Consider the following 144,179-nt stretch of genomic DNA (forward strand, 5'->3'; position numbering starts at 1 on the left):
GGAGTGAAAAGATGCAGAAAGGCAGAAAAAAGAAGACGACATCGGACAAAATGCCAGAGAGTACAGAAGCAAAAGTTTTCGGACAATGGCATTCGAAGTCTGAAAAACTGACCGGGTTTGGATATACGGCAAACTTCCTGTTTGTAACATTGTCTTAGGAAAACAAAACACTCTATCTAAACGCCTAGACGCCCATTTGCTAATAAACAACCGACGAACACAGTGTGAAAGTTTCACGTGAAATAAACAACAATTGTGAAAGCTATTTGAGTTTGAACGTCCCGGGCCAACTGAAAAACACAAACGGAGATAATGACTAATTTGCATAACCATTCACTCAGAATTTATTTGGCCGATGCTTATAGTTAAAACGGCTGTTATAGGTACAATTTTTAACGGATTGTCGTTTCGTAAAAAGTTATACACAGTGCATAAATTTGTTTCTATTCATGGCAATGTTTTCAAATGATTAATAATTTAACTGACTGCAAAATGTTGTTTTTTTTAAATTTTCGAAGATTGTGTATATTGTTTTGTTTTTCTCTTCAGACAATACCAGCAATAGTGTACTGTACATTGGGAAATCTAATTTAGTAACCATGTATAAACTATATATATTATGCCCATAATGTCAAATACCATACACAATCCCTTTTTCCTGTAAACTATTATAGATGATATTTGCCCACAGTGTGCAACAGTTCATTTTCTTTGCGCACAAAAGAAAAAAGTAAAACTCCCATACTCAAAATAACTTTTAATTTAGCATGGATTTAAACTAAATTTCAATTAAATCTAATATTCTTTGCCCATCTTTGAGTCCAATTTGATTTGAATGAGTTGTAGAGATCACTATAAAGGGGAAGTGAACCTTAATGTATGCGCCTAAGGAAGGAGTAAACAGAAGACACTTATTGGTAGCATTCACGCAGAGCTCTTTAGCAAAGGCTAAGAGGTCCAATACCTTAGCCTGTGATAAAAAAATGTGCATGAACACAGGCTAAGAAATACTAGGTACAGAGTAAATCTGGTCAGTCCAAAGCCTTTGCACAGGCAAAACAAATCATGCATGAACGCTTAGCTCGGCTTAAAAAAACCCATTGTATTCAATGTTCATTTAGGAGATTTACTACTATATTCATAACTTTATATTTCGGTGTGCCATTTCCTGCATGACAATCAACGTTAACACATATAGAGAAATTGACTCAAGAAAAAAATGAACTGATGATGAGACTCTGTGCTACTTCCTGTTATTCTGCAATTTGCACTTTCTGAATTTGCTTTGGTATTGTTTTATAACTGTAAAACCATGGAAATATAAACTTTATAGTTCCATGCTCTAACTGAGCAATCATAATTAAAATTCCTGCAGCTTTTGCCTATTCTTAATAAGTTTGGGCGTTCCTTACCCCGTGCTAACCATTGTTTCCTTCTGTGCATGAACTCAAACATATGAGATTAGCTTAAATCTTAGCCCATACTTTGTGTAGCATGAACACTACTATTGAAGATACAGGGGGCAAATGGGCGAGAATTAAACAAATTATAATGAAGGTGTAATATGCAGTCAGTAAAAGTTCTGGGTGTCTCTGGGTCAGCCAAATTGATCTTGGCTCAACTTGGACAAAAAAATATTTAGTCTATATAACGGTACTTAAATCATAGACCTTGGAGAACAGGGACATGCTACTGTGAGTATTCCTTTCAAGCATGGAGGTAGTCTTTTTTTACCTCCATGTTTCAAGTAACCTTAGTTATAATCCTCTACCAAATTAACACCTTAGAGAAACTGATAATAAATCTATGTCAACACCACGGTTACATCCTCCCCTGTTTCATAAGCCAAACATGGCTGCCAGGGTGTAGCTACACAAAATGAGACAATTTTGTGGTTGGAATATAATCAGAAAAAAATAATTTGATCAAAACTGAATAGCCAAGTCCATTCTATTGATGCAAGTGAAACTAAAAATTAACAGTTTTTATTCCACTATGAAATCAGGAAAGGGAAACAAAAATGGTAAGTTTTCTCTGCAAGAAAACAAAACTGCCTAAAAGTAAACAATGGCCTGTCAAAATTTGTGTCATTATGACAAGTGGATTTTTCATCATATTTAGAACAGATATAGCATAGTGCACTCATTATACACTGACAAATGGTAATACTAGTAAAAACTGTTTCAGATGTATAAATCTTCTAGGTATATGTATATGTATTAATGAGACTATCTATACAGGAGGTTATAACCCACATTGCACATAGGCAACTGGATTTTTGTTTGTCTCAGACAGAAGTTGCATGTCCATGTTTTGTAAGGTCTATGCTTAAATCACAACCATTATATCAATTTTCAAATTAAACTGTTTTTATATTTTTAATATCATTTTCTTGATTTTGAAAAAGAAATATAGAAACAATATTACACTTACCATAATTACTTTATTAGCAGCACATGTGCTTAGGTAAATTACAGGGATCTTCAATGGTCGAAATAAGTAATATTTTCATGATTTAGTATCCACAAATGTAATTTAAAGCAAATAGAGCAAATATGGTATTGTATTGGACCATAATTATAATACAATTTATTTATTTTGTGAAAGTACCAGGGGATCGATGAAGTTGTACATGCATGGTGGCATTCCCATTGTGGAGGGACTCTATAATTTTGTATGTACACAGCTTCCTATTTTGAGAGACAAAATCATGCAGCTGCATTGTTACATAACATTCTTTTGTCTCATGTCTTGTAGGAAGTTAAATCCCCCTATTGTTCTCAGAAATTAGGTTCTTAAGTACAGCAATGTACTGTCCTCGTCTCTCAAGAGACAAACTGTATGTATATATGGCACAACCCCTTAATATATTCGGTTAGGAAACAATTTTATTTTATTTTATTCTGTTGTCTAGATGAATGTTTCGATATTTATATTTTTTCAATCAGAATGTACCGGGTATCATTTTTTTTGGAAGTATATCTGAGTTGCATAGGGGAGAAATTAACATATCACAAGATGTCATTTTATCCACATTGCTATTTGTGAAATATGCCAGCATACACAGAGACACCACAAATTTTTGTTTCCAAAATTGGTTACAAAGTGTATTAATTAAAAACAGGTCATTGTAAGCTAATAGCAAACTGAATTATTTTTTGCAGATAATGACAATTTTAAAAAAGGAAAAAACTATATATATTGGACGTGAGAAGTTGAAGAACCAGAATTTATGGACGTTAAGGGAAAAAAAGTTTAACCAGTATTGATGGATGCAATGGTTTAGCATTTGCATGTTTATCAGTTTTATGCTTGCACACAGATTTTGAAAGTTCCAAGTGTGTAGAGTCACTGTACATTGCTTTTCCATGTTTTCCCTCAAATAAAAGTGACATCATCTTCAACTGGTATTTCATGATTTTCAGCTATCTTATATAGTTCTTCTTGCTGACCCTTTTGTACACACCCACACTCACTCCACAATCTTTCATCTTCTTAATACTAATTAACAGGAAAATATTATTGAAAAAATCCTGCAGAGATCAATAATAGGAAAAAAATTGACACGCCAACATCTTGGGGAAAAAATATTTTACACTAGAAAAAGAATAGCACAAAAACAAAGAGGAGAAAAAACATTTTGCACAACACCTCCTTAAGTTAATCGCCTCTCAAGAAAACTTGATGAATATCTGGAGGAGTATGACATTGCAAACCTAAAATACTACTAGTATTATCCACTGATTTTTCAAAAACAAAACAAAACATGGCATACTTTTAATATTGCTTACATATTCTTGTTTTGTCTAATGTTTTCATTAATTATCCAATTTCTGTACTTCATGTGTTTGTACACTGAGCTGAATAATTAAGATGATGTTTTGAAGCAATGTTTTAACCCCCTCCCTCCCCCATATGACTTTTTTACTTTGCAAAGCTGTACCTCCCAGATCTTTAGTTGTTTATGCATAGATAAATTATTTACTTTCCAGTCATTTTTTGAAGTGTAAGCCTTTGTCATACTTTCGGCTGTGGTGACTTCTTGTCACTATGCTTTTGTTTCCCTTTGGTTAGCTAAACCACCGTTCCTGTTGTGGGACGGTGACGAAACATATGAACGCTTGTTGAAAATCACGCTTGGAAGTAAGAGTTTCTAATGGAATAGCAAGCAATCTAATCTATTCCTGAAATTGTTAAATTATATATATAGTGTTATCTGGGAATGTAAAAATAAACTTCTAGAAATGTGTTATTCAGTTCAAAAAATAAACTGGCTGCATGCAGAATCTCAGAGAAAGATTGCATGTACATGGAGGAATGGACGGATGTTGCAGCAGCAGAAGTTTGGGCCTGGACATTCCAGTCGCATTTTTAAAATGATTTTAAATAATATACGTATACTTAACAAACTGTTACATGAGAGGAGGCAGAGCATGAAATAATATTTTAGTTTTGGAAACTATACAAAGATGTGTGTTCCAGTTCAGTAATTCAATACCTTTGATGAGCCATTATTAATAGCACACTAAGGGTTAGATTTGAATAGATTCCTAGAGAGATTGGTGCATTCTGAAGCCTGGCGCACACGAGAGCTATCAGCTCAGGCAAAATTCATTCGTGGCTGTTTGCTTAAGCAAATATCTTCCGCGTGCGCGCAACTTTACGCAAGATTTTAGTCACTCGTGGCGAAATGGTGAATATCTATTGTGTTTGATAAATTTCGCCACTCGTGGCAGAATGCTTTCCGTGTGCGGTGAAATGAAAGCTATCTGCTTACGCGTACTCGTAAGTGCGCATGCGTCGCGAATGTTTACATAACAACAAAATGGCTGCGCCCACGGAATGGAGTAGAACCGATTCGTCATCCGAAGATGACGAGATATCGCTGTTGATTTTGCTGCTTTTGCGCCGTCGTCGTCGGCGATTGAGAGCGGCATGTCGCAGGAGATGGACAAGGTCATGGGTTATGAGAAGGCAGAGCCAAGGAGCCTACTGCAACCTCATACAGGAGTTGAATGCCGAAGATCCTGAAAAATTTCGTCAGTACCACCGACTTGATAAACACGTGTTTTACCGACCCCATCAAAACACTGGTATGAATGACGTGTTTCTGATTTATATATTCAAGAGCAGTTGTTCTGGTCCAACGATTTTACATAAAATGTCTATGTCTATACGTCTAGAAAGTATGACAAAGCAGTAATTCCCGGTTTAACGCGCAAATATGCAAATTAGCCTTTTTCTCGTCTTCTATTTTTGGTGAATTCTTGGGTTTTAAATTAAAATAGCTCATGGACGCTTTGGCCATTTGCCTCGAAATTTTCACACATTATTGACAAGGTGTTCCCCCTTCAAAATGCGTCCGGACAGTTTATTACAACGAGTGGAACAAAAATAACAAGTCCGCAATTAACATGGATATATAAATTATGCAAAAATAGAAATAAGTGAACTTTGAGATCATGCTGTGCAACTTTGAAAGCCGTTAGAGAGATGAGTGGACGCATTTGAATTAGTAGTATACCAAGGTATCCAGTGATGTAATTTTACCCACAAACGGACTTGAAGTTTTTAAGCTAATTTTTTTTAAACCACTTTTGTCCAAAAAAGCATATTTTTGACCCAAAATCAAAAACGCATTCTGGATATTTAAAATAAAGACACGTTTTACAAAGTTTGTATAATAAGCTTTCAGAAAATATATAACATGTTGGATATATAATACCATCTTCATTGTCTAATTACTCAATTAAAAAGCAAGCCAAATGAACTGCATTACTACCTTAATTCATAACAATTGAAGAATATCTGCAGGAATAGTAAGACTATGAAAAAAAACACCAATCGATTGTTATAGAATGTTTGTACTGTACAATTTGTCAAACAAATACAATACTTGCAAATGTGATGTCGGCCAGCACCCATCTTACTTGTCCAAAATTGTCGAAGCCGACATCAATGGAGATCGCGTTTTTTAACTGGGCGGCTGGCAAGCGGCCTAACATGTTACATAAACTTGTTGAATTACAATTATGATTTTTATTTTTGCACACAATGTCTCGTTATAAAATAAAGGATTCAAATTTTGCAGGGTATTCCGTTTTGCGAACTTTGGGCGAAATACCAGGAGCTGTACATAGTTCACTTACAGCCAAAACATAGTCAGTTTGGACATTAGGTTGTGAGACGCGACAAAACAAACGCTGCCAGTGGTAGATTTCAGAAATAAAAGACAAAATAAACTCAATAAAAGGTGCTGACCACACACGTTGGAAATAAATAGAACGCGTTGCAATGAGGAATTGCACCTGCATCTTAACGACGTCTCCGATCATGAGCACTGAGCAGGGTTTGCCGCGTCTTGGAAAAATTGAAAGTTAAAAAGGAATCAGTGTCGGGGAACCATTGACAATGTTTGCATGAAAAATCCCACACGAAAGTTCGTTTTTTTTTTTTTTTGGCGTATCTTTAGGAATACTCTGTTACAAACACTATGGTACCTGAATCCCTATTAATTCATAAATATGATTCGGTAAAGGTCAATTTCCTGCAATTCTTCAAGATAGCATTGAGTGGAGATTAAATTTGCCTCCGAAAAGCTTCCTAACGATGACCTGGAAGATTGCCATGATTGAGTGCCACAATTTCTGTTTTAAGATTTATTCGGTATAATAATACAAATGAACACCCCAACAGAGGTGGACATACAGTTTTAGCAACCCAAAGAGCTCATTGTCAACCAAGGCAAAGCACTACGATAAGGAATTTCTGTTCCCAATAAATAATAATAATAATAAAAGATTTCCCGTTCCCGACATTATGAAATTCTTTCGTCTTTTGAGGGGAAAAACCCTGAAAAAAAAATGATTTTGACAAGATAATTTAGAAATTTATATCAAGGAAAATTCATAAGGAAATGTATTCCACATGTACCTATAAATTATTTTCATAATTACTGATTACACACGAATATTACATCGTGCCTTTTATTTGTCTTGAATTGTGACTGAAAGCTGGATGAAATTACAAACTATGTAGTGTGTTCGAAAACTCGTGTATAAACAATAACTTTAATAAATATCATTTTACTTGGTTAAAAATATTGTATTTTTCTACATAAAAACAAAAGTATTTCACAATGTTGAAAACGGAAAGTCTTTATTATTGTAGTGTTGTTGGTAATAGTTGAAAATGATACATCCACATGAACCTGCTCATATGTTTTCAACAGCCGTATACATCTAACTGCGTCATCGTTAAGTTTCCTTGTGGACCATGAGCTCTGTTTCTTGTTTGCACGTTATCATGTTCACACAATCGCACACATTATTTGTAAGGGTGCTCTATGAAATGGCACATTTTCTGGATGTTTTAGTGAGTACTCCGTGGGGTATATTGCTTGCTCTCACATTAGCATAATTTTCCTTGAGTTCACTCCTCGCTTTCGCACATGCATTTCTTGTTCTTTACTGCTAACTTTTTTTGCACTCTAATATGTTGTTGTTTTTGTCGTTCTAAACCTCAAGTTTATTTTTGATTGACATTCAACGAGATCGTTTGAATTTTGAATTTGATGATGGTTCGAATTTATTCACTTTTACAGTGATCAACATTACGTTCGAAGTGTTTTTCGTCAATGCATTAAATATAAGTGCTTTGGGAAATAGCATAATTATATTGTGTGAGTAAAAAAGTCTGATGAGACTGTGTCACAACACATTTTATTTATTTCTAACGCGCGTGATTGCGTTTATTTTGTATTTTTATTTTCGAAATGTATCACTGGCTGCGTTTATTTTGTTTTATGTTTTCCTCAACAATTAACTGTTACGGGATCTCTTTCATTTTTCGTTCGGCTGCTGCCAATCCAATAATTCGTCGTCGCATGTACTCAGACAAGCGATTAATTGTCACAGTCATTATACTTGTAGTTTAAGTCCAATTGATTTGTAGAAATTCAGCTATGCGATGATTATATGTGCAGTTTTGTTTTGCCCACCCAGACATGAGCAAAAGTCAACCGATAGAATTTCAGAAAATACAGCATTTGTATTACTTATGCAAATTGAGTGAGGGTCATAGTGTGACAAAGTGTTAAATTATTTTGAGCGTCATTCGGAATAAATTTAGTCAAAATCACACACAGAAACACACACACAAATACTAGTACTCAATACATATCACGATTGATTGACCAGTTATATAGCTGCTTGAACTACGCACACAAGGACGTAAATATATTAATACAGGTCACACTTCGACTTGCGTAGCAAACGTTACAATGTGTCAAGTGATTTGAAGGCGTCTTTGTCCCCCTTCCAATTACAGAGAAGCAATACGCGTTGTATTTTGAATCATCATTAAAACATAAATTTATTATGAATAACAACATATTAAAGTTTATGGCAAGCGGACAACGTTTCTGAAGCCAGCCATAGCAGGAGCTAGCGAACATAAAGAAAAAGTGGTTGGTTTCCGGTCGGAAAGCAGCGAGCGGTCAGAAATTAAGTGATAATCGGTCGGAATAAAAACGATAAAAGCAGGAGGTTGGGCGGAATTAGTACTGTAGTACATGTTACTTGTATATTTTTTTTATCGACAAGCAGTTCTGTACTTATTTTTTTGTTTCTCTTACAGCTTCATCTTTTCAGTGATAGCTCTGTACTACATAAACAAAATCTCAAGTTCTATGTATGCTCCACCAGTGACTCCTGTCAAACCACAGCAAGAAAGGAAAAAGAGGAGATAAAAGCACCATGGGTTTCATAAATGATTTTTTTTTTGAATTATTAACTGTGATTGTGAGAAATTAAAATCATTGTTGTTTTGTCATTAACTATATATACAGTATTGTTTTCTTTGTTGTCATTCCCAAATTCATTCTTCTAGTTCAGATGAAGAACATAGTAAGTACATGTACATTAACTTTTTGGAGTTTTAGACAGACAGAACTCAATATTAATTTGTTAGGCAAATTATATGTAAAATAGACTACATGTTGTATGTTGATTACATTAATGTCAGATGCCATAGTACATCTTTTGTTGTCAGAAAGCAAAATTTCTGTCAAAACAATAATTTAGGACGTTTCATGCGCACCTACCCCCAATAGGTATTTGCAATTTCATTTATTGTCACCATAAAAATAGTTTGTAGTTAGGAAAAGTTAAAAATGTGTGACACTGGGGTCAGTTCGTAGTTAGGAAAAGTTAAAAATGTGCGACACTGGGGTCAGTTTGTAGTTAGGAAAAGTTAAAAATGTGTGACACCGGGGTCAGTTTGTAGTTAGGAAAAGTTAAAAATGTGTGACACCGGGGTCAGTTTGTAGTTAATAAAAGTTAAAAATGTGTGATACTGGGGTCAGTTTGTAGTTAAAAAAAGTTAAAAATGTGTGACACTGGGGTCAGTTTGTAGTTAGGAAAAGTTAAAAATGTGTGACACTGGGTCAGTTTGTAGTTAGGAAAAGTTAAAAATGTGTGACACCGGGGTCAGTTCGTAGTTAGGAAAAGTTAAAAATGTGTGACACTGGGGTCAGTTCGTAGTTAATAAAAGTTAAAAATGTGTGACACTGGGTCAGTTTGTAGTTAGGAAAAGTTAAAAATGTGTGACACTGGGGTCAGTTTGTAGTTAATAAAAGTTAAAAATGTGTGACACTGGGGTCAGTTCGTAGTTAGGAAAAGTTAAAAATGTGTGACACCGGGGTCAGTTTGTAGTTAGGAAAAGTTAAAAATGTGTGACACTGGGTCAGTTTGTAGTTAGGAAAAGTTAAAAATGTGTGACACCGGGTCAGTTTGTAGTTAAGAAAAGTTAAAAAAGTGTGACACTGGGGTCAGTTTGTAGTTAAGAAAAGTTAAAAATGTGTGACACTGGGGTCAGTTTGTAGTTAGGAAAAGTTAAAAATGTGTGACACTGGGGTCAGTTCGTAGTTAATAAAAGTTAAAAATGTGTGACACTGGGTCAGTTTGTAGTTAGGAAAAGTTAAAAATGTGTGACACTGGGGTCAGTTTGTAGTTAGGAAAAGTTAAAAATGTGTGACACTGGGGTCAGTTTGTAGTTAGGAAAAGTTAAAAATGTGTGACACGGGTCAGTTTGTAGTTAAGGAATATTAAAAAAGTGTGATACTGGGGTCAGTTCGTAGTTAATAAAAGTTAAAAATGTGTGACACTGGGGTCAGTTCGTAGTTCATAAAAGTTAAAAATGTGTGACACTGGGTCAGTTTGTAGTTAGGAAAAGTTAAAAATGTGTGACACTGGGGTCAGTTTGTAGTTAGGAAAAGTTAAAAATGTGTGACATGGGTCCGTTTGTAGTTAAGGAATATTAAAAAAGTGTGACACTGGGGTCAGTTTATAGTTACGGACAGTTAAAATGTGTGACACTGGGGTTGGTTTGTAGTTGGGAAAAGTTAAAAATGTGTGACACTGGGGTCAGTTTGTAGTTAAGGAAAGTTAAAATGTGCGACACGGGTCAGTTTGTAGTTAGGAAAAGTTAAAAATGTGTGACACTGGGGTCCGTTTGTGGTTAAAAAAGTTAAAAATGTGTGACACTGGGGTTGGTTTGTAGTAAGGAAAAGTTAAAAATGTGTGACACTGGGGTTGGTTTGTAGTTAGGAAAAGTTAAAAATGTGTGACACTGGGGTTGGTTTGTATGTGAAAGTGAATGGTACAGCATTGTAACAGTGAATAAGTACTGAAAAATAATTTTAAGCTCATAGTTGCTGTCGACATAGGAAGTAAAGTAAGCAAATAACACCGAATAAACGGCAAGGTAAAGACTATCATGTCTAATTATAGTAAATACGTACTGCGTGCGTGACTCGAACCGGCGCTCGCGTACGGCACCTAATCGCCTAGTTTCACGCTACTACACGTCTTCCCCTCGGCCACCGGGCATCCCCAAAAAAGGATGCTTAATAACTGAGCTTATTACGTGCAGAGAACATGAAACCCGTCCACGCGATACGCGCCACACAGCATGGCCAGAATGTGGCAAAGGCCTTCAGATCTGGCTGTAGTAGGATGGTGAAAGTAATGGTACAGCATTGTAACAGTGAATAAGTACTGAGAAATAATTTTTAAACTCATAGTTGCTGTCGACATAGGAAGTAGGTAAGCAAATAACACCGAATAAACGGCAAGGTAAAGACTATGTCTAATTATAGTAAATACGTACTGCGTGCGTGACTCGAACCGGCGCTCGCGTACAGCACCTAATCGCCTAGCTTCACGCTACTACACGTCTTCCCCTCGGCCACCGAGCATCCCCAAAAAAGGATGCTTAATAACCGAGCTTATTACGTGCAGAGAACATGAAACCCGTCCACGCGATACGCGCCACACAGCATGGCCAGAATGTGGCAAAGGCCTTCAGATCTGGCTGTAGTAGGATGGTGAAAGTAATGGTACAGCATTGTAACAGTGAATAAGTACTGAGAAATAATTTTTAAACTCATAGTTGCTGTCGACATAGGAAGTAGGTAAGCAAATAACACCGAATAAACGGCAAGGTAAAGACTATGTCTAATTATAGTAAATACGTACTGCGTGCGTGACTCGAACCGGCGCTCGCGTACGGCACCTAATCGCCTAGCTTCACGCTACTACACGTCTTCCCCTCGGCCACCGAGCATCCCCAAAAAAGGATGCTTAATAACCGAGCTTATTACGTGCAGAGAACATGAAACCCGTCCACGCGATACGCGCCACACAGCATGGCTAGAATGCGGCAAAGGCCTTCAGATCTGGCTGTAGTAGGATGGTGAAAGTAATGGTACAGCATTGTAACAGTGAATAAGTACTGAGAAATAATTTTAAACTCATAGTTGCTGTCGACATAGGAAGTAAAGTAAGCAAATAACACCGAATAAACGGCAAGGTAAAGACTATGTCTAATTATAGTAAATACGTACTGCGTGCGTGACTCGAACCGGCGCTCGCGTACGGCACCTAATAGCCTAGCTTCACTCTACTACACGTCTTCCCGTCGGCCACCGGACATCCCCAAAAAAGGATGCTTAATAACCTCGCTTATTACGTGCAGAGAACATGAAACCCGTCCACGCGACACGCGCCACACAGCGTGGCCAGAATGCGGCAAAGGCCTTCAGATCTGGCTGTAGTATTACCAATTATCAATTTACCAGACTATTGATTAGCTAGGAAAAGTGACCTCAAAATAATTGATGTAATAGTTTTGGGACCCATCAACAGTAGAAAGTAGAAACTTAAGGCGAAAATAATGAAAAAAAAAACGGCTGTTATGACCTGTAGAATGCAGATACGGGCATGGCAAACACACCTTTGAAAAGCTTGAAGTCTGGAGATTCCAAAAATCTATACTTTCCTGGGTCTATTTGTAGTCATTTGGTCACAATTAGAAGATGAAAACAAGTATGCAAATAATAGTCCTGCTACCTTAATCATCGCAGATATCCAGAATGACTGCCTGAGGTGGAATATGTACATACTAGAAGAGATGTCAATTAGTATGGTAATTGATTTCAGATTTGATTGATAAAGGTTTAAAAGATTGAGAAGTCTTTATGTGAAATACGTCTGCACAGACACAGTACAAAAGCTGTTAATGAAGAGATGTAAAACCTTGCTTGGACATGTCACTGTGAATCTCAAATGATAAAATAGGATCATAGTATGAAGATATCATGAAATGTGTAAATTGAAAGACTGTCAATCAAATTATAAACAGACCTTGCATACCTTGTATGAAACATCATTCAGCTAAGTTAAGGAATTGACAAAATGTTTGTGAGAATTTAGTCAAGCAATCACCAGAAAAAATACAGGATGTTAGACCACAATAAAAATCAAAAAATAACACCATTCTCTTTTCTATCAAATAAAATTGCAGTTTATAAATTTTAAACCTTAGGTAATTTCACTCTACATACTCGTGAGAATCAGGTCTTTAAAAAAAAATTTAAAGATAAAAACCATATATCGAAATTTAATGAACATTATCTTGATGGCACAAAATAGACATATAAATATTGTCAAATCAATGACATAGATTTTAAAGACACCCAGTTACAAATCACAGAGGTGTATTATGTGTACACTGTGTGTTTGAAGCAGAATGTTTTGTATTTCTTTTTAGTTCTGCTGATAAGTACATGTTTCTACCAGCAACAATTTCAACAGTTTAGTGTTTATCTAAAACATGCATTACCTCACCAAATTATTAGTCCCGTTCGGACGCAGTCCGAAAACGGGGACTTATGTTTTGACCTCCGTGTGTCCGTGCGTGTCTGACGCACGCGTCAGGACCTGTATCTTAGAAATGCCTGCATCAATGACAATCAAACTTCACACATTCATCATACATGATAATATACATATGCACGTCAATTTGTTTCACGATCTGATTCAAGATGGCCGAATGGCGGCCATTTTTGTGCTAAAAAATCCTAAAAATTGAGCATTTCTCGGCTGTTTACAGATGGATTTTGTTCAAACTTGGTATGTACATTAGACGTTATGGGACCTTGATGCAAATAATTTTGTTTTTCAGATAAGATTCAAAATGGCCGACTGGCGATGGTCCGGAATTGGTCGATTTCACGAAGAAAACCATGTGAAATGGGAAAACTATGACGCCTCGTGGCGTCACAATAACTTATTCAAGATGTTGACAAACACAGGGATTTCGCTGTAGTTTTCCGTGGTTTTCGTCTTGAAATCGACCAATTTCGAACCATCGCCTTCAAAATAATTGATGTAATAGTTTTGGGACCCATCTACTGAAGGTAGAAACTTAAGGCGAAAATAATGAAAAAAAACACGGCTGTTATGACCTGACCTGATTTCAGTTCGGTAAAATAGGGTAACTCGCAAAGGATGGAACTGTAGCACCATGGTTTCTCGTTAACAACATGACGAACAAAATAACCAACAGCGAAACCAAGTGAGCTACAGAACTGCAGCTAGGTTCAACCACGGTTTCGTTCAACACAATGGCAACAGCAGACTGCAACCTCTGCGGTCGATCCACACAACTACAACTTTCGGAAAAGACTGCCAGTCACTAAATTCCACGCAAACACGATTTCGTCTGTACCAAGAGTTCCACAACATCCATAACCACTTTCGTTCAGTTTTTGGAAGGAATTCAGTCGATTTAACAGGAGAATCGACCTGCCCACACAGACGGAAACAATTTAACTGACTGACACAGGGACGCACAGACTTATTCATAAACAAAGTTATTCCATCACTATTCTCACCATAGGCCGCCACAGTAGAGTTTTGGGGGCTAATTTGCATAATTTTTGGCAGATCGACTTCACATGAACAAATTATCTACACTCATCAAGGCATCCACACACCAAAAATCGAGTCAAATGGTTCGGCGGTTTTCGAGAAGAAGTCGTGGTTTGGCGTAGAGATTTGTATCTGGTGGAGGCAGAGAGGCAGTTATCGGATACAGACTCCTACCGGGCACTTGATGTGGATATCACGAATAAAATACAACGGGAAATAGGTGATCAATGGCTATATTGCTAAAGGTGATTTGCCGAAAGAGGCCAAAAATCTTATAGTGCGCAGACCACGGACATCAGTCTTTTATCTATTACCTAAGATTCACAAGGTAAACAATCCTGGTAGACCCATTGTCTTAGCATGTAATTATCCGACTGAGCACATAGCTCGATATTTGGATTCAATGTTGAGACCAATTGTTGCGTCACAGCCTACGTATGTTCAGGATACTAATGATGCACTTAAGAAACTAGAGTTATTTCGTTTCACACCGGATAAACCCAGATTTTTGTTTTCTATGGATTTAAAATCACTTTATACATCTATCCCGCACACTAATGGACTGTTGGCTTTACAGCATTTTCTGAATAAAAGGGCAGTTAAGGATCCTCCTACGTTTGTGTTGGTGCGCTTAGCGGAATTAGTTTTGAACAGGAATTGTTTTTCTTTTAATGGTAAACATTATATACAGAAACGAGGTGTGGCTATGGGCAGTTGTTTTGGTCCGAGCTATGCATGTTTATTCATGTCATATCAAGAGGAGTTAATTTGTTCGTCCTTTCAAGGCACTAAACCTGAATTTTATGTCAGGTACATTGATGATGGCTTTGGTGCCATGTCAAGCAGTCGGGATGAGTTATTACAGTCCATTGACTTTGTTAACAACTTTAATCTCGCCATACAATACACACATGAGATATCAGAAATAACACTACCATTTCTCGATATTTCTACTAAGGTAGATGGTGATCGGATTTCTACATCAATTTACACAAAACCTACTATTCACATTGTTATTTACAGTATGAATCATCACATCCTACTAGAATGAAGGATTCCATACCTTACTCACAGTTACTCCGGGTACGTCGTATTTGCAGCGATGATACTGATTTCCGTAACCAGGCGAGGAATTTAAAAGTAAAAGTAAAATGTCAGTTATTGTTATTTCTGATTTCAAATATTTTGTATAAGTATTCACCAACTTGTCTTATTAGTACGTCTTCTCTTGAACTCATAATATATTTAAATATCTCATGAATCATGTGATCGTAAATGGTGTGGTTACCAACGTCAGCCAGATACTTACTGCCACAAACGTCTTCCATATGGTAAAGATCTTTCTGGGGTAGAATTGCGTAAAGATTTAAAATCTATTTTTGAAATTTATGCTGCATGTGCAAATAAACTTTCTCTTATGAGTTCAACACAAGCCAATGAAAGCTTTCATAACACTGTTGCTTCTAAAGCACCAAAAAACAGACATTACAGTAAATCAGAAAGTTTAAATATCCGCATTGCAGCAGCAGTTTCACAGAAAAATAGTGGATACACATATGTTTGTAGTGTTAACAAAGAAAATGGACTATCTCCTGGAGTTGTTTCACAGGTGAGGGGAATAAAACTAGACAATAAAGCAAGAAAAAGAAAGATGCAGACAGAAAACAAAAAATACAAACTTAGACGTATACAATTAAAAGAGGAGCGAAACAAAAAATGTAATGCTACTGAGTTAAGAGAAGGTGACACATACAACACAAACATTGCAATTAGAAATATAATAATGAATTTATTGCATCCTTAGAAATAATTTCCATTGGTTGAACAGCAATAAAATTTTAGTAATAAAGTACAATACATATAAAATTAAAGTAAAAGTAAAATGTCAGTTATTGATATTTCTGATTTCAAATATTTTGTATAAGTATTCACCAACTTGTCTTATTAGTACGTCTTCTCTTGAACTCATAATATATTTAAATATCTGGTTATCACTTTTCAATTTTTCTGGAATACTGATATTATTAAATAGCTTTTGTCTTTCTGTTTGGTACCTAAGACATTCCATGAAGAAATGTTCTTCATTTTCAATTTTGATCTGGGAACATTGCTTACAGATTCTGTCTTCTAAAGGTATTTTGGGTTAGGGTATGTCTACCCTTCTCAATTTCTAATACATGACTGTTTATTCTGAAACGAGTCAATAAGATTTTATGTTTCAGATTACATAAGAGCAAATATGGTTCAAAAGTGTATGAGTCTTTAAACCTTATATACGTTCTCAGTTTTCTATTATCATTTGTTACACTCAACTTCCAGAACTCTACATACCTTTGTTGGATGTTTTATCGTATGTTTTTTATTTTACCGGTACTGTGTAGTAATTTTTGAAGTATGACAGACGAGGATAAGTTTGTAATATTTTCGAAGACCATGTTTTTTACTGATGTTCTTCAAAGGCTTGTTTTGTAATATTACTGTCTGGTAAGGCACTAATACGAGTATTTAATAAGATTTTCCTGAATATCTACAAGTAATGGAAATTTACCAAGTTCAGCTCTGCATGCTGCATTTGAGGAGAATTTACTCACACCTAGTATTTTTTTGCAGAATTTCAAATGTAACTGTTCAATTGGTGTTTTGTCCCATCTATTATTGTCTAGTATGTCATGTCCCCAAGTTGTTGATCCATATAACAAAATTGGTTTAATACATATCTGAAAAAGGTGCATAAATGTTCTACAGTCAGTCTCTCTTGGCATTGCTTTCAACAGTGCATACATTGCTCTAGTAGCTTTGTCTGCTAAATGTTGTCTTGTTTCTTGGAACTTTCCATTTGATTGTAAAGTTATACCTAAATAAATATAAGAATTGACACAACTTATATTTTGTTCTTGAAATTGAATTAACTCTCTCTTTCTCATTGCTCCCTTTTTGAATAACATAACTTTGGTTTTATTAAGATTTACCTGGAGTTTCCATTTGTGGCAGTATTCAGATAGTTTATTTAATGCATTTTGCAAACCTAATTGTGTTGTTGAAATCAATACTAGGTCATTTGCATAAAATAGAGAGTTGATTTTATAATTATTTAATGTTACCTGGTTTACTGTGTCATTCAAGTCATTAACATAAAGATTAAAAAGCATTGGACTTATAGTACATCCCTGTCTCACACCCTTATTTGTATTAAATATTGGAGATATTTTTTGCCAAATCGAACACATGTTTTAGTATTGTTATACATGTTTTTAATTAAATGATAAAGTTTCCCATCAATTCTGTTCTTTAATAATTTATAAAATAAACCATCCCTCCAAACAGTATCGAAAGCCTTGCGGAAATCTACCCCATTAAGTTTAACAGATACCAATGAAAGAATCCTAAGCGCTTTCCCAGCCTGGTCCGCTAAAGTAGAAACTGCTTTAGACTGAAAACCCGATTGACAATCGGGTAACACGACATTATGTTCTGCCCATAAACTTAGCCTTTCATTTAAGATTGCTGTAAAAATCATTTGACAAGTGTGGCATGCGAAAATTGTCTGCATTGTAAACAGTGTTTTCAATAGGAAGATAAGAAATCGAGTCATCCACAATATAGTCAGCAATGATACCTGTTCTGGCATTAAAATCAATAACATAATATACAACTCTGGGTTTCCTGAAATATACTCAGTTAATTTTCCATTTAGTTTATCGATATATTGAGAAGTATTTTCGGGCGAATATAACAGCAAACAGAAGATCCTTGTCCACAGATAATACCGACTTATCAAAAGGAATTAAATGGCCAGATCAACATCATTTGTACAAAAAGTCTCAATTAGACCTACTATATCGACAGATTGGCAGAATGATATAAACTCAGTATTACATAATTTACTTCTAAGACCTCTGATATTCCATACTAAAAATGAGATACTATTGCTAGATTTATTAAAATATATATTTTGACCAACAAAACACCTGTCACTTACATAAGAACATATTAATTACAGATATTTATAACTATCTTGACCAGAAATAAGACCGATACTTATACCTTAGGCAAGTTTGTATTGCCCCCCCCCCACCCGGGATATATGAATGAATTAAACATGAAACACTGCAAATACCTCCTCAAAGTTAACAGCAAAGCGACCAATGTGACATGTCTTTTATAATTAGGAAGGTATCCAGTAATAACAACAGGTATAAAACAGATGATCGAAAACTGGTCTTGAATAAAATAAATGCCTGAAACTGAACTAGACAACTCTAGCATCTATAACTGGGTTTCTGGTTTAAAACTTATACTTAAAGATCTAGATATAGATCATCTGTGACATGAAGAAAAAAGCAAAACGCGAACAATGTAATTAAAGATGAAAAATTATCAGAGAAACTAAAAACAAAATTTGAAAAAAAAATTGTAAACAGATTTTAGACAATGATAACAAAGGGAAAAATCACACAAATAATTGCACACTTACAGAGAACTGAAAACAGACTTTGGCTTTGAAAACTACTTACACGTAGTCAAAAATACTCATCACAGATCATCAATGACAAAATTTAGGATTAGTGCTACAAATAGAGACTGGGAGATATAACAACACAGATATATCTGACAGAAAATGTCTATGTTGTGAAATGAACGCCATAGAGGACGAAGATCATTTTCTGTTAACATGTGATCTTTACGCGAGAGAAAGTGAAAAATGTTATCACCCCAACATTTAGGAAATCAAAGAAAGCTCAGAAAGAACTCCCGTGTGCTGAGAGTATTGAAGACACATTAAAAATTATTTCAAAATTACTTGTACATGAGATATTGATGGAAAAGCTGAAAACTAATTATGTAAATCAGGTAACTATTCTGAACAGAACAGAACAAAAAAATTATGAATTATTATGTTAATTAGAAAATTAATATGAACAAATTTTAACCCGAAATTAATCAGGCCTGTCTATTGTTCTAGAGCATTTATGTACCAAATTTTACTCAAATGTGATGATCAGTAGTTGAGAAATCAGTGTTAATTAATTATGTTAATTAGGTGATTACCAAAAACTAATTGGGTCTCTGCATAGCTCTCTTTAAAAGTTTCATTAAAATCCAATTCATGGTTATTTATATATCAGTGGAACATTATGCAAATTTATATCCAATTAAAACTAATCAGGTCTCTGCATAGTCCTAGAAGATCTATGTAACAAGTCTCATTGAAATATGATGATTAGTACTTGAGATATCGGGCAAAAGGCTGAACAATAACTAATTATGCTAATAAGGTAATTAATATGCACGAATATTTACCCAAAAACTAATCAGGGGTCTGCACAGTCCTTAAGGAACTATGTACAAAGTGTCATTGAAATGTGATGATTACTACTTGAAATATCAAAAGCTGAAAATTAATTAATTACCCCCCGGTATGCAAATTAGGTAATTAATAAGTACTCATATTACCCTAAAAACTATCAGGTCTGTGCAGTGTCCTATGACATCTATGTACCAAATTTCATTGAAATGTGATGTTTACTACTTGAAATATCCAAAGCTGAAATTTAATTAATTATGCAAATTAGGTAATTAATATCTACTGATATTACCCTAAAAACTATCAGGTCTGTGCAGTGTCTTACGATATCTATGTACCAAGTTTCATTGAAATGTGATAATTACTACTTGAGATATCAAAAGCTGAACATTAATTAATTATGCAAATTAGGTAATTAATATGTACTCATATTACCCTAAAAACTATCAGGTCTGTGCAGTGTCCTATGACATCTGTGTACCAAGTTTCATTGAAATGTGATGATTTCTACTTGAAATATCAAAAGCTGAAATTTAACTAATTATGCAAATTAGGTAATTAATATGTACTGATATTACCCTAAAAACTATCAGGTTTGTGCAGTGTCCTATGACATCTATGTACCAAGTTTTATTGAAATGTGGTGATTAGTACTTGAGATATCGGTGGAAAACCCGAAAATTGATTAATCATTATGCAAATTAGATGATTAATATTGCACAGATTTTTACCCAAAACTAATAAAATCTACGCATTAGTCTGGAGCATCTATGTGCCAAGTTTCATCAAAATCCAATGAGTGATTCTTCAGATATCAGTGGAACAGTCATGGCACAGCTAAAAATGAGCTAATTATCATGCAAATTAGGTAATTAATATGCATAGATTTTTACCAAAACCTAATCAAATCTGCGCATTGGTCCAGAGCATATATGCACATAGTTTCATCAAAAATCAATGTATGGTTCTTGAGATATCAGTGGAATAGACACACACACACACACACAGACACATGGACAGACACACTAACTGCAAAGACAATCAAAGAAAGCTTAGAAAGAACTCCCATGTGCTGAGAGTATTGGAGACACATTAAAAATTAATTCAAAATTACTTGAACTTGAGATGTTGATGGAAACGCAGAAAATTAATTATGCAAATAAGGTAACGAACAGATTTAAGTGTAAAACTAATAAGGTCTGCACAATGTACCAAGTTTCATTGAAATGTGATTAGAACCAAAAAAATATTAATTATTATGCTAATTAGAGAATTAATATGAACAGATTTTAACCCAAAATTAATCAGGCTGTCTATTGTCCTAGACCATTTATGTACCAAGTTTTATTCAAATGTGATGATCAATACTTGAGATATACAGTATTAATTAATTATGTTAATTAGGTGATTAAGAAGCATAAATATTTATCAAAAACTAATATGGTGTATTTCATTGAAATGTGACAGGTAATCTTAAAAAGTTTCGTTGAAATTCAATGAGTGGCTTTTAGACATCAGTGCAACAGCCATAGAACAGCAAAAAATTAACTAATTATGCAAATTAGGTAATTAATAGGCACAATTATTTATCCCAAAATTAATCAGGTCTCTGCATAGTCCTAGAATATCTATGTCGCAAGTCTCATTGAAATGTGATGATTAGTACTTGAGATATCAGGTGAAAAGTTGAAAATTAACTAATTATGCTAATAAGGTGATTAATATGCACAAATATTTACCCAAAACTAATTAGGTCTCTGCACAGTCCTCAAGTAATTATGTACCAAGTTTCATTGAAACGTGATCATTATTACTCGAAATATCAAAACCTGAAAATTAATTAATTATGCAAATTAGGTAATTAATATGTACTGATATTACCCTAAAAACTATCAGGTCTGTGCAGTGTCATATGACATCTATGTACCAAGTTTTATTGAAATGTTATGATTAGTACTTGAGATATCAGTGGAAAAGCCAAAAATTGATTAATCATTATGTAAATTAGGTAATTAATAATATTAACAGATTTTTACCCAAAACTAATCAAATCTGCGCATTAGAGTATCCATGTGCCAAGTTTCATCAAAATCCAATGAGTGATTCTTCAAATATCAGTGGACCAGTCATGGAACAGCTTGAAATCAGTTAATTATCATTCAAATTAGGTAATTAATATTCATAGATTTTGACCCAAAACTAATCAAATCTGCGCACTAGTTCAGAGCATCCATGTGCCAAGTTTCATCAAAATCCAATGAGTGGTTCTTCAGATATCTGTGGAACAATCTTGGAACAGCTAAAAATCAGCTAATTATCATGCAAATTAGGTAATTAATATTTATAGATTTTTACCAAAACCTAATCAGCTCTGCGCATTATCCCAGAGCATCTATGTACCAAGTTTCACCAAAATTTGATTAGTGGTTCTTGAGATAACAGTGGAACAAAAAAAGTGACATACATACATACATACATACAGACAGGGTAAATGCAAAGACTCCCTTTTGTGCTTCGCACACGGGAGTCAAAAATAAAGAAAAACTAAAATAAGTTTTAAATAATAAAGATGAAAAAACATTAATACAAATAGCAAAAAATAGAGAACTGTTTTAAAACAAGGGAGGAAAAACTGAAAACAATATAGTCAGCTATCTCAGGATAAGTTCATGTACATGCATTAGTAAATCAAATATTCACTAACACAAATATGGAAAACAATCCAATTTACTTTACCATCATAATAGGGCTACAAACGCAATAACGATAATTATTATTATATGAAAGGTCTGTCGAGTATATACATTTTGAAAGGGTACAGTTTCAGAATGCACTAGCACATCCACAGATGGCTGTGGACTTCAACTTTTACCAACCAATATCTGTTATACAAACCAAACAGGATTGTGGGTAATTACAGGCACTGTGCATCATTGCTACAATTACACGATATGACAATTGTGTAATAATACTACTGACAGAAATATTGATATACGTTTGTTGTAGATAAAACATGTTTTAAATAAACCTTTCACTCTCAGGATATCACGTTATTTTTCATTTTTGATGCTTTGATTTCAACAAAACGTTTGTGGTTCAGGATATATTCTAGAAGCTTGGAATGGCAACAGAGATTCAGCTTGTCCAGCTTTTTTCACAATAAGAATGCCATTATTAAAGCTCCATTTCTCCAATGGTATCTTCCCATCCACATATTCCATGGATGAAAATGCAACACTTTCATTTGTCAAGAGTTGGCGTTCTGGCAACCCTATCTGAAAGCTGCATAGTTTTCCTCACCCTGGGCTTGTGGCTGTTTCCTTCTTGGCTGTTTCGTTTGCGAAGCTGGTAATGTTGAAGAAAATTTGCTTCTCATAGCTTGCAGTGTCTGACCAACTTCCTTGGAATGTTTCTCTAACGTTATTCTAATATTGGGTTCTATGGAGGAACGAGTCACTCAAAAAAAAATATTCAGAAGGGGGGTGCAACTCATTTGTTTCCATTAATTATTACTTTTTCCACCTGCCTGCCCGCAGGGGATAAATAATGACAGGTCCCTTAGTAATACGATAATAATAACATCATAGCAATGTCAAAATTGTAATGAAAAGCAAAATGAAAAGCATGATCATTAAATCACTGACAAAGTTGATTGAAAATAACAGTGTTTGAAATTTGCAAAATAGTTTACCAGACAACAGGGCAGGTAACTTTAAAAACTTTCCTGCCCTGCTAAAAAAATAACCAGCCCTGTTTATGTTTTCAATATTTTATTTACTTTCAATTGTTTCACTATATTTCATTCAATCAGTGTCATTGCATTTCATTCAAGTAAAAAATATCTGAATCATAATGAACTTGCATATTGTGAGAGTTCACTGAAATGATGCATAATGTGAGAGTTCGCTAAATCGCGCATCGTTCATGGATTGTTGTTATTTTGCATGTGTCAAAATGGTTGTATCAGACCTCTAGGTACATAATTTTGACAACAATCATACATCACTAGACATTTTGTAATTTTTGTAGAAATTAATATTTATTTTCTCAAAAATACCACAGGGCTAGTAACTTGAAATTTTTACCAGTCCGACTGAATAATTACCCTCGCTGTGGACTGAAAATAAAAATAGAAAAACTTTTGTAACTGTTTATCACTTTTTATAGAGGAAGGGTTATATTTTTGGTGTGCTGGCTAAAAAACATCACAGTGGATTTAGTCTAAATACGCGTTGCTTTATGAGTAAGCAATGACAGTCGTGATACACAAATTATATTCCACATGCAATTAACTTTATAATAGTATACAAATTATCAGCTTGTCACAAAATTTAACTTATTTTCACCATTATCAAATAGTTTTGGAAGTACATACATGTGTAATTTCTTTTTTTTTACCTCAGGTCAAGCTGGTTATTAACCAATCAGAATACTGGGTGGTGCCAGCAAAACTTATTCAGGCATTTCAGAATAGCCTGCTTCCTCGATGAGATTTATCAATATTGCAGTAAATTGAACTATAATTTTGGATTAAAATGTTCTGAATATAACTCCTAAATTAAAATACTTATGGCACATTTCTCGAACTCTAATCTGCACTAGATATGTTTGGCAACCAAAAGATTGACCACCTCATTGCCACATGATAGTCTTGTTTATTTTAGATGTTATTTTTCTTCTGTAATTTTCAGTTCCCATGTTATTCAACTATTTTAATTCTGTTTTTCATATTCGCTCTATTAGTAGCACATGCACTTACATAAAATACATAAATGTTTTTATGGTCAAAGTAAGTAATATTTAAATGTGATTTGGGGTTTATAATTGTTTGGAGATCCACTTCTAATAGAGCAAATACAGTGTTTCTAAATAAAATTATTAGCCAAATAAGTCAAACGGTTTAATCTGATAAGCGTCCTCCTGCCCATTGGTTAACTCTCAGAAAAATGTCAGTATCTTGTGGATCAGTGGATGCAAGATGCCAGTGACACTGATAAGCCGTAAATACATGTGTGATTATATATGCAAATAGGTAATTCACACATTACAATTTTAACATAACACTCAAGAGTCAAGCCAAGATTCATGTTTGTCAACAATACATATATTGACTAATAACATTTTATTCATTCATTTTCCAAATAATTCTATACATTATGAACTAATTATTAGAAATTTACTTTTTACATTAATCAATGTAATAAATGGCAATCCTCATTATTGGCCATGAACAATTCTTACACTATTTCTAAAGTTTCAATTTTGAAGAAGTCACTGCAAGTTTTTCTTTCTTTTTTTTCTTTGCTTTGATCACTTTTATTTCTGAACTGACTTCATCTTGGAGCTTGGTGAAGAATGATTTGGAAGAAGAGTAAGCATTCTTGTCAATGTTACCATCATCCTAGATAAAATAAAATACAATACAGTAAACACCCAACTGCCAAGATATCAATCTACCAAACTTCATGCAACATACTGTTAACCGCTATAACTTTACAAGTCAGTGAAAGTTTTTGTCTTCATTAATGCCATCAAATATTAAATCACAAAAATTAAGTGGTATACAGTATTTCACTTGTATTCTTGATTGCTAGAATTTGATTTAATATTTCACTTTCCTAAAAAAATTCTCAAAATAAATATGTGATGTTAAAATTTATTAAAATCATCCCAAACACAAAATAGAACATATAACAAATGATAATAACTTACTTTAATAATGGTAGTTTTGCCGTCAGCTTTGCTTTGTTTTTCTAACTTCTGTAATGCTGCCTTCTTGCTGTATTTATTACCGATTCCAGGATTTTTCTTATCAACCATTTTGTTACGCTGTTTTCTCTCCTCTTGGCGTATATGCTGTGCCGCCTTCTTTTGTCTTCTTTCTCTTTTTTTGTCAGTGCATGTCTTCTCTGTATCACCTTTGATTTCTCCCACCTTAGTCTTTTCCTAGAAAGAACATGAAGGAAATGATATCCTGTATAATTATGCATGAATGGTATATTGAGTAATGTTAAGAGAGTAACACTTGTTACTGTAACACCTACCAGTACTATGTCTACATACTGACATATTCCTGTCTACCTACTGACATATTCCTATGTCTATCTACTGACATATTCCTATGTCTATCTACTGACAGATTTCTGTCTACCTACTGACATATTCCTGTCTACCTACTGACATATTCCTGTCTACCTACTGACATATTCCTGTCTATCTACTCACAGATTCATATGTCTACCTACTGACATATTCCTGTCTACCTACTGACATATTCCTGTCTACCTACTGACATATTCCTATGTCTACCTACTCACAGATTCATATGTCTACCTACTGACATATTCCTGTCTACCTACTGACAGATTCCTATGTCTACCTACTGACATATTCCTATGTCAACCTACTGACATATTCCTATGTCAACCTACTGACATATTCCTATGTCTACCTACTGACATATTCCTATGTCTATCTACTGACAGATTTCTGTCTACCTACTGACATATTCCTGTCTACCTACTGACATATTCCTGTCTACCTACTGACATATTCCTGTCAACCTACTGACATATTCCTATGTCTATCTACTGACAGATTTCTGTCTACCTACTGACATATTCCTGTCTACCTACTGACATATTCTTATGTCTATCTACTGACATATTCCTGTCTACCTACTGACATATTCCTATGTCAACCTACTGACATATTCCTATGTCAACCTACTGACATATTCCTATGTCTATCTACTGACAGATTTCTGTCTACCTACTGACATATTCCTATGTCAACCTACCGACATATTCCTATGTCTACCTACTGACATATTCCTATGTCTACCTACTGACATATTCCTATGTCTATCTACTGACATATTCCTGTCTACCTACTGACATATTCCTATGTCTACCTACTGACAGATTCCTGTCTACCTACTGACATATTCCTATGTCAACCTACTGACATATTCCTGTCTACCTACTGACATATTCCTATGTCTATCTACTGACATATTCCTATGTCTATCTACTGACAGATTTCTGTCTACCTACTGACATATTCCTGTCTACCTACTGACATATTCCTGTCTACCTACTGACATATTCCTGTCAACCTACTGACATATTCCTATGTCTATCTACTGACAGATTTCTGTCTACCTACTGACATATTCCTGTCTACCTACTGACATATTCTTATGTCTATCTACTGACATATTCCTGTCTACCTACTGACATATTCCTATGTCAACCTACTGACATATTCCTATGTCAACCTACTGACATATTCCTATGTCTATCTACTGACAGATTTCTGTCTACCTACTGACATATTCCTGTCTACCTACCGACATATTCCTATGTCAACCTACCGACATATTCCTATGTCTACCTACTGACATATTCCTATGTCTACCTACTGACATATTCCTATGTCTATCTACTGACATATTCCTGTCTACCTACTGACATATTCCTATGTCTACCTACTGACAGATTCCTGTCTACCTACTGACATATTCCTATGTCAACCTACTGACATATTCCTGTCTACCTACCGACATATTCCTATGTCAACCTACCGACATATTCCTATGTCTACCTACTGACATATTCCTATGTCTACCTACTGACATATTCCTATGTCTATCTACTGACATATTCCTGTCTACCTACTGACATATTCCTATGTCTACCTACTGACAGATTCCTGTCTACCTACTGACATATTCCTATGTCAACCTACTGACATATTCCTATGTCTATCTACTGACAGATTCCTATGTCTATCTACTGACAGATTCCTATGTCTACCTACTAACATATTCCTATGTCTATCTACTGACAGATTCCTATGTCTACCTACTAACATATTCCTATGTCTACCTACTGACATATTCCTGTCTACCTACTGACATATTCCTGTCTACCTACTGACAGATTCCTATGTCAACCTACTGACATATTCCTATGTCTACCTACTGACATATTCCTGTCTACCTACTGACAGATTCCTATGTCAACCTACTGACATATTCCTATGTCTATCTACTGACAGATTTCTGTCTACCTACTGACATATTCCTATGTCTACCTACTGACAGATTCCTATGTCTACCTACTAACATATTCCTATGTCTATCTACTGACAGATTCCTATGTCTACCTACTAACATATTCCTATGTCTACCTACTGACATATTCCTGTCTACCTACTGACATATTCCTATGTCAACCTACTGACATATTCCTCTCTACCTACTAACATATTCCTATGTCTACCTACTGACAGATTTCTGTCTATTTACTAACATTCCTGTCTACCTACTGACATATTCCTATGTCTACCTACTGACATATTCCTCTCTACCTACTAACATATTCCTATGTCTACCTACTGACAGATTTCTGTCTATTTACTAACATTCCTGTCTACCTACTGACATATTCCTATGGATACCTACTGACATATTCCTCTCTACCTACTAACATATTCCTATGTCTACCTGCTGACATATTCCTGTCTACCTACTGACATATTCCTATGTCAACCTACTGACATATTCCTATGTCAACCTACTGACATATTCCTATGTCTATCTACTGACAGATTTCTGTCTACCTACTGACATATTCCTGTCAACCTACTGACATATTCCTATGTCAACCTACTGACATATTCCTATGTCTATCTACTGACAGATTTCTGTCCACCTACTGACATATTCCTATGTCAACCTACTGACATATTCCTATGTCTATCTACTGACAGATTCCTATGTCTACCTACTAACAGATTCCTATGTCTACCTACGAACATATTCCTATGTCTACCTACTGACATATTCCTATGTCAACCTACTGACAGATTCCTATGTCTACATCCATCTGGGGCATTTAACCCTATTTAGTCAATTTAAAAGCTAAGCTGCTTGATAGAGTAGTCTAAGAATACTTAGAGTGCCACCAAAACAGCACATAACAAAATAAGAACTGACTTAAAGGAGTACTAAAACACAGACCTTTTAGCAATGTTAGGGAGAGTCTATGTCAATGCGCGCAAAAAAAATAATTGCTGTTGTTACTCAATCGAGCAGCCTGTCAGCTGATATACCTCCATTGTTTCAGATGCATAATAAGAAAGAAATATCAAATAAATTTTGAAGATAACAAGATTACCAGTATCAACACTAAATGAATTAATCTGATAAAGGAGGGAATCAAATCAATCTGAGAATGATACAATATCAGAACACTTAGGTTGTTAGTTTTTAAAAAAGATGTCAGAAAATTACCAAAAGTGAAAAATATTGACTAAAATTAGAGAAGAGAAAGTATCGTCGCAAAACAACCAAATCTGACAGGTGTCTATATTTAAGCAGTTGACAAAAATATAAGTAAAAAATAAAATTATTTACCAAAAATGCCCAAAAAAAATATAGAATTGAAGATATCAACATGATATGAATGAATCTTACAGAGGTTTATCTAAGGTACATATAAACCAAGTATCAAGACTTGCCATTTTCAAGAAGGACACAAAAACGTCAAAAGTGGAGCTAAAAACTGACGTTAATGAAGACTGATTGTATAATACAATATCAAAGCAAATTCAGAAAGTGCAGATTGCAGAATAAAAGGAAGTAGCACAGAGTCTCATCAGAATAATCAAGTTGATTGTCATGTCGGAAATGGCACACCGAAATGAATAGTTATGAATATACCGGTAGTCGTAAATGTTCAACAATTGCGTCGGGCTTCAAATTTATCTGCTTCAAGATGGACTCTTTAGTAGTGAAGTGTGTCCACTGATTCACATTGAATAAACATTGAATACAATGGCATTTTGGGCATTTATTCCAAGAATCAAAAGCAGTTGAAATCGAAGTTTCCAAGAAGAAATCAAAAATAACATTTTTGACAAAAATTATAAATATATTCATTAAAAAGTTATTGTCAATGAAATAGTCCTTTTTTTATTAAGTCCAGGCATATTAAGTCCAGATATGGCTCTGTGGAATTCACTGGCAGACAGCCATTTTTGATTTGCTGGTGACAAAAATTCACATGCGTTTGTCTGATATGACGTGAAGTTTCAACTTGATCAGCCCAGGCATGTCAAACATATGGTAAAACATATCAGTAACTGCATTTTTTAAAACAATATGGCCAGCAATTGGCCAGTTTGAATCAATTCCGAAAAAATAAAATGACATTGTGTTCAACAATTTACATTTACTAAGTTTGAACATAACAGTCCATGCACATCTGAAATACAACTGAGGCATGCTTGATACATAGATCTGGAACTCTCTAATGTATGTGTAAGTTTTAACTGGATCGACCTGTGTGGGATTTAACTGTTTTTGGACTTGATTTGAAGATGAACAATCTAATCGTGTCTTGCATTATCCCAAGGTACCTATGTACCAAATTTTATCAAAATGTGATAAGAAGTTTTTAAGACTTAATTTGCTCTTAAACAAAGTTTACAGTACCTGTATTTCTTCAGGTGCCAGTAGATCAGCTTCACTGACAGTAATTGGTGCCACTTCCTCCATGGATATAGACGGTATATTGGATACAATCTTGATCTCAGGGATGGCCTAATGATACAATAAGAAACTATTTAACTTTTCTTTATGAAGAATGTATAGAGTCTATGACGAGACCCACCACAACACCTGCACACTTAAGATAAGCAGCACATAGCCAGAGGCCAAGTTCAACATTAGCTTTAATCTAAATTAGTCTTGAATAAGACATTATTAAAATGTGATAATACCAAATGCAAAATTGATGATGTTTTAATTATTTAAGTGCTTAAATTCATATTTTTATCAATATCCTATTTATACTTACTGGTTTTGGTGTATATTGGAAGTTTGACAAAGCATCTAACTTAAGAAATAGACAATTCATCATTTTGTTGATGTCAGCATGCTCTTTATTCTCTTCCTCTGCTGTTTGCTATGAAGTAACAGTACCGTAAAAACTCAATTAATTTGCGATAGTAAAAATAAATATTTTTTCAAGTGCGCAAATTAATTATTTTAAAAGCAAAAATTAGTGGTTTTTGGTGAACAAATTAAAAGAGTACTTTTAGATCGATTCAAAAAGGAGATGTTTTCATAAATTTATTAGTGATTTGTTTTGTTTTCCAATGAACACGATTACAGGACGTTTGTTTTAGCGCCTCTGAGACTCGTGGCTAGCGACATTCATGGTGTATAGTCGGGCAGAGAACACGCACTGCGTCAAGGACCACGCACCACATTACACTTGAAATGGAACAGTGAAATGGCAAAGGTCACACAAACAAACATTGAACATGTGGCTACAAAGTAGCTATCTGGCTGCACTGCCTTTTTTTTATTTTCTAGGCAGTACTGTCAGACACAAAATAAATATTTCACACACACACATACATTATTTTGTACGGTATATCCCTTTTTGTCAAGCACTTTCATCTATAATGAAAATGTGACATGAGGTCAATCGCCCGACCAATCAAAAACGCCAATTTATGCACCATAGGGAGGTTCACTTTAACTGAAAGGCTGTGATGACGGAGATCGTCTGCGATTGCGGCTACACCAAGTACTGATAACATAAAAACTCAAACAAAATGTATATTTTTAATGTCTTCATGCAATATATTCTGAGTTATCCACTTTATTCTGGCCCGCAAATTAATAGGATACAATTTTAAACATGTTTTTGAATGCCGCGAATTAAAAGGATACATTTAAAAATTAGCATTCGAAAATAAAATGGGTGCGCAAATTAATAGAGACCGCGAATTAATTGAGTTATTACTTACGGTAGACACATATTATTATAGAAAATATTATTGCATGTAGTAGTAACGATCAGAATAGTGCTGACTACTGACAAAACTTGATTACATATGTAAGTATTACACTAACCTGATTCTGTTTCAGGTACTCTTGCTCATAAATTTCACCCAAACTTTGTTTACTTTTTTCTTGATCTAGAGTTATCCTCTTCCGATATTCAAAAGCTTCCTCTTTTGGTTTTACTTTCCTCTCAACATCATCCCATGCCTCATCTTTTATCCTCTGTTTTATCAGCTGTTCCAGAGTTAGAGTTGTCTCCTCTGTGATGATGGGGGCTGCACATTTAGACATTCACAACATGATGATTAGAACTTAAACTAGATGCATCTGTAATATTCGCTATGGCTTCAATTAAATGGTGTATAAGTGTACATACAAACTGTAACTATCGCTTAAATGCCAATGTGGTCCCACTAGACAAATTGAGAAAATGTATATTCTCAACAAAAGTAAGTAAATTAATATGTACCAGGTCGGGTTGTGTGGTCAAACTCAAGATGTTCCTCCAACAGACTGTTATCTGGACGCTTTGTAGAACTTATTTCACCAGTTAGTTGCCATGGTTTATCACCAATGTTGGCGTTTTCAAGTTTGTTAATATTCTCTTTGAGCTGGGGAAAAAATTAGATGAAAAAATAGATTGTCTCATTTATTTCCCCTCATAGAAATCTTGTAATATACAAAGTTCTATTAATTCTTTTAAGATTAGCATTTTCCCATTATGGCCACATGATTGAACTGCCGAGATAAAGTAGTTTATCTCATGTTACAAAATACAAATACAAGTTGGACAATATTATGATGCAAATAACTGCCAGTATTGAATATAGGGAATATTTAAAATTAATTCAAAATTCAAGGAGCCTGGAAAATAATTTAGGTCTGCTATTTGAGCTACACAATGTGATCCACAGTACTGATTCAGAAGTTTATAATATTCACAGAAAATTGTTATTAAAACAAAAAGAAAGAATTTAATTGTTTACAGTCAGATTGCACAGTTTATCAGAAATTGACTAATTAATGCCAATTAGGTAATTAATAAGCATTGTTTTTTTAAACTAATCACTGCTATGGATTACCTGCGGAGAATACAGGTTCATATAAATCATATCAGGACACTTGGGAAAAATACAGGTACATATAAATCATACCGGGACACTTGGGGAGAATACAGGTACATAAAGATCATGCCAAAGACACTTGGGGAGAATACAGGTATATATAGATGATACCAAGACACCTGGGAAGAATACAGGTACATATAGATCATACAAATAAACCTAGGAAGAATACAGGTACATATAGATCATGCCAAGACACTTGGGGAGAATACAGGTATATATAGATCATGCCAAAGACACTTGGGGAGAATACAGGTATATATAGATGATACCAAGACACCTGGGAAGAATACAGGTACATATAGATCATACAAATAAACCTAGGAAGAATACAGGTACATATAGATCATGCCAAGACACTTGGGGAGAATACAGGTATATATAGATCATGCCAAAGACACTTGGGGAGAATACAGGTATATATAGATGATACCAAGACACCTGGGAAGAATACAGGTACATATAGATCATACAAATAAACCTAGGAAGAATAAGGTACATATAGATTATACCAAGACACTTGGGGAGAATACAGGTACATATAGATCATACCAAGACACTTGGAAGAATACAGGTATATATAGATCATACCAAGACACTTGGGGAGAATACAGGTACATATAAATCATACCAAGACACTTGGGGAGAATACAGGTACATATAGATCATGCCAAAGACACTTGGGGAAAATACAGATATATAGATGATACCAAGACACCTGGGAAGAATAAAGGTACATATAGATCATACAAATAAACCTAGGAAGAATACAGGTACATATAGATTATACCAAGACACTTGAGGAGAATACAGGTATATATAGATCATACCAAGACACTTGGGAAGAATACAGGTATATATAGATCATACCAAGACACATGGGAAGAATACAGGTATATATAGATGATACCAAGACACCTGGGAAGAATAAAGGTACATATAGATCATACAAATAAACCTAAGAAGAATACAGGTACATATAGATTATACCAAGACACTTGGGGAGAATACAGGGATATATAGATCATACCAAGACACTTGGGAAGAATACAGGTATATATAGATGATACCAAGACACCTGGGAAGAATAAAGGTACATATAGATCATACAAATAAACCTGGGAAGAATACAGGTATATATAGATCATGCCAAAGACACTTGGGGAGAATACAGGTATATATAGATGATACCAAGACACCTGGGAAGAATACAGGTACATATAGATCATACAAATAAACCTAGGAAGAATACAGGTACATATAGATTATACCAAGACACTTGGGGAGAATACAGATACATATAGATCATGCCAAAGACACTTGGGGAGAATACAGGTATATATAGATGATACCAAGACACCTGGGAAGAATAAAGGTACATATAGATCATACAAATAAACCTAGGAAGAATACAGGTACATATAGATTATACCAAGACACTTGGGGAGAATACAGGTACATATAGATCATACCAAGACACTTGCGGAGAATACAGGTACATATAGATCATACCAAGACACTTGGGGAGAATACAGGTATATATAGATCATACCAAGACACTTGGGAAGAATACAGGTATATATAGATCATACCAAGACACTTGGGAAGAATACAGGTATATATAGATTATACCAAGACACTTGGAAGAATACAGGGATATATAGATCATACCAAGACACTTGGGAAGAATACAGGTATATATAGATCATACCAAGACACTTGGGAAGAATACAGGTATATATAGATCATACCAAGACACTTGGGAAGAATACAGGTATATATAGATTATACCAAGACACTTGGAAGAATACAGGTATATATAGGTCATACCAAGACACTTGGGAAGAATACAGGTACATATAGATTATACCAAGACACTTGGGGAGAATACAGGTATATATAGATCATACCAAGACACTTGGGAAGAATACAGGTATATATAGATCATACCAAGACACTTGGGAAGAATACAGGTATATATAGATCATACCAAGACACTTGGGAAGAATACAGGTATATATAGATCATACCAAGACACTTGGGAAGAATACAGGTATATATAGATCATACCAAGACACTTGGAAGAATACAGGTACATATAGATCATACCAAGACACTTAGGGAGAATACAGGTATATATAGATCATACCAAGACACTTGGGGAGAATACAGGTATATATAGATGATACCAAGAAACCTGGGAAGAATACAGGTACATATAGATCATACAAATAAACCTAGGAAGAATAAGGTACATATAGATTATACCAAGACACTTGGGGAGAATACAGGTACATATAGATCATACCAAGACACTTGGAAGAATACAGGTATATATAGATCATACCAAGACACTTGGGGAGAATACAGGTATATATAGATGATACCAAGACACCTGGGAAGAATACAGGTACATATAGATCATACAAATAAACCTAGGAAGAATACAGGTACATATAGATTATACCAAGACACTTGAGGAGAATACAGGGATATATAGATCATACCAAGACACTTGGGAAGAATACAGGTATATATAGATGATACCAAGACACCTGGGAAGAATAAAGGTACATATAGATCATACAAATAAACCTGGGAAGAATACAGGTATATATAGATCATGCCAAAGACACTTGGGGAGAATACAGGTATATATAGATGATACCAAGACACCTGGGAAGAATACAGGTACATATAGATCATACAAATAAACCTAGGAAGAATACAGGTACATATAGATTATACCAAGACACTTGGGGAGAATACAGATACATATAGATCATGCCAAAGACACTTGGGGAGAATACAGGTATATATAGATGATACCAAGACACCTGGGAAGAATACAGGTACATATAGATCATACAAATAAACCTAGGAAGAATAAGGTACATATAGATTATACCAAGACACTTGGGGAGAATACAGGTACATATAGATCATACCAAGACACTTGGAAGAATACAGGTATATATAGATCATACCAAGACACTTGGGGAGAATACAGGTACATATAAATCATACCAAGACACTTGGGGAGAATACAGGTACATATAGATCATGCCAAAGACACTTGGGGAAAATACAGATATATAGATGATACCAAGACACCTGGGAAGAATAAAGGTACATATAGATCATACAAATAAACCTAGGAAGAATACAGGTACATATAGATTATACCAAGACACTTGGGGAGAATACAGGTATATATAGATCATACCAAGACACTTGGGAAGAATACAGGTATATATAGATCATACCAAGACACATGGGAAGAATACAGGTATATATAGATGATACCAAGACACCTGGGAAGAATAAAGGTACATATAGATCATACAAATAAACCTAGGAAGAATACAGGTACATATAGATTATACCAAGACACTTGGGGAGAATACAGGGATATATAGATCATACCAAGACACTTGGGAAGAATACAGGTATATATAGATGATACCAAGACACCTGGGAAGAATAAAGGTACATATAGATCATACAAATAAACCTGGGAAGAATACAGGTATATATAGATCATGCCAAAGACACTTGGGGAGAATACAGGTATATATAGATGATACCAAGACACCTGGGAAGAATACAGGTACATATAGATCATACAAATAAACCTAGGAAGAATACAGGTACATATAGATTATACCAAGACACTTGGGGAGAATACAGATACATATAGATCATGCCAAAGACACTTGGGGAGAATACAGGTATATATAGATGATACCAAGACACCTGGGAAGAATAAAGGTACATATAGATCATACAAATAAACCTAGGAAGAATACAGGTACATATAGATTATACCAAGACACTTGGGGAGAATACAGGTACATATAGATCATACCAAGACACTTGGGGAGAATACAGGTACATATAGATCATACCAAGACACTTGGGGAGAATACAGGTATATATAGATCATACCAAGACACTTGGGAAGAATACAGGTATATATAGATCATACCAAGACACTTGGGAAGAATACAGGTATATATAGATTATACCAAGACACTTGGAAGAATACAGGTATATATAGATCATACCAAGACACTTGGGAAGAATACAGGTATATATAGATCATACCAAGATACTTGGGGAGAATACAGGTATATATAGATCATACCAAGACACTTGGGAAGAATACAGGTATATATAGATCATACCAAGACACTTGGGAAGAATAGAGGTATATATAGATCATACAAAGACACTTGGGAAGAATACAGGTATATATAGATTATACCAAGACACTTGGAAGAATACAGGTATATATAGGTCATACCAAGACACTTGGGAAGAATACAGGTACATATAGATTATACCAAGACACTTGGGGAGAATACAGGTATATATAGATCATACCAAGACACTTGGGAAGAATACAGGTATATATAGATCATACCAAGACACTTGGGAAGAATACAGGTATATATAGATCATACCAAGACACTTGGGAAGAATACAGGTATATATAGATCATACCAAGACACTTGGAAGAATACAGGTATATATAGATCATACCAAGACACTTGGGAAGAATACAGGTATATATAGATCATACCAAGATACTTGGGAAGAATACAGGTGCATATAGATCATACTAAAACACCTGGAAAGAATACAAGTACATATAGATTATACCAAGACACTTGAGGAGAATACAGGTATATATAGATCATACCAAGATACTTGGGGAGAATACAGGTATATATAGATCATACCAAGACACCTGGGAAGAATACAGGTATATATAGATCATACCAAGACACTTGGGAAGAATACAGGTATATATAGATCATACCAAGACACTTGGAAGAATACAGGTATATATATATCATACCAAGACACTTGGGGAGAATACAGGTATATATAGATCATACCAAGACACTTGGGAAGAATACAGGTATATATAGATCATACCAAGACACTTGGGAAGAATACAGGTATATATAGATCATACCAAGACACTTGGAAGAATACAGGTACATATAGATCATACCAAGACACTTAGGGAGAATACAGGTATATATAGATCATACCAAGACACTTGGGGAGAATACAGGTATATATAGATCATACCAAGACACTTGGGAAGAATACAGGTATATATAGATTATACCAAGACACTTGGGAAGAATACAGGTATATATAGATCATACCAAGACACTTGGGAAGAATACAGGTATATATAGATTATACCAAGACACTTGGAAGAATACAGGTATATATAGATCATACCAAGACACTTGGGGAGAATACAGGTATATATAGATCATACCAAGACACTTGGGAAGAATACAAGTACATTGTATATATAGATCATACCAAGACACTTGGGAAGAATACAGGTACATATAGATCATACCAAGACACTTGGGAAGAATACAGGTATATATAGATCATACCAAGACACTTGGAAGAATACAGGTACATATAGATCATACCAAGACACTTAGGGAGAATACAGGTATATATAGATCATACCAAGACACTTGGGGAGAATACAGGTATATATAGATCATACCAAGACACTTGGGAAGAATACAGGTACATTGTATATATAGATCATACCAAGACACTTGGGAAGAATACAGGTACATATAGATCATACCAAGACACTTGGGAAGAATACAGGTATATATAGATCATACCAAGACACTTGGGGAGAATACAGGTTACAGGTATATATAGATCATACCAAGACACTTAATTGGGAAGAATACAGGTACATATAGATCATACCATGACACCTGGGAAGAATACAGGTACATATAGATTATACCAAGACAATTGAGGAGAATACAGGTATATATAGATCATCCTAAGACACCTGGGAAGAATACAGGTATATATAGATCATACCAAGACACTTGGGGAGAATACAGGTATATATAGATCATACCAAGACACTTGGGAAGAATACAGGTACATTGTATATATAGATCATACCAAGACACTTGGGAAGAATACAGGTACATATAGATCATACCACGACACCTGGGAAGAATACAGGTACATATAGATTATACCATGACAATTGAGGAGAATACAGGTATATATAGATCATCCTAAGACACCTGGGAAGAATACAGGTATATATAGATCATACTAAGACACCTGGGAAGAATACAGGTATATATAGATCATCCTAAGACACCTGGGAAGAATACAGGTATATATAGATCATACTAAGACACCTGGGAAGAATACAGGTATATATAGATCATCCTAAGACACCTGGGAAGAATACAGGGATATATAGATCATATTAAGACACCTGGGAAGAATACAGGTACATATAGATTATGCCAAAGACACCTGGGAAGAATACAGGTATATATAGATTATGCCAAAGACACCTGGGAAGAATACAGGGATATATAGATCATATTAAGACACCTGGGAAGAATACAGGTACATATAGATCATACTAAGACACCTGGGAAGAATACAGGTATATATAGATTATGCCAAAGACATCCCAGATTGTTTGTCAAGACAAATATGTACCTTCAATACAAAACTGAACCTGATATGGTAAATGCATAAAATTGTGTATTATTGATGACTGAATTTATTTTAACCTGCTCAAACACAACTAAATATAAATATAATTTAACATACTGTGCTGTCTGTCTAATTCATTTACTCAATCATAAATTATAGTAAACCTAAACAGTAATTGTAGCATTTACAAAAACTTGAACAATGCATAATGATAATGCTCTCTATGGTGCCATGTAAGTCAGTTACCTCACGGCCCTGTCATGTAGTCCCAAACAGGAAATTACTTCTGTGGCAAAATGCACCATGTGTCAGCACTAGCAAAATTTGCACTTACAAAATAGAAAAAAGTCAGAAGAGACAACAGTGACATTCAATGTCCAGAACTGTCGCCTGGCACAAAAACATTTAAAAGGTTACCTTAACTTGTCTTTTCTCATAAGTTGACCTTGGTTTAAATTCATGTCCTCCACGAATATCTCTGATGTCTTCTCCATCACTACCTTCTGGTTGATTTTTTTCTTCAATTTCATTACCACTATCACTATCTTTAACATCACTGAAACTAACAAGTCATATATGACACAGTCCACATCATCAGTGTCAGCTGGTACACATGATTGGGTGGATATCACTTGAACACTATATAGGTGTCAGCTGGTACACATGATTGGATGGATATCAGTCTAGGTACACACGATTGGGTGGATATCAGTCTAGGTACACACGATTGGGTGGATATCAGTCTAGGTACACACGATTGGGTGGATATCAGTCTAGGTACACATGATTGGGTGGATATCAGTCTAGGTACACATGATTGGGTGGATATCAGTCTAAGTACACATGATTGGGTGGATATCAGTCTAAGTACACATGATTGGGTGGATATCAGTCTAAGTACACATGATTGGGTGGATATCAGTCTAAGTACACATGATTGGGTGGATATCAGTCTAAGTACACATGATTGGGTGGATATCAGTCTAAGTACACATGATTGGGTGGATATCAGTCTAAGTACACATGATTGGGTGGATATCAGTCTAGGTATACATGATTGGGTGGATATCAGTCTAGGTATACATGATTGGGTGGATATCAGTCTAGGTATACATGATTGGGTGGATATCAGTCTAGGTATACATGATTGGGTGGATATCAGTGTTTTTCCATCAGTTGATACATGTTTCAGCACATTCCATTTTTAAAAATCAGATGGAATGCGAGAGTTGAAGTAACAGGAACAGCCTTTATCAGTTTTTATGATCAAATGTCCTAAATATTTGAAATTGTATGGTGTGGTGCCAATTAGTGATGGTTTGGCTTTAATTTCCTCATCCATGTTAAAAGTCATGGTTTTCTTTTTATTGATTGAGATATTTAATTTGAACACAAAATAACCAACTTAACAAGCCAACTGGAAATCTATTTAGTCAATAGTCGTCTCTTAATGAAACCACTACAAGTTTTCATCTGAACAAATGATATGATAGATTTAAGAATATACGTATTTTACAACATGCATAAATCTGAATCTACATGGCACACATCAACAATGGTTCAACAGATACACCTACATACAATGACTGAACAAACAGATTGACGGATGGACAGATGGTCACACATCAAACTCACTCTTCTTCATCAACTTCATGCATATTCTCTTGTATCGCAACATCAAATTTCACTTTTTTCTTCTTTTCAGATGTGCTTTTTACATCACCTGGCTCATCAAAGAAATCCTGATACTTCAAATCTCTAGAATGTTTTTCACCCTAGCAACAACAAAAAAGAATTAGAAAATTGAAAAAATCACAACTTAAGAGCAAGTTTCTGCGTATAAGTATTTTCATACTCAACATTCTGAACTAAACAAGTATAATTGTAATATTCTGTCCAGTTAACCTTGTAAGAGATAACACAGAGCAAGATGAAACTAGTCTTGCTATTCAAAGTGAAAAACTCAGCACATATTAATTAATATTAATTAGTGATAAAAATGAAGGATTCTTTCAACCACACTTGGAATAGTTGTATTTTTACCTCATCAGCATCATCCTCTTCATCTGTGGATGGAATATCATCAAACATATCAATCTCGTCATCATCCTCACTTTCATCATCATGTTGTTCTTCTTTCTTTCGTTTCCTTTCTTCCTTTGCATCCTCCATGACTAAAAAATTCTCCATATCGGCCAAATTAAAAAAATAATCATCAACAACAGATGGCTCTGTTCTTTTAATGTTACTCCCTTGAGGTTTGTGTTTTGTCTTTACTTTAGGTTCAGTAATTTCAAAGTCTGAGTCATCAAAATCAGAGTCCGACTCCTCTGAACTTTCCATCTTAAAATGTTTCTCATTTAGTTCAGGAAATAAATCTTGACTGCCATCATATTCAGCCTTAACAACATCACTATGTTCTTCACCTTCTGAATCTCTAAGTTCATCTTCTTCTGAATCACTTGTCGTTAGCAACGTGAGATTATCTTTAGCTGCAAACACTTTAGCAACATTTGCGACCATATCCAAAATTACTGGTTCATTCTGTAGTTCAATTTCCTGCCAAATTTGCTCATCATCAAAGTTCTCAATAATAAGCCTTGACAGTGAGTTTGGTTCTAGATCTTTAGTATTGTCATACAAAGTCTTTGTCAATTTAGTAAAAGACTTCACCAACTCAGCATTTGCACTGAAAGATATCATCAAATACATATCAGTTTACAGTAATATCTACTAATGTATGAGACCCTATATTCCCTTGTTATAGTGTAACATTAACATAGGTAAACAGATTTTCTTGACTACTGTAAAAACTGTATTAAAAGCCGCGGCTTCTATAAAATGGTACAATGCAACAGAGGGGATGCGGCTTCTATTAGAGCATCTACACATATGAGAAATGATGAATTTTTGGTTCTCAATTATTCAAATAGAATGAATGCGACTTCTATTAGGGATGCGGCTTCTAAAACAGATTTTACGGTACATGCTGTAGGCCATACAAATATCTACAGGTTATTCATGGCCGGGGATAATGTGTAGTTCTGTGAAAGAAAACCGTGGATATCAAAGTCGCTGTTTTGATAAAACTCTTTACCCTTGAGGTAACAACAAAAGAAAAACAAGGTAAAAGTTCCATTTGGACATGCAAGAAGTTCACATTGAGGTACGTGAGTTAAATAAATCACAACATCATTGCCTAAAAACATTCAACAAATTGTGCATGAAACTGACAAATGTGTGTTATGTACAATATGCAAACGTGAACTGTCATAATTGCCAATTAAAGAAGAAGCTGTCAAATTACCACATATGTAAAGTGTGTAGAGCTCACTGTCTTGGTAAACATTTCAAAGAATCTATGCTTCATCTGCCAGCAGTAAATTTAACAAGCAGCCTGTCGGCTGAGATAGCTCCGCTGTTAGCAATGCACATGGCAATTAAAGAACAGAAGATATCATTAGAAAATGAACAAATCTGAGAGAGGTCCACATGTAGTACCTATATGTATAATATATCAAAGCAATCGGACTTGCGGTTTTCAACAAGAAGTCGAAAATATCACTTTTTACCAAAAATTACAAAAATATTCATCAAAATTAGAGAATTAAAGATATCATTATGAAATGAACAAATCTGAGAGAGGTCCACATGTAGTACCTATATATGTAATATCAAAGCAATTGGACTTGCGGTTTTCAACAAGAAGTCGAAAATATCACTTTTTATCAAAAATTACAAAAATATTCATCAAAATTAGAGAATTAAAGATATCATTATGAAATGAACAAATCTGAGAGAGGTCCACATGTAGTACCTATATATGTAATATCAAAGCAATTGGACTTGCGGTTTTCAACAAGAAGTCGAAAATATCACTTTTTACCAAAAATTACAAAAATATTCACCGAAATTAGAGAATTAAAGATATCATTACAAAATGAACAAATCTGAGAGAGGGTCACATGTAGTACCTATATATGTAATATCAAAGCAATTGGACTTGCGGTTTTCAACAAGAAGTCAAAAATATAACTTTTTACCAAAAATTACAAAAATATTCACCAAAATTAGAGAATTAAAGATATCATTACAAAATGAACAAATCTGAGAGAGGGTCACATGTAGTACCTATATATGTAATATCAAAGCAATTGGATTTGCGGTTTTCAACAAGAAGTCGAAAATATCACTTTTTACCAAAAATTACAAAAATATTCACCAAAATTAGAGAATTGAAGATATCATTACAAAATGAACAAATCTGAGAGAGGTCGACATGTAGTACTTATATATGTAATATCAAAGCAATTGGACTTGCGGTTTTCAACAAGAAGTCGAAAATATCACTTTTTACCAAAAATGACAAAAATATTCACCAAAATTAGAGAATTAAAGATATCATTACAAAATGAATAAATCTGAGAGAGGTCCACATGTAGTACCTATATATGTAATATCAAAGCAATTGCACTTGTGGTTTTCAACAAGAAGTCGAAAATATCACTTTTTACTAAAAATGACAAAAATATTCACCAAAATTAGAGAATTGAAGATATCATCATGAAATGAACAAATCTGAGAGAGGTCCACATGTAGTACCTATATATGTAATATCAAAGCAATTGCACTTGCGGTTTTCAACAAGAAGTCGAAAATATCACTTTTTACTAAAAATGACAAAAATATTCACCAAAATTAGAGAATTGAAGATATCAACATGAAATGAACAAATCTAAGAGAGGTCTACCCAAGGTACATATACACCAAGTATCAAAGCATTCAGGCTTGTAGTTTTCAAGAAGAAGTCGAAAAAGTAAAACATTGACACGGACGACGGAGACGGACGACGACGACGGACAATCACTCATATGATAAGCTCCGCTCGACAAAGTCGACAGCGGAGCTAATAAAAAACTTGAACTGAAATAGTAACAATTACATTATGATGTACAGTGTATATGGGGAAATGATTGCCATTTCTTGTTTTCTGTTCTTAGTTATCACATTTACTATTTACTAAAAATCCAGACAACCCATAGAATAAGTTGAAATTATTGATGACAATGATATCCAATTTAGAATTTGTAAGTTTTTATTAAAAACCAAAGGTAGCTGATGACCAGGTGGGAGGTGAATTTATGCTAAAACTGTACTGTACATTTTTCAATACTAAGTCTTATGTGCTTGGATAAAACAGACAAGTGATCATTCAAACTACTGTGTTACCAGCAACCGTTAAATTCACATCAGTGAACATGTTGGAAAAAGATTTTTTTGATTGAAAAAAATAGTCAAAGACAACAATGGTAAAATTGGCCATCATGTAGGCCATTGTAGAAAAAAATATAATTCAAAATTTAACAAGTCATTGAAAATGACACAGTCCCCGTAAAATTTTTGAAAGTTCTCTTTGTGCTCGTCATATTAAAGCGGAGGGTTGTCGCGAGCGTGTCCTTGAAACTTGAGTTCCAAGTGGCATATACAACAGATTGTTTATTTACATGAAAACACATGTTTTGTGTAGTAGTAATATGGCCAAAAATAAAAACAGCCGTTATTCGGCCATCTTTGATCTGATTATGAAACACACTGTTATGTATGATGTATGTGCCAAATACAAATGAAAATGGTACATAAATTGTGGAAATATAGTAGTAAGGCCAAAAAGTCAGATGACTGTCAATCGACCATCCTTGACCAGAATTTGAAACAAATTGTCATGGACATGCATCCTAATATGTATAAAGTACATGTATGTGCCAAATTTGAATGAAAACTGACAAAGCACGTTCAAGATACAGCATAAAAAAACAACAAGATGCCTGCCAGTCGACCATCTTGGATCCAATTGCGAAATTAATCGTCATGGACATGTATCCTAACATGTATAATCTATGTACAAAGTTTGAATGACAACTGACAAAGCATGTCCAAAATACAAGATGGCTGCCAGTCGGGCATTTTGAATTGAATCACTAAACCACTGCATGTGCATATGTCCCACATAAGGTACTAGGCACATGCAAAGAATGAACGAAATCGGTCTGCGGGATTCTGAGATATGACTCCAGACGAACGCACAGACGGACTCCGAACGGGGATCAATAATTATAATCAGAATATTCTATTGTAGAAGTCTTTAAAATAACTATGGTATTTTAGTGAATGTATGCTTTGACATGATTTGAATGAATGTAACACTGCATGTTGAACATTCTACATGGAAACCCATTTCAGTTCAGTTTAATTAATTGAGGCATCTATAGATATTGTGAGACCGCCAAAAATAACGGTCATAATTATTCTTGAATTTGTTAAAACACATCTTTCCTTGTAAAGACATGACTTATATTTCTTTATGAGTTCCACAAAGCACCAGGGAGACAAAATAAAAACATCAACATCTCAAAACTTAGATCATGTCACCATTCAAAAATAGACCGCTTAAAAATGTTACAATCTTTCTTCATAAGAAACATCCTTAGACCAGATACAAGGCGTTGTTGCACCTTTCACACACAAAAAATGAACTTTTGGAACCAAAGTGACCATGCCTGCAATGCATATTGCTGGAGTGATGTGGCCATAATATTAGGCAAGAGTTCCTTTTGTAACCCCCCCCCCCTATCCCTAACACTCACTCCCTGTTACCCAATTCATTTGTATATGCCCCCTCTAGATAACTATAGGAGGGGCATGTACAATTAAATGGGGAGTGCTGGAGGGTAGGGGTAGGGGTAGGGGTAGGGTTAGGGATGGGGGGGGGGGTACAAAAGGAACTCTTAATATTGTAAAAGCAGGAGGTCACAATGCTACCAATTCAAATCCAACATCGTTAAAATATAGTATATTAGCGTGACAAGTGGAGTTTCGCAAGGGTCCGTACTTGGGCCATTGCTTTTCCTTATATACATTACTGATATTGACTACAACATTGTATCTACCTTGTCAAAATTTGCAGATGACACTAAAGTTTTCAATCAAATAAATAATGAACAAGCATTAGTACAAAAAGATTTAGATAGATTATACAAATGGTCAGAGGAATGGCAGATGCTATTTAACTCTGATAAGTGCAAAATAATTCATTTTGGCCAAAACAACCAATATTTTCAGTATCACCTTGGCAACGTTACACTTAGCTGTGTTCCTGATGAAAACGACTTTAGAGTGATTGCTTCAAAGGATATTAAAGTGTCTAAACAAGTTAAGCGGGCAAACTGTGTCCTGGGGGCCATTAAACAGACTATCACCAGCCGTAATGCTAAAGTTATTTTACCACTATATACATCATTAGTACATCAACATTTGGAATACTGCATTCATGCATGGTCTCCATACTTGCGGAAAGACATTGATCTTATGGAAAAATTACAAAGACGTGCAACAAAATTAATTTATGACCTGCGGAACTGTAGTTATGAACAAAGATTACAATCTGACAACTTTAGAAGAACGTCGTTCTCATGGGGATTTAATTAAAATATTCAAAATATTGAACAGTTTCGAAAAAATAGATTATAGAGCTTTCTTTACCCATTGGACAGTTCCATATAAGTTGCGTGGTCATTCATTCTGTCTTAGTAAGGGACACACTAGATTGGAATTAAGAAAGAACGTTTTTAGTCAAAGAGTGATATTCTTATGGAATGAATTACCAGAGGCTGCTGTTACTGCAAAAACTGTAAATGAATTCAAAAACAAGTTCGACACTTATACAATGTAGGAGGATAGCCCTCCAGCGATCATCATAGGTCATTGGCCGCCTGATCCTGCAGCTGCATATTAACTATGCTATTAAATCTGCAGCCATCCAGTATAATCCAGTATACTCGTATAGATCCTCTGGAGGAAAATAACAAACTTGTGTGTTCTGTTTCAGATTAACAAATGAATATCATGTAAACAAACAATGTATTATACACGCGCTGTGGACATCGCTACGAGTCACATATCGAACAGGGCGTGGCGCGGCGACCACCGCCATCTAAATATTTGTGGAAACCATGTTTTTACCTAGGACTGTGACTAGGTCAGTAACATTTTCATTTGGTGTACACATTACAGTCAATCATGTCAGATGAGTTGTCTGTTGCACTAGAAAGAACGACGGTTAATCCTGGCAGTTGGCAGGGTTATTAGGCTATACACCTATACTAGCTATACAATTATTGTATTGTAGGTTTCTAATATTTTATGGCGTGCATGTACTTGGGGTGCATTGTAAGTCAATATCATCAAACAACGCTCCAACCCGAAGCCATGCAGGGCTACATAGTTTAGTTATCACTGTTGAACAGGAAAGACCACTGTCTGAGTCAGTGACTGTGGCCAGATTTCTGTTCCTCGCGAGCGAGTCTAAAGAACTTTTCTTCCATAAGCATGCGATCATCCCACGATGGGCAAAATTATACCAATAGCAAAAAAAAGAACTACACCGTAATCAAGAGCTACAGAACTTACTACACCCACCGAAGCTACATTGTAAGAGTGACAACGTGCTCTCATATAAAAACGGAGGCCATATTATAATTGTTGTCAACATCGAACACAATATAACTCGACAGGGAACTACAATCGCGAGTCTACAATACCTCAAGAAATGTTCAGGAGCTGTAGTGAAAGTAGTAAAATCCGACAACAAACATTCCAAATCCATCCCAGATTGTTCCCACATGAGGGTCGCCATGTTGCACTCATTGAGAGTGAGCCCTCAGCGATGAACTAATCCAGTCATGATCTATTAATAACTCATTTGCATAACTACTACTACTATTGTAAATAGCATATGACGTTTGGCAATAATAAACCAATCAGTGAATGGGGACAACAGGTATTGTACAACCACGTCGGGCGGTATAAGGCAAGTTTGGGGACTGGAAAATTATAGTGATTCACGATGTGACACTAGAAAGAGATACTTTCCTTTTTGAAGATACATTTTAAGCCAAGTTATTGAAAACTGTATTACAGAATAACCACCGGACAGAATTTAACCATGGTAAGTTAAATCATAAATTAGTTCGACAGGACTCCAGAAGGAGTACCTACACTTTATGCAATTTTTTTAAAGATTATGCTAATTTATTCATGACGTAGCAGTTTCTGTGCTCATGAATATTCATTAATGTGTGGATCAATACATTCTAAAGGGGCGATATATTATTTTGGGGGGAAGAGTTAGAAAGGGGGATTAGCAATCCTTAGGTGGTCAATACAAAAGAAGGTGACCATTTGGAGAGCAGCATTGATACTCGTGTCTGTTGTTGCACGTGACCTGCAGCTGTCAACTGTGTTGATTCTTCAACGACTTCGACTGGCTTCCATGTGAGGTAGTTTCTTGTGTTCCGTTTTTCTGACTTGAGTTCTTGATATACAGAAGTTGCTATTTATGTTTGTTTCTTTCTTTCATATCTTGTCCGGTAGGAGTGTCCTGTCCGTGATTCGAACTTGCAATCTTTGAGTTCCCAGCGATCTCTCACGATGCCTACATTGCAAATGAATGATTTGTTTTCATATTTAGCTTTATTACCAAACGCTTCAGCGTGGTATTAAGAGTTTGTTTTCAGGGGTGGGTGATACCAAGGTGGGAAATGGATGCACATATGGGGTTAATTCCTTGAATTGCAATATATAGTGTTTTCATGTTTCGTCTTACATTTCTGTGGTATTTTGTTCCGAAATTCAGTATGTTGTGTGCATTCCAGGGTTGTTCGTTTTGTGCTTAAAACACCGAATAAACGGCAAGGTAAAGACTATGTCTAATTATAGTAAACACGTACTGCGTGCGAGACTCGAACCGGCGCTGGCGTACGGCACCTAATCGCCTAGCTTCACGCCACTACACGTCTTCCCCTCGGCCACCGGGCATGGCATCCCCCAAAAAGGATGCTTAATAACCGAGCTTATCACGTGCAGAGAACATGAAACCCGTCCACGCGATCCGCGCCACACAGCGTGGCCAGAATGCGGCAAAGGCCTTCAGATCTGGCTGTAGTAGGATGGTGAAAGTAATGGTACAGTATTGTGACAGTGAATAAGTACTGAGAAATAATTCTAAACTCATAGTAGCTGTCGACATAGGAAGTAAAGTAAGCAAATAACACCGAATAAACGGCAAGGTAAAGACTAAGTCTAATTATAGTAAACACGTACTGCGTGCGTGACTCGAACCGGCGCTCGCGTATTTTTAGTGGCAGAGTCGAATAGTTTCACTTCCACTGGGAAATCTGCATTGTTGCTTGAATGAGAGCTAATTAAAGGCCCAGGTATACTATAAATACACTCATAAACAATAGGGATCATTTCCTTGCTTGTCACGCTGTAGTAAACAGCTCCAGCCAATCAAAGTCATGTGATGTTGGACCGCTGAAACAGGATGCATCATAGGCTACGCAAGTGATTAACACCATGCATTAGAATAGCCACACCTCCAGTTCCGGGGCAAGTGAATTGGGCCTTTAAACACATTTTCCAGACCGGCGAAAGAGTATGCAACAGCCAATTTTAACAGCCTGTCACATGATTTTACTCTGAATGTCAACATGAAAAGAGGCTAACCATTTTACGCAGGAGTAATTGGGAGTAGAATATGTGAGGGATAGTATCAACAGAGATGTGTATAGTGAAAAGTAATATCTATCCTTCTTTTGCATCTCTGAGCATTTCTGTTTTAGTATATTGGTTTGAAAATGTTGAACTTGCATGATTTGCAATGTGTTTTTTTTACTGGAACTCCCCTATTGATCGAATCCCGGGTTTGAACGAGAACGGCACGTGATTCGTTTGAATACAATGCTGATGGCAAACATGCCGTGCTACTGTGGTACTCCGCTGACGGGATGACTTACTAGTACTGCATGCTACAACTTCGCTTGTGATGTTGCTTGTTAGTCATGGATTAAATGATCTTGATCTTGATGTTGCTCATTTGACGTTGGTAATCTTTATTTGGAACTGAGTAACCTCCTGGTACTTCGTACTAGGATAAAAATCAGTCAACATACATCATGTTCTCTCAATCGTAGTATTCCATGTGATGTACACCTAATATGCCAAAAATGTTGTTGAACGATTTGAACTGGATAAAAATACTAGACGAAAATTTGTTTACAAAATAAAAATACTTTGGTTCCCAATGAAAACAAACCGGTAAAAAAAACACAATATGTTTTCGGCTGTTATCATGGTAGGACATGAACGTGAAGCTAACGTCTGTTTATAACTAAAACCGGGCACCTTATACAAGGTTCGCAAAATAACATTCAGTCTTTAGAAGTCACTTTATTTTATTGTTAGGACGTATTCAGCCGTTAAATGTATTATTTCCAACCGTTTTGCGATAGTATTTTCTAGATTGGAGGCAGCATTTACATTTTACTCAAAGTTCAAAGCTGCGTTGGGATTACGTTGGCAGTGGTAACAATGTCGGCGCCGGTGATCTCTTACCAGTGCGCAACGTAGCCAGAATAAAAGGCATGATCATTTAAACACTGCTATTACAAGACTGGTAGGAGGTAATACATTTGGGGCGAAAGTATTCAAAAAACAGATTTTGGCTGTTGCCATGGTAGCGGTAGGACAGAATTGTTTTTCCAATTAGTGATGGTACGACCTGCCTGTCAAGTATGAACAAAATCAGCCAAGCCAGAAAAAATCACAGAAAAGTTAAAAAGCCATTCCTGCTGAACAGATACTCTAACTTCGGGGTCAACTTTCTCATTAATGAAAAAAGATATCAAAAATTCAAATAGTAACTTTTGCCCACACTCAAGCCGAGTACAATGAGTTATGTCTGAGGTGTTGTTGTCTTATTGTTGTCACTTCCGCATTCCCCACATTGGTTCCTGTCAGGCGTCCATCGTTGATTTGTAGTTAGTTTATTTATTTCAGATTAACTTAATCACGAAAACGTACAAATAGTTTATTCTAAATCGACGAAAGCAAAATTCATCGTTCATTATCGTATAATTGTCACTTTGTGATCGTTTAGAAATCCAAGCGTATTCTCTTCCTCGTAAAATTTCCTTCAGTATAATAACGAACGATGGGGGCGCACTTCGCCGTGATAACGAGGCTCTAGTATCTCATATTCGGTAGTCTCCGTTCCGACTGCAACGTAGCCAAAATAAAAGGCATGAATACAAGACTAGTGGGAGGTAATAAATTTGGGGTCGAAAGTATTCAAAAAACAGTTTTTGGCTGTTGCCATGGTAGCTGTGGACCAGGATTGTTTTGCCAATTAGTGACGGTACGACCTGCCTGTCAATTATAAACAAAATTAGCCAAGCCAAACAAAATCTCAGTAAATTGTTGCCCACACTCAAGCGGATTAGAATGAGCTACGTCCATGCTTTTTAATCATAGAATTGTAGGGTGTGATACATTTGGCGTGAAGGTATTAAAAAATTCAGTTGTTGGCTGTTTCCATGGAAACGGTGGTCAGAATTTGTTTTCAGATTTTACCAATAGTAACTTTGTGCCCACACTCAAGCTGAGCAAAATGAGCTATGTCTGAGGTGTTGTATCCAAAATTTGTAGGAGATACATTTCCTGATAACTAGGGTGAAGGTGTGACCTACCTGCTAAGTTTGAGCGAAATCGGCCAAGCCAAACAAATCACAGAAGAATTAATACGTGAAAACACTAGAAATCACACACAGATACACAAAATTAAAGTGATTTTAAGGGCAATCCAAGTGGAGCGAATCGCCAATACCATGTTCATTTGCATATTGACCGTGAAAATATCAAAAACATCATTGCATGGGTGATATGCAAATTAGTTTTAGTCAAAATAAGTTACTGCTTAGAAGTACCATTACTGTTGTTCAAATTTCATTTCACTCGGCAAATATATTCATGTACCCAAACGTAAAGTATCGTACTTCTAAATATTGTTTATTTCTGCTATGTTTCGAAAAACGCTACTCTTGAACGGACTACTTTATTCGCTCTCAGACCTCATTTGCATATGGGGGTGTGGAAGTACCGATTTTGATTTCAGGGACGAATCAAAATAAACTGCAGTATATATGTAATAATGTGGAATACTTCCTTTCACTGTGAACATTTTTCCGCTAAAATAAATTCCAGTGAAAATGCCATTTCCCTCATACTCTATTGAGACTTGACACAGCACAGTGAAAATTTGATTCACACCGTATGCTTGAAAACTTTTCATCGAAAATAAATTAAGTGAAATTCTGTGTGATTTCATGAGAGTTGAAAATGAAAAAATTATATGACACCCAACCCTACCACTCCATACACAATGTAACCACACCTCAAAAACATCCTTTCACCAGTGTATTCTATTTGAATTCAGGAGAAATTTAAATAAACAAATTATATGACAACGAACTTAATTATAATTTCAACCTCTAGTTCAGCACTGATTAAATAAACTACCTCGTCTTTATGCCAACTTGAAGTTATTCAATGCCTACACCAGTGACTTCAAAATCTATGTTTCAATTCCAGGAATTTCACTTGCTATTAATTGTATGGGAGTGCCAGTCTTTTATTTTCCATTGTAATGTCAATTTCTTGTGATTACTCGGAAAATGAAGCTGTAACCACAGACCACAGTGCTGCAACTAAATCCTGGTATAAGCACCGGTTAGGCAGTCTTGAACTAAGCATGTGAAGCCAGCTGAGAGGTATATCCAATCCTATAGATTTCTCATTGTTTGGTAACTATTTGCTGCAAATGCAACAAAAATCAATATAAAAATATTACCCACACAGCATTCTACAGGTTACTTGTTTGTAGATATGTTGGTGATCGCCGCTGTGTCTGCGGAAGTACTATGGGAGATTGCATGATGGGAGTGAAAAGTCTTTTGATCAGTAAAATAATTTTAGAAAAGTGAAAACTAAAGTGACTGTGAAATAAAGGTGGGTTTTAAATATTAAATATTGAACTGGTATGAAAGGGCAGTACATGTAGCCGGAACGCAAGGTCAGAATCCGGGGTCAAAATACGTCACAATACATCCATCAAGGCGGTTGCAAAGTGTCAACAACTATGGATGAGGTAAAAGACTTGGAAATACATTAACCATGGTCAATAATCATACACAAAAAAATACAATAACACTAAATACACCGATCACTGGTAGCATAGTGGTTGTCGCATCAGACTCATGATCGGTAGACCCAAGTTCAAATCCTACATTAGGCTGAACATTAAAGGGTCGACCCCTACCCTGGGTGAGTGTGCCACAGACTCAATGGGAAGGCCAATTCCAATGGCCGAGATTCATTCACTAACGAATGCGACTTTTGGGGAACCTTGGTTAAGGTCCGCAGGTGCTTGTGTTCGACCGAGCCTGGTTGACGCCAGGATAGTGCATTTAAATTGCCATTTGATAGGGAGATGGCCACACAGCCCTGTCAAGTACCGGTAGTCCCAAACAGGAAATGACTTCTGTGGCAAAATGCACTATGTGTCAGCACTAGCACTTGCAATTTGCACTTAAAAAAAGAAAAAAAAAAGTCAGGAGTGACAACAGTGACATTCAATGACAACAAAAACATATTTAAAAAAAAAAACACTAACAACTATAAGGTAAAATTATGTTGATAAACTTTCCTAGACTGTTGGCAATGAATCTTTTATTCCCATAATATGCTCAAACATATCTTCTTTTGGTAATTTTAAAATATTATCATTGTATAATAATAGAGTATTCCAAAAGTTGCTACGTGCCTTTACAATTTCATCCTGTTTACGGTCAAAAAGAGCATGCATTTCGTCAACAACAGACTGCTCAGAACAAAATCTTTGCTCTGAGGGTATTTTTTGGTATCTTAATTTTTCAATTGGGAATATATATATTTAGTTTATATACTGATCGCGTCAATCATAAATTGTCTTATATTGTTTACGTCATTTGTTATTGTTCTGAGTAATCAGATGAGTAATATAAGACGGGAGCGTGTACAGAGAGCGTGTACATTTCTGAAATGAACATATAACCGATAATAAAAAACAAGTGCTACTTGGAGTGTGACTGATTTCTCAGCTCCTGAGAGCGAGGTTATTTGTAGATATGTTGGGAGACTGCATGTTGGAGTGAAAAGTCTTTCGATCAGTAAAATAATTTTAGAAAAGTGAAATGTAAAGTGACTGTGAAATAAAGGTTGGTTTTAAATATTAAATATCATGACATTTGGATGTAATAATGAAAGGAAATTGAACTGGTATGAAAGGGCAGTACGTCAAAATACATCACAATACATCCATCAAGGCGGTTGTAAAGTGTCGACAACTATGGATAAAGTAAAAGACTTCGTTTGCAGTTTGCGTGAATGGCCGGGGAGAAAAATTCATGCAAATTCTGTGCTTCAGTAACAGTATTTGCTTCTTCTTTTTTTTGTGCAATGGAAATACAAGAAATGCTTTCCGATTGTGTGCATGACAGCTTTGCCCACATATAATAAGACAGGATGATATGTACGGATATGTGTATGTTTCATGGATTAATAGGTCACTCCTTTGCTTCAATTCCAACTACATCTCTGGAATATCACTTGCTGTTTATCATCCATAATTTGATATCTCACAATGTGTCAATTGCGTATCTGAAAATTCTAACCACTATTTCGCAGAATTTGACCAGCCTTGCTTTTACCAGTGATTTAAGTCAACTCCAATATTTTCCTTCACAGTGAAGGTTAATGCAGATATATTGTAAATTACACAGAGGTAACATTACAATACATTTCCCTTCACATTCCCCTGTATTACATAACAATCTATGAGCTGAGGCAGTTATGGTTCTACAACCATCACCAGTTCTCTTGTTGTAATTTGTATATACCAATTCGTATATACCGAGGAAACGCCGCCGATTGAAGGTCATGTATTTTGTGACGTCACCAATTCGTGTGTAGGTACGGCTTCTAGATCCGTGCCTCGATATGAAATTCGGCGATAGTAATTGTTAATGTACTGCTACTAGTTACAAAATAATCTCAGTTTGTTTTTTTATTTTGACCGTATCCAACAGCAGATTCTTGTTGTAAAATGCTAGTTTATCAGCGTCTATGGCACATGTGCGCATTACTCGCCAGTTGTTTTCCCGGCTGCTTTATATTTTTTCACCCCCCCACTACTTCCCCATTTTCTTCCTTTTTATTTCCCACACCCCTTTTCTGAATTGTAACACTTTTAACGGCATTGTGAATTTAATCAGTTTCAGTAATTATTTACTTTCCTGTTGTGGTCTGGGGTACTTTGAGGCCTATGTTGAGGCCTAGTACCTTCTTTCTGCCAAACAATTTGTGTGTGTGTGTGATTCAGTTATCCTTTTTTTTAGCATATTGTAGCAAATGTTTATCTTGTACACATGCACTTGACTCACCTTGTTTATCATATGTACACATGCACTTGACTCTCATTGTTTATCTTGTACACATGCACTTGACTCACCTTGTTTATCATGTACACATGCACTTGACTCTCCTTGTTTATCTTGTACACATGCACTTGACTCTCCTTGTTTATCATGTACACATGCACTTGACTCTCCTTGTTTATCATGTACACATGCACTTGACTCACCTTGTTTATCATATGTACACATGCACTTGACTCTCCTTGTTTATCATGTACACATGCACTTGACTCTCCTTGTTTATCTTGTACACATGCACTTGACTCTCCTCGTTTATCTTGCACACATGCACTTGACTCTCCTTGTTTATCATGTACACATGCACTTGACTCTCCTTGTTTATCTTGTACACATGCACTTGACTCTCCTTGTTTATCATGTACACATGCACTTGACTCTCCTTGTTTATCATGTACACATGCACTTGACTCACCTTGTTTATCATGTACACATGCACTTGACTCGCCTTGTTTATCATGAACACATGCACTTGACTCACCTTGTTTATCATGTACACATGCACTTGACTCGCCTTGTTTATCATGTACACATGCACTTGACTCACCTTGTTTATCATGTACACATGCACTTGACTCGCCTTGTTTATCATGTACACATGCAATTGACTCACCTTGTTTATCTTGTACACATGCACTTGACTCTCCTTGTTTATCATGTACACATGCACTTGACTCTCCATGTTTATCATGTACACATGCACTTGACTCACCTTGTTTATCATGTACACATGCACTTGACTCACCTTGTTTATCATGTACACATGCACTTGACTCACCTTGTTTGTCTTGTACATATGCACTTGACTCTCCTCGTTTATCATGTACACATGCACTTGACTCTCCTTGTTTATCATGTACACATGCACTTGACTCACCTTGTTTATCATGTACATATGCACTTGACTCTCCTTGTTTATCATGTACACATGCACTTGACTCACCTTGTTTATCATGTACATATGCACTTGACTCTCCTTGTTTATCATGTACACATGCACTTGACTCACCTTGTTTATCATGTACATATGCACTTGACTCTCCTCGTTTATCATGTACACATGCACTTGACTCGCCTTGTTTATCATGTACATATGCACTTGACTCTCCTTGTTTATCATGTACACATGCACTTGACTCGCCTTGTTTATCATGTACATATGCACTTGACTCACCTTGTTTATCATGTACATATGCATATGACTCTCCTCGTTTATCATGTACACATGCACTTGACTCTCCTTGTTTATCTTGTACACATGCACTTGACTCACCTTGTTTATCATATGTACACATGCACTTGACTCATCTTGTTTATCTTGTACACATGCACTTGACTCACCTTGTTTATCTTGTACACATGCACTTGACTTGCCTTGTTTATCTTGTACACATGCACTTGACTTGCCTTGTTTATCATGTACACATGCACTTGACTCTCCTTGTTTATCTTGTACACATGCACTTGACTCACCTTGTTTATCTTGTACACATGCACTTGACTCACCTCGTTTATCTTGTACACATGCACTTGACTCACCTCGTTTATCTTGTACATATGCACTTGACTCTCCTTGTTTATCTTGTACACATGCACTTGACTCGCCTTGTTTATCATGTACACATGCACTTGACTCACCTTGTTTATCTTGTACACATGCACTTGACTCACCTCGTTTATCTTGTACACATGCACTTGACTCACCTCGTTTATCTTGTACATATGCACTTGACTCTCCTTGTTTATCTTGTACACATGCACTTGACTCGCCTTGTTTATCATGTACACATGCACTTGACTCGCCTTGTTTATCATGTACACATGCACTTGACTCACCTTGTTTATCATGTACACATGCACTTGACTCGCCTTGTTTATCATGTACACATTCACTTGACTCGCCTTGTTTATCATGTACACATTCACTTGACTCGCCTTGTTTATCTTGTACACATGCACTTGACTCGCCTTGTTTATCATGTACACATGCACTTGACTCTCCTTGTTTATCATGTACACATGCACTTGACTCACCTTGTTTATCATGTACACATGCACTTGACTCGCCTTGTTTATCATGTACACATTCACTTGACTCGCCTTGTTTATCATGTACACATTCACTTGACTCGCCTTGTTTATCTTGTACACATGCACTTCTACATGTATTTGTACTTAGACTGCTGGTATGTCATGTCATGACTTGATAAGAGAAAAGATTATTTTGTTTGTTTGTTATGGGATATTTATTTTATTTTATGTTGTGCATTTCTCTAATGATTGTAATATCTTCTTAATTCTGCAAGTCAAGAAAAAAAGATTTTGCCCATGTAATATGAATCATGATAACATAACATAGTGTTTTTTATTTTGATGCATTTTGAAAATTGTAATTTATTCCAGCATTTGGTTGCACCAAATTTAACAATAATATTGGGAAGCAAAGGAAGTTTTTGCAGTTACCCTGCTTTATGTGTGTATGTCTGTCCCACCATTATCTTGAAAACCAATTTTTGCATTTTATTGAAACTTGGTACATAGATGCTCTGGGACAACACAACACAAATAATTTGATTAAAGTTACCATGGTAATGCTCATTAATTACCTAATTTGCATTGGTAATCTTCATATCTCAATAAAATTTGATTTTAATTAAACTTGTTGGAATTAATCATACTACAAACCACAATCAAAAATAAATATTCTCAGCACACAGAATTTCTTCCTGAGCGTTCTTTGATTTTTAACTATTATTATTAAATGAACAGTTCATACAATTATCTAAACTGTCTTGAAATTGCTTTGCTAATTCATATTCCATAATAATGGGTCCAGAAAACAGGCTGATTTTTACTTACTTGGTAATTTGATGTGTTTAAGTAGATATACTCATATTAAGTGTCCAATTTTCAGGCAGTTTGTGTTTTTGTATTGCTCTGTATGAATACATGTCGTGAAACTTTAAAGTTAAATCATCTATGGCGAGAGAAATAGAAGAAGAAAAGCGTGTTGTACAATTAAATGTTTTGCTTTATTCATTCATTGATTTAATTCTCAGACAAAATTCTGACTTTAAATTACACACATGTAAAAACAGTGAGTTTTTATGGTATTCAGTGCATTGCACTTGCATGGCTTCTCCTCATTGTCTGCCGTTTAGTGGTGCACTTTCACTTCGACAGAAGTTGGAAAAACAGACTGTAGCCGGACTCAGAATCTTTTTTTTTTAAACATGATTTATTATATTATTATAATTTGTTTGTCCATTTCTACAAATGTCCATTCCAGCATCTCTAGTGGGAACACATTTTGTGGTAATTTTGTTAAAAAGACTAATATTGTTTATTTTCAGAAATGACTTCGTTTGAAGCTTTTTTTGCAAGACCAAATAATCAGTATGTTCGACAGCCCGATGTTAAAGATTCTGATAAAGAAGTAAGTTGTATGAACAATTTGTCTTTCATTATAGCTACATGTATAAATTAACTTTTAATTGGCACATTCTGAAAGAAAATATATACAAGGAGACATTTTGTCTGATTATTTTGACAGCAAGATTACCAATGTCATTGCACATGCTTTTCATGAGAGCTTTTCTTTGATCACCATTTGTTGTTTTAAAAAACCTTCCATCTGTGAATGATGTTTCCATGATCTGTCTGTGTAAGTGTTTGCTTTGATAAGCCCCTGGTATCTGAAGTTATGGTCCAATTATGATGAACAGCATACATGTATGGGCTGGAGATAGAAGATGGGTTATGTATACATGTATTTAAACATTATGAACTGATTGCAGTTAACTTCATGAGGCCCAGGTTATAATTTCTGCATATCTCTTCTTTGCTCAGGGGATATATTTTATATCTTTAAAATTTTTGACATATACTGTAGTTTCATTATGATTGCTTTTCGCATGATCAATCACTATTGTGTCCATTATAGTTAAGGTATTTTTAATATTTTTTTTTATCTTAAGTGGAATCTACAAAATAAGTTTTCAACACTTGAAAGTAGGCAAGCTTTTTCTAATTGATTAGATTTGGCAAATGCAATTCATGGAAAAGCCAGTAAAACAAGTTTTGAAGCAGCACAATGTTGCATCGAGATATAGCAAAGCATACTTCTACATTCTATGAAATAAATGACAAGGTTATGATAAATCTGCAAGCTAAAACAAAGCTGACAGGAAAAAATAAACCTTGGTTAGCTGAAGGGATAGTTATTGATTACAATGATGACACTAACATGTATAAAGTAGAAATGCAAATAAAAAGAAGAATTAAGTATATCAGTGGTTCTCTCTATCTGACCTAACCAGCACCACTCATGCTAAAGAAAGAGACAGGCGATCAGCAGGTCGTCTACTCATGCTAAAGAAAGAGACAGGCGATCAGCAGGTCGTCTCAAAATAGATTAATTAATTCTTGTAAATATTATGAGTTAATAGCGTACAGGCAATATAACATTGTGCAGATTAAGTGTTATAAAATTAATCATTTTAATATAACACAGGTTTTTCTAGAAAAAAACTGCAAGAGGGAGCACTGCAATTCAGCGGCACCACCAAGTGGGGGAGATAGGCTTCTCCCTACCGGGGTGTTGAGTTTTTGATAATTCTAAGTTTAAATATAATGGAGCATTCTATGGCTTCCTTGGGGCCAAAATTACTATCAGACAGGTCACAGTTGAAGACTGTGGCCACATGTGATCACTGGTCAATCAGAATTTTATGGTTGCCAGAGGATCTGCTCCCCAGGGTAAGGGGGCGCATGGCCATGGCATGAGGGCGCTGCACCCCTGTTTCCTTGTTTAAAAAAATCGCTGAATATATTTCATAGCAGACACTGATAGGGTTCTACCTTTAAAACAACCATTTAGACTAGAAAAAAATGATGGCCTGAAACATTAAGACGTTTTTGATGAAACTTAGTGCATAAATGCACTGTGCCAATTAATTTGAGTTTGTTTCGTTCGTACGTACGACCGTCCGGGGCTATATCTTGGACACCCATTGAAGGATTTCATTCAAACTTTACATGAAGACAATACACAATGTCTTACATATGCGCGTCATTTTGGATGTAAAATTTGCTATTTCTGATACCTAAACGTGTCCGGAGCTGTTCCTCAGAGATGACTAGGCCAATTTAAATCAAAGTTGATATGTTGATCATACATTGGGTTGGGTTATAGGTGCACGTCATATTTTTTTCGTGATTCGAACAAATATGGCTGACTGGCGGCCATTTTGTTTTTCATGGTACCCATGCTACTTTCTCTTGAATGCAATGAACATTTCTCTTTAAATTTTGTACGAAGGTAGTATACCAAGAGATACATCTGCACCAACATGATTTTTGTGATTCAATTCAAGCGCGGTGGTCGTCGGTGACATTTGTGTTGATAAACATTGATTTTCCCACAATCCAATGCGCTCTTCAAAAGGAATTCACAAGTCGGTGACTATTTCGATACCTTCAACTCACCTGATAATTACCTAATTAAAGCTTGGAAATGTCTCAGTTTGTACTCGTTGACCTGCACAACAATCAAAGTCGCCATCTTTGTTTATATGAGACCCATATATCTCGCGCATGCGTGGCGCGACGACTAACGCCCTTTCAATATGGCTGGCCGACGCCAAATTTTCATGTAAAAGCACTATAAATCGTCATTTTTATAGTCCGGAGCTGTTTCTCAGAGATGACTATGCCAATTTGGATCAAAGTTGGTATGATGATCATACATATTGGGTTATAGTTGCATGTCATATTTTTTCTGTGATTCAAACTAATATGGCTGACTGCTGGCCATTTTGTTTTTCATGATACCCATGCCTACTTTCCCATGAATGCAATGAACATTTCTGTTTAAATTTTGTACAAAGACAGTATACCAATAGATACATCAACATGAACATTATTTTTGTAATTTGATTCAATATGACTGCCCAATGTCCAATTCTCGTGTAAAAGCACTAAATCATAATTTTTTACAAATCCATCTCCTAATGGTTTCAATCTAATCTCAATGACTTCATCAGCATCTAATTGATATGTCAGATCACAAAATTTTGGACGGGGACTGTGACATTAACAATGACTTGTTCCCTAATTAGCATAATAATTCATAATTTTTTGGTTCTAATCACATTTCAATTAAACTTGGTGCATAGATGTACGTCTGTTACATTGCGCAGACCTCATTAGTTTTACACCTAAATCTGTTCATATTAATTAGTTTTCAGCTTTTTCATCAATATCTCAAGTACAAGTAATTTTTAATGTGTCTCCAATACTCTCAGCACACAGGAGTCCTTTCTAAGCTTTCTTTGATTCTAGACTTGACAGAACCATTTCATTGATAGGTGTGCTGTCTATGATTCACTATTTTATTGTGCTGGCCAACATTATTTTGTATTAACTTGCTTGATCTTTGAATATAATTTATAAATATCTCAAAAACCATTCTGTCTATTTTTCTGAAACTTGGCATCATGATAGCTTGTGTGAATATCTCCAGGGCATTTTTTTTTATTTGGCTTGAATCATTTTAAAATTACTTTTTGGTCCAAAAAAACCCCCAAAATCAGGCTTTTCTAGTGTAGGTATTCTCTGTCCAATTACCATACATGGTGAGTGCCACAATTTGCATAGTAAACATTTTGTGTTATTTTTTTCTGATACACACTTCTCTTATCAAATTGTAGTTTCATAATAAAGAATGTATATTATTTGATGTGTTCATGTATGTTGTGATGGTTTATCGCATAAATTATTCGTTTAATGATAGATTAAATAGTACTAATTTGAATTTATCACACATGCGCAGTTACGCATAAAACGACCATTGGACAATATGGCAGTGTGATTCGATGTCTCCAATTTCGCTATGAAACTCACAGTATAATAATTGTTTTGATAGAATACAATGCGTGATGTGTATTTGTGATTACATGGGCGCTGTCTTAATAAAGTAGTGTGTTTTATTGGACGAATTGAACACTTGCTGCGCTGTTTTATTAGAGAGTTTAAGATTTGCGTACGTAACGGGAACGTAACGTGTTGTTCTAATTTCGTTTGCGTTACGTTCTCGAGTGTCAGAAAATGATTAAGTACAAGCGCCCACGACGGGACCGTAACTGAAACAAAACCACGTCAATCCGTCTGTCACTGGGCAACCATAATATTATAACTATCCAATAAAATTTGTTAAGTCATTTCACGTCCGGAATCTGAATTAGTAGTTAGTTCCCAGACATTTGACAGAGCTCTCGCTATTTCCATCCACTCTGCTGAGGCCCCAGGCCTGTTTGCCGAATCCTCTTTCAGCAAATCAATGTCATGCGTTTTCAGTGAGTATAAATATCAGCTAAAATGCATCCAATATTTCTTATTTTATCATAAATATACAAAAAACAATCTAATATAAAACGTGTTATCAATGTCAGTGAAAATTATTCCAAATTGACAGCGAGAAAAGCTCTCGGAAATCAACTACGAGTCAGTCACCTTCATTACGTTCAAAACGAATGCCGTACGACCAGGCAACCGATGACGTCATTGGTTCGCGCGGAGGTCATGCACAAAGCAGTTACGTATCCGTTCTCGTTCCGTTCTCGTATGCGCATCTTAATGTCTCTATTGCACGAACTGGTCACTGACAGGCAACGACCAGCGGCTATATTCATAGCTGCGGTTCCATAGCTCTTTTGTACGACTGACAGCTGATTTTTACATCTATATTTATATTCTTAGTATTGTTTTGTATCTTGTCAGTCGCCTCTGGGGCCGACTAATATCGCCCAGCAATAAAAAAGTCGGGCGGCGACAAGAGAGCTATGAACCACATACGGCTATTCATCGAATCACGATTGAGTAAATACACGAGGTACAGGAACGTGTGTTCAAGGTTAACCTCGATACAATTCTAGTGATAACTCCTAGCTTATCCCGGGTGTCTTGCATCATGGAGTGCATTTAGAAGATAAGTGTGTTTTTACGGCGTGTCACTGAGAAAATATTAAACCGGTGCTGATAGTGCGACATTGCACTGAGTACCGTCGCATCGCCTGAGCGTGGATGGTCTGTGCGAATGCACATGAAATCGTAATGCGGTCAATCATGTCAGTCGGTAAATGGAATCAAACGCAAACCTCAAAAGTGGTCTGAGCGCAAACATATTATTCAACATCATCGCAAGGTACTGACATGTTTTTACGGAGTTTCACTGAGAGAATATTAAACCGGTACTATCAGTATGACATTGCACAGCCCTGTGTAAATGCCTGTTGTTCCGGCCGCTAAAAACTGTAGGGTGGCGTACACATGGCTAGACATTTCACCGAGAGTACCGTTCACTTCGCCTGAGCGTGGGTGGTCTGTGCATGGAGTTTTTTTAGCTCCAGGTCTGTGCGAAGCACACGAAATCGTAATGCGGTCAATCATGTCAGTGGGTAAATGGAATCAAATTCAAATATTATTCAACATCATCTGTAGGTTGTTTTCTTGGCTCCGTGAATCATAATAACATATTGAAACGCGACTTGTCGTTTTCAAATTAAACATTTTGAAGAAAAAAAAAAACGAACTCGAGTGTCGACGATAGCATTATGTTGATATATATCCAAAACTCGTAAAAACTAATGTACTTTTATTAAATAATGCCAGAGAGGGGGAAATTTCATTTCTTTTCGGAAAACAGCACCGTCCAGCCAGCTTTCATAGCATGTCGTGATGTCATGACAGACAACTCACTGAACTCTTGAAGTACACGAAACGTGATTGGTCATTTTTCGACATGATTGGTTGCGACCCGGAATTAGTTCACTCTCGCTCAACTTTCCTGGTAAGTAGCGTGAATTTATCGTTGCCTCTGCCATTTTAATAGTGTGTCATTTTATCGTGGATTTTTTCTAAAGTCCAATTATGAATATTTGTGATCGAACAACTTTTGTTAATACTTTTTTGATAATTAATGTTGTTAATAGAGACATTAAGATGCGCATACGAGAACGGAACGAGAACGGATACGTAACTGCTTTGTGCATGACCTCCGCGCGAACCAATGACGTCATCGGTTGCCTGGTCGTACGGCATTCGTTTTGAACGTAATGAAGGTGACTGACTCGTAGTTGATTTCCGAGAGCTTTTCTCGCTGTCAATTTGGAATAATTTTCACTGACATTGATAACACGTTTTATATTAGATTGTTTTTTGTATATTTATGATAAAATAAGAAATATTGGATGCATTTTAGCTGATATTTATACTCACTGAAAACGCATGACATTGATTTGCTGAAAGAGGATTCGGCAAACAGGCCTGGGGCCTCAGCAGAGTGGATGGAAATAGCGAGAGCTCTGTCAAATGTCTGGGAACTAACTACTAATTCAGATTCCGGACGTGAAATGACTTAACAAATTTTATTGGATAGTTATAATATTATGGTTGCCCAGTGACAGACGGATTGACGTGGTTTTGTTTCAGTTACGGTCCCGTCGTGGGCGCTTGTACTTAATCATTTTCTGACACTCGAGAACGTAACGCAAACGAAATTAGAACAACACGTTACGTTCCCGTTACGTACGCAAATCTTAAACTCTCTAATATCTATTCTGAGTAATCCTGTAATTAAGCGATTTGGACCCTTCACTGTTTACATGAGTCAGAGCATGTGGCCCCCGGTGTGGCCACCCATGCTAGATCAGCGTATACGTGTGTGTGTGGGGGGGGGGGGGTAAACTGAAATACGTTTGTAATAGTAATAGTAATAGTCTTTATTGAAGTCATATCCTAAAAATGGACATAGATCTAAGTACAATAAAGCATGGTTGTCATTCCATATTAGAAACATTCAGAATAAAAAACTGCGGTCATGAATAGAAATAATTATTTACTTCATTACACATGCTTTGGGACACTTGCACCTTTTGGGCTAAATCTGTTTTATACGCACAATTTGGATTATTTCTTAAATGACTCAACAGGTTTGAATCAAATTTGTCAGGCATATACATTGATGTAATCTTCGTGTCATATTGTTGGGAATAATTTGCATATGTAAATTAGCTAATTTACATATTATTTATTCACTAAATTGGGGTTATCTCATGAACATCTCAACAGATTTGATGTAATCTGCATGTCATGTTGCTAGTGTGGATGATTTGCATATGCAACTTAATAGCTAAATTACATATTGTTTTGATAGTGCCGACGAATGCGTGGTCTATGCCAGTATTTTATTTGTGCAATCATTATTATTTGAATTGGATATCTACCCTGTTCTTCCCTGACACAAATGGATTTGATAGTCACATGGGGCAAGTGTTCCCTGTAAGCCTCATTTGCACACAACTTGCTCAGTGAGATGACCAAGTTGCTCAGTGAAATACATCCATTTGAGCAACTTTTCCATAAATTTCATTTTGTAGTAAAAATGTACACTTAAAGGCCCAGTAGCTGTAATGAAAACGTCTCTAACGGCGTTCTAAATAACTATTTTGGGTTGAAAACTTGTTGCAATTGCTTATCTCCTGTTATAATAAAATTTACATCGATCTCTGTGCGGATACGAATGCGGAGAAAATGCTCACGATCGAACTCAACGCCATATTTCTAGGTGGTCTGACTGCATTGACGCTGCAGTTCGGTGTCTTCTACACCGATCTGACTCATATCGCACTAGGTGTGCCGGGAGTTTGTTCGAAATTTCGAACGTTTCGAAGTCAATTGTCGATTGCCACGTATTTTACGGATATATTAAATCGTTTCAGAGACCTGTTTACTAAATAATGATAAATGAAACTTAGAAAGCTTGTAAGAACAAACTGGGCCCAAATCGCACAAATTGCAATAAGTTTACGCTGGTTCGGATGGAGTTCTACGCGTCATTTTATCGCGCTCAAGGACGTTCTATTTTCGAACTAGTTGAAACCGGAAATAACGCAACTACTTTCGAACAATATTTCACTAAAATATGTGATTCAAAGGCAACCCAAATTGTAAAAAGCAATATCAAGTTCCGCGTATAAACACTGTTGTAAAGAGGCGGCGGAGCGGAATTTTAGCCAAAATCGGCTAGTAAGGCGTCATATGACACAGGTTTGTGCTGGGACAGCGCTTCCGGTGACGACACAATGGTAAGGCGTCATATGACACAGGTTTGTGCTGAGACAGCGCTTCCGGTGACGACACAACGGTAAGGCATCATATGACACAGGTTTGTGCTGGGACAGCGCTTCCGGTGACGACACAACGGTAAGGCGTCATATGACACAGGTTTGTGCTGGGACAGCGCTTCCGGTGACGACACAACGAAGTACTCGGAATTGCGCACGCGCAAACAATCAGTAATGACGTATGATGGTTTAACAAACGGAGGTTAGGGTACGTACAATAAACACTTCACAATGTTGATTCAGTGCTTTTAGCGAGCTTATAAAGCATACAGAAGGGCCCGGTACCAAATAATTGAACTAGTTTCAGCTAATAGAACGGAAATAATTGCTATTCATGTAGAACACGTTTGCAATAAAAAAAACTAGGTCGTTACAGCTAGTGTATCTTTAAAGAAGGTTTTCAAATATAAATTGCTTAAGTTAAGTGCCAAATTTGTTTAGAGGGAACATGATGATGGGGCAGTGTTCTTAATCAAACAGTTTACTTTTTGTATTAAAGTTTAATACAATTTGTTTGTGCCCAAAATTAATACTTTCACATTCTTCAAATCAGAATTAAATGTCAGAATTTATTAAATTTTATGTGCATGCACTTTGCTCAATTCATGTCAAAATCTTGATTTTATTTTGATGGTAGCTTATAGTATCTTCAGATCAGGCTTTGAAAATTCACTTGCCCTGATAAAATCCTTGTTCTATTACAGTGAACCAGTCTTGTTTTGTATTCCATCATCAGGGTACTTAATTGTTTTTACTGTAAAATGTTAATTGCTTCTGTAAAATGTTTTTCAAATTCACAATTTGTCAAGTCCTGTAGTTATGTATACATGTCGGAGTAATTTCTGAATCATTTATCTGTGAAGCATTGTAATTGAAACATGCAATATTTGTTAATCGCTTTATTCATTACGTTTTATACAAGTTCAATAATACTGTATTCTGACTTATACATTGTTGCAAAATACGGATTCTGAAGTGAGACGACGACATGAATGCGAACGTGGTAGAAACCACCGCAGGATGTTCTTTTGTTTCAATTTTTATATTCATCCAATTAGAAGTTTTCCCACTAATTTTCTTACACGGTCAAGAGTTTATCGATGTATATCAAGGGCATACTGCCAATTCTGTATCATTCCTGCAATTTGTGTTATATCGTTGATATCGAGTTGTAAGTCTCCGGATTGCCAGCGGGTTTTCCGTTAGTGAATAAATTCTGAGTTTTCATTAAGTCGTTCTTCTGTGGTGATTGGTGCTGATTGTGTAGCAGATAATTTTGCATACTATATTTCGTTACATTTCCATATCCGCAACGTATCGTCCCCCACAATACAGTAAAGACCCTGCCTGTCTATGCTTCTAATGATTACTATCTGCCATTTTATTTACTACCTTATACTAAAATATCTTTGGATATTTAGAGTACTAACGAATTCCAACTTATGGTCCGGTTAGACTTAAAATACACCACGAATATTCACTTTTGAGATATCATTTTTGGTATGTGTTGGTTCTTGGATATCTAAGCTTCGTCGTCCTGTACTTCGTTTAGTAATTTGAACTTCCCAGTTTGCGTAAAAAGGAAGAGTTTCGCGATTTTGACATCGAAAATGGCTTTGCTTCATTATTTGCTGAGGAACGGCCGCTTAGGTATGTGCTCTGTAACTTATAGCACATGAACCTAAAAACGTTAGGTAATCAAACAAAAATGACGTTGTACTAATGTCCAAGAAGTACGTTCAAGGTCTTCATTTTTTTCGTAGCATAAAAACGATTTGCTCCCTCGCTTATTGTGACACCCTCAAATCAACTGATTTCCATTCCCTCAAGAGTCAAAATGGTATGTGCCTCCATTTTACGCTACGACTAGAAAAAAGTCTTTTTTGCTTGACTTGTTCATTTGCCTTCAATTACGTTTCAGTGGCTGTCACTGTCGCATTCTGAGTCTTGCCGATAACATTTTGGTTCAAATCCACGTAGCTATCGCCGAAAATTCAAGAAATCTTTCATTTCTTTGACAACTAACATGCTGGAAATCAAATTAGCATAACAATAAATTCCTAGAAACGAAAGAATATGTAAACTCTGCACAGATGATAAAATTGAAGACGAGTACCATTTCTTAATAGGATGCAGTAAATATGACATACCCCGTAATAAATTATTTAAATATATACAGGGCAAAAAATCTGACTTCTTGAAAATGAATGAAGACGAAAAATTCCGATTAATTATGACAAGCTTTGCAGGAATAGAAACTGCACAATTCATACATACAAGGATGAACTTAAGAGATGAAACATAGCAACTCCATCAAATTAGTCTGCAGGTAGTTTTAATGCAATGGCATATTTAGTAGCTTAGTAGTTTTATTGTTATACTAATTTTCATGTATTTTTTTCCTCCATTCTTAGTTACATGTATTCAATGTTTTATTTGTGATTCTGGTGGATTGAACTGTACTTCCGTCTTGCTTTGTACTAAACAATAACATTAGCTTATGTTTAATGTGCTATTTGTGATATTAGTTGTGTGAAGTATTATTTCTGTTCTTGTTTTGCAACCATAAAATTACTCTCTGTAGTAGATTTTCGTGTTGAATAAAATTATTATTATTATTATTATTATTATTATTATTATTATTATAACAATGCGTTCGAAGTTGTTGCCATTTTATTCGACAGCTTTCCACACCAGTGCCACACCACATACAACTAAAACATTTAAACTTTTGTTGGGAAATTCACGTGTAAATTGCAATCTTAAGTCGCGTACCATGAATTACGTTTTACAGTCCCTCAAGTTTGTTCCACAGACTGCAGTCGCACCAGAGATAACCAGAACATTGATTCGTTTCAAAAACGTTCGTCGTTAAATTCAGGTTTAAAAACGTGTTTGACCTTTGTGAATTGATGATAAGCCAACAATCATGGTAGATTGGGCCCGACTTTCTGTCGATCGGAAACGCAAGGGAGATAAGACTCGATTTTCATAGACACAGGTCGTTTAGATCGGACGGTTACTTTTGTTTCAGGTTCGTTGTTGTTTTGGGTGAATATAGAACATGTTCAAGCCCAAAATTGTAGCAATAATGTTCACGTCGCTGTACGTTAAAACACACTCTCGAACTTGACAACATTCACTTACGGACCACTAAGATTGATGATTCGATTGCTGACCGGGATATCTGCATTTAGTGTTCATTTCTATGCAATATAAAATCATATCGATGCTGTGGGTGGCGAAGGCTGACAGATTGTTTTGGTTCTGGGGCCGGCTCTCATGGCACGGGCAACTGACATTAGCTGACTTTTTTAGCTCCGCTGTCGACTTTGTCGAGCGGAGCTTATCATATGAGTGATTGTCCGTCGTCGTCCGTCGTCGTCGTCCGTGTCAATGTTTTACTTTTTCGACTTCTTCTTGAAAACTACAAGCCTGAATGCTTTGATACTTGGTGTATATGTACCTTGGGTAGACCTCTCTCAGATTTGTTCATTTCATGATGATATCTTCAATTCTCTAATTTTGGTGAATATTTTTGTCATTTTTGGTAAAAAGTGATATTTTCGACTTCTTGTTGAAAACCGCAAGTCCAATTGCTTTGATATTACATATATAGGTACTACATGTGGACCTCTCTCAGATTTGTTCATTTTGTAATGATATCTTTAATTCTCTAATTTTGGTGAATATTTTTGTAATTTTTGGTAAAAAGTGATATTTTCGACTTCTTGTTGAAAACCGCAAGTCCAATTGCTTTGATATTACATATATAGGTACTACATGTGGACCTCTCTCAGATTTGTTCATTTTGTAATGATATCTTTAATTCTCTAATTTCGGTGAATATTTTTGTAATTTTTGGTAAAAAGTGATATTTTCGACTTCTTGTTGAAAACCGCAAGTCCAATTGCTTTGATATTACATATATAGGTACTACATGTGGACCTCTCTCAGATTTGTTCATTTCATGATGATATCTTTAATTCTCTAATTTTGATGAATATTTTTGTAATTTTTGGTAAAAAGTGATATTTTCGACTTCTTGTTGAAAACCGCAAGTCCAATTGCTTTGATATATTATACATATAGGTACTACATGTGGACCTCTCTCAGATTTGTTCATTTTCTAATGATATCTTCTGTTCTTTAATTGCCATGTGCATTGCTAACAGCGGAGCTATCTCAGCCGACAGGCTGCTTGTTTTACTATTCTGACGTGTTCTGGGCTGTATATAACAGTCAGACACTGACAAGTAAGTACTAGTAAACAGCCCGGGACATAGTCAATATAGGAGTCTGAATCAGTTAGGCCCTGAAAATAGCACAGTCATCGCACAGTATTCCATTACTGAACGAAGTTCCCATAACAATCTTATGCCTACAAATCATCCCATAATTATTGACAAGTTGTTACTAGCTTATACTAAAACAAGCCGGTTGGCTGGTTGGTGATCGGCTCCGCTTACGGTGCCACGGTAGGCACCGGGCACCATATACGAAGTTTGCCAAAAAACACTCAGTCTTTAGAAGTTACTAAATTTTATTGCTAGGATGTATTCTGCTGTTAAATTTATTATTTCCAACCGTTTTGCGATAGTTTTTTCTAAATTGATGGCAGCATTTACAGTTCATTCAAAGTACAAAGTTGTGTTGGGATTACGTTGATACAATGTCGACGCCGGTGATCTCTTACCAGTGTGCAACCATGGAGGTAGAAAAGAGACTACCTCCATAGTGCAACGTAGCCAAAATAAAAAGCATGATCATTTGAACACGGCTATAATTACAAAACTGGTACATTTTAGGAGCTAATAAATTTGGGGCGAAAGTATTCAGTTTTTGACTGTTGCAATAACAGTGGTGGGCCAGGATTTTTTTCCAATTAGTGACGGTACGACCTACCTGTCAAGTTTGAACAAAATCAGCCAAGGCAAAAAAATCAGAGGGGTTAAAAGTTGTTGCTGATGAAAAATTACCTCCACTTTGAGGTAAATTTTCTCGGTAATGAAAATAGACATAAGAAAAAAAACAGTATATTTTTGCCTAAACCCAAGCGGAGTATAATGAGCTCCGTGCTTTTTAATCGTAGAAATGTAGGGTGAGATACATTTGGTGCGAATGTATTAAAAAAATCAGTTTTTTGGCCAGAATTTGTGTTCAGATTTTACAACCTAACTACAGTGAAGGTGTGATTTGCCTGCCAAGTTTGAACCAAATCGGCTCAGCCCAAAAAATCACAGACGAGTTAAAAAGCCATTCCTGGTGAACAGTTACCCCAACTTTGGGGTCAAATTTTACGGTAATGAAAATAAATTCAAATAGTAACTTTGTGCCCACACTCAAGCTGAGTAGAATGAGCTATGTCAGGGGTGTTTTATCCCAAATTTGTAGGAGATGCATTTGGCGCGATTCTATCCAAAAAAAAAAATTTTTTGGGGACTGTTGCTATGGCAATGGTGGGCCACATTTTTTCAGATTTTTTACAATAACTGGGGGGAAGATGTGACCTACCTGCCAATTTTGAGCGAAATCGGCCAAGCCAAAAAAATCACAGAAGAAATAATACATGAAAACACTGGAAATCACACACACAGACACACACATACAAACTTACAAAAGTGATTATAAGGGCAATCCTAGCGGAGCGGATCGCCAAAAAGTGATTTTAAAGGAAATCCTAGCGGAGCGGATCGCCAATATGTTATTTAGAGTACTAACATATTCCCACTTCCGGTCCGATTAGAATTAAAATACACCACGAATATTCACTTTTGAGATTTTTGGTATGTGTTGGTTCTTGGATATTTCAGCTTCGTCGTCCTGTACTTCATTTAGTAATTTGAACTTCCCAGATTGTGTCAAATCGGAGTGTAACCGGTCTTAATACCGGGTCCCAGGTTTTATCCTAAAGTTCCAAAGAATTTGCTCGGATGCAGTGTAATACGATCAACTCAACTTTTATTATACAACGGCTAACACTGTACTATTGAAAGTACCATAAACCTAGACAAGTCTATGGTAAAAGATACACCATTTCAAGTAAACATCCATTGATACTCTATTAAAGTATTCTTATTCCCTTGCTGGAAATAAATAGTAGGAAATACAGTACACTTATCCGGCATACATAAAGTTCAAACTGGACGCAATGATCCCGGGACCCGCCGTAGGCGGCAGTATTTTCATTCGAGGTCAATTTTGGATCACCAGGTCATTCCTAAACGCGTAATTAGGACTGAGTCGAGAATCAATTTTGGGTGCCAGAAATCATCCAAAGACGTTTATTTGGGTTTAATTTGCGCTGTCAAGACAAAGTTCAGGCTAATAAAATAAGATTGACGACGTTTTCCCATGAGAAAAAAGTGAATTATTTGTTGAAAAAGGCGGAGAAAAATTGATACGCAGAAATCGTGACGTTGACTCTACGCATGCAATGCAGCGTCATGGAAATTGTCTACAGTACACGTACGCATCTTTCGATGACGTGATTATTTTGCCAGCCAGCCCAGGACGCCGTACAGACATTGTACTAAGGTAAGAGCCTTTGCCCTTTTCCACAAATTTTAATATATTCTTAACAATTGCTTTACCTCTAAAACTCTGCACACCATGCTATGATCATTCAGTGTTTTGTACTAAACGACTCATCGCTTAGCAAAGCCAATTTTCAGGATTTATTGGCACATGCATGATGTCATGAATCAGAGAAACTAATGACCAAAAATAAATATTGCATCGTATATAAATGATGACAGCGATTTACTAGGCCTATGGCCTGCGAACTCATATGATGTGTGTGCACGGTGCGACTAGTAACAATTACCTAACCTACCGGTCCTTCACGGCCACAGTTGTCGCGATGCATCTCAATAAAATAGCATCTAAAACCAATTAAGGCCGATATGTGTAAAAACCTGTACATTAATAGTCTAGTCTATGCAACCAGCAATAATGACATGCAAGAATGGCATTGGCAAAATGATGACCTCAGATGTCACGGCCATGTCTAGGGGCATGGATATGATTTATAGTCTTTGCCCATTAATGTAATGTTATAATATATATGAAGTATGTGATCATGATTAATCTTCATGATCATTTGTGACCACACGATTGATTATTCGGCATAGGCTACCACACACTATAATATTGAGCAGAAAGTCATGCAAGAAATTGCATTTGATTCACCACATTGGCATGGCTGGCTGTATTCATTCTTACTTTTTCATCATCATTGTTTGGCTCACTACAAGTTTCTTGTGATTTAGGCGGATTTTTGTCACATGCAAGAAACAGCAAGAGCTGCAATGTGTACCTGGGCTTTTATCATGCTTGTGATGTTGCTACTGTAGGTAAACTTCCACAGCAGGAATGTACATAACTGTCATTTATTAGGCAGAAACTGATAGGAGCCAATTCCTTGTGCTCACTACATACACATGTACATCAGTGAAGGTTTTTCTGCCGCCAGCTGCCATTCTTGGTGGTGCCACCAATCAACAGTTCATGCCACTCACCTCAACCTTAAACAATGACATGTGTTGTCATTTGTTATTAATTTTATTATTATGGAAATGAGTTACCTTTTTCTAAAATAAACAAAATTTGATAGTAATATCATCATGTAAAAAATAAATTGTTTAAAATGATTGTATTTGATATAGACTGAACATGTTGGGGAAAAAATAAATCTAAAATAATAAAATCCCTGCCTAACTACCCAATAGTTTTTACTCTAATACTGGAAACACCAAATTTGTTTTTCATTGGCCTCATAATGGTTTGAGATCTTTTCAACATGATCCACATAAATAATGAGGGATGAACTGGGATTCTGTACAAACAGGTCCATGCATTTACATTCTATGTTTCTGGTTTTCATTTACAGCCCTGTCATTGGTGATACAAGAAGTTTACTCCTTATAGCATGTGTGTGGGCTGTCTTATGCAAACCAACAATGCTGTTTTTGTTCTATCAGTCTGATGGAATTGATATCATCATTGATAACTCTATGAAGTACAATTACATTCCATATAGTCTCTTTGCACCTACTTTATTTCTTATTCATTCTGAATGGACAGTTGGATGAACATACAATAGCCTAAAAATAAGGGGGTATATTTGTACAACACCCTGTAACTTTGCATGATATGGGTCTATAATACTGTCTTGTAAACACTTAACTACTGGTTTTGTACAATTTATTGTTGCTGCACATATACTTATTGAAAACAACAAGATATAGTATTTTCGGCAATATGACTACTACCAAATTGGTCGGTGGTGATACCTATCATTTTGGTCTTCCGTCAACACTTATCTGCTTTTGCACCAGATTTAATCATGACACTCCGTTTACAACACTAATTTACCTCATTATAATATGCATAACCTGTGTTTTCATTGAGAGGATGCTTGAATGCACGGTAGTGCTTTCAGCATCCTCTCACTAGTTATTTACAATATTCCTCAAGATTTAATTCATGGAAAGTCCAATCATATCCAAAGCATTTCAACAATGTTCTTCCTATTGAACATTCCTAATCAAATTTAATCATTCATTACAATATATAATACTTACCACTTGTTTTTTTATTTTCTTCCAGGCGAGATAATTCAACCATCACATGTATCTCCTATTGGTTCAACTTATTACTTTATTCTTAATCGAATTTTTTTGTAAACTTGTTGTATATTGATGGTTAAGATAAAAAATAAAAACTTTATTTTTTCCTTGTTCATTACAGACGTTTATTCTATTCACACTATTTTTACATGGTTGTCTTCCAACTAGTCATGCTGAGTGATGTCTAATAGCAGCTGGCCAAATTACAATCGAGTGGTGGGTAGGTCACAGTCAAGTACAAATAAGCCATTCACTGCCAAAGAACAAATATAATCATTCTTTCCGATCAAGTACTTTAACCCTCTTGATTCAAATGACATAACCAAAATACGTAAGACATCACCTACTTCCTATAACAAACAACACCATATTCACATAATTGTTCATACATGTATACATTGTCACAGCAAAATCAATTACATAAATTTACCAACGGCTCCAGCAAATCATCTGCCCATATTAACTATAGCCTCTTTTATAATCCCTCTAATACTTATATTTTGTGTTTCAATTACATAATGTTAGTCCAAAAATGTCAGCTTCTATTATTTGAACACAATCCTATTATCAAGGTCACGTTTGTATTGCGCTGGTCCCGCTAACTCTGGGTGGCCAACCCAGTTTAATCTATGATACTCAAGTCTTAACTTACAGTTGTTTTCTTTCGTCACACCAGTTGGTAGGAATTCCTCTTTATCCCGCTCTTGCAATGCACACTGGGTAGAATCACATCAACTAGATCTTGCCGGTAGAACGGTTTTGATGCCACACTGAAATGATTATAAAGCACCCAAGGACCAACAAAGTTCACATATAGCACAAAAGAAGTATTTCTGGCAGCGCGCGAACTAAATATGCGGCAGGTTCACTTTCGTTCAGGCGGGTGTTGGGACAAGGGTCAAATAGCCTCATTACTATTCATGAGCATACACACCGATAGAGGGCGCAGTACATATAATAATACCACTCGGGTTACAGGAGTTTCTTGATTTTGATATCAAAACCGTCTTGGCTTAATTATTTGCCGGGGGGGGGGGGCGCTTAGGTACGTGCTCTGCAACTTGCAGCGCATGAACCTAAACATGTTACATGTAGGTAATCAAATTCACGAGAAGTTGAAAATCCCTAATACTGCTAAATGGCCAGTTGAGAACATTATCAGGATTCCCGTATGAAGTTACACATCCTAGCAAGGAAAAATATTGATTACTGTTGTGCAATATTTCATTTTTGTTTATTAAAATATGTACACATTATATCTAATTGGGGTAGGTATTGCCAAGCAAGTTTACATAATGTATAAAATTATAAGCAAATATTTTCGTAAATGACACTGACCGCGAAATACGCCTTTGAGAAGTATTACTGATGAATACTTTATATTGCAATTTCTTTCAATTTGAATTAGTTGTATTGCAATGCATTAGTAATAATAATAATAATAATAATAATTATTATTATTATTATTGCATCTTTAGAAATACAGTATTTCTATCAGTACAGTAGCAATAACAGTATATCAGTAATAAATAAGTATAAATAACATAAATATATACATTCCTTTATTTCATTGTGGAGACTGAGTTATACAGTTTGTTACATACTACAATTTATCTATATTGGAAAACGGTTATGGGGATTATTAATTTCAATAAACAATAAGATCATAATGGTAATGTTTATTGGTTTTTGAAACTATAGAGACATTATCAGAGCATGGGTCTTATTTTGGAACTCCTGCTAGGATGGTATTCCCAGAATAGCACCAGTTGTTAAAGAAACATAAAACTTTAATTCTCAACAAGGATGAAAGGACCACTTACTGAGACAAAGCCCTACTCCACGCGAAACCCTACAGATACGAAACCCAATTACCGTGAAAGCCACTACCGCGAAACTACTAGTCATTAATCATAAGTTCTTCATGTATTATATACCTTCACAGTATCAAGATGGCGTGTGTTGTATTGCCAGAGCAGCTGCTCTGGCCAAGGTAGCCATCTTGCCTTATACTATGTTAAAAAAGTTGAGTTCAATAAATGTATTGTAATTTGGCCAAAAAAAAGTTAATAAATATTTTAATGTTTAAATCAGTTGTAATTTTTGGCTCCAGTTGTGCTCTGCACAAAGGGGAGCTTATGTCAGCAATGTGCACACAATGAGCGCTCGGTCTGTCTGTGTGGGAAACTTGTTCAAATGATATCTCTAGAAGCGATCATCATATTCAGATGAAACAAGTCTGATAATATGGAACATGCAAATTCTGATAAGATTTTGGTAAAACCATGCATAATTAATGAGGTAAATTTGCATAAAAAAATATTCTGGGTTCTCTACTATCCTGAGAACCTGAGTGGCACATTGGCTAACATGTTCACCTCCATCAGTGACTTGAGGTTTCATCTCCCACAGCAGACTGTTCACTCAAAGTTTCCTGGCCCATACTAACAAAACAACTGCTCTGATGTATCAATTACCAGACCCAAGTTCTACTTAATTCCAAAAGACTTCGGTGCCCCTGGACCCCATGTTTGTATTTTTACACACATTCATGTACAAATAGGCTGTTACACTTTGACATCACTTGTTTACATTTTTGCCAACCAGCATGCAATTATCTGATAACAAATGTCGCTCACTAATCTCAATATCTGAGAAGTTGTTGACCATGAAGTTGTCTTAAGGTAGCGAGACTATTATTTGTGTTGAAAATTACGATTTTCACATTTATTTATTAATTGATGAAATACACTATAAACTTTCATGTGGTAAAGTCAACATAACATAGAATGTCATGTAAATTGGTTAAAATGTAGATTTTCTGAAGGGAAGCAAGGCAGCCTCAGTAGTGTTTTCCAAAATCAACAACACAGGTTTAATCTGTGTGCCTACAAGTTTCAAAGATAAACTCAAGACAAAGCAATGTTAGGATGTGTTATCAGTAGCTATCTGAAACACAATGAGTGTTTCCAAACATTTGAGTGGTTTGTCTCCGCCCCTGTTTGTTTCACAGATTAGTCATTTGCATATGAATGTGTCAGACACAAGGTCACACAGCCACTGAAAAAAAATCATTGATTTTGGTGTTTTCATATGCCGGATTTATCGAATTATAGCTATCCCATTCCTTTATTTTTTTGGTTTCCAGTAGCTTTACACATTTGGATGTCCTTACACATGTTAAAACAGACCTTGATGGGAAAACAAATTGATTGTGCCGATAAACAAGCTTGAAAATCTTTGCTGTTACTTCATGGACGTTTTCTAGAAGTTTATTTTTTTCAAAATACAAGGTCTTTAACAAAAAATAACGTATACTTATTGTCGTCGGATTAACATAAAATTTTCACAGCTTTAAGGTGACAGTGAGAGGAACTTGAATGTGTCCAGACAAACTATTTCATCGATTATTTACCAACGAGTTGTGGTTTGAGTTGGGGCAATGCGACTAAAACAGTAATTGAAATTCAGCACACTATTGTTTAAAACATGTTGCTTGAATAAAACTGACCAGACACATTCAATTTACCAGACTATTGAACAACTAGGAAAAGTGAAAAAAATACTTCTTATCGCCAACATAAAAGCGTAATTATTTTTTTTACAGAAAAAGTAATTTTTCACCTTTGATTGAGTAACGCGTTGTAGAATGCAGATACAGGCATGCAAAATACACTTGTGAATAGCTTGAAGTCTGGCGATTCTAAAAATATATACTTTCCTGGGTCTATTTGTAGTCATTTAGTCACAATTAGAAGATGAAAACAAGTATGCAAATAATAGTCCCGCTACCTTAAATTATTACCAGAAACACACAAATGTAAATTTAATAATAGCAGTCGTAATGCTATTATTACCTTGCCCGTATCATCAAAGATGGAAGGGAAAGGTATATTAAGGGGGAAATGTCTGTCATCGATGTTGTCGTCATTGTTAATAATTGTCAATGTGTGAACAATAACTTTACTAATTCTATTCCAAACTTTATCAAACTTGGTCACCTAATTCGCCAATATAAAATCTTCCCTGAGTTTGAACAACAGATATCCTGTATGAAAATATCATGCAAAATTTGGAAAAATCTGATAAAATATTTTGACTGTTTCTACTTGACTGATCACTGGTGATACACATTCGAAGGTCACTGATCGCAATAGGAATATACATTGTTGTATGTGTTCAATGAAGTAAATCATTTATCTTATAATAATATCATTGGTAATGTATCTCCCAAATCCCATGGGAATACTAGACTGCATTTCAAAATCAGCTCATGGAGAGAGTTGTTGCAGTCTGATACACATTTGCAAACCTACAGTAAACAAGATGTCAGATAATCAATATAAGCACTCCTATGAATTGGGTGCCAAACTTTTGATCAAGATCTGAAGTCAAATAAAAATCTGTTAAGTTTAAAGTAATCAAAACAAAAACAGTGCAAACATACATAAAAAGCAAAAAGTTGCATCCACATTTTAAAAGGAAAATTGTACTCAAAAATAAAGTTCACTCGACAAAAAAATGTTTTGTTGAAATACATGTATATAAATTTTGAAAATTATAATTCACAGGAATTTGTTTCAGCTATTAGAACAGAATGATAGAGCTTTTATAACACTAATTTAAAAATGTACTTCAAAAACAAAGATTGCAGTGTTTGAAGATGTAGATTCTCAGGAGGCAACAGTACTGTTGACTTTTCTCTCCACTGGACACCAACCAACTGTTTGATTTGATTTGCATATAAAGCAGATCTTGCAAAATGATAGCTATTGCTAGAAAGCGTTTTTGGATTTTATGACAGTGGTGGCTAGTGTTGACAATGTCTGTTTTCGAGAGTTTGTAAAAGCTCACAAAGATTTAAAAGTTAGCATCATATGAGATGAATATTTAGCTTCTCTTCCTTTCATTTATGCACTAGCCACCATGTCTTTACACTGTCATAAAATCCAAGTACATGTATAAGAATAGGACGTCCTGCTAGCCCGTTCGCTTCGAAAATTGGAATTGAGATTTCTCTGCAAGTTTCGTATAATAGTGGCTAAAACTCTCTAGAAATGAAATTGAACCTGAACCTCACTGATCGCGGCATATTACACAGCATAACTTGGTGATTTTGTTGAGAAAACGAGTAAAATACTTACCGTCGCTAACGCTGCTTTTGGAGGCAGCCATGTTGTGTACGCCCTCAACATCAAAATATGTTCAAAGCTTGAGTTCTCGATGTCAAAACTAGCGGATTTCATTCCAGCAGCTAAGCTTTTCCTGACCAAGCTATGCTGCACGGTGTCAAAGCTGTGATTTTCATTAAAAAGCTACACTTTCATTGGTACCCCTGATACTGAGTGAAAGCCAATTTCATTTTGAATTAATGCCTTATAGGTAAAACACGTGTTTCCACCTATTTGGAATTTCATGCATTTTATTTTCTTCATAGGAATACATACAAAGTGAAAACAAATATGGGAAATATTTCTTTGCTAAATCCTTCCACAAATTACATACAAATTGCAAAAACCACCTAGTTAGGCACAACGACTTGATAAAAAAGTACATTGTATTACCGTACTCGACCGCGTTAGCGCCCAGGGGCCTCAACTCAGAAAATCACGATTTTTTAGGGGTGGGCGCTTACCCGAGCACCCCCCTCGAAAAAGAGTGCAATTGAAAAATTGTATTCATCAAGTGACAGATTACGTCTTTGAGGGAAAATCAAATTACGAAATTAGTTGAGTCGTCATTGATTTTCACAATGAAGAAACAGAAATTATCACAAAAAATATGCACATTTTATTGCAATATTAATTACGTACCACCAGAATTTATGAAATTAAAAACATTTGAGTCTGTTGGAACACAGTCGAAGTCAAAATTGTCATATTATCTCCACTGACGAAGGTGTTGGATCGTATGCAAACTCTCGATGAAAATCATTTTCCGCCGTGATGCATTTGCATTTGACCTGCAGCAGCATCCTTTGACCTAATGGGTCAAGTTGGTTATTTACCAATCAGAATGCTGTGTTGCATTGACGCAATTCTTCGGAAATTCCCGAAGACTTTCCGACAACGCAATGCGGAAGTGAATTATCGATGTCGAAGTACAATCTGTTGGAATTGATTTCAGCGAATAAACGACATGGTTTTTCCAAAAAACTAGTAACTAGCCATTTTTGAGAGGTAAACTGAATATGGCATGAAATATTTACCGCATTTTACTTGTATTAACAGGTCATTGTCGAAGCGTAGTTTACGCATGGTTACCGTGTTCTACGCATTCACAACATGTTCACAGCAGTCGATATCCACGCTGTATCATATAAAAACGATTACCAAGATTCGTTACGCAAGACCAAGTTTTAAATTAGTTGCATTTTGAAGGGGTGGGTGCTTTGCCGAATGTGACCCCAAATATAAAAATTGCGCAAAAGTGGGGGGTGGGCGCTTGCCCGGGCATGGGCGCTAACGCGGTCGAGTACGGTATGCAACATATTGCAAAAGGAAACCCTTAATTTTGTATGGTTATGGCAGTGACTGCATATCAATACCAGTTAGAATATGTGACAATTTTTATGAAATATGATTAGTAAAATGATTCTGCCTGTTACTGCAGACTGAAGTGTCTTGTGTGGAAATTACAAAAAACGTTTGGGAAGAAAATTATATGTAGAACAGCAAGATCTATAAAGAATTTTGAAGAGATCTTTTTTTCAATGCCTTCTCCCTAGTATGTGTATAAAGATATTTGAAAAGGCTATTATTTTGTTTCAGGCTTCAGTACAACTCCTTCTTCAACTGGAGAAAAAAATATATTTTGCTGAAAAGAATGACGGAAAGGTATTTAGTTTTGTATAATATGCATTATTTGTCCAATGCTAGATTATTAACTATTATATCCAAGCATCAATGTATCATTTTGTAGGTTGCAAAATTGTTGTTGTCATTGCATACTCTTGTAAATGTTCACATTTAGGGTGATATGTATTTAATATTTTATTTGCAACTGTATTCTCGTTTGTGCTACTGTTTGTTACATCATATATTTATGATATTATATGTACTATTTTATTAGTCCCCGTTCGAACGAAGTCTGAAAACAGGGACTTATAATTCGGTCTCTGTCCGTCCATGTGTCCGTCCGTCTGTGTTTGAACCGATTCCGTTCATTCTTTGCATGTTCCTAGTATTTCATGTTGGACATATGCACATGCAGTGGTTTAGCGATTCTATTCAAAATGGCCGACTGGCAGCCATCTTGTTTTTTGAAAATGTTGTATTTTGGACGTGCTTTGTCAGTTTTCCTTCAAACTTGGTACATAGATTATACATGCTAGGATACATGTCCATGACAATTTCTTTTGCAATTGGATCCAAGATAGCAGACTATCATGCATCTTGTTTTTGTTTTTAAATGTGGTATCTTGGACATGCTTTGTCAGTTTTCATTTAAATTTGGCATATACTTTATACATGTTAGGATACATGTCCATGACAATTTGTTTCAAAATCGGATCAAGGATGGCCGATTGACAGCCATCTGGCCTTTTGGCCTTACTACTATATTTCCACGATTTATGTACCATTTTCATTCATATTTGGCACATATATCATACATGTTACTTTGTTTCATAATCAGATCAAAGATGGTCGAATAATGGCTGTTTTTATTTTTGGCCATATTACTATATCTGTGTCACCCATGTATCATTTTCATTGATATTTAGCATGTCATAAATGGATACATGTACATGTCAATTCAGTTTACAATTTGATCAAATATGGCCGACTGGCGGCCATCTTGTTTGTTTAAAATGTGATAACTTGGACATGCTTTCACTTGTGATCATTGCTATGTCTTAAACCAGAGGGTTCGTCACACAACACGTGTTTAAATTTGATGTAAATAAACAATCTGTTGTATATGCCACTTGGGACTCAAGTTTCAAGGACGCTTGTGACAACCCCTCCACTTTAATATGACGAGCACAAAGAGAACTTTCAAAAATTTAATGGGGACTGTGTTGTAACGTCTGTATTGATAAATCAACTCGAGAAGCTCTGTTTTGGATAGACGTATATTTATTAACAACTGATGGCGGCCATGCCGTTCAGGTATCCCATAATGCTACAGAGTCATCACTATAGTAACATATCGTGTGATGTCAAAGGTCAGGCATAAATAATGATATAGGACATTACATCCCCTTCCTTGTGGATACTAAAAATCTCACAATACAAATTTTTATCTGATAACATTCGTTGTATACAAACTATCATTTTGTAAACGAATAAATCGAACATTGTATAGATCTTATCGAGTAACGAATAATAAACAACAAGAATCACGATGAATGTCAAGTGTTCAAAAGTCTGAGATATACTTTAAATGTTGTGAATCGACTAAGCGAATGTCTCTAGATTACAAATCAAGTATTGAAGTGTAGGAGCGGGTTTTGTAGAATCATCGCTGTTACCGTAGTCAATCTGTGTTCTTGTCCTGGACTGTTCACTTTTACGTTTTCACCGTTGTTAGAATTACTCGTCTTTGGCATATTTATTTGCAATGGTGGTGAATTTATGGAGCTAGATTTTGTAGATTGTTGAGGATATACCGGATCTGGTGTGGTGTCATAATCAGTAAGCGAGGGGTCATGATCATCAAAGTTAGAGTTGTTTTGAAGTAATGATCTATCTAACTTCTTATAGAATGATGAGTTTCTTGTGACCGTGTGTTCATCATTTTCAGCGGTAATCATAGAGCCTTTTTTCCGCACTACTGTCATTGGAGTAGGCTCATAAACTGTGGAACTTTTGGTTTTGTTGTATGGTCGTTTTACCAATACCTTATCACCTGTCTCTATATTACATGGTTTCACATTTGATTTGTTGTCAGCACAAATCTTGATTTTGTGCTTCTGCAGTGAATCATATTTGTGTACGATTTCTGATACTGGGTCAATATCATTTATTTGAGGGAGCTTGTTGCGTATAATACGTTTCAGAAACAAAGTTGCGGGTGATACACTGGTTGTAGCATGAGGGGTTGTGCGGTAGTTTTGTAGAAATATTTGCATTTCTTTTCTCCAATTCTTTTCTTCTGTTTTTGATGCTTTGATCGACTTCTTCAACGTTTTAATAAATCGTTCTACTTCTCCATTGGCTCTAGGCCAAAGTGGGGTTACCTTGCGATGTCTCAGTCCTAGTATTGAAGCAAATTTCTCAAATTCCTCACCATTGAATGGTGGGCCATTATCAGATTTGAGAATTCCGGGAGTGCCAAACATCACAAATAAGTAGTTGAGATTTGGTATGACGCAACGTGCAGCAGTTGACGATATTGGCTCTACAAATGGATATCGTGAATAGTCGTCAATGAGTAAAAGTAGTGTTTCACCTTCTGTGTATGCAAAATCTATGCTAACTTCGTCAAATGGATTGTCTGGTAGGATAGACATTTGTAATGGTTCTCTGGTGTAAACCGGGGTTACTATCTGGCAGGGTAAGCATGATTTGATTTTGGTTTCTACCATTTTGTCCATATACGGGAACCATACTTTCTCACGCATGAACACTTTTGTTTTCACTATGCCAAGATGAGCTTCGTGAGCTATGTCTACTGCTCGCTCTTGCAGTGCAGCAGGTATTATTATGCGATTTGATTTCAGTACTATGGTATCGGTACAGGTAAGCTCTTCTTTCACTTGTTCATAGCAAGATAACTCAGATAGTGATACTTTTGGTGGAGCTTTGTGCCATTTACCTGATCTAATTGCAGACATAACAGCTTGTAGTGTTGGGTCATTGGAAGTCGCGATCTCAACTTCCTGCAGTGTGATTGCCTTCGGCACAGCATTTTCTGTCACATATGAGATATACTCTTCTGATGTATCGGTAAAATCAGAATTGACAGGATGTCTAGAAGCATAGTCTGCTGGGTTTGACGTGCCTGGTTGATATTCAACTATAAAGTTGTACTGTTGCAAGTCCATTAGCCATCGTTCTATTCGCGCGGTGGGTTTGGAAGTTGGGTAGTTGAATAGCGATACTAACAGAATGCAGCGGAGCTAAGTAAACTACGTACTTCGGTTACATTGGTCGGAGGAGCAACTTTTTGTAGTGCTTCGACTTTCTCTGGGTCAGGTGAGATACCCTTTGCGGAGAACACATGTCCAAAGAATAACATACTAGAAGCTCGAAATATACATTTAGGTAGGTTGATTGTGAAGTGATTGTTGTGTAGTTGTCTAAATACTTGCTCTAGATTCTTGTCATGGTCTGCTTGATCGATGCCACCGATGTAGATGTCATCACTTATATTTCTAGCGCGAGGTATACCACGAATTGCGTTGCCAACTATCTTTTGAAATATTTCTGCAGCACACGATAGCCCAAAGTTGAGGCGTTTATATCGATAGAGTCCTATGTGTGTTGAGAATGTGGTCAGGTGTCTCGAGTCTGGATGTAGTGGAACTTGGTGATAGCCCTGATTGAGGTCAATTTTACTGAAAACAGTGCAGCCATTTAAATCTGATATCACGTCATCAATGGTCGGGATTATATGGCGTTCGCGGATGATGGCCTTATTTACTAAGCGCATATCAATGCATATTCTAATCTCGTTCGGCCTGTTGGGTTTCGGTACTACAACAATTGGGGAAACCCAGGGCATAGGACCTTGTGCACACTCAATGATGTCATCTCTCTCAAGCTGATTTAGTTTCTCTTCAACTTGTTTTCTTACATGGAAAGGAATACGGCGGTGGGGTTGTGCCACTGGTTTTATGTTTTCATCAACATGTATGTGTACTGGTTCACACTTGCATTCACCCATACCTGTGGTTAGATTTGGAAAACTATCAAGGATATCAGGCGATGAGTCGACTTGCAGGTTTTCGACTGCATGGACTGTTTTGATGAATTTCAACTTCTGTGATGTTTTCCAACTTAGTATAGAAGTAGATGAACCCTTAGCTACATGGAATGTTTCAATCGATGAACTATGATCACTGTTGACAGTTGCCTGGAACTTGCCACACAGATCTAGTGTTTTATCTGTCATATATGGATATACTTTCGTTGTACTGACTGAAAGTTGTGGTCTAGGTTTAATGCTCATATAGTCTCTGTGATTTAAAATACTAACTGTAGCACCTGAATCAGCCATTACTTGTATCGGTGTGCCAAGTATGGTGACATTGAATGTAGGTTTATCAAACTGTTACTCTCTCACATCACCTCCGAATGTATATGTAACCGATTGAAATAATTAGACCTTAATGATTTCATACGATTAAGAGTAGGTTCTAACTGAGTATGTATTGTAAGTCAATAGACCCAGGGTACGATAGCTAGTACATGTTAGTGAATGTATACCAGCTGGTGTTTATTGATACTTGAGAACCCACTATCAGTTGTGAGAGTGACAGTTAATTAGTGTTATGGTTAGTGTGTGTGAACTTCAGTTAAAACTACAGGGAAAGTAAGAATTAGGTCAAAGCCAATTATGTGGTAATGAGTATAATCAGCAAAGATTTAATGTTTGAAGATTAGCCGTAGTATATCGTAGATAATTTGTGATTTTTATTAGGAGTTTTTGAGCGTTGCTTAATCGCTTCCAGAATTACTGTGTTTACTGTTTAAGTTTCCTATACGGGGTACTATAGCTTTCTTGGCAGCTATGGGGTAACCATGGAGACCAAATTGAAGATGAAGATGAATTCACTTATTACAAGCAAGTTAATGGCTACTTAGTACTAATTAGGGCAGAAATTAATTAGAATAGCTTAATACGGAATTGAGGTGATTAATATTAATTAGTCGCGAAATTAATAAGTTAACTAATTAGACATATGATAATAGTGTATTGACGTAGGTTTCTTTATTTTTTAGTTTTATTGTTATTGATAATCACGCACAATTATCCAGATTTTCAAAGTTATAAGCACATTCCAGGCAATTTTCCCACTTTTTCAGAAACAATGGGCTGAGCTGTGTTTCACTCCATATGGGGATCGGGGGATTTTAGAATCATTAATACCTGTCGAAAAGTACACCGTCATTATCAGATGATGGACTCCTTGACCTATGGGGTGCGTCCAAGGGTGGAGTTACCCCCAGTAAAGATACTAGCTTAGCTTGCAGATTTGAATTAGTCAGCAGATAGTTCCCAGAGTGTCGACAGTGTTTTGGGACAGCTGTATTTCAAGATTTCCTATGCAACGGGAGTGGGTGAATCTCACCCTGAACTTTTGGTGACTCTGTGGTGACATCAGTTCTCATCCATCAAAAGAACCGCTGACTGGTGACATCTGATGGCAGCTGTAACTAAGCTAATATAGGGTACAGTAATTCTACCTCTCAACTTTCTACTTTCAAACTGTCTGCTGAACAACACTTGTACTGTGAGTTGGGATTGATAGTCAAGTTGTGTTCCACTGTACAGAGACCTATTTCTGAATTATGACGATTGATTAGGACTATTGTTCAGAATTTCTACAAATGAACTTTTGATAACATTGTTGTTGAACAGTGCCCTCAATGCTGTGCCTGAATAATCTGCGGACACACCCAGACCACACCCATTGTTGTTGAGCAGTGCCCTCAACACTGCCCAAATAATCTGCGGACACACCCAGGCCACGCCCGTTGTTGTTGAACAGCGCCCTCTACGCTGTACCTGGGTAATCACCGGACACACCCAGGCCACGCCCGATTTCGTCGTGCAGCCCCCTCAACGGTGGATTTTGTCAAGCCTCAGGAACTGCACACAGAAGCTGACTGTGAGTGAACTGTGACCTGATGTGAACATCGATGCTGAACTGTTGACGTATTCATGTGTTTGTTACTTATGTACACTTGTGTTTTTTGATTGGTTGATGGTTATTGTTCATTTATTGTTGATAACATTGGCTTTGTTAGGGACAAATTAGCTGATTTTATTATTCATTGAGGGACCGATTAGCACATTTAAACTCAAACTCTAATTAGCTAAGGTTAGGTTTTCTTTCTTTCCTTGATATATTTTCAGGATATCCTATCTCACATATTTATATGCATATGCTAATTATTGTACCTTTGTTTATTTCACTGAAGTAGATTACATTAAAAATTGTGGAGTTAAAGTGCCTGTGTGTGCCGCCTGGTTTTGTTGCCCCTGCTTCCGGTCTTGGTGACTATATCGATGAACCACATGTATCTTTCCTGTGCCGAGCCCCAAAATTTATCTTTCCCGTACACATTTGTCCCACTGAATCAATGATCTGTGAGGCTTTGTGAACGGTGTGTTACATCTTGGCGCCTAACGTGGGAGATAAGGTTAGTGTTGACATAGTGGTTTATTGATTTTTTCGGCAAGTCACGGACGGAAGTTCGGGGTTCAGAAACAGGTGGTCTTTTATCTTTGAGCGGTGGCCAATGCTGACGATCCACTGGTGCTTACAGCTGAGAGAACAGTGCTGTGCTGGTGATAGCAGAAGCTCAAGTCAAGCATCCTTGTGACGCCGGACTAGGCAGGTGAGTTGTATATGAGTGTCTGTTGTCCAATAAAGGATTGTTAAATCCAAAGTTGATTCAGAGACGAATAGTGAATGTCCTGTGTGTATTGAGAAAATTTGGTGTATAAGTCGGAATAGTACGAAAGCTAGGCATAATGGCGAACCTGAAAGATGAGTTGGCATCGCCACCCGTGTATACGCCACTGACGAGGCGCGGTATTCCGGATGAAGGAGCGATCCCCAAATGGTTTGGTAGAGGATGTGGTAAGCTGCTTGGGACGTTGTTGGATGCATCCACACCCAAGTCTGGCACAGAATTTGAAGCTAGGGAGGCCGATACTGAGAAGGATGATAAACTGACTCTTCAGCAGTGGGAGTTTGTTGAAAGAGAACGGCTGCGCCTTTTGGAATGTGAGCGTCAGCTGAAGGAGGATCGCTTGAAGCTTGAAGTTGAGATGCAGAAACAAGTTCAAGAAGATAAACGGCGAAAAAGGCTTTGGTCACCGTCTCCAAGGCGAAGAGAGTTGTCTCTGCAGCAACAAGAAAGTATTTCTGAGGTAAGTCTAGGCCCGAATTATTCAGCAGGCAGTAAGGATCGTTCTTCACACTCTGACAAAGAGGTACCAGTGACCCCATTATCTGTCTTTCAAGCACCCAGATTGTCAACTTTTTCTGGTGATGCTGAACGAAAAGGTGATGTGGATTTTGAAGTTTGGCTTTATGATTTAGAATGTTTGAGGGAAGACAGGTCATCCAGCCCAAGTTTTATACTGCGCACGGCGACAGGATCTTTGAGGGGTTCCGCAAGAAAGCTTGTAATGTCCATGCATAAAGATGCTAGTTTAGTGCAGATAATAGAGAAGTTAGAAGGGGTGTATGGGGTAGTTGAGAGTGGAGCCATGTTATTGAGTCGCTTTTATGCTAGTAGACAGGGAGAGAATGAAAGCATTGCTGCTTATGGAGTACGATTAGAAGTAGAGCTAAACAAAGTTCGTAGACTGGGTGGGATAACTGCAGCTATGGTTGACGAAACTCTCAGAACAGTGTTCTGGAGAAGTCTTCGAAACGATACTGTAGTGTCCATGGTCAGACATAAAGTTGATGGGTGTACAACATTCGATCAGTTAAGGAAGCTGTGCCGGACTGCAGAGCAGGAAGCACTGGAGAGAGATATGGAGATAAAGTCGAAACGTAGTGCTACAGGTAGAACCCAACATGTGAATGCAGCAGAAGCAGAATCGATTGATGGTTCAGAAGATATGGCGGCCAGGAATCTCAAGTTATTGACAATTGCCACTGAGGGTATCCAGAACTTGGCAGATAGATCAAAGCAACAAGAGTTATCCATGGAGCAAATGGGGAACTTGGTTAAGAGTACTCAAGAAGCATTGCAATCCCAGATGGAGAATCTTACCAGACTGGAGAGTCGAGTAAAGAGTCAGCGAGCTGCCCTGGATATGGTAAGCAAACAGGAAGGGAATTCATCGCAAGGTAACTCTTCACAGTATCCACAACCAAAGTGTTATAACTGTCAAAAAGATGGTCACCTGTTACGAAATTGCAAAGCGTCGAAAGTAGAGCATAGGAAGTGCTATAATTGTCATGTGGAAGGACACTTGGCGAAAGACTGCCCACAGAAAAAGCAAAAACCCAAGACTAACCTAATGAAAGGACACCAGAGACAAGCCTAGAAAGCAATACGTGTGCAATGTGATCCTACACCAGATGCAGGACTGATTGGAGGAGCAATGGAGGAAACAGTGGTACCAGGTGTAGTTGCCTTGTCGATTCAGGATCGCAGGTGACAACAATTAGTGAGATGTTTTACCGAAAATGTCTATCTCATGTACCACTTAAAAGTGTGGGAGATAGCATAGAGGTGCACGGAGCTGATGATCGTCCCATACATTTTACAGGGACTATTGAGGTGAGCATGGCCTTTCCCATAAATTTATTTGGTGATGACCATGCTTATATTATTCCGGTATTTGTTAGTATTTGTTAGTCTTGAGTTTTTGCTTTTTCTGTGGGCAGTCTTTTGCCAAGTGTCCTTCCACATGACAATTGTAGCACTTCCTATGCTCTACTTTCGGCGCTTTGCAATTTCGTGACAGGTGACCATCTTTTTGACAGTTATAACACTTTGGTTGTGGATACTGTGAAGAGTTACCCTGCGATGAATTCCCTTCCTGTTTGCACACCCTATAATAGGAAAGTGCCTACAATAATAGGGACTAACTTGCTAGAGTTGTTGCCCAGAGTATTGCTGAAGACTCGGAACAAGAAATGGACTGGTGGACGCTGTATGAGAATCTCCGCCACAGCTAGAACGGTGTTTCAGAAACTGGAAGAACGTGATCGGTTCATTGGGAAACAAGGTGACCTGGGGAATGTCAAAGCACTGATGACACGACCCATCACTGTGAAACCATCCCACATGATGCTATTATGGGGACGAACCCGACGTGGACCAAGTGGTGATAAATATGTGGTAACAGTAGAGCCTACTAGTAAGACGTCAGGTGACTTCACTATGAGCTCCACACTTAGTGTGCTGGACTATCGGAAGAAGACAAAGGTGGCAGTATGTGTACAGAATATATCAAGGGTTCCAGTTACTATTTGGCCTGGACAGGTAGTTGGACGTGCCTCTGCAGTGACATGGATTGGGAAACCTGGGGAATCACCGGATGAGTTTGATGAAGTACAGAACAAAATTCCAGTTGATAATTCAGCTCTCAAGCCAACAAGTACCAGGAAGATCGTGCTACAAGAAGGTGTAGAATTTGATATGTCGCAATCTCCTATTGATGAGAAACAGTTACAACAAGTTAAGCAGTTATTGGTACAGAACAAAGCAGTGTTTTCAACTCATGAACATGATTTGGGGTACTGTGATGTTGAGAAGCATACGACTCACGAACAATGAACCCATAAAAGAATGATATCGCAGAATCCCACCATCTATGTATGCTGAGCTACGTGAGATCTTGAAGGGAATGCAAGATAGTAAAGTTATCCCTGAGTCACATAGCCCGTGGGCATCCCCAATAGTATTGGTTCGCAAGAAGGATGGAACAGTACGTCTCTGTATAGATTACAGAAAGATAAACGCACGCACTATTCGTGATTCATATGCACTTCCTCGCATTGATGAAAGTTTAGATGCTTTGGGAGGAGCCAGATTCTTTTCATCCCTCGACTTAAAATCTGGTTATTGGCAGATAGGAATGGCAGAGGAAGATATCGAGAAGACAGCCTTTGTGACACCTCTTGGATTCTGGGAGAGTACCGTTATGAGTATGGGCCTCACTGGAAGCCCTGCCACTTTCCAGAGATGCATGGAAAAGTGCTTGAATGATTTGAATCTGAATATATGCTTGGTATATTTAGATGATATTATTGTTTTTGGCAAAACCTTTGAGGAACATTTAGATAGACTAGCAACTGTATTGAAGCGTCTCCATGAAAAAGGCTTGAAAGTTAAACCAAGCAAGTGTCAGCTGCTGCGGCACAGAGTGAATTATTTAGGACATGTTGTAACAGAGCAAGGTATTGAGACCGACCCGGAGAAAACTAGAGCATTACGTGAATGGAAAGTACCAACCAGTGGGAAGCAAGTGAAACAATTTCTGGGTTTCTGTGGATATTATAGAAAGTATGTAGAGGGGTATGCCAGGATTGCTCGACCTCTAGATGACCTTACTGTGGGATTGCCTACAAAGCACTCTCGTAAGAAAAATATAAAGCCACCAGTGTTCAAATGGGAAAGAAAGCACCAAGAGGCATTTGATACATTAATTGACAGGCTTACCCATGCCCCTGTATTGGCATATGCAGATTATAGTCAGCCATTTGAACTACACACAGATGCAAGTTGTACAGGGTTGGGGGCAGTTTTGTATCAAGGAGAAGGCAAAGAGAAAAGAGTAGTCATGTATGCCAGCCGAGGACTGACAGCTAGTGAGCGAAACTACCCTGCTCATAAGCTGGAATTCCTAGCACTAAAGTGGGCAGTAACCACTAAATTTCATGATTACTTGTATGGCAACAAATTCACTGTTGTAACAGATAACAATCCACTGACTTATGTAGACCGGACTGCATACCTGGATGCTACAGGACATCGGTGGATGGCTGCACTGGCGTTATATGATTTTCGACTTATCTATCGACCAGGAAAGCAGAATGCAGATGCAGATGGTTTGTCCAGGAAATGCCATGGGCCAATTCCAGAGTGACCTTCTCATGTCCGTGAACTAGCAGCTCAGTTATCTAGAGAGAGAGAGGCAGAGATGGTGTGCCTATCTGAGCCAGAGGTGAAAGCCATGTGTTGTACACATCGCATTATACACAACCCTTGGGTGGAAGCCCTCAGCTGTAGTATTCAGGCTATTCCGGATAATTTAGTGAACCCACCACCTATTCCTGGGAAGCTGTCCCTACCTGCAGTTACCATGGCGGAATGGAAGCAGTTGCAGAAAGAAGACCAAGATATTGGTAAATTTTATACCTACAGAGAGCAGAACCAGGCGCCGAAAGCATGTGTACGCAAACAACAGAACATTAGGGTTAGAATTGGACTCCGGGAATGGGTCCGATTATGCTTCAAAGATGGGGTGCTGCACCGTCGAAGGGTGGGGATGAATGGTGAAATCCACTACCAATTGGTTTTGCCAACCAAGTATAGGGGAGCTGCATTGGAAGGATTGCATGATGATGTTGGTCATATGGGTCAAGATCGTACGTTGGAATTGGTGAGAGCTCGGTTTTATTGGCCGCTCATGAGCAAAGAGTTGCAAAGTCATCACCAAGTGACTGCACCTTTAGTGAACAACCAAACAACCCAACCTATGGAGTTATTATGTATGGATTATCTCACTATAGAAGACAATCGTGGAGGAGTTGGTAACATACTAGTGATAACTGATCATTTTACCCGTTATGCAGTAGCAATTCCGACTGCTACACAGAAAGCCAAGCTTACAGCAGAGACTTTATATAGACATTTCTTGACGCATTATGGATTTCCTGCTCGACTCCACTCAGATCAAGGTGCCAACTTTGAATCAAAGGTCATACGAGAGCTGTGTGAGGTGGCTGGGATACACAAGTCACGGACTACTCCCTACCACCCCCAGGGAAATCCAGTAGAAAGGTTTAACCGAACTTTAATTGATATGATAGGTACAATGCCGACACTAAGAAAATCGGAATGGAAGAAATATATAGATCCTCTGGTGCATGCATATAATTGCACTCGAAATGATAGTACAGGGTATACCCCTTACTTTCTCATGTATGGCAGACATCCCCGATTGCCAATTGATGTATACATGGGGCTGAAGCCTGATGGGGAGGATGACGATGATAATGCGGATTATGTTAGTCAGTTACGTACAAGACTGAGTGAGGCATATAAGATAGCGTATAATAAGTCAAAAGAAAGTGCTCTGCGTAATAAAAAGAGGTATGATTTAAAGACTCAAGATGCTGTGTTAGAAGCTGGGGATTTCGTCCTGGTGAAAAATGTCAGTGTCCGAGGAAAGAAGAAGATTGCAGATAGATGGGAGCCACATCGTTATCAAGTAATCCGGAGAAGTAACCCAGATATACCAGTGTATGTGGTTAAATCTGAAAAACCTGGAAGTAAAGAGAGGGTTTTGCATCGAAACATGTTGCTTCCATGCAATTCTGCACCTATTCCATATGTTGGGAATCCGGTGAAGGTTAAAGATCCAGAACCATCACCATCACCCGTAAAGTCAAATAAGAAGAAGCACCACATGAGAACCAGAAATCAAGTCCAGGGGCATGAGATCTCTGATGATTCAGAATCAGATGGTGAAATTTGTATAGTTGTGGCCCCAGCTGTACAATCGCGAGAGACATCCTTAACTTTAGCAGAAACCAACCCCGAGATTACCAGTGTATCAGGGAAAAAAGCGTTTGCATCGGTTGAGACAAGTTGGACAGACACACGGAGCACAGCACCATCTATTGAGATTATTGAGACCAGTACTCCAAGCCCTCCTATGGAGATTACTTTGGAGGACTCAGAGGTGGCCTTAAGAAATGATAATATGACAACTGCGATAGGCCAGAGTGCCGATGATCAAGTGCAAGAAGCCACTGATGAAGCAATAGAAGATGTTCAAATGGAAGGCGAGTCCAGTGAAGCTGACAAGAATGATTATGAAACCACTGTTTCAGAGATTCGCAGATCGTCAAGGACTAGACAATTACCTGTCAGACTTGAAGATTATCATTTGTATAGCCGACAGACTAATAGGAATAATCCTAAGGAAGAGCTGGAAGAGTCATTGGCAAAAGAGGTACACGATTTGGCCATACAGTTGGCTGAGATGAAGAAAGATTATGATGAACTGAGTAGTAATCAGTCACGAAAAACCCTAATCAGTAAGACTAATCTGAGATCTGAAGCTCCAATCTGGAGACCACATAAGCATAGTCTGGAGGAGTTGATAAACCGAAGAAATGAGGTGAAGTCCAGAGCTATGGCAGACTTATGGTGGAGAGGAGATCGGCCACGAGCATAGGGTAAAAAGGCCCGCTGAGTGAATGGGGGACGTTCCTAGAGCTAGCTAGTCAGATTTACGTAGCATACATTGTATATTGCTCTTTTATGTGCCATTCATTTTAGATAGTGGAGTATGTATTAACTGTATTGATCCAATGTGCGTCCTGGGATGACGTAAAACTCACCCAAGGTGTGTCCTGGGATGACGTAAAACTCACCCAAGGTGTGTCCTGGGATGATGTTAAACTCACCCAAGCTGCGTCCTGGGATGACGTAAAACTCACCCAAGGTGCATCCTGGGATGACGTAAAACTCACCCAAGCGGCGTCCTGGGATGACGTAAAACTCACCCAAGGTGCGTCCTGGGATGACGTAAAACTCACCCAAGGTGCGTTCTGGGATGACGTGAAAATCACTCAAGGTGCATTCTGGGATGACATAACACTCGCCCAAGGTGTGTCCTAATGTGATGTAAAACTTACTCAGGGTGGGGTCTGGAATTAAACCTACCTAATGAGTGTTCAGGGAGGATGTAAACATGGAATTTGGGATGATGATTACAAATTCTTTTCTGGTTGATTACAGGTACAGAGATGAAAATTGCAAGAACGAAGAGTGGAAAAGCTGATTTTTTACATGTAATTTTCAGTTGTTAATCAGAATAAATTAATTATTCATAACTGATCAAATTATCTGTGCACAGTTGGCTGAATGAGATGTGATGCATATAAGGTGTTCTGATGGCAGAGAAACTCCTTGTGTGGAGTTAAACACCTGTTGAATATGTAACCTTAGGACTGATGGTAAATTGTCCAGGTAGATGGCAGAAAAAGATGAAATCCCAACACCTGTGTCAGTGAAGGTGATACTGGTGGTGTGGGAATTCATTAGGTAAGTTAGGATGGAATGATTGATTTGTGTACAGAATGATAGGATTATAGTATTTAATCAGTCTTAGATGGGCCTTTGCTGTGTAAGCGGAGCTTGGACTCAAGAAATCCAAATGGTACTGACGGAATCCCCTTTGACGCTAAGTATGGTGGTGCAGACAGATGCAGAGGGATCTTACGCATTTGGCCACTGTGCAAGGACATTAAGGGATGACAATTCCAGGTGTCTACTGGTGAACCGGAACCCTGTATTGGGTGAAGGTGAAGCCAGATTTGCGTTTTTGTACAGTAAGCATTGATCTATTTCTATACAGCTGGTGTGTTCTTATCCTATGTACATATGATCTAGAATCAGGTTTACCTGGTGACAGTGAGGATGTACTGTGATAAGACTCTATTTGAGAGATTACTGTTTTTTAAGGAGTTCCATGGATTTGGAACTACCTTTCTTTTTTTGGACAGGGAGAGTGTAACCGATTGAAATAATTAGACCTTAATGATTTCATACGATTAAGAGTAGGTTCTAACTGAGTATGTATTGTAAGTCAATAGACCCAGGGTACGATAGCTAGTACATGTTAGTGAATGTATACCAGCTGGTGTTTATTGATACTTGAGAACCCACTATCAGTTGTGAGAGTGACAGTTAATTAGTGTTATGGTTAGTGTGTGTGAACTTCAGTTAAAACTACAGGGAAAGTAAATTAGGTCAAAGCCAATTATGTGGTAATGAGTATAATCAGCAAAGATTTAATGTTTGAAGATTAGCCGTAGTATATCGTAGATAATTTTTGATTTTTATTAGGAGTTTTTGAGCGTTGCTTAATCGCTTCCAGAATTACTGTGTTTACTGTTTAAGTTTCCTATATGGGGTACTATAGCTTTCTTGGTAGCTATGGGGTAACCATGGAGACCAAATTGAAGATGAAGATGAAATCACTTATTACAAGCAAGTTAATGGCTACTTAGTACTAATTAGGGCAGAAATTAATTAGAATAGCTTAATACGGAATTGAGGTGATTAATATTAATTAGTCGCGAAATTAATAAGTTAACTAATTAGACATATGATAATAGTGTATTGACGTAGGTTTCTTTATTTTTTAGTTTTATTGTTATTGATAATCACGCAAAATTATCCAGATTTTCAAAGTTATAAGCACATTCCAGGCAATTTTCCCACTTTTTCAGAAACAATGGGCTGAGCTGTGTTTCACTCCATATGGGGATCGGGGGATTTTAGAATCATTAATACCTGTCGAAAAGTACACCGTCATTATCAGATGATGGACTCCTTGACCTATGGGGTGCATCCAAGGGTGGAGTTACCCCCAGTAAAGATACTAGCTTAGCTTGCAGATTTGAATTAGTCAGCAGATAGTTCCCAGAGTGTCGACAGTGTTTTGGGACAGCTCTGTGGGGAGCAGTTGCATTCCTGCTTAAACCAGGAGTCAGCTGGGATGTGGTTCTCATATTCAGAGAGCTTATGAGAAGAGGAACTCAGAGAACTGTGTTTTCGGGAGATCGGACCGGAATCAACGTTTCCAGCTGTATTTCAAGATTTCCTATGCAACGGGAGTGGGTGAATCTCACCCTGAACTTTTGGTGACTCTGTGGTGACATCAGTTCTCATCCATCAAAAGAACCGCTGACTGGTGACATCTGATAGCAGCTGTAACTAAGCTAATATAGGGTACAGTAATTCTACCTCTCAACTTTCTACTTTCAAACTGTCTGCTGAATAACACTTGTACTGTGAGTTGGGATTGATAGTCAAGTTGTGTCCCACTGTACAGAGAACTATTTCTGAATTATGACGATTGATTATGACTATTGTTCAGAATTTCTACGAATGAACTTTTGATAACATTGTTGTTGAACAGTGCCCTCAACGCTGTGCCTGAATAATCTGCGGACACACCCAGACCATGCCCATTGTTGTTGAGCAGCGCCCTCAACACTGCCCGAATAATCTGCGGACACACCCAGGCCACGCCCGTTGTTGAACAGCGCCCCTCTACGCTGTACCTGGGTAATCATCGGACACACCCAGGCCACGCCCGATTTCGTCATGCAGCGCCCCCAACGGTGGATTTTGTCAAGCCTCAGGAACTGCACACAGAAGCTGACTGTGAGTGAACTGTGACCTGATGTGAACATCGATGCTGAACTGTTGACGTATTCATGTGTTTGTTACTTATGTACACTTAATTAGCTAAGGTTAGGTTTTCTTTCTTTCCTTGATATATTTTCAGGATATCCTATCTCACATATTTATATGCATATGCTAATTATTGTACCTTTGTTTATTTCACTGAAGTAGATTACATTAAAGATTGTGGAGTTAAAGTGCCTGTGTGTGCCGCCTGGTTTTGTTGTCCCTGCTTCCGGTCTTGGTGACTATATCGATGAACCACATGTATCTTTCCTGTGCCGAGCCCCAAAATTTATCTTTCCCGTACACATTTGTCCCACTGAATCAATGATCTGTGAGGCTTTGTGAACGGTGTGTTACATATACTCAGTGTGGTCACTATTACTGTTAACTTCACTGTCATGGGTTAGATGAGGATTGTCCGATGAATTTTGGTCATTGACTGCCCTAGTATAGTGCTTACTTTTATCTCGAGAGCGGTTCTTTTGTTTACTGCGACAAACCTTGGAGAAATGGTTGAGCTTATCACAATGATGGCAGCGTTTTCCTTTCGCTGGACAGTCACCTCTGTGTGGGAATTTACCACCATATAAACCACACTGTCCACTTTGGCTGTTAGCTCTGAACTTAGGCTTCACATTCTGTCTGTCGTCATGTGATTTTGTAACTGTAACTGACTACATTTGACTGTTGTCTCTCAATTTTACTAGTTTGTTCATCAGCTGTTTCCATTGCTCTTGTAGTTTTCAATAAATCCGTTAAATTAAGGCTTTGCTCAATGGCCTTACGTCTCAGTCGTACTGATGTGGTGCCTTGAATTATTTGTCGTTTTATTTCCAAATTGACGTCATCAAACTCGCATTTTCGTGCTAGTAGCTGTAGACGTGTAGAAAACTCAGAGACGTTTTCATCAGGTTTCTGTACTTCTTTTCTAAATACGTATACATGGTGGTCGACACATTTCTGTGGCTCAAAGTAATCAGACAAAGACTTTACTGCGGTTTGATATGCGTCGCGGTCCTCCGTTGGCTACGGTACTGCCAGCGTGTCAAACACATCATGTTTCCTCACCAACATAGTGCAGTAACATTGCTTTCTTTTGAGCAGCAGCGGTTACATTCATTGCAGCAAACATGTTGTTTAATCGCTTGATATATTTTTCAAAGCGGGTGGGCGTTGTTTCTCGAGGTCGGAGATCAAATTCAGGGAAATTCGGTAAATTGATAGCCATATTTGACAGCGTTGATACGATCGGTTGCGGTAAGGACAATGACGTACAGTGACGTAGTGTCTATTGGCGGTAAATGTGAACTCAAACTGACAGCGTTCAAATCGTTGCACAGGTACTCACTCAAGTTGCCAATGGTATGTCGATTACTTCCTTATTCCGTCCATCCCGTCCTCGTCGCCATTTGTAATGTCTGTATTGATAAATCAACTCGAAGCTCTGTTTTGGATAGACATATATTTATTAACAACTGATGGCGGCCATGCCGTTCAGGTATCCCATAATGCTACAGAGTCATCACTATAGTAACATATCGTGTGATGTCAAAGGTCAGGCATAAATAATGATATAGGACATTACATGTGTCATTTTCAATGACTTGTTTTTCAATATTTTTGAGGTGTGTACAAGGTTTGTTTTTACATTCCCCCAAAAAAATTGTAATGAAGGAGGAAGTGATTGATTCACCAATGTAATGAGTTACTTTCTTATTTTAGCTCACTTTTAGAGGAAGGAAAATGTTTATTAGGCAAAAATATTACTACATGTTACAAGGTGTTCATTGCATATTGATATAATATACTCAGGGAAATAGCAATTTATACTATACCACAGGGAAGGTTGTAATAGTTTCACTATGTTATTTTTCATAAAAACATACCTATGTATTTATAATAGATGTTACTGCCTTATTTACAGTTTTACCACCAAATTTGTGCAAGATTTCTTGCTTGAAGAAACAATAGCATTTCTAGTGGCAAGAAAGATGGGTATATCATTAAAAACAGCTGATGAGCTTTGCCAGCAAACAGAGATGCTAAAAAGATAAGGTAACTAAATATAAATCTGTTTGAATTCTACTGTATCTTATGCGAACACTTGAGAGAATACATTAACAAAATTATCTGTTTTGTCATCAGGTGGGAAAAGCCAGATTTCAATAGCTTAAACAGACATTACCACAATCCATGAAAAAATAATTATTTTTGGGAGTGATAGAATTATTGGAAGAAAAACATAAATTCTCTTTTGAGTTGTCAAATTATCAGAGGTATATTTTGAGTATAATTCTAGTAACTAAACTGCAGGATTGAAAAACGAAAAAACACTACTGTTCAAGAAGAGATTGCAACAGAAATCAGCGTTACATGTACCATTCACAGAGTTTGTCAACAATGTATTAGTTCATTCATGCCACTATAACAACCATGTGCTGTGAAAAAAAGTTGTAATTTGCAATAAAAATAATAACACTTACACTTGCTCAATCTTTTTCTCATACATTTTATTGGTACCAGTCATCTCATTTTGTAGGAGTTGGGTGGCCCTGAGAATGACTTCAAAAATGTCTCCATGTCTTCAAAAGTGTCCCTTAATAGTTTTAATTTAATAATTTGCATTTATGTCACCATCAGTTTGTGAATACAACAAATTAATATGACTTCAAAAGTGTCCCCATGTTTTCAAAGATTTGGAGTTGTCCTAGTTCCAAAATATTCGATGATCCATTGGATTTTGTACGCACCAGAAATACATATTTGAACTAATTTTCAAGTCACACTTTAAAATTAGTCAGTCACTAATTCTTAACAATCTCTAAGCGAAACTTAATATGTTATAAATATTAAATTATAAATTATATTAATTGTTTTTGTTTAAAATGTGAAAGGTTTTAAAACTATTTTGTAGGTTACATTATACGACCTGTATATATCATTTATATATTAAACTATATATGTACTTGGTATTTAGTGTCTGCTAGAATTGCTGTCATTTCACTATGCTGGCTTACTACATCGTCACATGGGGTACACACCGAGCATAACCCCCTATCTTACTTCATTTATGCTCTGGGACACTTTCGAGGTCAAGGACACATTTTTGAAGTCTTACCGCGGTAACATCCGTGGCATCATGGGTAAGCGGCATAACATCCGTAACATGTCTGTTATAGCACATGTCGATCATGGAAAAACCACATTGACCGACACTCTTGTTAGCAAAGCCTGTATTATCGCTGAACAGAAACAAGGCGCCCGCTACACCGACGGTCGTAAAGACGAACAATTGCGTTGTATTACCATCAAATCAACGAAAGTCTGATCTCACTAGACAATTTTTTTTTAAATAAAACAAAATGTCAGTGTTTTATAAAATGAATAAACATCCCACATACAAATTACATGACTATAACTTGAAATTATTATAGCGATTGAACTGAACAAGTAAATGTGACAACGACTAAGCCCGTTATTATTATATCTTCTTCTTTTTTTTCAACCGAGCCATTTACTTTTGTGTGAGTTGAACGAGCACGATGTGAAGTGTATTGGCGGAGAAGTAGCAGGGAATGGATTCCTTATTAATTTGATCGATTGTCCCGGTCATGTTGGTTTATCGTCTGAAGTTACGGCAGCTCTGTGCGTAACTGGTGGTGCTTTAGTGGTGGTGGTGGACTGTGTCTGTGGTAAGTTTTTACCTTCACTCAACCAATTAGCTGATACGGTGAACCTGGCAAGATATGCTAATTGTGCCGGCCAATTCTTACAGACGGACCGGAACAGGAAGTCAGTGGAAAACAAAAGATTTGTTCGTTAGCATGGGGGAAAACAGAGGTGTTAATCCGGAAATTCATTGTCTTTTCCTGTTTGTGATTGGTCCTGGCAACGTTTGGGGGATCGTGACGTAGCTCCGACTGCGAGAATACGCGATATACCCATATCTGGATGCTGTAACTCGTCGCGTTGCTACTGATAAACACGTTTGCATTATGTTTTGTTTGGTTATATTTGTATACTACTAGTAATTAACTATTCACCATGGTGATCAAATCACATCAAAATGGATTCTAAAATATATAAAACCTTTGTATTTTTATTATGTTCACATACGTATGTGTACAGACAGATACGGTATTGACACCACAGGCGCTCGGTATGTTTCTGTGATACAATAGGGATCGACGGAGAGATCGTCCGGCCCTGTTGGTCACAGGGCCGGGCGATCTCTCGACCCCTATTGTATATTTCTTTTATTATCACAGAAACATACCGAGCGCCTGTGATTGAGACAAGCTATATCAGAACGTATCAAACCTGTGTTGTTTATGAATAAGGACCGCGCATTATATAAACTCATTGTCATTGTCGAGGTTTGTTGGCAATTTGGGGAAATATGTCCACTTTATAACCGCGTTCGGCCGTGTGAACATAATATTTGTCTCTATATCCATTGAATATGTAAAACTTCTTCTTTAAATGTTCTTGACAACCAGTTGTCATATTTTCAAATTGTCTCGTTTTTAATGAACAAAGTTATGTAAGCAAATTGGAATTCATCCAGTTTAACATTGAAAGAATAATAGTAGATATTTCTCTGTATCACATAATTTGATTACGAATGAAAAGTAATCGTTATAATGTTTTTGTTTACAAGTAAGCCCTTCAAAGGGAACCGTAGGGTTTTCATCCGGTTTACCTGGCTGGTCATTCACCTTACAACAGTTTGCCGAGTTGTACTCCCAAAAAGTTCCAAATTGAGCCCTCTAAATGGATGAAAAGACTTCTATGGTAATTCTGTATTTATTTCCATGTGATATTTCACTTTTTACTCGAGTCGCTGGCCTTATAGGGTCTCATGTGACTGTCTATACGAACTTCATTGTAGAGGGCACAGTTTAAATGAATCCCAAGTCTTTTTTTCTGTGACTTACTACTACGAACAATCAAAATCTCAAACACACACGTGACGTGTGCTCGGCAAAACAACTTACTTTTTGTTCCGCGGCTGTTTGACGCAGCTTTGAATTTCAAAAATGAGGAAGTCAACAAGATACGGGAAAGATTATCAATAAAGCTAACAAGAGAAGGTAGAAAAAAAGAAGGAAAACTGTTATTGACGGTAATTTTTAATGAAATAATCGGCATTTTAATTTGCTGAACAGATGCAACAATTTACATATGTTACGATTACAATGGTTTCAGCCTGAGTAAAGCTGCTATAATTTATAAGTAGTTTATAACACAGTTATCAGACGTTTTGTTAACTGGGTTCACCATAATAATTAATCCAAACAACATAATGATCTGTTATATCCCTTTGTTTTACGTAAAGCGAGGACGCTTTATTTTCAATCGATTGTACCATGTTATATTGCAGAATTTTCGTCTGCTACTGTATGACTGCCAGTGTCTCACGCCACAGTCCATCTATAGAGGGACTGTGCTCACACCAAAACAATGTAGACCCATCGCATTAACACGTTTGGCAAACGTGGGCGTCAGAACAGTAACACACTCTCTAGTCCAGTTTCGACAATCTGCTTTTGACCACAGTTCCTCCACATAATTTTCTCAATTTCTGACAACAGATTCTATGATGTCATATTTTACCCATAATCCTTTGCTTGAAAATCAAGATGGCTGACTGCATGATAATACTGATGAAAAGTTGAGTATCTAGAGAATGAAAAGTGATATTTGGATTGATGTTTCCTTTAACTACTTTACAACGCAGTATGCGCTGCACTCGCACAGACTGGGTGGTCCCTTTCAGGGGGGTATATTTATGTCATGGCGATCGTTCTGACCTCAGACTAGTAATACTAGTAATACTAGTCTGAGTTCTCACTAATCAATGGTAGTTTTCAAATTTATAATTGTTTCATGTTTATAAATCATAATATTTTGATACAGCTTTTCTAAAAACACTGTATTTGTAACAAATAAAAATGTAATACTTGATAAGCCGAAAATTCCTTATAAGTTTACAGTTTGTTTTTGGGTTTTTTCTTAATATTTTATTTTTAATTATTTTTTACAACAACAACGAGAAAGGTACAGTTTGTTTTTTCTCCTGTACGGCAGACTATTATGCGTAAATGGCTGCCAGTCACTGGCATTGTGTTCGGGGAGTTTGACTCACTTAGCTGATAATGCTTACAAGTAGAGATACCACATTCGACCCAAAGGAATACACATTAGTTCATTACAGATAGTCAAGCTTTCTTTTATCGAACAGTCAGCTGAGGTAACCCCTTTCTGTTCTCCCTTACTTTTCTCTTACCAAAAGTTACAAACTCTCTATCATAAAAGTCTCTAAGGCAGAGTAAACATGCGATCATCCAATCACTACAGTCCTTGGTACGATCACGTGATTACCAGGAATGTGTCTCACGGTTAAAGCCTTGCAAAGTCACCACTACTATAAATACAATAAGTAAACATTCTATTTATCAAATTTTACTCAGGATTACCGTCTAAATTCAAGATATTGCAATGTATCTACACTCCGGCGAGTATCTCCTGCTACAAATCTAGGACTACAAAACCTCGGACATAGCTCATTCTACTCAGCTTGAGTGTGGGCGCAAAGTTACATTTTTTTTTATATTTTTTTTCATTACCGAGACATTTGACCTCGAATTTGGGGTAACTTTTCACCAAGAACGGCATTTTAACACTTCTGTGATTGTGGCTGGGTCGATTTCCTTCATTCTTGGTAGGCAGGTCATTCCTTCACTCTAGTTGCGTGGTAACAACTTTAAAAAAATTCCTGGCCCACTGTGGCCATGGTAACAGCCAAAAACTGATTTTTGAATAGCTTCGCGCCAAATGTATCACTTTCTACCAGTCTTGTATTAGCAATGTTCAAATGATTATGTTTTTTATTTTGGCTAATTGCGCACCGAAGAAAGATCACCATCGCTGGCATTGTTACACTGTATCAACGCAAGTCCTAACGCAACTTAAGCTTTAACTGAACTGCAAATGCTCAATCAAAGATTCTAGAAAATACAATCGCAACACAGTATGAAACAAAAAGTTTGTCATCTTATCGAAATCTAGGTTAAAGGGTCAACGTGCGTGAATATATTAACGATAATATAATAACAGCCAAAGGCGAGCTATAAAGTGAAGTGACTTCAGAAGACTGCTCTTTGCGAACTTTGTTTGAATCATGCCATTTGTTTTTTAATACTGTTATTATTAGCGAACATTCATTTTATTGTAGTGTCCCATGCTGACAACTGGGTCCGTCCACACCGTACTTAACAGAACACGTGGCGATAGCTTTGATCTGTACAAGGAACACCATCAGTCATTCTCAGGGCTTACAAGCCCGTCAATGAATCATTTGGTGAGTTTAGCTTTTTTTTTTTTTGCGAGACATCATACAATATTTACAAATAAATATGTTATTTTTATTATATAAACAAATTACAGCCGTTCTGAGAATTATTCGGACAGTCAGTTAGCAATATATCTTGGAACTTTGCAAAACACTTGGGTCTTTTCCAATCTAGTCTTGATCTCGAGTCCACCTGACATAGCGCAATTTACAAAACAACTCCCGAGTGTTGAGTAACCCCAAGTATTAATGAACTCGTCGCAGTTTCCTACAGTTTTGAGCCAAACTAAAAGTTGTTTTTACATTACTGGTGCATTATGTATCAAATTCAGATTTTATACCAAGGTGGGAGAGTACGTCAGGGATACAGGGACGGTAAACTTGATTATAACGCTTTGATGGACTTTGTCAAATCAAAAGTGCATTCCTTGATTGAATCACTTTTTCAACTGCAGTTTGAAAATGACGAGGTATAACGACCGTTATTATGTCTAGTCCATTTTTACCTTGCCCGTACCATCAAAGATGGAAGGGAAAGGTATATTAAGGGAAAAATTTTGTCCGTCGTCGTCGTTGTCGTTGTAGTCGTCGTTGTCGTTGTCGTCGTCGTTGTCGTCGTCGTTAATAATTGTTATTGTGTGCATAATAACTTTACTAATTCTATTCCAAACTTGGTCACCGTATTCATCAGTATAAAGTCTTCCCTGAGTTTGAACAACAGATGTCCTGTATGAAAATATCATGCAAAAATTGAGAAAATCTGATAAAATATTTTGACTGTTTCTACTTGACTGATCACTGGTGATACACATCAAAGGTCACTGATCTCAGTGGAAATATGCATTGTTGTATGTGTTCAATGAAGCAAATGATTTATCTTGTAATAATATCCTTGGTAATGTATCTCAGAATCCCATACTGGGTTTCAAAACCAACTCATGGAGAGATTGCACAGTCTGATACACATTTGCAAACCTACCAATAAAATCTTTACAGAAAACAAGATGTCAGAAAATCAATATAAGCACTCCTATGAACTGAGTGCCTATCTTTGATCAAGATCTGAAGCTAATAGAAAATCTGTTTAGTTCAAAGTTATCAAATCAAAAAAAAAAAATCAAAAATACATTAAAAGCAAAACATTTCATCCACATTTTAAAAAGAAAATTATTCTAAAATATATGTATTCTGTATTTGACAAACAGTTCATTCGACAAATGAAAACTCACAGGAATATGTTTCAGCTATTAGAACAGAATGATAGAGTTTTTATAATACTAGTTTAAAAACGCACTTCAAAAATTGCAGTGTTTGAAGATGTACCGTTAAAGTCCTATTATAAACCGCGGTTTATATTACAATGTATCAATTTAAAAATTGGGATCAATAGCTCAAGTTCGGGGTGCGGTTTCTATTACGTACATATTGCAATCACTAAATGGGCGTGGTCATTTTTTCTGTCCACAACACATGCACAAAACAAACAATACACCGTACAATCTCTTGAATAGGCGTCGGGGAAGAGTGAAAGGCCTTATTTTGGTTCTAAAATAGGCGTTACGAAATATTGAAAAATTACAGTCAATCAAAAAAAAATTCTACATGATACAAAAAATACTCAGTATTTTTAATGTAATATGCATTTATTTTTTTAAATTTTCTTGGTAACGAAAAGTATATTCTAACAGAAGTTTCAAATAAAAACACGAATGCACTGCTTAGTAGCAAATGATCTCATAACGGTAGCTCGATCCGGCCATGCTGCGGGTTACAAGTGAATAACTTACTTGTTTTCGAAGTGTTGATATTGGTGATTATTATTTAGTAGTGATTACAATAACGCACGAAAAATAAATTCGTTGAATTGTTATAAAATGCAAGTAAAATTCAACTTAGTTTCCCCGTAAGCGAATGATTTCAGTCACATGTAAACAGCCGATACGATATCCGCCATGCTTCTGAATGCTCACGTGACGTATTATTGACCGGATAGGTCAAGTCGCTAATTAACCAATCAAAACGCAGGATGGTGCCCACGTGTCTAAATTACATAGCTCATTTAAATATGTTAATGACAGTTCAGCGACCTCATGGTGAACGCAACACGGAAGAGATTTACCGATAATGTAGTGCGATCTTTTGCCTTTGATTTCCATGGGAAAACGGCATAATTTTTTTTTTAAATCAAGAAATTATTTGTTTTCGAAAGATAAATTATTCTTCAATGCTCAGTTTAACACTTTTACGGTGATAAAAGCTCATTGTCTAAAACTTATGAAACACAGACGTATTCAGAAAGAGTATTGACAGAGGTCGCCGCCAGAACAAAAGCAGTTTCATTGCCTGTCTGACATGTTATCACCGCTGAACAATAAATAGGTGTGAATATTTTTAGGCATGTTGTCGAAACAAAGAGTAGGATTAGGAACAATGCTGTTTTGGAACAGCTGGTTGAAACAATGAAGTCAGTCCCGGTCTTGTTGAATTGGGGGTGCGGTTAGTAATAGGTACTTTTCAAGTTTTCAATTTTTGTTAAGAACTCTTTAACCCCAATGCCGGAATTGGGGGTGCGGTTACTATTACGTATGCGGTTTATATTAGGACTTTAACGGTAGTTTCTCAGGAGGCAACAGTACTGTTGACTTCTCCCTCCACTGGACACCAACTATTTAAGTTGATTTGCATACAAAGCAGAGCTTGCAACATGATAGCTATTCATAAAGAGTGTTTTTTTTACTTTTCATATAATACAGTAGTGACACAATGAGGCAGTTCATATTTGTCTCAGTGAATCATTAATTTTTGACAGACACCTGTACAAAATACTTGGATAAAAGCCAGCTAAGATTTTATGTTATCTTGCATGTTTTATGAATCTATTCACGTCTAAATGCAGCACTTTTTTTTGCGATGAGGCATTTATTTTTATACTAAAATATCTGAATTACTTTGAATAAAACTGGAAATTATGTCCCTTAAAATAATTAAACAAATAAGGCACCAATGTTTTTGTAAGATATTTACATCTTTAAAGGACATTCGGTAGACTGATTCCCCACTGTTGGTTCAACCCCAAAACTTGCTTGTACTCAAAATTAATTATGACAATGCATATTTATATTGAAACAAAATATGTTAAAGGGAATTATATTATATAACAAAGGGCAAGGTCACCAGAGTTCAACTATGTTTGTAACAGGTACAACTGACTAAAATGAGCGAGGGGTTGACATTTTTTGACAGATTTAAGCAACACCCAACTTGTGATTTTCAAAATTACTGAAAATAATTACAATATAATTATAAAAAATAAAGAATGACGCACGCTAGATAATACTTGCAATTCACCAAGCCGACAACCCCTATGTAATAGTAATCCCAAACCACGCGCCCGTCACTCAAGTGGCGCCGACAAGTCTAGATTGGGCAAAGACCAAAGTGTTTTGCAAAGTTGCAAGTCATTTTGCTAACTGACTGTCCGAATAATTCTCAGAACGGCTGTAACTGTGTAAATCTCAGTCATAACAAGAACAAATTGAATGCCGATTTGGTTACTTGATTACTCGCAATTCGCGATAACACTGTGCGTGAGGACCGTCATTGTAAGAGAGCTCACTTAATTATGTGATTAGAAGGGGCACCGTCGTTACTTGGACATTACCGAATTTGAATTTTTGGTGCTTTTTGGCATGTTTTCCTGACAATTTTGCTAAATTCTTAGGCGAAATATAAGAATATTAATTTAAGATCATATTACCAAGGAATACCTTCCTCTACGCTGAATATTGCTTTGAGGTAATGTTAACATAATATTGTTCCATCTTATGTCCTGATATGACTGTCACATAGCTTATGTGGTGTCATTTGATCACAATGTGAACTTTGGATTTAATACATATGATTAAATACTGTTTGAAGTACATTCAGAAATCCCAAATGCAATTAATGTTTTGAATAAAAGGAAAGTATACAACATGAACAGTCCCTTCTTACATTTCAGGTTTCGATGGTGACATGAGAGGGGCTACTAGTGGTCAAGCATTCCCACAGCGTGTATTCGACCACTGGCAGCCTGAGGCGCGACCCTAGAATTTCAACTTCCAAGCCGGGCATGTTTGTTATGGATACTAGGAAACGTAAAGGACTGAAAGCAGAAATACCAGGACTTGAGAATTACCTTGACAAAATGCAGTCACTAATAAATGAGATTCAACTAATACGGGAAAACACTTTTCTACAGATACAAATGTATTGTCTTACTTCGTGTGTAAAACCATGCGTACAGAAGTACGGACAAATTCGACTCTTACAATTCATGTTTTTTTTGGCAGTAATAAAATATGCATACAGATAAGCTATCAAACATTAAAGGGCGCTGGTCGTCGTATTGTCATGAATTTGTTTTCGCGTATCTGTTGACCGACTTAATTAACTGATTATTAGCGAATTGCTGTGTTATGTCTGTCATCGTGTAGGCTTATTTGAAGTTTTGGACGGAACTTGGCTCAGTGATTTGGAACTAATTACCAGATACCGTCGCTATTCTGACATCCGTAGTTATTAATGTAGTGAACGATTAATCAAAAGATATGACGTATTCAGTACTTAGTGTGATTGGCTTTATGATTGAAGGTTACGCCCTAGAGTCTTTTTTACTGCATTGTAATTGGTTAGAGTTTTGAAAATGAATAAAGAGAGTTTGAGTTGGTCTTGAAGAGCACAGACGATAGACGCAGTAGAGAGAGAGTGCAGTCCTGCAGTCGAGTTCGAGAGAGTCCAGGGGCGAGCCTTGAGAGAGTCCAGTCTTGGGCGAGTCTTGGTTCAGCCTTGTGAGAGTCTTGGGGACTTTTCCCCAGGGCGCTGTGTCTTATAGAGTGCTCCAAAAGATCGACTAAGACGAGAGCTGAAACGTATTTCGTTGTGTGTGCCTTATTTGACTGTAAAGTTAAAGTGACTTTCCCGATCCCGTACCTCAAGGGGACGAGATAGAGAGACGAGACGAGACGAGATTCCCCCCGACAGTGTGGAGACCCCGAGAGGAGAGAGATTTCCCCCTGATAGTATGATGGCGACTTTGACTGTTGCGCTGACTATCGAGTAAAAACTAAGACGTTCATAAGCTTTAACTATGACATTTCCTGAGCATAATGGCAATTTGGAGAAACTCTATTTCATATCTCAAAAATGTCTTATTTTGGGAGAATTTATTTTCTGATTATACGTCGTGCATAAATCTCAATGATTCCAGGAAACGTTTTAATGTACTTATAAAGTTTGGTGACCCAATATTTTTTATTTGTCGAAAATATTTGTTTTCCACCATCATTACTTCGAGTGTCAAAATGACAATGTATTTCATTTATTTATTTATTTAATTATTTATTTGTTTATTTGTTTGTTTGTTTGTTTTAATTATATCAAAGGTTTGTATTTGTATTTTTGCAAGGTCGGTGACAGTAGTTTTTTATTATCGGTAATATTTTATAATAGAATAATCTCTCGTCCTTAATGCAAAACTGTTTCTTATATCGTTTTAAAAATAAAATCATTGCAATCTGAAAAATATCAACGACCACCCCCCGAAACTGCGTAATTCCTCGCATTAAAGAGCAGTTAGGGTCAATGCAATCACTTCTCGAAGACGGAGCTACGTAAAGATCCCCAAACGTTGCCAGCATCAATCACAAACAAGAATAGGCAATGAATTTTCGGATTACCCCCCCCCCCCTCCCACGCTAACGAACAAATCTTTCGTCTTCCGTTTTCTATTGAACCTATATATACCATAAATATCAAGCTTAGTTGCACGTACACTGAGGGCGGTATTCCAGGAAACGCAGAAGGCGGTCCACGGCACGGTATGCTGTGGGGTTTATTCTAGCAGACGTACACAGTTACTACGTTCCTCGTCTAAACGCTCTGGCACGAGCAGAAAATGAACCTGTTTTGGTGCGCTTCCTCGGCATGGTTCCAGTTATGTCCGTCTCAACGCTCGGCTCGATTGTTTGATGAAAGAATTCACAGCAGATTGTATATAAGCTTTACTAAAATTTAAAATCCTGTATATATTTACATAGACTCTGTTTCATACATGCTTCAACTAAATAAAACAGTGTGGGCATGATAAGGTGCCGAGTGAGTCCATCTTCCGCCCCACCCCTACCCGAAAACAACGGCAATACTCCTTTTTCGGCACTGGGACGTTTCAAATGACGTAGTTGCGCACGGTGCTCGTTGATTGGCTGGTTGAATTCAGGCAACAAGATTTACGATCTCTATTGCGCTGAGAGGATTCGCCAATGGAATAACGTTGGAACGTTGTAGCGCACCGCGCTCGTTGATCGACTGGTTGGATTCAACTGCCATTGAAATTTGGCATTGTGTTGTTTGTTGCACCGATAGCACATTATAATTTGACATGGATTTATAAATAATGTAATAATGACAAGAACATCTGTGTGTTTCAATATGATGTATTATCCAAAAATGGAGCCTCCTCGTCGGACCGTGATTCCTTGTCTTGTTATAGAATAGAATAGTATTTTATTGACACCGTAAAGAAAATATTACATTAATTTTTTGGTTATACATATCAATCAATATTTCTAATGTAAACATGTGTACATAGGACCGGTCGCGACTGTGATTGAATTAACAAATTAGTGAATGGCGTCATCGCAAATACGTATGGAAATGTACTAGTATGTTGTTTTGTATATTTAAAATGTCCTAATGTCGATCTTGCATGACCCACTGATAAAAACATAAAGTGGAGCTTCACGTGACTTGGCAACATTCCAAAATGTTCAGGCACACAAACAAGTAATTTGTTGACGATTTCGCAGTAACGTGAATCTTAGAATTCTATATTAGTCTGAGCTTAAATTTGATATGTTTGATTCATCGACCCGGATGTTGTTACATTGAATACGTGGAATTGGAATAAATCCCATTGGCCAATCATTCAGTTGTTTCTGACTACTTCATTTAACATATACAGTTTGTTCAACCAGTGACCATAAGAGGACTTGGTCGTATCGCGACAATATCTCCAACGTTTGCTGGTGTCAACTGATTGTAGCATTGCAACGATAAAACCAATAATTACGAACGTAAATATGGATTTTCCAGATCGAAAACTTGTTCGCAATAACGCGCGGACCAGACCTTATGTATTGGTTACTATCATCTCGATGTGCCTCTGTTTAGCGTTGTTTACAGCACTCGTGTATATGGTATTAGAGCAACGCAAGTGTATCTCGCAAGCAAGGCGTGATGATTTTGATAGTGTCAACCACGACCAACGACCGAGTCTAGTAACTGAGAAAGCCAAGAACTTATCGGAGAACTCAAGTTCGAATCCCAAAATGAAGTCACCACAATTTATATTTAACGAGTACAGTATCAATGATGGCGATCCGGCCGAAGACGGTGTGATTGACTACTGGACGACCAACGACCAAACTGAAATCAAGACAATTTACGAATCGAGCTTAGAGACAAACATAAATCTACAGTCAAATGAAACAATCATCACACTTACAGAATACGAATTAATAGCATTGCAGTTTATTGCCTCAGTATCGAACTGTGACGCGCTCAGTACATTTCTTCAGCGACTGTTTGACGAAGTTGACGGTGTCGACATGGTGTCTTACGAGAACATCAAGCAGCTTCGAGAATATTTCTTTGCCCGGGCTAGCGAGTTACAGTGCAACCTTGATTTCACTCGTTTCATTGAGACAACGGCTGAAGTCAGGAAGCGTGTTACAAGGTCAGCATCATGTCAAGACCAGTGGATCAGTGACGGGTGGTGTCAGCGCTCTTGCAACACCGAGGAGTACGCATACGACGGAGGAGACTGTTGCCGGGTATCTTGCAATGCCCGGGAAGATAACAGCTTATGTGGAATGCTGGGATACGACTGTAAAATAGAAAAACCAAATTGGTTTACTCGTCACGTACACTTGTGTTACGAATGGTATCCAGATGGTGATGGCGGCCAGTGTGGCGGTGGGGCAAGCAGACATCTTTGCGCCGATGTGAATCAATATACCGCTTACTATAGAGATGACACCGATGGGCGTGGTGGGGGATGTCAGATGAGGTGGGGCATTGCTGCTTCAGTGTATGATTACTGGTTCAGTCAGGTATGTTTAAATATTATCGAGAGGTGGACCAGGGACGGATGCAGAATCTCCAGTTAGAGGGCGCACCTTTAAACTGAAGACATTGCATTGCATTGTGGAATATATGTGTATGGGCAACGGCTGTGTATCTCATTTCAAACTGGGACAATTTATAGACCTTAAAGCGGGGGAGTCGTCACCTGTGCATGCGTCAGATGACTATAGCGTGTCACTGTTTACAAACAAACGTCTATCCATGAGCCTTTGCGTTTTTAGCGTGTGTTGTTATAGTTGCTTGGGACTCAATTCCCGCGCATGCGCAGGTGACGACCCTCCCGCTTTAATGTTTGTTATGGGTTAAAATCCGTGTGTGTTGATTACCTAAATTTGCATGAGTACAAACCAGATATGTACAATCAAATGCATTCCTTTTGTTTTCCTGTGAGTATACACCTCGATATTGTGGATCACATTGTGCATCTCAAATTGCCAGGCTTTCTTGAATTTTGTATTAATTTTGAATATCCCCAATTTTTCTTCGCATGGCTCCAATTGTCTCAGCACACGGGAATTCTTTCTTAGATTTTGTCTCTGTTGTTGTTTGATGCTGTAAGTTGAAGAATACGAGTGTGAAGTTGAATGTTCTTTCGATGAACACTGAAATTATCTAATAAGCATGTGCGTTGATTGTTCTGTAAACTCGGTTCCAGTCCCTTGCCGTTGTCCTCCTGTGGCTGTCACATAAGCCCGATGAGTATCCGGCGAGTTGCTTGCATGTATGCATTCCACGCACATAAGCTGGAATACTAACAGCCAATCAGTGGGACACATGCTGGAAATCTATTACGTATTGGCGTATCGTCATAAATCATAAGTCAATTGACCAATCAACTTGCAGTATCAAACAGCACTATTACAAACACATATTTTTGTCCCCATTAGTACCAAATCCATATAATTTTAGATTTCATAATGGCTGTAATATAATTATACTGTCTTATAATGTTTATATATCAACTGCATATTCAACTATTAGTTGGTTCATTACTATTTACAGGTACAAATATGTTATCAATGGTACGCTGATGGTGATGGAGGTCAATGTGGAGGGGGCGCTGCTCGCTTACTCTGTGCACCTCTCAACAGTTACACTGGTTACTATAGAGATGATACTGACGGGAGAGGCGGTGGTTGTCGAATGTCATGGCAACTGAAAGTACCCGTAAACTCCCCCGACTGGATGTTTGACACACAGCTTTGTTATCGTTGGTATCCTGACGGTGATGGTGGTCAGTGTGGAGGTGGTGTTGATCGCACGTTGTGCGCTTACGCAAACAGATGGACCACGTACTACCGTGATGACACCGATGGTCGTAGTGGAGGCTGTCGTATGCAATGGGGACTCTTTCACACACAGTAATACCCATGTTCACGATCCTGATCCTGATATTCTGGAGTCCCATGTTTGCATGCCATGTACTAAACAAGCTGAAAAGAGGGTGCTATCAAAGCAGGCGATCTAGATGAAAATCATTGAGCAGTTATGACTCGATACACTGTTGTAGATATCTCTAGATATTACTAGTATATAAGGCACAATCTACGTCATATTCCGTGCAATGGATAAAACTAATTGCACAAAAATCACCAAATTCTTGGTTTTGCCTTGCCCGTAATGAAGTAGACTTCGAGTTACGGACATAATAGATATTTTGTTTTGTTTAAAGCGCGGTGGTCGTCGCGCAGCGCGTGTTCGAATTTCATGAAAATAAACAATGTATTTTACACGCGTTGTATACGTCGCTATGAGTCCCATATCGAACAGGACGCGGCACGACGACTGTCGCCCTTTAACGTTAAAATTGGGTAACTCGAACATGGGCAACATTCACTTTTGTTTGTCTTGAACGTCCACAGTTAGTAACTCTATGTTGTCTGTAACCCGACGGAAGCTCAGTTAACTGTTAATTAAAGTTTGAGTTACTAATTGTGGACGTTCAACACAAACAAAAGTGAATGTTGCCCATAACTCGATGTTCTGTTAACAATCTAGGCGTGGTTTCGCAAAAGTGGGCGTGGTTTCTAAAATATGGGCGTGGTCAATTCGATGTGTGTAACTCCAACAATCATTCAGCATCTCGTCACCAAGTATAAATTCATTCTTTTCATTCATTCTCGTAATTTACATAATAATTAACCAGTGTTATCAGAACTTCCAAATATTTGTAGTAGTATACTATGCATTTTAATTAAATTTGATACATGTGCACAATTGAGTCCCGACTTTTTTCAATCCTTTCATATACCTAATTTGCAAAACTATTTTTGGCTTTCCTAGGTATATATACATCCTTAATGTGTTGGCCTCGACATTTTACATAACTCTGTTCTGTCGGGTCCAGCCCTATATAATATCATGAACACGATTTTCTCTCCGATGACAATAATTATACCAAATTATATTTTATTATCCTCAGTATTGCATTTAATTTTTATTATTCAATTTACTGTTAATTGTCGAAAAGTTTATGTTGAAAAGTTTGAATGTTGCACAGTGTAATAAGTATTATATCATTTATGATTTACTTTTTATGAAAATGTTCCAATCCGAGGCATATATTATATTTAAACAATTAAAAACGGTGCAAGGGTAAATGGAAATAAAAATATACAAAGCCAGAAAAATACTGTAAAATGACTAATTTTCCCTGGGTTTAAATTTCACTGATTTACCATTTCAGACATATTCAGTGGGTTTTAAATTCACAGTTTTATCATTTAGACAATGTGTTCTATGCTAAATTTTACATATTCACTGGGTTTTAATTTAGCGCATTTTTCAGTCAGCGAAATAAGCCAAATTAAAACCCAGTGAATAATTAACCCCTCTACAGTAGTTAGTCACCGCTGTTCAAGTATTCATATCTCTCGTCGGAATAAGCGAGAGAAAAACCTGCTTGTGAATCCATTTGAAATATTCAAGAATCGAATTGTTGCCCGGATAAAGTCGGAGTACCAGTATTTCAAAATGATAGAACAACTGGACAGGTTTGAACAAGTCTGGGCTACTAATGATACACTTTGTTCAGTAGAAAATGGAGTATTACAAATCCATGTTTGATTGCATTTTCATGTTATGTTTTTTTTCTGGTTTCCTTCACATGGTCATTTTGTTTGTTTTTCATGGTTCGTGTTTTCAGTACAAAAAAACAAAACAAAAAATACATTTTATTTTGCCTTAGAATTTGGCAGGGGGGTTCGGAGCCTCTTGTAGTGAGAACCAGTGTGACTGGCCTGCCAACGGGATGCTAAGGTTTTTATAGTAAAATTTATCAGTCACGTTCGTTAATGTAATTTCGTTTTATTTATCCGTAAATCAAAAATCACTTTATCATAATTATGTGTACTCCACCATAGCGCACTTTATCACAATTAGGTGTACTCCACCATAGCATACTTTATCATAATTATGTGTACTCCACCATAGCGCACTTTATCACAATTAGGTGTACTCCACCATAGCATACTTTATCATAATTATGTGTACTCCACCATAGCGCACTTTATCATAATTAGGTGTACTCCACCATAGCATACTTTATCATAATTATTTGTACTTCACCAAAGCTTACTATATCATAATTATGTGTAATTACCTGACATAGCGCAATTTACAAAACAACTCCCGAGTGTTGAGTAACCCCAAGTATTAATGAACTCGTCGTTGGCGGGAAGGCTCAAAGTAAAGATTCTTAGCGGGACGCGCTGCAGTTTCCTACAGTTTTGAGCCAAACTAAAAGTTGTTTTTACATTACTGGTGCATTATGTATCAAATTCAGATTTTATACCAAGGTGGGAGAGTACGTCAGGGATACAGGGACGGTAAACTTGATTATAACGCTTTGATGGACTTTGTCAAATCAAAAGTGCATTCCTTGATCGAATCACTTTTTCAACTGCAGTTTGAAAATGACGAGGTATAACGACCGTTATTATGTCTAGTCCATTTTTGTAACAGGTACAACTGACTAAAATGAGCGAGGGGTTGACATTTTTTGACAGATTTAAGCAACACCCAACTTGTGATTTTCAAAATTACTGAAAATAATTACAATATAATTATAAAAAATAAAGAATGACGCACGCTAGATAATACTTGCAATTCACCAAGCCGACAACCCCTATGTAATAGTAATCCCAAACCACGCGCAGGCCTGTAAGGCTGTATGTTAAACCATGGAGCTCCATGGTTAAGCGTACGATGTATAAAACGCGTCGACGTGTTCACAATACTAACTATTATCAGCTAATTACCGACTGACACCGAACCAATTGTGTCTTCGTATCGCTTATTTGGAATAAAAGACGTGTTTTAAGAGCAGGTCAAAACTTCCACCAGTATTCGACTGAAGTCTGTCACATTGTATTGCTTAACTGAAGAATGACACCTCTTGGTGTGTGAATTGAGTTTTATCCATTTAACATCAACAAACCACCAACTATTAATTGCAGCGAATCTCGTAATTTGTAATATTACAATAAATGCGGAGCAAAAAATTATATTATTATGGGGAGGGTGCTCAGCACTGCCAATTCACATCATACTTTTGACGAAATGGTCTCTCGACGAAATATGCATCGGGATAAAGCATTCTGTATGTAGTTTCTACCAACGAACATTTTAATTACAATTTTTCTATTCGTTTTTATCCTCAGACGGAAGTGGAATAGTCTCTCTCTTTCGGTTATAATTTGGTATAGTATACTGTTCTAGGCCAATCAGATCTTGGTTAAACCACACATATTTCATAGCAACAAACGTAGTTGGCACTTGCATGTAGATCCACATCCTCTAATGGACCATTATAGTTTTTATCAAGGTATCGGATGATTTTGAGCAGGCACATTACATTGACATTACAACAAATACACATTTTAAATTTAAATATTTTATTATATTATTAACAGTTCCAGTGTCGCTACACATTCATTGTGCATTTAATCAAAATCCCTCTTCACTAGAGTAGTGCACTAAATATGAACTTCGATTATAATTTATTCCAGAGACGTAACGACCAACGTATTTTATTTACGAATTGTACAGCTACCAGTCTACAGCCTTTTCAACATCAGCACCCGTTACATGCACAAGTTGGGATCTCGGCACGTGCCGATATTTTAAGCCTTCATGTTTGGAGAGAATTACAGCACTGGGTTTACGTTTGTCCGTTTTATATGGTAAATGACGCCACCAAGCAAAAAATATCGATGCCTACTTCGAATGAAATTGCGTTTGATAGTTATATGTATTGCGCTTGAATGTTTTCACACCTTCAAAATTTCTTTCACATCGAATAAGAAACATCGTGAGTGCACGATGCATTGTATTTATTTTACGTGTTGGGATTTCACTAATTCTAGGTAAATACTTTAATGCCAGAACCTATCGAATTTGTTTTTGTCTTTTTGTTTTTAAATTACCAAAACATGCATGAAATAGTTTGGAGTTATTTCTAGTTTTGTTCGGGTTATTTGACCATCATGATTCAAATCCTAGTTAGCAATAAATCATTAAAATATTGTTCGATGATGCAATAATACTAGATCTCGAAAGAATTAAATATATAATTAATGAGAAAAGTTATGAATTATTCTATGCTGTGTAGGTCCGTGGCACGAAGATGATCTACAATTTACACTTTTATAGTTGTGTGGAAAGACGAAAAATGAGTTGTAATGTGGGGGAAATTAGCTGGAAAGTCGAAAATGTTAACCATCATTTCAAAAACCTAAAAAAAACCAAAACATTACATACTACATTGCAGCAATGTTGTGTTTTTCGCACAATGAAACTGACGTTTAATAAGCAAGGTGTACTCTGGGAATACCGTCATATTGTTGAACTCCGGTCATGAAGTAGTGATTTGTTTTACTTTAAATTATAGCTGGGTGGCGCCCAAACCATTCTGCGTGAGATTTATACACTCGTTTGAATTCTCGGATAATACATGTCTGCGAAATAGTTTCCTCTTTGCACAAAGGTGAGTTCTTTTCGTTGGAATTTCTAACGATAGAGAGCAGGAGGTAAGTTTATTACACGAAAGTTTTATTCCGAAATTAAGCGCATCGCCACACTTCTAGAACATAAAATAAACGTGCTTCAAGTTCGTATTTAATGGTATTTAGTTTGATTTGTATGGCAATCAAGCTAGTATTAATGTTTTCCACGCCGTATTATTAATTATCAGGAAGTTTGATTTCTCTTACGAAGATATTCGGTATGTAAGTGTCCGTAAATTTAATATTTCATTCAAATTTCATTGAAATGTGTGAATCGTATAACTATCGAGTAGTACGGCCTCTACATTGCGCAAAAGATTTAACCAAAGTCGCAGACAATATAAATAGTTTGTTGGTGTTAGAGGGCGCACTTCAAATTTGATTATAATATCTTTTCCACGTTGACGCCGCAGCCTGAGGTCGGCGTCCTTCCTATAGCGCTTCCTGTGACGACACAACGATATTCTCCCCGGTGACTACCGATTGTTTGCCCAAGTCTCAGCATGAGAATAGACGCACATGGCCGCAGTATTCGTCCATGTTTCATTGATGTCAACCCGCCTCCTCCCCGGGGGGGGGGCCCTTCGGGTATTTGCAAAAAATACTGACAGGGGTGTGTAGCTGGCGGTTTGAAACCTCTACCCCTTATCAGACAGAAATAAACTCAAATTGCCTACCCCTTTTCAGACAAACTGTGGATATTTGACACCCATTTCCAGACAGTAAGCACAAATGGTACCAAGGGAAAAGCAGGTGGACTCCCGGGGATGGACTTTGACGATTGAAATGAAATTACAGAAACTTAAGAAAAAATCAACTTCATTCTGCTGATTGTTGGATTACTCAAGCTCTAGAGACAGTCTTTGAAAAATATGGATCCCTTTTTCGACAGCAACAATGAAAAAAGGATACCCCTTTTCAGACAGACAGGGTTAAATAACATACCCCTTTTCAGACAGACAGGATTAAATAACATACCCCTTTTCAGACAGACAGGGTTAAATAACATACCCCTTTTCAGACAGACAGGGTTAAATAACATACCCCTTTTCAGACAGACAGGGTTAAATAATATACCCCTTTTCAGACAGAAGTGGTAAATTTTGGACCCCTTTTGGCGGCACATATACATATGTATAGAAAACAAAAATCCTAAATGGTTTACAAAAGATCTCAATAATATGAAAAAAAAAATAAAAAACATATCATCAACACTCAGTCGGCATCCATACAATAAACAACTTAGAATAACATGCTATAGTCTCAAGCGAAATTACAGACGGCTCCTAAAAAAACGTAAAAGAGATTTAAAAAATGACATTATTAATAAACTAGACACAAGGAGAAAATTTAATCCAAACAAATATTGGGACCTAATTAAACAACTACAAGGTTCTGAACAAAATGTAAATAAAAATGATAGCATCCCAGATTTTATGTGAATGATCAAGAATTATAATAATAATAATAACCTTTATTGATATCGTATCCCTTCTGGGATCTAGATTAGAATACAATAAGGATATAGGGAACAATAAAATACATAAGTAATAATAATAATAAAAAAGAAATAAATAGTAATACTGTGAAAATATTATTATATAAATATTTTTTTGGTGTTATTTTGAGGCAGCTGGTAAATTGCTTTTCATGAAATTCTCTTTTTTATTGAAACAGTCGCTGATAAACTTGGCAATTGCTTTGGACGGTTTCAGAATTTTTGTTATTGAGAAGTGCTTTCAGATTACCGGATAAGTTTACGTTTTCAAACAAAGCATCTCTTTCAGATTTGTACAGGTTACAATTGAAGAGGAAGTGTTCTTCATCTTCAATTTTATTGGAGTCACAGACAGGGCATGTTAAATTTAAGACATCTATGTTGTGATATCGCCCAACTTCAATCTGAAGTATGTGGGCACTTATCCTCAATTTAGTCATAGATGATCTGTGGATGGGGTTTTTAATAATTTCAAGGTATTTTTCAAGTCCAAAATCAGTTTTCAGCTGTCTGTAGGTACGAAGTTTATTTTTGTGATTAGTGCTTTCATTGTCATTATGCATTGTTTCTGTGCAGTGTTTCTCAAACATATTTTTTAGTTTTAATGGGATAATACTGTTTTTTTCGCAAACATCACTAATTTCTAAAAGGTTCAGTAATTTTTTTATGCCTGTGGTCCAATTACTGACGTTTTCTTTGTCCAAATTGGTGCCAAGTTTGTAGGCCTCAGAGATCAGAGTGGTTTCATCCATATGTTTTATTTTCAGCCAGTAGTTAATCATACGTTTGATGCTTGAGGTGATAAGTGGATATCTTCCCAGTTCAAGTAATCATGCCAAGTTTGTGGCTTTACAGTTTACTTGTAGTAGGTACTTGCACATTTTGTGATGTAATTTTTCCATAGGCAAGGATTGTTTAAACAAGTCTGTTGAGTGCATATTAATAATATCGCTTGCCCAGATTTCACTACAGTAGAGTAAAATTGGTTTAACCATAGCATCAAACAATTTCAGATGTGTTTTGATTGTAATATTTGGGTCTGCATAGAGTAATTGTTTTAGTTTAAAAAGTGCCTTCATTGCTCTGTGACTAAGGTCTTCTTGAGCTCTGTTCAGTTTACCAGTAGCATTGATTTTAACACCAAGGTAGGAGTATGATGAGACGTTTTCCAATTTTTGGCTATTGATTTGAAATCTGAACTTACTTAATATTTTACCTTACTTGTTGAAAATGATAATTTTTGATTTTGACACATTGATATCTAGTTTCCATTGTTTACAGTATGTTTCCACTGTGCGTATTGCATTTTGCAGACCATTTTTAGATTGTGATAGGAGGAGGAGGTCATCCGCATACATCAAACATGACAAATGATTGTTTACAAGTAAAGGGGGTTCATTATTGGATGATTCTATCTGGCATTTGATATCATTAATGAAAAGATTGAATAGGAGTGGGCTTAAACCATCTCCCTGTCTGATACCCCTTTGAACTGGAAAGCTAGCAGTCAAACCACCTTTTAGTTTAACACAGCCAGTGGCATTCTGATAAATAGATTTAATTATGTTGTGAAATTTTCCTGAGATTTTGTTTTTGTGAAGTTTATATAAAAGACCGAGGTGCCAAATGGAATCAAACGCCTTCTTAAAGTCGATGAAACATGCAAATAAATAGTTTCCTTTATTAAGATATTTTGTTATTAGCTGTTTGAGAACAAAGATATGGTCCGCTGTGCTGAATTTTGGAAGAAAACCAATTTGCTCTTTAATTATGATATTATTGCTTTTTACATGTTTGGTCAACCTTTGTTTCAATACGGCTGTGAAGAGCTTGCTAAGACTGTTTAAGAGAGTTATCCCTCTGTAGTTGCCTGGATCAGATTTTTCCCTTTTTTTAAATATTGGAGTGATAATGCCCAAATTCCAAGAGCTCGGGAAATGGCCACTCGTTAGGATGAGATTGAACATTTTTTGTAGAGGTTTGATGAGCACATTTCTCCCTGTTTTAATCATCTCATTTCTAATATTATCAATGCCTGGAGATTTTTTATTTTTCAAGTTGCTAATTGCAGTTTGTATTTCTAACTGTGAAATATTTTGGTCTAGCTCAGCAATAGGTTTAATTTCCTTTTCAAGCTTAGCAATCTCTTCGTTTAAAGTGCTTTCATCAGTATTATTTATTGCATTTAATTGTCTGAATTAGAAAGAGCGTCCTCATACATGTATCTTGGTATAAAACTAAATACCACTGAGAACCTAGATATAGCACAAGTAGACTTGAAAAACCGGGCTCTGAAGGCATTTTTCAAATTGAAGCAGATGCTCTACTCGGGAACACAAGTTCCCATCAAAATCTATCTGAAAATGTTTGACACTATGATCAAACCAATACATATTGTGCAGAAATTTGGACATGTGACATAATAAAAAATAAAAACTATCTGATGCACTTATTGTCACCAATGGAAAAAATGCACTTAAAACTGTACATACTGAAAGTAAACTGCAGGATCACAAACCTTGCCTGCTTATTAGAATTGGGACGATACCCCCTAATAACTACATGTATCAGACAGATGCTTAAATATTGGTTGAGATTGCGTAATATGCCTGAAAACAGCCTCATAAATGAAGCATACAGATTGGCAATCAATATGGATAACTTAGACAGCCAAAATTGGGTCAATTATATTAAAACAATTCTCAAAGACTTTAATATGGAACATGAGTGGGAAAATGTAAAGATTAATGAGAACAAATACCTAATAAATAATGTTACTACAGCACTTAAAACAAACTTCAAAATAAACAGTAGGGATTCTCTAAACAATGACAATAAAGGTATTAACCACAGAAATAAACTACGTACTTATAGAAAATTAAAAACTGAATACGGACTTGAAAATTATCTGCTGACAGTAAATAACCCACTACAAAGATCATCAATGACCAAACTAAGATTAAGCGCACATGTTTTACAAATTGAAATGGGCAGATACCATAAAATTGACATTACCGAAAGAAGCTGTCCTGTATGCAATACAAATGATATTGAAGATGAAGAACACTTTCTGTTAAAATGTCAGTTATACAAACGTGAAAGACAAATCCTTCTCAACACAATTAGACAGTGTTCTGAGGGCAACACGGATACAAGCTTTATTGACATACTAGGCACAAAGAAAACTGTCATGCTAAAATGTCTAGCAAAATATATACTAGTATACGAATGTTTCAACATAAGAGAAAGCAAATTAAAAAAACCCAGCTGCCTCACAGATATCTAAATAAGTAATCCTAACATTTACTTAATTAATTTGCATTTCTAACCCACTTTCGGGCAAGTTTGTTGTTTTAGTTGTGTTTAGTTTAGTTTTTTATACTAGTGTATCTTCTAGTGTATCATGTTTCTGACATGGAATGACAACCATGCTTTATTGTACTTAGATCTATGTCCGTTTTTAGGATACGACTTCAATAAAAACTATTACATATAGCACTTCAATGTGAGTACCCCCCCCCCCGGTGTCAAAAATATATTCACTATATTAAACAAGAATCCTTCTAGCTTGTTAACCACACTCTAGGGCCAATCTTCAATTTCACCAAGATTACACCCGGAGACGTTACTATCGGATTATCGTTGTATTTCGTTAGTACGGAACAATTTGATTTGCAATACAACTAATAGTAGAATTTTATTTTTCGGAAGATTTTGTTGCGTAAAACTAAATTGTTTTAAAAAGGGGCATTATAAACATATATCTGCATGGAAGTGCTATATGTACATGTGTTGACAAAAGGGGTCCCAAATTCACCACTTCTGTCTAAAATGGGGTATGTTATTTTACCCTGTCTGTCTGACACTGAAGCTTATTTTTTCTTTCCGTAACTTCATTTCGGTCGCCAACTGAAAGTCCATCCCCAGAATTCTACCTGCTTTTCCCTTGGTACCATTTATGCTTACTGTCTGGAAAAGGGTGTAAAGTATCCAGTTTGTCTGAAAATGGGTAGGCAATTTCAGTTTATTTTTTTCTTATAAGGGGTAGGGGTTTCAAACAACCAGCTACACCATGTCAGTATTTTTTTGCAAGTAACCCCCAGGTGGAGTCCCGTCAAACCCTTGTGGCAGCCATGCTTGTTTTTATTATTAAAGGACGCTTATTCGCGTAATCATTCCATATTTGGAATTCGCATTTTCTTATATGGTAGGATTACGGCACGATGTAACTTATGGCGTTACGGTGACAGATGTATTATTTTATGCATTATTCTGTATTATGTTAATGTTTAGTTTAGAACACGTCGATTGTGCACGTAGAGGGCGGCACATCAGCTAATTAATGCTACTGACTCGGGGAATATAATTGCCGCATGAGGGAGAGAAAGTATTCTTACAATTATCACAGAATTATTAATATTGAGCAAAACATATAGCGTATTACCATTGTGTATACATTTACACCGTTTTAATAATTTTCGTTGACTATAGTCTATGCAACATGTAATTAATACCTCATATTTAGGGAAAACGACGTGCTCAAAAATTAGGTGATATCAGAAAAAACAAGATTTATGACCCCGGTGAGGGGGGGGGGGGTTACATAGAACTTGCCTAAGAACTTGCCCCTGAAATGGGTCTCGTTTTTTGGATTTTAGGTATAAGTATCGGTCTTATTTCTGGTCAAGATCGGTAACAATATCGGTAATAAATATGCTCTTATGTAAGTGACAGAGGTGTTTCTATGGTCAAAATACATATTTTAATAAATCAATATACAATGCAACTGTTGGCTTACATTTGCTTCTATTGGAGATGCTCTTCTAATAGAGCAAATATTATTTGGAATAAACAGTGATGACAGAAATGGTACTTTGGTATAAATATGGGTATAGATTTTGCCACTATCCAGGTATATAAATGGTCACACTTTTGAGCACTCCAGGGGCACCTTCCTACCCAGCTATGTATCAACTACACCTCCCGTGTTTATGACTTCAAAAGTGTTCCTATAATATATTTTCTGTGGGACACGATTGCCACATAATTAAAAGAATAGTTTATGAATCAAGTTGTTAATATTTATATCATGCACAGTACTGAACTGCGGTCACGTGACTTATTAACGAGTACAAGTTGTGCTATTTAATTGTAATATGCGTGGCTACAGGGTTGATACTAGAAAGTATGTACACTCTGAGATTGTACTGTATTTACTACAGTAAACTGCAGGCACGTTCAGTGGTTTCTCCTGATATAGTTTAAAAAGTTCACAACCCTGTGATCGAATTTCAAATAGGTTTTTGGTTTGACAGATCAATGATCGGATTGGGTTATCATTTTCTTCTAAACTCTGTTAAATATCTCATTCCCCACTTTTTTCTATCACTTTCTGTTTGTAGTTTGGCGTCTGTCAAGTCAAGTTGTTTACTTGAGTTTACATAGAATGCAATGATTTTTCCTTTAGCAATGGCTGCAGTAGAGTACAGTCTTGGGAGCATACTGTAAAAAATGTCTTTTTAGCTAGCATGTTATTTTAGCTAATTTAGCTAATCTGTAATTTCGCTAATTCAAGATGTCACTAATTTAAAATAAACTATATTCTCACATGAGATTCTTGATACTTTAGCTAAATTAAGATTCAGTTAATTCATGTATTGAGTCAAATTCGCTAAAATGGCGTATAGCTATTTAAACATGTTTTACAGTTGTGGCTGTACATCCATGGCATCCATTACATTTTTGTGGGACTGCAAGCTCACATTCTTCTTGTGCTGTCTTGCCAGTTATTCCGCTACATCAATCTATCAATCAATCATAAACATTTATAATGCACCGGGATCCAAAACTCATTGGCGGATTTAGATGGGGGCCGAGGGGGCCGCGCCCCCTATTTTTAGGGCTTCGCGCCATCGGCGCATGCGAACTTGGCCTAGGGCCAACTTATCGCCCCCCTATTCCAGAATCCTAGATCCGCCCCTGAAACTAATCTCTGTTCAATGACTTTTTCTAAATAAGTTGACATCAGTGACATGAGGCATGTCAGATGGAAGGATGTTCCAAAGTTGAAAAAGCATGTTCCCATGTTTTCAATTTATATTGAAAGAACGAAGAACGAAACGCAGGAGTATATATATAAATAAAGGACACAGAAGTAGTTTGGAACAAGGCCGTACAAGCATAATAAATTTGTACTCAATACTGTGATGAGAGTTTTGTAAAGCTGGGAAAATATGCTCAGATTTTCTAGTACATGTGATGATTCTAGAAACCATGATTTGCGTTATTTGAAGTAGTTTAATGTTATTTTCTGTCCAAATAAATGTGAATTCCCATAATTAAGTTTGGCAGAGAGTATTGCATGAATTTAAGTGTGACACGAGCCATGTTTACATGTAACACCACTCAAATAGATAGTTTTATCCTGATCACTCCACATGTTCACCAAGTGCACTGCTCAAAATCAGCCTTGTGACCACTCCCATGTGTCCACTCAGTAAATTTCTCGTGTACAATGTTCAGTTTTCCTGGTGGCATTAGTCCCCAAATGCGAAACACTCTTTCTGTCCTAACAATGATATTCATTGTTACTATGTGATCCGACTAGGAAGTGCAATTGCTGCCTGTGGAGCAGAGAACAGAGGCAGAAAGTGCAAGGCAGAGGTAAAAGCTCAATGGTAAGCCCATTGCTAATGAAGGCAACTCGAAAATGCGTATTATATTCTGTACCACTGTTATTAGACTGTCGACAGTTTTCGGGCCTAATAAAGATTCACTTATTTTCAATCGCGGGAGGCGTGGTAACGATATGCCGAAGCCATTTCAAGCGAGGGCAGTAATGCCCGAGAGACTGTTATAGCATGTATCGCCCTCATGCGCCATTACGTGAAAATTGCCCGGTGACGTTCCTGCTGAGACTTGTCACTCAAACTACGTCATACACTGACGAACTAATCATGAGCGAACGGGTCACCAATAAACAGTAGTACTAGTAGTAGTTCTACACTCGCTATTTAGAGGGGAGGCAAGGGTAGCTGGTACAGTTTTACGGGAAATAAAAATGGCTTTTTACAATTTACAAGGAAAAAAAAGACGTTTTTACAGTTTACAGTGAAAATTGAATTTTGCAGTGAATTGTGTCATCTAGTCGTTTTACAGTTTCGAAAATTTCCCTTGATTATTCTTTACGACGTTTTTTATTTGGATGTAAATTCTTGTATGTACCGAGAAAAATGACACATTTTTACAGTGTACGAAAAAAATATTTGATTGATTACGTTGTACGTCTAGCCTGTGATTACAGAATTACGGAATTTATTTTTTCAATTTACGTTGTACGAACAAAAAAATATTGTAATTACCGGGGTACGTTGAACGAAAATAACCCTTGTCCCCCTATTTAGTTGTGAATTGACAAAAATGCACAGGATTTCAACCTAGTTACAGTGAAACATGTATGTTTTAATACTGAATATCTTGTCAGAGGTGTAGCAGTCTGTACACTGATTAGCCATAGAATGGGAACTTACTAGTATTTGTTCCAGGCCGATTATAGTCAGAATGGGGGTGAGGTAATAAAATAAACAAAAGCCAACTTAATCTCAAGGTTTATTTTTTGCACAATACACTTAAATAATACACAAATGCTTAATGTCACAATCGTTCTATACAAAATATAACAAATAAACAGGTCTCAGTACAAAAAATGGAGTATGAAGAAAAATAAGTAGCTCAATAAAATCACTGATTTGGAATACAGTTTAGGTTAAAAGAAAGTTTATTCAGGGGTAATTATTTTTGGAACATGATAAACAACTTGTTTATAAAGAACAGATTTGGAATACAGTTTAGGTTAAAAGAAAGTTAAATTGCGTTTAGTACAGCAGTGCTGAAACTAATACTTTCAAATCCAATATTTATGAAAAAATATCTAATGACTTTAAAAATGATGAACTGTGCAATGTCTGGTTAAGTGCCATGTTATACCAGAACGTGTCATTCCAAGCAACAATTCTTTCATAGCAGTATTCACATTTCCCATCTCTGGGGCATTTATCAATGTTCAGTCTACTGTCAATAAAAACTAAAATTGTTTCTTTGAAAAAAATATTCCTACATGTACATGGAATTAAAGTAACATAAAGAAACCAATGACAGCATAAATTAACATACACATTGAATAAAACCAACCTGAGCAAAGAACAGACATTATCATAAAATAAAACAGAAACACATGTTATATTTGTGCCCCTAACACTGAATATTCAAAACAAAAATAACTAATTCCAAGTCAATGATTTCAGCAATAATAAGCTAATATATAATCAACTGAAAATAAGTTTTAATTTTTCAATGTGACACCAAAGGAAAAGGGTCCTTAGCTAACACTAGTATTTTCAATATTCTTAACAACAAGATTCAAAGCCAAATTAAAGTTTTGCACAACTGAGCATTTTACTGTGAATATATATACATTGCATTATGGGAGATAACTTCCCATTGTATACGAGTATGTACATTTTTGAAAAAATTTCACAATGTTAAATTCCATATATCAATAATAATATACAACTTTTTTATCTCATGCCCCCAAGAAAACTTTGAGATATAAATAAATAATCTCACCATAGAAACCAGTGTAAGAATTTAGGCAGTGGAAAAAACTACAAAGAACCTACATCAAATAAACATTTTTAAGTGATGTTGACAACCAATACAACTCTTTAGCAATTGGTTGGTAAACTAATGAAACTCTTTTTAGCAGTTAAATGTTATCGGGATATAACAAATACAACTTTTTTTTATCCATCAAATGCACCAAAATAACCCTTTAATATATTACTATTCATCAATTCAGACTGCAGACAAATGTAAAAAAAAAAACTTGTGACCTTTTCACCACCAGACACTAAATTTGTCTGCACCTTTTTTTTTATATATCTTCTTCAATATTTTTGAAAACGAACCTTAATTTTAGAGCCAACAGACAAAATTTGAGTAAATTTTCAGTTTTTACTCAAAAGAATTTGGGCTATTTTTGTCCAAATCTTTTGAAGAAGAGTGGAGACTATAAATGGGACTATTTTGTGATGAAAAGAGGGAACCAGTGGTGAAAAGATTAACAATATTAAAAACAATAGAACCCAATATAATAGCTGCATGCTGTGAACAACAGCATTTTTTTTGTAATAAAATATAATCAAAGAAAGCTTAGAAAGAACTCCCATGTGCTGAGAGTATTGGGGACACATTAAATATAATTTGAAATTACTTAGCTGAAAACTAATTATGCAAATCAGAAAATTAATATGAACAGATTTGAGTGTAAAACGAATGAGGTCTGTGCAATGTAACAAAAGCTCTATTTACCAAGTTCAATTGAAATGTGATTAGAACCAAAAAATTATGAATTATTATGCTAATTAGGGAATTAATATGAACAGATTTTTAACCCAAACTAATTAGGTTTGTACATTGTCCTAGGGCATTTTTGTACTAAGTTTCATTAAAATGGAATAATTAGTACTTTAGATATCAGTGTGAAAGCTTAAAATTGGTTAATTATGAAAATTGGGTAATTAATATGTTCAGATTTTAACCCACAATTATCCAGGTCTGTCTATTTTCCTACAGCATCCATGTACAAACATTCATTGATATGTGATGATTAGTACCTGAAATATCAGTGTGAAAGTTGGAAATTGGTTAATTATGCAAATTAGGTGATTAATATGCACAAATATTTACCGAAAACTAATTGGGTCTCTGCATAATAATAGATTCATTGAAATGTGATGATTAGTACTTTAGATATCAGTAGAAAAGCTGAAAATTAATTATGCGAATTATTTACCATGAAACTAATCAGGTCTCTGCATAGTCCTAAAGGATCTATGTACCAAGTTTCATTGAAATGCGATGATTAGTACTTGAGATACCCGTGGAAAAGCTGAAAATTAACTAATTATGTAAATTAGGTGATTAATATGCACAAATATTTATCCGAAACAATCAATCTCTGCATAGTCCTTGAGTATGTAAGTACCAAGTTTCATTGAAATGTAATGCTCACTACTTATATCAAAAACTGAAAATTAATTAATTATGCAAATTAGGTAATTATATGTACTGATATTACCATAAAAACTATCAGGTCTGTGCAGTGTCATATGACACCAAGTGTCATATGTACCAAGTTTCATTGAAATGTGAGGATTAGTACTTGAGATATCAGTGGAAAAACCGAAAATTGACTAATCATTATGCAAATTAGGTAATTAGTATCCACGGATTATTACCAAAAACTAATCAAAACCTAGCATCAGTTCAGAGCAAGTTTCATCAAAATCCAATGAGTGGTTGTTTAGATATCAGTGGAACAGTCATGGAACCACTAAAAATTAGCTAATTATCATGCAAATTAGCTAATTAACGAGTATGGATTTTTACCAAAACCTAATCAAATCTGCGCATTGGCCCACAGCATCTATGCACCAAGTTTCATCAAAAACCGATGTATGGTTCTTGAGATAGCAGTGGAACAGTCGGACACACACACACACACATACAGACACACTAACTGCAAAGACTCCCATTTTGTGCTTCAATAAAACACTATCACTACCTCCATCTTTGCAGTCAAATACTGTCAACCAATACAACTATGGAATGTTAGCTCTCAATTTTGTTTATAGACAGAAGAGGTCTATAAAACATACCCTACTACCATGGGAAGTTTTTGTAACAAATAATTGCAAACATAATTCCTGAATTTACATTTTAGAAATGACTGTAATATATACTACATTAATATACTTTGACAGTGATCTTTGGTATATAAATAGGAAATTGCTTTAAAACTGCGACACCTTAAAGTAGAAACCTGCTCATAAATTTTGGGAAAGTTGGTCAATGTTCATTAGTTTATTATGTGAAATCATTGGGCTATTAACTCATGGTGCATGTTACAATGATGTATTTTGAGAAAATTGCATTTTTTGACACTTTTTAAAACCCAGATTTTTCAAATAATGCAGTATAAAAAGTGTCTGATCATTCAAAATAAATGATTTTTTCAGTCACATGCCTTGAGATATGACATAATATGCCATAGAAACCTGTAGTAGAAGCTTATAATACTGACAAAATGGCAAAAACTCTTTTTTTAAAGTGAAATATCTTGTGTTGCCCGGGAGTATAATTTATTGGAAAATGAATAAATTCTGGGTAATTGCATTTATGAGTAGGCTTCTACCTTAAAGCGCGATAGTCGTCGCGCTGCGCATGTGCGACATTTGTGTTGATAAACATTGATTTTCCCACAATCCAATCCTGGGCGCGACTTTCACTGATTACCGCCGGTGACTCATTCGATAACTTTCAATAACATGAAAATTACTTAATTAAAACTTGGTAACGTCCCAGTTTGTACTCGTTGATCTGTGCAACAGTCAAGGTCGCCGTAAATCTACCACACTTCAAGTTCAGAGAGCTGGTGAGTTATAAATCTCCTACATCTTGTGAATCAGTTTTGAAACACAAAATGTTCACATTTCTACAATTATTCAGAAGACCACTAGAAACTGATGAATTTTCGGTATGAAAAATTTCAATTTAAGGGTGTTCTAATAATTTGGAGTTGACTCTTGACAAGAAAAGGGGTTCTACTGTGTATAATCTGACACTGCAATCTAGAAAAACAGTTCCTATTTCGCAGCAAAATGTAAATGACTATTATCTTCTATATATATATACATATATAAAGAATTTTTTGTTTTTTACAAAATAAGAGTAACACTGATATAATATTTATACAATACGAAAATCAGTCTTGTACATAAATTAATCATATTTAGTAAATACAAAAATTTCTTCTTTCACTGTTATCATAGAAACCCTCCCGAGATTCAGCATAATGACTTGAATGAGCAGCACACTCTGCCTCTCTGAAATTACAAGACATATAGTTTACATGTAACATACAAAGTAGCAGTCTGCTTTGGTTTTCAGAAACAAATCTATTAATGGTAAGTCTGAGAAAAAAATATCTCTGTTTCTCGTTTCCGCGCGCATTCCAAAATGCACTTGTCTCAAATTCCCCCCATTTTAGCTCAGTATTCAAAAAAAAAAATCGCATCGCCGCCTCATTTTAAAATTTCCATGAAACGAGAAACAGAGAATTTTTTTCTCCTGGCCTAAAGTGTTTACATGTTAACAAGATCAGGTGTGCTGTACAATATTGAACTAAGCCAAAAATAAAGAAATTGGCAATTTTATTTTAGATCACAATTTGAGATGCAAAATTCCAAAGTTGCATTTCTAAAAAGAAATGTTCAATGTTTGTCACATGCTGTTTCTAGTGTCTTTCTCATCTCAGATTGTAATATGTGTTCAATTGCCTTTTTGAATATGCTAATAACCTTGCCCATTTTTTTTTTCATGCAATCAAACTTTTTAAGTGTGCACTGCACTGGTCAGTATCAAACCATTTTGTACACATTTTATGCTGATGTCTTCACCACATTCAATGATGTCATCAGAAATGAGATACTTACCCTACAAATACACTCTGAACAGGAATCATCATTCATCTCCTTTCACCTTCATAATACTAAATACCATTTTGTACACAGTTAATGCTGATGTCATCACCACTTCTAAATGATGTCATCAGAAATGGCTATACTGCATATATCTTCTAAGCATATTGGACAGCACTCTCCAACTGTACTAACTGTAGTTTCACAGTTTAACTTCGGGCAGCGTTTCTTTGTGCACTCAATTCTTCCATTCTATGAACAAGTATTAATAAAATTTTATTAAAATTAAATAAGTTTTTAAAATATAAATAGAGTAACATGGAGTTCTACATTCCCCAATATGCTATATTGTATAAAACTATGAAGTGATTACTGAATTATGAAAGCTTTATAATAGGATGCGTTTAGATATAATGCATTATTTAATATACAAATAAGCATGGTGTATTATTCACATGGTGTATTATGGACGTCAGTATGGCCAGTCTGTTGGACGTCAGTATGGCCAGTCTGTTGGACGTCAGTATGACCAGTCTGTTGGACGTCAGTATGGCCAGTCTGTTGGACGTCAGTATGGCCAGTCTGTTGGACGTCAGTATGGCCAGTCTGTTGGACGTCAGTATGGCCAGTCTGTTGGATGTCAGTATGGCCAGTCTGTTGGACGTCAGTATGGCCAGTCTGTTGGACGTCAGTATGGCCAGTCTGTTGGACGTCAGTATGGCCAGTCTGTTGGACGTTAGTATGGCCAGTCTGTTGGACGTCAGTATGGCCAGTCTGTTGTACGTCAGTATGGCCAGTCTGTTGGACGTCAGAATGGCCAGTCTGTCGGACGTCAGTAAGGCCAGTCTGTTGGACGTCAGTAAGGCCAGTCTGTTGGACGTCAGTAAGGCCAGTCTGTTGGACGTCAGTAAGGCCAGTCTGTTGAACGCTAGTATGGCCAGTCTGTTGGATGTCAGTATGGCCAGTCTGTTGGACGTTAGTATGGCCAGTCTGTTGGACGTTGGTATGGCCAGTCTGTTGGATGTCAGTATGGCCAGTCTGTTGGATGTCAGTATGGCCAGTCTGTTGGATGTCAGTATGGCCAGTCTGTTGGATGTCAGTATGGCCAGTCTGTTGGACGTCAGTATGGCCAGTCTGTTGGACGTCAGTATGGCCAGTCTGTTGGATGTCAGTATGGCCAGTCTGTTGGACGTCGGTATGGCCAGTCTGTTGGACGTCAGTATGGACAGTCTGTTGGACGTCAGTATGGCCAGTCTGTTGGATGTCAGTAAGGCCAGTCTGTTGGACGTCAGTAAGGCCAGTCTGTTGAACGTTAGTATGGCCAGTCGGTTGGATGTCAGTATGGGAGTCTGTTGGACGTTAGTATGGCGAGTCTGTTGGACGTCAGTATGGCCAGTCTGTTGGACGTCAGTATGGTCAGTCTGTTGGACGTCAGTATGGCCAGTCTGTTGGACGTCGGTATGGCCAGTCTGTTGGACGTCAGTATGACCAGTCTGTTGGACGTCAGTATGGCCAGTCTGTTGGACGTAGGAATGGCCAGTCTGTTGGACGTCAGTATGGCCAGTCTGTTGGACGTCAGTATGGCCAGTCTGTTGGACGTTAGTATGGCCAGTGTGTTGGACGTCAGTATGGCCAGTCTATTGGACGTTAGTGTGGCCAGTCTGTTGGTCGTTGGTATGACCAGTCTGTTGAACGTCAGAAATGTACTAATTACATGCATCCCAGGGCTGACGAGAAATCTACTAATTACATGCATCCCAGGGCTGACGAGAAATCTACTAATTACATGCATCCCAGGGCTGACGAGAAATGTACTAATTACATGCATCCCAGGGCTGACAAGAAATGTACTAATTACATGCATCCCAGGGCTGACGAGAAATGTACTAATTACATGAAGCCCAGGGCTGACGAGAAATGTACTAATTACATGCATCCCAGGGCTGACGAGAAATGTACTAATTACATGCATCGCAGGGCTGATGAGAAATGTTCTAATTACATGCATCTCAGGGCTGATGAGAAATGTACTAATTACATGCATCCCAGGGCTGATAAGAAATGTACTAATTACAGGCATCCCAGGGCTGACGAGAAACGTACTAATTACATGCATCCCAGGGCTGACGAGAAATGTACTAATTACATGCATCTCAGGACTGATGAGAAATGTACTAATTACATGCATCCCAGTGCTGACGAGAAATGTACTAATTATATGCATCCCGGGGCTGACGAGAATTGTACTAATTACATGCATCCCAGAGCTGACGAGAAAAGTGCTAATTACATGCATCCCAGAGCTGACGAGAAATGTTCTAATTACATGAAACCCAGGGCTGACGAGAAATGTACTAATTACATGCATCCCAGGGCTGACGAGAATTGTACTAATTACATGCATCCCAGGGCTGACGAGAAATCTACTAATTACATGCATCCCAGGGCTGGCGAGAAATGTACTAATTACATGCATCCCAGGGCTGACGAGAAATGTACTAATTACATGCATCGCAGGGCTGACGAGAAATGAACTAATTACATGCATCCCAGGGCTAACATGCATCGCAGGGCTGACGAGAAATGTTCTAATTACATGCATCTCAGGGCTGATGAAAAATGTACTAATTATATGCATCCCAGGGCTGATAAGAAATGTACTAATTACATGCATCGCAGGGCTGACGAGAAATCTACTAATTACATGCATCACAGGGCTGATGAGAAATGTACTAATTACATGCATCCCAGGGCTGACGAGAAATGTACTAATTACATGCATCCCAGGAATGACGAGAAATGTACTAATTACATGCACCCCAGGGTTGACGAGAAATCTACTAATTACATGCATCCCAGGGCTGACGAGAAATATACTAAATACATGCATGCCAGGGCTGACAAGAAATGTACTAATTACATGCATCCCAGGGCTGACGAGAAATGTACTAATTACATGCATCCCAGGGCTGATGAGAAATGTACTAATTACATGCATCCCAGGGCTGACGAGAAATGTACGACTGAGCTCCTACAATTTCACGTTCTTTCTGCCTGAGGAGTCTTCACTGAGTTTCCTTTTTGTTTCAATAGGATCCGTAAAGGTATCGTGATTATTTGTGTTAACTTTATTATTCTTTTTGACATAAATCAGTCATTTATTTGGTTGGTTTTAATTTTTGGTTGTGACTGAGTCACGCCGGCAGCCAAACCAAGATGGCTGCCATCACGGCGAGCCAACGTGGCAGCCCTTTTCAGGGCTTGACTCGCAAACACGGCATTAGGTGTCAATCAATCTATGGGGTTGCCATAGAATCATATGTATCTAGCATTGCTGAAATTGTTGATGCTAAAAATATTGTTGCTGCATCTCGTGCAAATGGAATGGTTTTGTGTTTTTTAGACTCAATTGCGTCTGTTGAAAAGGCGTGCATGCATGGCTGCACGATTGCCGACATGCATGTTGAGATCGAACCATTGGTTAAACCGGCAACAAAGATAATTTTATCTGGCGTACCACCCTTCATACCAGACTATACTATTGAAGCCGAATTAAAAAGATATGGTCGAGTGGTTAGCTCAATTAGAGTCATTCCACTCGGCTGTAAAAACCCACGTTTAAGACACGTGAAATCATTCCGTAGACAGGTATATATGATGTGCGATGACAAAATAGAAGGCGTATTAAATGTTGTGCATGAAGAAAGAAATTACCGCATATACCTGTCTACGGACGAAATAATATGTCATAAATGCCTCAAAAAAGGACATATACAGCGTAACTGTAGGGAACAAGACACCTCATTAACTGATAAACGACCAAGTACACGTGGCGATCAAAACGATCAAAACATAAACAAAACTAATAAAACTGGTGACAACGAAAAACGTGATGAAAACGATCAGTCGAAAACAGCAATCAATATCGATGATGAAAACAACATGGAAATCGATAACACTACAGTAACCACAAATAATGATGAAAACGAAACACAAACCGGAATAGCGAAAAACCCAAACGATGTTATTGAAGTCTCGACACGTCAAGATCACTTTCATGCAAATAACCGTAATATAGAAAACAAAGCAGGTGCTGGAAAAACAGGCAATTATGACGTAACTCAAAATGAATCTGCAGCTGTTGTTAAAAGTTTTCTCGATGACGTCCTTGACAAAGCTACTAAAAAAGATAAAAACAACGATGAGGAGAAGGTACTAACCCCTCCCTCAACTTCAACACCTTCGGGTAATACCTTTATCTCTTCTTTCCCTTGTTCTCCTACTACCTTTGTTGATCCTTTTGATTCTTTTGATCGACTGCGATTCAACAACCCTACTGAACAAAATGAAGACATGGATGAGCGGGAGTCTGTTGTGTCAGACATTTCTGACCTCTCTCAAATACTACCTGATGATATTAAATCGCACGGCAAGATGCTTTCGAATGAATCCGTTTTATCTTTCCTGAAAAAATCCTTTCATTGTAAACGAATAGTCGAACATGCCACTGCCTTCTGCCCGGACCTGAAAACACTTATTCGTTCCATTAATCACGTGCGTAAGAACACCGAGATGCCACATAAGGAAAAGGTCCGAGTGCAACGCATGACTGCAAAGCTTGTGTCTCACCACCTTAAAATATCACAAAAAGAAGAAGATAATACTGACGAAGCTACTGAAAAACCAAGTGCTAGTATATTAAATAAAAGACGTGGCATTCCAAAACTGGTAAAGAAGAAAAAGACATAATGCTGTTTGTAACGACTTGTATTAATAAAATAAACATGGCTATATTGCATACTTATTTAGCATCTTATCATTCATGTGTGATTTTTTCACCAACTATGTCAAGAAATAAAATTAATTTAAATAAAATTGACAATGTTCTTCTCATCATGTCTGTTCCTCGTATTTTTCGAGTAACTAATATCTTACACATGAATAATTTATTAATAAAGTATATTATAACTTACCTCATTTTTTTCATATGGTCAGCAATTATGGCTCCGTTGGTTTTTTGCGATGATCGGTTATGTTTTTCTCACTTTGATTTCCCTGGTCTTTTTCTTACTTGGTTTTCAGAAACGGGCGTAAATATGTCTTGTGTTTTCTTGCCAAAGGTGCACGATATTTACTTTTCTCTTAATCATGACTAATTTCTCTGGTTTGACATGGAACGTTCACGGATGTCGGAATTCCTTAAAAAGATATCAGCTTTTTGAGTTTCTGAAAATAAACCACCAATGTGACTTCTACTTTCTTCAAGAAACTCACACGACCCGTACAGATGAATCAACATGGCAAGTAGTATGGAGAGGACAATCCTTTTTCTCACATGCTAACTCTAACTCGGCGGGTGCCGCCATTCTGTTCAATCCTAATAAACAATTCCGCATTATTGATCATAACAATATTGTACCTGGACATATGCTACATGTACATGTACATATTGACGGGACACCTGTTCATTTAATAAACGTGTACACTCCCACAAACGGAAATGAGCGTCTGATCTTTTTTAAAACTCTAAAACATTTCTTAAACAGATTAAATAACGATCCTGTTATTATTGGAGGGGATATAAATTGCACTCTAAATCATCTACTTGATAGAGCTGACAGCCCCGAGCCCCACCCTGCTTCGTCAAAGTTTCTTTCAGGTATCTTGTCTCGCTTTAAACTCACCGATTCGTGGCGTTACTTAAATCGTAGTTCTCGTCAATATACATGGTCAAGAAATGACAGTAAATCGCGCATTGATACCTTCCTTGTCTCAAAGTCTATAATTTCCCGTGTTAAACATTGTTCAATTCATCCACATTTTAATTTTTCTGATCATCATATTGTTAAAATTTGTATCTCATTTAAACACATAAATACACGTAATCCTGTATGGTGTTTTAACACCAGTTTACTTAACGACAATGATTACTGTGACATTATTGACAAATACTGGCAACACTGGAGAAACGAAAAATCACGATTTCAAACAATACAACAATGGTGGGACATTGGAAAGCACAATATCAGAGAGCTAACGAAACAGTACAGCACAAAGCTTAGTGCTAACCTTAAACATATTAAACATGATCTTCACAACGAGATTAACAATATTGAACGCGAAGCTGAACAAGACCCGCTATTACATGACATTTTACAAGAAAAGAAATCAATACTCGAAAAAATTATTAAATCTGAAGCGAAGGGCGCAGCAGTGAGAGCACGACACAGATACCTCAATGAGAGCGACGCCCCTACTGCTTTTTTCTATGACACTGAAAAGCAAAAAGGAAATCGAAAAGCTATAAGTCAGCTTGAACGAAATTACGGGTCATTGACAGAGTCTCAAATTGAGATCAGAAAAATGGTCCGTGATTTTTATTGTAACCTTTTCTCACCTGATACAATATGTAGCGACTCTCAAAATAAAATACTTTCCCATCTTCCTCAACTCCATGAATCCATGAAAGATGACCTTGACGCCCCCCTCTCTCATGAAGAGTTAACCATTGTCGTAAAACTACTATCTAACGGTAAAACACCAGGAATAGATGGGCTCCCTGGAGAATTTTATAAACGTTTTTGGAACGTCCTTGGCAATGATCTCCTTGAAGTACTTTCAGCTTCGATCGAAGACGGTGAACTGCCATTATCGTGCCGCCGGGCTGTAATATCTCTTCTGCCTAAAAATGGAAACAATAACCAACTAAAAAACTGGAGGCCCGTAAGTTTATTATGCGCAGATTATAAGATACTTACCAAGGTATTATCACTCAGACTCAGACCTGCATTACCAACTATAATACATGAAGATCAGACATATTCCATCACAGGGAGACAAATATTTGACAACATCAATCTCGTTCGAGACGTAATATCTTATACCAATAGTAATAACTTGCCTCTCGGTATCGTCTCGCTTGATCAGGAAAAGGCATTTGACAGGATTCACCATGGATACCTAATTAACACCCTGCAAGCCTTTGGTTTTGGAGATCAGTTTATCAGTTACATCAAGCTGATTTATACAAATACTCAAAGCTTGGTCAGGATTAACAATGCACTTACCAGCTCTATAGACTTCAAACGCGGGATACGACAGGGATGCTCATTGTCTGGTCAATTATACTCAATCGCAATAGAGCCCCTGTTACATAAAATTAGAACAGAAAGCGATATCCGAGGTATCAACGTCCGAAACTCTAATGGGAAACGTGTCATTACGACTGCTTATGCGGATGATGTGAGCTTTTTTCTCACTGAAAATGACGATTTCGCCAAGCTAGACAAATGGTTACGAGTGTACCAAAATGCGAGTAATTCGCGTGTCAATTTTCTGAAATCAAAAGGCCTTTGGGTTGGAAGATGGAAACAACGTACTGATCTTCCACTTGGTATATCATGGTGTAACGACGGTTTGAAGATCTTGGGCATTTTTCTTGGAAACGACAACACATTTCTAATGAAAAACTGGGAGGATATTGTTGAAAAAACTGAAAGAAAATTAGAATGGTGGTCACGTTACGCCCCAGCAATGTCCTACAGAGGGCGCACTCTAGTTATCAACCAACTTGTTGCTTCGAAACTGTTTCATCGGTTTATTTGTTTATGTCCACCAACGGATACAGTTGAAAAATTGTAAACTATGCTGCTAAACTTTTTCTGGCAAGGACGTCATTGGGTTTCGTCAGTTTCTGTGTATATGATACCGAGTGAGGGCGGTCATGGATTAATACACTTGCCTACCCGCATACTAGCTTTTCGTCTCCAATATATCCAAAGATACCTTTATGCTGGGTCAAAACATCCATGTTTCACCCTCACGGATTATTTTCTTAAAACTATTCATGGATTGAATTATAATAAACAAATGTTTATTATTGATATTCCTGTTTTCAACACTGTTATTCCTGACTTTTACTCTAGTCTCATAAACGCATGGTCATCAATTAACACAATTAGAAAAGACGAACCAGACACATACCAGGATATTTCCCAGGAACCACTTTTCTTTAATTCACTTGTTTTACATCCAGTTCAAAACAGGCCGATTGACCTGCTTCACTTCCGCCAGTCTGGAATTACAAAAATCGGCGACCTACTAGGATATGGTGGAAACAACTGGTTAGAAATTGACGAACTCCACGAAATTGTTCCTATCTACTCTAAACGAGTTCTTGCTATAGCTCTAGATTTGATAAGAAAAGCTATACCCCAAACGTGGATAACCATTATTAATCAATCTCCTCCTTCTGACGACATATGTATTCAATATCGCAACTACTCTCTAGAGCTTGTTTATCGAGACGATGACAATGACATCCTTTTAAATTGTGCTCTATACAAACAAGAAAAAGGTGATATTTATAAATTCCTCACAAGGAAAAATTACTATATAAAATATGTAACACGCCATGAAACTGTGTGGAAAGACATATTGGCTCTACATCCAACTGAAAAGCCCAATTTTCTTCATTGCTATCTTACACCAACTACAAAAAAAGATGGTGATCTCCAGTGGCGGCTACTCCATGGAGCGTATCCTACAGGCGGCTTCTTATATAACTCTGGTTTTCAACAGTCGAATAAATGCGTATTTTGCAATGACCTAGATGACCTAGTACACATTTTCTTGGATTGTCCAAGACTTGGGCCTGCCTTTTCACTTTTCAAAATATTTGCAAACAAACTTTTATCTCAGGATACTACCTCACTGGTACATTATATTCTAGGACCAACGCTAAACAAAAAACCCTCCATAATTCACCGATTATACTGTTATGTGCTCACACTTCTAAAATCTGCTATACATGTAACTCGTTACAACAAAATTAAAGACCTATCACAAACTGATGTCCTAGAATGCAACAAGGCTCGAATCAAATCGCGAGTAACATCCGAGTATAAATACAGTGTACTTACCCGGTCATTGAATATATTCGAATCCCAATGGTGCGTAAATGACGCCCTGGCAACGCTTGGTGAACAGCAAGAACTTGTCTTCCCAGACTACATTACCTAAGCCGACATGGAGCCATTACTGGATTAACCTGGAACTATACATATGAACACTGAGGAACATGCAGTTAACCGGAACGATAATCATTAAAGACATCAAAATATTTTATTATTTCATTTTATGAATATAACATTATAATATCATGATATTTAATGATAACTTGTTTTTGAACATAACGAACTGATGAACAATTCCGAATTGCTGACTCGAGTCATATTCCGTTTTTTAAATGTAAATAGAAATTGTATATTATATTAACTGAGAATAAAAACAAATATCACTAATTACATGCATCCCAGGGCTGACGAGAAATGTACTAATTACATGCATCCCAGGGCTGACGAGAAATGTACTAATTACATGCATCCCAGAGCTGACGAGTAATCTACTAATTACATGCATCCCAGGGCTGATGAGAAATTTACTAATTACATGCATCCCAGGGCTGATGAGAAATCTACTAATTACATGCATCCCAGAGCTAACGAGAAATCTACTAATTACATGCATCCCAGGGCTGACGAGAAATTTACTAATTACATGCATCCCAGGGCTGACGAGAAATGTACTAATTACATGCATCCCAGGGCTGACGTGATACGTACTAATTACATGCATCCCAGGGCTGACGAGAAATGTGCTAATTACATGCATCCCAGGGCTGACGAGAAATGTTCTAATTACATGAAACCCAGGGCTGACGAGAAATGTACTAATTACATGCATCCCATGGCTGATGAGAAATGTACTAATTACATGCATCCCAGGGCTGACGAGAAATGTACTAATTATATGCATCCCAGGGCTGAAGAGAAATCTACTAATTACATGCATGCCAGGGCTGATGAGAAATGTACTAATTACATGCATGCCAGGCAGGGCTAACGAGAAATCTACTAATTACATGCATCCCGGGGCTGATGAGAAATCTACTAATTACATGCATCCCAGGGCTGACGAGAAATCTACTAATTACATGCATCCCAGGGCTGATGAGAAATTTACTAATTACATGCATCCCAGGGCTGATGAGAAATCTACTAATTACATGCATCCCAGAGCTGATGAGATATGTACTAATTACATGCATCCCAGGGCTAACGAGAAATCTGCGAATTACATGCATCGCAGGGCTGATGAGAAATGTACTAATTACATGCATCCCAG

At 36.7% G+C, this 144,179-nt stretch overlaps 3 protein-coding genes and 2 long non-coding RNA genes across 12 annotated transcripts; 4 read left to right on the top strand and 1 right to left on the bottom strand.

Moving 5' to 3' along the window:
* The first annotated feature begins 4,794 nt into the window (after window positions 1-4,794).
* LOC146734709 (uncharacterized) lies at window positions 4,795-8,841 on the top strand. The gene is made up of 2 exons (XM_085506675.1): window positions 4,795-5,093; window positions 8,638-8,841. The coding sequence occupies exons 1-2, from the start codon at window positions 4,796-4,798 to the stop codon at window positions 8,652-8,654; spliced, it is 315 nt and encodes a 104-aa protein (XP_085362801.1). The 5' UTR covers window position 4,795; the 3' UTR covers window positions 8,655-8,841.
* A 15,819-nt stretch (window positions 8,842-24,660) lies between these two features.
* Window positions 24,661-47,808, bottom strand: LOC100372634 (U3 small nucleolar ribonucleoprotein MPP10-like). Of its 2 annotated transcripts, none has more exons than XM_085506840.1 (10): window positions 47,694-47,808; window positions 41,140-41,785; window positions 40,732-40,871; window positions 39,514-39,652; window positions 31,911-32,052; window positions 31,511-31,716; window positions 30,444-30,551; window positions 30,080-30,187; window positions 25,291-25,524; window positions 24,661-24,979 (listed from the first exon to the last, which is right to left on the bottom strand). In XM_085506840.1, the coding sequence occupies exons 1-10, from the start codon at window positions 47,786-47,788 to the stop codon at window positions 24,827-24,829; spliced, it is 1,971 nt and encodes a 656-aa protein (XP_085362966.1). In that variant the 5' UTR covers window positions 47,789-47,808; the 3' UTR covers window positions 24,661-24,826. The 2 variants fall into 2 exon arrangements, with proteins under 2 accessions (XP_085362966.1, XP_002738217.4); XM_002738171.4 differs by having other exon boundaries at window positions 39,514-39,658.
* Window positions 47,809-47,913: 105 nt separating this feature from the next.
* Window positions 47,914-110,681, top strand: LOC144342963 (uncharacterized). 7 transcript variants are annotated; one of them, XR_014931357.1, is made up of 7 exons: window positions 48,270-48,431; window positions 58,874-58,956; window positions 82,104-82,169; window positions 100,339-102,106; window positions 104,009-104,087; window positions 105,652-105,777; window positions 109,769-110,681. It is a non-coding gene; the product is annotated as an uncharacterized LOC144342963 (long non-coding RNA). The 7 variants fall into 7 exon arrangements; XR_014931354.1 differs by lacking the exon at window positions 104,009-104,087 and having other exon boundaries at window positions 100,339-100,469; window positions 101,925-102,106; XR_014931356.1 differs by lacking the exon at window positions 104,009-104,087 and having other exon boundaries at window positions 100,339-100,469.
* LOC146734710 (uncharacterized) lies at window positions 73,197-75,647 on the top strand. Its single transcript, XR_014931281.1, has 2 exons — window positions 73,197-73,240; window positions 75,314-75,647. It is a non-coding gene; the product is annotated as an uncharacterized LOC146734710 (long non-coding RNA).
* A 2,096-nt stretch (window positions 110,682-112,777) lies between the features above and the next one.
* On the top strand, window positions 112,778-116,582 carry LOC102808305 (uncharacterized). Its single transcript, XM_006817213.3, has 2 exons — window positions 112,778-113,918; window positions 114,955-116,582. Exons 1-2 carry the CDS (start codon window positions 112,887-112,889, stop codon window positions 115,315-115,317), a joined length of 1,395 nt encoding a protein of 464 aa, XP_006817276.2. The 5' UTR covers window positions 112,778-112,886; the 3' UTR covers window positions 115,318-116,582.
* Window positions 116,583-144,179: the final 27,597 nt, after the last annotated feature.

The sequence above is a fragment of the Saccoglossus kowalevskii genome, chromosome 13 (genome assembly GCF_978046115.1).
Source record: "Saccoglossus kowalevskii chromosome 13, keSacKowa6.1, whole genome shotgun sequence".
Taxonomy (NCBI): domain Eukaryota; kingdom Metazoa; phylum Hemichordata; class Enteropneusta; family Harrimaniidae; genus Saccoglossus; species Saccoglossus kowalevskii.

Bases quoted from the DNA above. Each gene is read 5' to 3' on its own strand.
- LOC100372634 (XM_002738171.4), bottom strand. From the start codon at position 47,788: ATGGCGACCCTCATGTGGGAACAATCTGGGATGGATTTGGAATGTTTG. The intron at 32,053-39,513 runs GTAACCTTTTAA...TTTTTTCCCCAG, and splicing joins ATGAGAAAAGACAAGTTAAG to CTCAAAGAGAATATTAACAA. The intron at 25,525-30,079 runs GTACTGTAAACT...TGTTCTTTCTAG, and splicing joins TGGCACCTGAAGAAATACAG to GAAAAGACTAAGGTGGGAGA.
- LOC102808305 (XM_006817213.3), top strand. From the start codon at position 112,887: ATGGATTTTCCAGATCGAAAACTTGTTCGCAATAACGCGCGGACCAGA. The intron at 113,919-114,954 runs GTATGTTTAAAT...TACTATTTACAG, and splicing joins ATGATTACTGGTTCAGTCAG to GTACAAATATGTTATCAATG.
- LOC146734709 (XM_085506675.1), top strand. From the start codon at position 4,796: ATGCGTCGCGAATGTTTACATAACAACAAAATGGCTGCGCCCACGGAA.